At 45.0% G+C, this 121,896-nt stretch overlaps 2 protein-coding genes, 1 non-coding gene and 2 pseudogenes across 5 annotated transcripts; 1 reads left to right on the forward strand and 4 right to left on the reverse strand.

Annotated features, from left to right (window-relative positions):
- Positions 1 to 12,549: 12,549 nt before the first annotated feature.
- Positions 12,550 to 22,733, reverse strand: Nol6 (nucleolar protein 6). Its single transcript, XM_006985943.4, has 26 exons — positions 22,410 to 22,733; positions 21,743 to 21,943; positions 21,541 to 21,657; positions 20,481 to 20,660; positions 20,062 to 20,230; positions 19,688 to 19,822; positions 19,436 to 19,599; positions 19,233 to 19,353; positions 18,966 to 19,024; positions 18,784 to 18,885; positions 18,500 to 18,615; positions 18,221 to 18,398; positions 17,971 to 18,093; positions 17,589 to 17,737; positions 17,379 to 17,454; positions 17,024 to 17,164; positions 16,773 to 16,890; positions 16,544 to 16,698; positions 16,276 to 16,439; positions 15,850 to 16,002; positions 15,617 to 15,714; positions 14,758 to 14,882; positions 14,548 to 14,637; positions 14,040 to 14,234; positions 13,834 to 13,935; positions 12,550 to 13,677 (listed from the first exon to the last, which is right to left on the reverse strand). The coding sequence occupies exons 1-26, from the start codon at positions 22,461 to 22,463 to the stop codon at positions 13,528 to 13,530; spliced, it is 3,435 nt and encodes a 1,144-aa protein (XP_006986005.2). The 5' UTR covers positions 22,464 to 22,733; the 3' UTR covers positions 12,550 to 13,527.
- A 15,045-nt stretch (positions 22,734 to 37,778) lies between these two features.
- Positions 37,779 to 121,332, forward strand: Ube2r2 (ubiquitin conjugating enzyme E2 R2). 3 transcript variants are annotated; one of them, XM_076563482.1, is made up of 6 exons: positions 37,779 to 38,074; positions 88,338 to 88,424; positions 95,022 to 95,099; positions 105,085 to 105,182; positions 118,944 to 119,078; positions 120,303 to 121,332. In XM_076563482.1, the coding sequence occupies exons 1-6, from the start codon at positions 37,898 to 37,900 to the stop codon at positions 120,520 to 120,522; spliced, it is 795 nt and encodes a 264-aa protein (XP_076419597.1). In that variant the 5' UTR covers positions 37,779 to 37,897; the 3' UTR covers positions 120,523 to 121,332. The 3 variants fall into 3 exon arrangements, with proteins under 3 accessions (XP_076419597.1, XP_076419595.1, XP_076419596.1); XM_076563480.1 differs by lacking the exon at positions 95,022 to 95,099 and having other exon boundaries at positions 37,792 to 38,074; XM_076563481.1 differs by lacking the exons at positions 88,338 to 88,424; positions 95,022 to 95,099 and having other exon boundaries at positions 37,792 to 38,074.
- Positions 86,696 to 86,795, reverse strand: LOC121827723 (U6 spliceosomal RNA; annotated as a pseudogene).
- Positions 95,413 to 95,487, reverse strand: Trnaa-agc (transfer RNA alanine (anticodon AGC)). The gene has a single exon. It is a non-coding gene; the product is annotated as a tRNA-Ala (tRNA).
- On the reverse strand, positions 101,812 to 102,265 carry LOC107402355 (large ribosomal subunit protein uL23 pseudogene; annotated as a pseudogene).
- Positions 121,333 to 121,896: the final 564 nt, after the last annotated feature.

A 121,896-nucleotide genomic window follows, 5' to 3' on the forward strand; every position in this document is an offset into this window, starting at 1 on the left:
CTTACTGTGTAGCCCTGGCTGGCTGGGAACTCATGTAGACTGGTCTTTGAACTCACAGAGATCTACCTGCCTCTGCCTCCCAAGTGCTGGGATTAAAGGTGTGCGCCAGCACATCTGGCATAATTAATTCATTTTTTTAAAAGACAGATTAAACTGAGCCAGGTATCATGGCACACACCTGCAATCCTGGCACTCAGGAGACTGAGGTGGGGAAATTGTGGATTTAGAATCAGCCTAGGTTTCATAATGAGACCCTGTCTCAAAAAGGGAGAGTTCACTGTTACTTGGGAGGATGACAGGAAGTTTACAAGTTCAAGGTATGTCTGTCTTAAGGGGTGAGTTCAAGACCAGCCTGAGCAACTTATTGACAGCCTGTCTCAAAAACATTGGGGTGTGGGGGGCTGGAGAGGTGGCTCGGTGGTTAAGAGTGAACTACTCTTACAGATCGACATCCACATCAGGCAGCTCATCACCACCAATTCTATCTATATCTCTGGCCTCTGTGGGCTCCTGCACTCATGTGGGCAAACCTACATACAGACACATAGTTAAAAATAATAAAAATAGCTGGGCAGAGGCAGGAGGATCTTTGAGTTCAAGGCCAATTTGGTTTATAGCCAGTGCTACACACATACACACACCAAAACAAAAACAGCAACAACAAAAAACCCTGTCTCAATTAAAAAAATGATGGTGCTCGAATTTAATCCCAGCACTCAGGAAGTGAAAGTATGTGGATCTCTGTGAGTTTCAGGACAGCCTGGTCTGCATACTGAATTCCAGGACAGCCAGAGCTACATAGTGAGACCCTGTCTCAATCTCCCCCTAAAAAAAGAGACTACGTCTCAAAAATCTAAAATTTGGAAAGAGAGAGAGGGAGAGAGAGAGAGAGAGAATTCATCTGACAAACTATAAGAACGTCTGATCCGTCAGCCAGGGAGAGCATCACAGGCAACATTGTCCCTAGTGCTACCCGCCTGCCTGCCTGCCTGTCTCCTCCCTGCCTTTTTCTTTCTTCTATTTCATTTTTCTCAAGTGCTCAGGATTAAAACCCAGGGCCTGGAGCATGGCTCGCTAAGCATTTATTCTGCTATTGAGCTCCACCCCCCACCCAGTGCTGCATTTATTTATTTACATTGGGTTGTTTGTTTGTTTGTTTGTGAGACAAAGTCACACAAACTGTAGCCCAAACTGGCCTTGGACTCACTATGTAGCCCAGGCTGGCCTCTAGCTCTTGGCAAATCTCTCAAGTGTTGGGCTTTTAGGCATGAACCATTATACCCAGGTTGATTTAGTAACTGGGAAACTGGGCTGAGGGTGGAGTTCAATGGGAAAATACTTATCTAGCATGTCCAGGGTCTTGCGTTTGATTCCTGGCATCAAAAAAAAAAAAAAAGAAATTGAATGACTGATCAACTGGAAACAGAGTTAGTGGCCTGAGCCCTGCTCCCCTGACTTCGAGGAAAGTGTGTACTCTCACCCACAGTCTGTATAGAAGCGTTTATCGCCAGGGAAGACCAAAGAAACCACATTTCTCAGGAGGACTTATTCTAGGTGAGCAGAAGGCCCCGGGGACCTGTCCTCTGAGCAATGGCTATCCTTGAAACAAAGATTACCATATGAAAGGCAGAGTGGGACATGCCTATAATCTCAGCACTTGGGAGGCAGAGGCTAGAGGATCAGGAGTTCAAGGTCATTCTTGGCTTCAGATCAAGTTTGAGCACATGATGGGCTCCAGGAGACCTTTGCTCAAAAAACAAAAGAGAACAGTGAGATGACTCAGCCGGGAAAAGCACGTTCCTCAAGGCCTGGTGAGCTGTGTTCAATTCCAGTGACCCCTGTGGTGGAAGGAGAGAACTGGCCCCTATAAGCTGCCTCTGGCCTTCACACATGCACTATGGTATGAAAAGGCAAAAATACCAAAAGAAAGAAAAAAATCAGACACAGTGGTGTGGTGAACACCTTTAATCCCAGTGTGTGGGAGGTAGAGGCAGGCAAATTTCCGTGAATTTGAGGTCAGCCTATATAGCAAGTTCCAGGCCTGCCAAAATTACATGGTGAGAACCTACCTCAAAAGGGGGGAAAAAAAGATGTTCAGGAGAAAATCCTAGTGTTGAGGACTAGCAATATATAAGGTAGATTCACAACTGCTCGGTCACATGCATGCATATACATGTATACACATACATGTGGAGGGGGGCAAAACAGCTTGATCACGCAGCTGCCATGACAGGCTTAGAGGCCCCAACACAGCTCTGGCGGGCAACACCTGGACCCAGGGAAAGCCGTAAGCTGACCCCACCCAGTGGGGCCTGCATCTAAGGAGAAATACCTGACATTCCAAACACACACACAGCTTGTAGTTACATTCTTACCTATAGGCACTTAACTTTGCTTAAGGGATTTCATTGACACAGGAAAGCGCCATAGGCTCCCAGGTATATGGAACCAATACATGAAGCTTCTCACAGTCCTTGGTCCGAAGAGATGCCCCTTTCCCAGACACCCCTTCCCCCCTGGGCTGGGAGGCCCCATAGTGAATCAGGCAGCCATCATTGAGTGACTGCCTGCTGGGCTTATCGCCAGCCTGTGACTCAAATGGAATACAACACCTGCTGGTGCCAGAGCTCCAACTGTGGTTTATGGGAGTGGGGCACATCTCCTGCCAGGATGCCCTGTGCTCTCCACCCTTGCTGTGTGTCTAGGCCTCTCCTTACCTCAGGTGGGATTCCTCAACATGAATAGAAGACAAGAGATCCTGGCACAGTGGCACACGACTTTAATCCCAGCACTTGGGAGGATCTCTGAGTTTGAGGCCAGCCTAGTCTACATGGCATGCTCCAGGTCTGCCAGGACTACATAGAGAGACCATGTCGTTTTTTTTTTGTTTGTTTGTTTGTTTTTTGTCTTTTTTCTTTTTTTGTTTTTTTGAGACAGAGTTTCTCTGTGTAGCTTTGCACCTTTCCTGGAACTGTCTCTGTAGACTAGGCTGGCCTCGAACTTGAAGATCCGCCTGCCTCTGCCTCCCGAGTGCTGGGATTAAAGACGTGTGCCACCACTGCCCAGCCAGAGAAATCATGTCTTTTTTTTTTTTTTTTTTTTTTTTTTGGTTTTTCAAGACAGGGTTTCTCTGTGTAGCTTTGTGCCTATTCCTGGAACTCACTTGGTAGCCCAGGCTGGCCTTGAACTCATAGAGATCCGCCTGGCTCTGCCTCCTGAGTGCTGGGATTAAAGGCGTGTGCCACTACCGCCCGGCTTTTTTTTTTTTTTTTTTTTTTTTAAGATTTATTTATTTATTATGTATACAGCGTTCTGCCTGCATGTATACCTGCAGGCCAGAAGAGGGCACCAGATCTCATTACAGATGGTTGTGAGCCACCATGTGGTTGCTGGGAATTGAATTCAGGACATCTGGAAGAACAGCCAGTGCTCTTAACCTCTGAGCCATCTCTCCAGCCCGAGATCACGTTTGTTGTTTTTTGTTTTTTGTTTTTTGTTTTTTTTTTTTAAAAAGACAACCCAGTCCACAGCACCCCATCTTCCACCTTACCCATCCTAGGCCTGTTCCTAGCAGAGTCTGGCCTAGGAACCAGAGCAAAGGAGAAAAAAAGGTGCATGTGCCGGGCGGTGGTGGCGCACGCCTTTAATCCCAGCACTCGGGAGGCAGAGCCAGGCGGATCTCTGTGAGTTCGAGGCCAGCCTGGACTACCAAGTGAGTCCCAGGAAAGGCGCAAAGCTACACAGAGAAACCCTGTCTCGAAAAACCAAAAAAAAAAAAAAAAAAAAAAAAAAAGGTGCATGTATGTGAGTCCATGTGTATGCATGTATAATGTATATACCCAAGTGCTACAAGGACCCTGGACCATGAACGTGTACCAGCTCCCATAGGAGTGTGCATGAGGGAGGAGACACACCTGGCATATGTGTGTTTTATTCTCACAGTGCTCCGTTTACTTATATGTGGGCAGTTCAACCTGCTCACTGTGCGTCTGTGTTTGGATGTGCCTGTCTAGGATCCTGGGGCTGCAGGTCAACAGAGAGCATCTTTTCAATACCCACCCTCCGTCAGCCAGACATATGCCAAGGCACACTGAGGTCCTTATCCCTCTTTGTCTCAGGATCAGCAAACAGGACTCTGACACCATGTAATTCTACCAAACTCATCTGTATCCATGACCATGGTACACACACATATCCAAACATAGGCCCATTGGGATGGGTCGGGTCAGAATTAGGACATTATAGATGGGTAGGCCTTCCTACTCTTTAATGGATGAAAGAGGACCCTACTTGAAGGAGAGGAAGGATGCCTTCCACAGGCCCCCTTATTCCTGTCAGCTCTATGCACCTGGGATAGAGAGGATGAAGGATGCTTGTACAGAAATACCAGGCTGGCCTGAGTGTAGGCTAGAAGCAGGTCTCCCTCGTCCACTGCTGAGCAATTCTGGGGCATCATTTTCAGTGTAGTTAATGTGATTGGTACCCCCCCCCAAGAGAAAGTCACAGAGAAGAGGTGCCTTGGTAAAGTCCCAGCCCTCTGAGTCACACAGCTTACCTGGAGCCCTCAGGGCTCCCTCTTGCACTTTGGGAGGGCTAGCCAAGATTGAGAGCAAGTGGCCAGCCAGCTCCTCTGAGAGCTCTAGGGAGGCAAAGAGGAAGTGGGGCCTCCTCCTTGGGCATCTTGAGCAAGGCTTATGTGTCTCACCCAAGCAGTAGGCTGAGTTAGGGATAGGGCCTGGGAGCCCATGGAAGCCCATCCTACTGTGGGAGGCTATGACTCCTTCAAGGTCAGAGCTAGCGGACTGGGTTCCCACCCAGCCTAGGGATGGGCTAAAAGATGCAAGCTGAAGCCTGTTGGACCAGAGGGGCTGGCTGGGGCCCCTCAAGGGGTAAGGATGACACACCCTTCGTTTCCTTCCCACTCCCTCACCCCCAAGTATTTTGGTCTAAATGAGAGCAGCCCAGGGCATGGAGAGATAGGTCGATGGTTAAGAGTGATCGCCTTGCCGGGCAGTGGTGGCGCACGCCTTTAATCCCAGCACTTGGGAGGCAGAGCTGGGCGGATCTCTGTGAGTTCGAGGCCAGCCTGGGCTACCAAGTGAGTCCCAGGAAAGGCGCAAAGCTACACAGAGAAACCCTGTCTCGAAAAAACCAAAAAAAAAAAAAAAAAAAAAAAAGAGTGATCGCCTCTTTTCCAAAGGACTTGAGATCTGTTCCCAGCACCCACATTAGGTAGGTGTCTCACAAGAACTTGAACTCCAGCTCCAAAGGGCCCTACACCTTTTTTTGGACTCCCTGGGCACCTGCACTCACATACATATACATACATGCATGTACACACACATACATAAAAATAAAAATAAAACCTGTTTTGCTGGGCATGGTGACACATGCCTATAGACCCAGCTACTCTGGAGGATGAGGCAGGAGGATTGTTCTGGGAGTCCAGGAGTTCTGGGCTGTAGTGCACCATGTCCTCACTAAGTTCAGCATCTATATTGTGACCTCCTGGGAGAGGGGGACCACCAGGGTGCCTAAGGAGGGGCGAACTGGCCCAGGTCCAAAACAGAGCAGGTCAAAATACGTGTTTGGTTTTTATCTTTCTTTCTTTTTTTGGTTTTTCAAGACAGGGTTTCTCTGTGTAGCTTTGGAGTCTGTCCTAGATCTCACTCTGTAGCCCAGGCTGGCCTTGAACTCACAGAGATCTGCCTGCCCCTGCCTCCCCAGTGCTGGAGGTGTGGGCCACCACCACTACCACCGCCGCCACTGCCACCACCACTACCCAGCTTGGTTTTTATCTTTCTTTCTTTTTTGAATATATTTTAGTTGAGGGGAAAACATCACATATAATATACTATCAATAGCACATAAAAACTGGACAAATCTCCTTATATCATCTCCTCCCCCACCCCGTTTTTTCCAGACAGGGTTTCTCTGTGGTGTTTTGGTGCCTGTCCTGGATCTCGCTTTCTAGACCAGGCTGGCCTTGAACTCACAGAGATCCACCTGCCTCTGCCTCCGAGTGCTGGGATTAAAGGCGTGTGCCACCACCGCCCAGCCTTTCTTAAGACAGGGTCTCTCTATGTAACCCTGGCTGTCCTGGAGAAGCCTGGTCTTGAACTGACAGACTGGCCTTCAACTTACCTGCCTCTGCCTCCTGAGTGCATGCACCACCATGTCTGGCTTAAATTTATATTTATTGACTTTTTATGAGTATGGGTGTTTTCCAGCACGTGTGTCTATGTACCACTTATGTGCCTGGTTGCCCTGAGCCCCTAAAATAAATCTTAAAAAAAAAATATTTAGCCAGGTAGTGGTAGTTCCAGGACAGCCAGGATTACACAGTGAAACCCTTCTCAAAAAACCAAAAAGAAAAATTATTTTGGGCTGGAGAGATGGCTCAGTGGTTGAGAGCCCTGACTGCTTTTCCAGAGGATCCAGGTTCAATTCCCAGAACTCACATATCGTTCACAACTGTCTCTAACTACAGTTCCAGGGGGTCTAGCACCCTCAAACACACATACATGCAGGCAAAACACCAGTGCACACAAAACAAAAATAAATAAACCTTTTTGTTTTGTTTTTGTTGTTTTTCTAGACAGAGTTTCTTTGTGTAGCCTTGACTGTCCTAGATCTCACTCTGTAGACCAGGATGGTCTCAAACTCACAGAGATCCACTTGCCTCTGCCTCCGGAGTGCTAGGATTAAAGGTGTGCACCATCACCTCTTGGCAAATAAATCTTTTAAAAAATTATTTATTTTATTTTAAAAATGTGTGTGTGTCTGAGTGTATGTGTGTGCACATGAGTATAGACACCGACAGAGGCCAGAAGAAGGCAGCAGATCTCCGGAACTGGAGGCCATGTGAACTTAAGTCGGGCTTGGCCACTGATCCTTCGAGGCTCCTGAGAGTCAGTTTCTTCAGTCCCAGGGAGGTTTCGTTTGGAAGCAGGGGCCTCAGTAAGAGTCAAATAGTATTAATATTTCAGAGCCAGGTGTGGTGGCGCACACCTTTAATGTCAGCACTCAGGAGACAGAGACAGGTAGATCTCTGAGTTGGAGGCCAGGCTGGTCTATAGAACAAGTTCTAGGACAGCCAGGGCTACAGAGAAAAACCCTGTTTTGGAAAACTGGAAAAAAAAAAAAAAGAAAAGAAAAGAAAGAAAGAAAAGAATATTTCAAGCTTAGTGTACCACAGTGTCCATCAAGGGTCATGCCCAGAAGTGAATCTTCGGCCACATGTGCTCATGTGTGAATATCCATGTTCATCCAGATGCATGTTTAGACATGTGTTATGGCCTATCAGTATTTCTGGGGATCCATGTGTACATATGAGCACTCATGGGCATATTTGAGTGTGTCGCTGCCTGGACCTGGTCTGGGTCTAGTTTTTAGAAAAGCCCTAAAGATAGATGAGGGGGATTTGTTGGAAGTTCTGGAGACAAACTGCTGAACATTTTGGCCTGCCCCATGCCAGCCACTGGGGGAAGAAAAGTTAATACATGGAGTTGGCACAAACCTGGCCACTGCTGGGAGCAGGTCTGGGATGTCTGGAGGGCTCTAGCTTGCCTCTTAGGAACCAGATCCCTGAAGCCCTGCCTTCTGATTTCCCCTCTTCCTTCTCACTGACAGGAAAGCTCTTGGAGCCAAGAGGGCTCTTCCAGAAGATGAGAGGTCAAGACCAGCAGTGGGGACTGGAGAGATGGCTCAGAGGTTAAGAGCACTGGCTGCTCTTCCAGAGGTCCTGAGTTCAATTCCCAGAAACCATATGGTGGCTCACAACCACCTGTAATGAGACCTGCGCCCTCTTCTGGAGTGCAAGCATACATGCAGACAGAACACTGTATACACAATAAATAAATAAACCTAAAACAAAACAAAACAAAACAAACAAACAAACAAACAACAACAACAAAAAAAAACAGCGGTGAAGAAGACAGAAATGCTCCAACGCTCCTAGGCTTCCTGGGTCTTAACTAGAGCTGAGAATTAGCAGTGTCCATCCCTGCAGCTAGGAAAAGAAGGGCTAGACTAATTAGTGGGCTTTCTGCTGAGGAGTACTTGGGTTTCTAGATGAGAGATAACAGATGATCGCCTGTCTATCAGGGAGCTATCAGCCACAGAGAGGCTAGAGAGGGAGACAGGTGGCTTGAGAAGCACCTTGGGACTTACCCTAGAGCCCAGATCTCGTGCAGGGACGAGGAGGTATCTGAGCTGTGCTTTGAGCTCCCGGGCTCTGAAGGTGTGAGACTGATACAGCTGGAAGTCGGGGAGTAGGAAAGCCAGAATGCAGAGCCTGGGCCTCTGGAAGATGTTCTCCCACCACCAACTGTGGCTGATGGGAGCTATGAGGGTTTTAAATGTTTGCACAGGGAAAGATCTCACCAACCGTTCGGTGGAGGATGGGTTGGAAGGAGAGGAACTGAAGCCAGGAGGCCTAGGAGGAGCCATTAAAGAAGAGAAAGAGGTCAGATGTGTGGAAATTGCTTGAGTAGATGATGCAGGAGGCAGAGTGAGGAGTGGACAGGAGCTGGACCTGACGGCCGAACCAGGGACCTCACGACAGAAGGCACATTCATAGGAATTTCACAGAAGGAAATATATGACATGCCAAAAAAGGTCATCCATGTGCTGCATGAGTCCTGGTTTCTCTCTCCTCATCCCAGCCCAGGCGGGCTGCTAATTACAGGGTAGCAGCCTCCTGCCCAAAGGGAGGGGAGTCACAGGGGACTGCTCCAGGGGAGGGGCCGAGCACATCAGGAGATTCTGCATTAGAGTCCAGAAATTTCTTCCTGAGGGCCTCCAGCTCTGAGGTCAGTGCGCTGAGACGCTTGGAGATGGGAGGGGGCATGTTGTGGAGGGAAGATTAGAGAAAGGCCAGGATGCCTTTCTCTGTCTATCTTTTTCATCCACACTTTGACTGACAGGTGGGACAGGGGGCTGGATCTCAACGCTGCCCTTTAGTCAAGGCCCGATTGACCTCTTCAACTCTTGGGAACTTCAAGATCTGACTTGCGAAATAGATGAAAACTAGGTCTTGCACTTTTTTTTTTGGGGGGGGTGGGTTTCGAGACAGGGTTTCTCTGTGTAGTTTTGGTGCCTGTCCTGGATCTTGCTTTGTAGACCAGGCTGGCCTCGAACTCCCAGAGATCTGCCTGCCTCTGCCTCCCGAGCGCTGGGATTAAAGGCGTGCGCCACTGCCACCCGGCTAGGTCTTGCTTTTGAGGGGCAGAAGTTTGGGCCTGAGCTGGGGTGCACCAGAGCACTCAGGTCCCTGTCCCCTGTCCCTGCCCCTGACCCTATCGGTCTTGGCTGAGGCAATTGTATTCAAGGCCTGGAAGAGACGACGGGGAGAACCAGCAGGCCAGAAGAGAAGGGGACCAGGTGTCGCCCTCCTTGTCCGCCTCTGGACAGACCTACAGCTCAGGCCTTTCCCTCCTTCATTGCCCCTCAGCACATCTCACCTCACCTCACCTCTTGGCCCAAAGGGCAGGCTCAGCACAGCCAGAACAGCTTATAACTTTACCCCCAACTGTTTCCCTGGACAAGTTCCTACATGGCTGAACCTCACATAAACCAGAAAAGCCCTGTTCCCCACCCACCTCTCAGAAGTTGAGGGACAGGAGGAAGTCTCCATCTGGAACACCCCTTTCCTTGGTCCGACTTAGTTCCCTGGGGCACTCCGAGGTGCCTCCTCCTTCTCTGAGGCAGGGCAATGGGCAGAATGGCCTTTCTCGTGAAGAGTATGGATGACTCAGTGCCCCACGCTTCCCCTCTCCCTTATCACTCACCTGGATTAATACCTGACTCACAAGAACCGGATGTTAGGGGTGACATGTACACTGGGGAGAGGCTAGTTAGCCCAAATCTGACTCCAGGACTCCGTTGAGTATAACCTGATTCACAGACCCCTGGGTTTTGGGGACACTGTGCTTTTCCTTCCAAAGTAAGGAGCTGGGTGGAGGAAAACGGGTTCCAGCTCAGACGACTGAGTTGAGAGGAGATTGACCGCATTGCAGCCTGGGAGGAGGGCCCTTTCAGAATTCACCACATCGAACAAAAGAGGATTCAAAGATCCGAGCTTTGGAAGTCTGAACATCCTCCTCCCAAAGTGAACAGCTTTTCTCAGAGCCACAGGGAGAAGTCCAGGATTCCTACATTAATTCTTACTTGAGAGCTTTTTCCTCCTGACCTGAACTCCAAAACCAGATTTCCCTCTTTGCAATGATTCCTTGTGTGGAGACAAAACAAGCCTACGTAGACATAGAATAGGGCATATAGATGCATGAGTGCGCATGTGCATGCCTACTGCATACAGATAGGACAGACCATGCCAGAGATCAAACGACCCCATCTATTCCACCTGCAGTGAAGAGTGTGCAGAGGTAGGTGCCCCCATGGGGATGTACCCCCAACCCTAGCACACACAAAGGCTTTCTCTGAGTGGAGCCTCCCTCCCTTCTCCCCCCTTTCCCTTCCCCAGGTTCTAGCTCCTGTCTCCAATGCCAGTCAACACGTGAGTAGCTCCCTCTCCAGGTGCCTCCGTGGACTGAGACACAAATGGCCAAGCAAGTGTCATCCTGCCCTGCAGCAAAGAGCCAGGGCAGAGTCATCTCTTTTCTTGCCTCCTGGAGAAGATGTGAGGAAAACAGGTTGGAGCTGCCATGTGAGGGATTTAAACGAAAGCTTAGGCTTCCCGCCCTGGCTCAGGCAAGAGCAGTGTGGGAGAAGGAGTGGTATGGCCCCGTGGGTTTCTGAGATCTGCTCTTCTTTCGCCACTTGGGCATGCAGAGGGCACTCAACAAAGCTATTGTTGTATGCCTCCCATAGACGCACGAGTGAGCCAAGCCAAAGGGAGGCCCAACTCCTGATGGGTCCTGGAACTACTGTCCAACCCGCCATAGACCTGCCACCCGCCATAGACCTGCCACCCACCATAGACCTGCCACCTGCCATAGACCTGCCACCCGCCATAGACCTCCCACCCGCCATAGACCTCCCACCCGCCATAGACCTCCCACCCGCCATAGACCTCCCACCCTCCAGGGCACACTACCCACACTTTCTTCCAACTGAGCCATCCAGAGCTGGACTTGTACAAGGGATTGAAGCTACCCCGGGGGATGAAACGGAACAGTTTTGAAAAGGGCCAGGCAGTCGTGATTTTCCTCAGAGCCCACAGCGGAATTGTGCAGAAATAGGCCAAGGAACCAAGGGCAAAGGGGGCAGAGACAAGCCAAGGTCAACCCTCGACCACGGGCTACAGGGCTTTATAAGGGAAGAGGTTACAGCACACAGATGCTTCTTCACAAATGAACTATATAACACAGATGTAGACTCCAACCAATTCAACTTCCTGTGCTAATTTCAAGCCTGGGCCGAGCTCTCTAAGGACAGTAGGGACAGGAAAATGGAGACGGAGTTCCTTCCTTCACACAGCTTCTCATTGTGTGGAGCTCACTGGTTATCCATGCCCTACTGGTCCCACCCAGCACTGAGCCTGATTCCTCATTCAGAAAGGTGTTAAAAATACTTTTTCCTCCCCCAAGACAGGGTTTCTCTGTGTAGCTCTGGTTGTCCTGGAACTCCCTCTATAGATCACGTTGGCCTCCAGCTCACAGAGATGGGCCTGCCTTTGCTTCCTGAGTGCTGGGATTAAAGGCGTTCACCACTGCTGCCTGGCCAAGTACCTCCTTTATAGGGCTGGTATGATTATATAACCACACTTCTACACATAAAATATGAAGTCAAGCAAGGCATGATGACATACACCCATAATCCCAGCACTTGGGAGATAGAAGCAGGAGACTCAGGAATATCCAACACCAGACTCACCTTTACAGTGAGTTCAAGGCCAACATGGGCTAGAGGACCCTGTCTCAAAAGACTAAGGAAAGATATGGAAGCCAACACCTAACAGTGTAACAGTGTATGATGCATATATGTGTATATATACATATTTTTTTTGTTAAGACTTATGTATGTATTTTATGTACACGGATGCTTTGTCTCTATGTATGTCTGCACATCAGAAGAGGGCATTGTAGCCCATGGGACTAGTTTGAGCTGCCATATGGATGCTGGGGATTGAACTCAAGACCTCTGGAAAAGCAGCCTGTGCTCTTAACTACTGAGCTGTCTCTCCAGCCTGTTTTTTGTTTGTTTGTTGGAGACAGGATCTCTGTGCAGCCCTGGCTGTCCTGGATCTCACTCTGTAGCCCAGGCGGGCCTTGAACTCAGATTGGCCTGCCTCCGCCTCCCGAGTACCGGGATTAAAGGTGTGGCCGCCGCTGCCCAGTCTGCGGCTCTTTCACCACTCGCCTGCTGCAGGCACAGTCCGCAGGTTCTGACTCCTTGTGACCTTCTGGTGGTGGCCCTGGCCTCCCCCTGCCTGGGCTGGGTGCTCCTTTGACACATGTCTGTCTTCTCCCTGAGCCCCGTCCTTGGTGCCACGAGGAGCACCCAGTCATGTGTGTACAGCATGCTCTGTCCTCACAGAGCTAGCTCTCTCACAGAGCAGGCTAAAACCATGAGAAAAGACGAGTCAGGTGCCCGGAAAGCGTTAAGCAATTTCATTTTAAATCAGAGTTCAAGACAATAGACGGTGCGCACTGGTATGCACGCCTGCCAAGTGAACTCAGCCAGGAGCAGTGGCAGCCACAGCTCACAAGAGGGAAAGAACACCTCAGGCCGGGGTGAGGGCAGGGTCTAGGAGGGGTGCTATTTGAGCTGACTCTAAAAACCAGCCAGGATTAGGGGAGGGAAGCAGGGAGCGGCTGCAGAGGGTGTGGGGCAGGCCGAGAGGCAGCAGCCTGCCTCCCTCCGAGCTCCTGGAGAGCAGGTGTGCAGCACAGGAATGGGAGCCGGACCCACACGGAGAGGCCGGGCGGCAGCACCCAGCACTTTATGCGTTCCTTCCGGACCGGAGGACCCTCAACTCCACACACGGAGGCCCGGTGGCCTGTCTTTCCCCACTGTTACTGTGCTGGGAGGCAGTAGCGTTAACACAGGACGGCACTGTGCTGTCAATGGGTTCTACTCACACACACACAGGCCCCTTTCCACTGTTCAGTGCTGGTGCTGTGACCCTCGGGAAGGGACACAACTTCTTTGGGGTCCTATCTGAAGGCCTGAGAGGCACATTGCTATCTGGGCACGTGTGTCCCGCCAGTGGGAAGAGGACCTGGCCTTCATCACAGCTTCAGCTATTTCAGGAAGATGAAGATGGAGAGAAAAACAGTTCAGGCTGACTCAGGACCGACAGAACAGGCAGATGGAGCTTGTGGATTCAGTTCCCTCGGAGCTGGTTCCTCTTCTGAGAATCTGACTGGTTAGGTCTAGCGGACACAGGACACCATGGCGCCTGGCCCAGTGCTAAAGCACCAGACTGAACAATCGGGCAGGGCCTTCTCTGGGATGATCAGTGTTCGGGCCAGTAGGGGTCCCTGTGGCAGTGGCCGCCCACTGACATGTTGCTCCAGAGGTCCAAATCCCACAGTCCACCTACTGCTTGTCACAAAGCTGGAATCACACAGTCCACTTCTCGCTTCGGGCCTCTACAGCCTGTACCAGGCCTTCACCCAACACAGCAAAGTCCTCCAAGATTGCCTCTATGTTGGGCACCATCACAAGCTCCCCACCTCGAGACACTACCATGCGTCCCTTTATGTTGGAGGCCTGAAGAATCAGAGAAAAAAACTGAGTTGAAGCATCACAAAGGCCCACACTGAGACGCAAGGTTGGGGGCAGTGTAGACGGATATATGAGCCTACACATATCTGACCCAGGGCCACACAGAAATGCTACTCACGTGACAGTCACTGGTCAGCATACCTTAAAGGGCTGGGGCTGGAAGCTGGCGGGCTTCCAGAGGACACCGATCACCTCCCCACCATGCTGATCATAGAAGAAAAGTGCCAGATCTTCAAAGGCCTCCTAGAAAGGACAGAAGACAAACAAGATTACGTTAGGCACCTAGGACCTCCACGGCTCTGGCTCCACTGAACACTCCCTAGGCCGACCAGTCCTTTAGAACCTACCCGGAGCTGTGCCAGATAGAGCTGAGGGGGATCATAGCCCAGGACGGGCATCAGAGATGAAGGCCCTGGCTCACTGAGCAGACCACGGGAGAAGGAAGCCGCTGGAGGGTCCACAGCTTGACGGTGTCGCGGAATGTGGCGGGGACTCAGGTGGATCAGCACGTCGTACATGTCGAAGGGTGGCCGGAACGCTGTCTAAGGAACCTTTCAGTCACCCCTCCACGACCTCGTTCCCATGCCTCTGGCCATCACACATGGGCTTGTGTGCCCCCAGGGAGGGGAGAACAGCAAAGCCCCCAGAGGGGAGCAGCGAGGGCCAGCTGGAGTCCAGAAGCAGAAGGTGAAAGGATGGCCAGGATTCCCACCAGGCTCCACCTCTGCCAGGCACCACGGCAGCTTCAAAGCCTTCTCTGTATTAGGTCTCACCAAAGAGAGCAACTGGGGATCCCGAGAAGCCCTTGAACTATGGACTTGTGGCCCTAGGAGTTACCCTGAGTCTGATGCTTACCCTAATGTCCCCAGGACCCCGGGGATCCATCAGCTGCTTCTCTAGGACAGGGAGGGCCTCAGCGGCCAGGATCACCAGCTGCTGAAGGATCTGGGACACAGAAAAGTCACAAGATTGATCATGCTTCTCCTAGCTTGGCCTAGGTCTTTCTTCTTAGTATAAAAAAAATAAATAAATAAATAAAATTTAGGGACAGGTATGGGGTTGAACCTGGGCAGAAGGTCTATCCTGCGTCCACACAGAGCTTCTGCGGTCCTGGGGAGTAATGATGACCATGACTGGGAGTTGGGTCCGAGCTGCCAGGAAACTACTTCGAATCTCTACCTGCTCCTCAGCTAGAGATGACAGGGGATACGGCGTCAGCCTCCCCCAAAAGACCTTTACTGCCCCAGGACCTCCCACGGTGTAAGCAGCAACTGCCCATCACAGGGATTTTCCAATACCCCTCTCCTAAAGGACAAAGGTTACAAAAGGGACACCCCACGGGCCTTAAAGGGGTGGGGTGTTAATCTCCCGGCTTCAGCCCAGAGGCAGAGTTTTCCACTGCTTATCACCCCCAGACTAGTCTCTGACTTACACAAGCTGAGGCCTGCCCAAGGCCCCCCTCATCCTGGGCTCTCACACACCTGGAGAATTAGGAACCCGACACCCTGTTCTCTGAGACCCAGAGCTCCTAAGATTACAATGGGAAATCAACAATCCCACCCGCAAGGTGTGGGCACCTAGTCTCACTTCCTGCCACCCTCCTCCGCCCCTGCACACAAGACCTCTCACCTAGTATTCAAGAAGCCTTCCTCTGCTCTCCCTCTCTCCACAGCCCCCTGGGTGGCATGCTCACCACCCCAGTCCATTTTGTCATGGACCACCACATGGGCCAAGCTCTCTAAGCCAGACTTAATATGGGCCTCTTCCTCCTGACAGTTTTCTTCCCCAAGACAGACAGTAGCTTAGACGCTTGGGTGCGGGAGGCTTCCCTGACAGAATTCCAGGCAGACCCCTTCGGTCTTACTGTGTGCCACCCATAGAGGGGAAGTTCTTCCAGCGGTCTGATCTGAGTCCTACCACTTACCAGTCAGTTCACTGTTGAGGTTGACAATGAGAGGGTTGTTCTTCCAATCAAAGGTAGATACCAGATAAAGGAACCGAAGAAAACCAACCTGAGGGGAGCTGAGTAGACAGAGCAGGAAAGAATCAGAGGCCTGATGTCCCCACCAAGCTTCCCATAATCCCTTTGTAGACTGGGAGTAAGAACTGCATCAGGAAGGACAACTTCCTGGGTAAGGGACATGTTGAAGGAATTACCTGGGAGGGGTGAAGGGCTCAGGGTGCAGGAAGAGGGCAGCAGCCACCAGATCCAGGCTCTCATCCGTGAATCCCTCACCCAAAAGCTGGGCACGCACCCACCGCTTGGCCAGGCGAGCCACAGCTGAGAAGGCTGGGTGCTGCTGCTGGAGTCTGGGAGAGGCGGGAATGGCATTGAGAGCCAGGGACTCAGAGCCCCAAACAGCATGTCAGCCCCGCTGCCAGTCACTCAGCCTCTGCCCTAACGTGACATACGTTATCGGAGGTTCTCCTGGCAGATATCTGGGAGACTGCTGCTAACGCATTACCATTTGACAGCTGAGGTACTATGCTATCTGGCCTCTCTCTCCGAGTCTGGAGGCAGGAGGGCAGAATGGGGGCAGCAGAAGGCCTCCATCCAAGAAGAGCTTATGCACGTAGCCTTACCCATGCAGGGCACTGGTGAGCAGGGGCAACAGCTTGGTGTCTCTCTCAAGGCGGAGGGAGGCAGGTGTGTCTCTCATGGAGACCATCCCCTCGGGGCTCCGGACCTCCCTCAGGATCTGGGGCTCCCGTTGATAGGCCACCCGGATTCTGAACACAAACCCGTCCTGTGGGAAGACGTGGCGAAGGAAGTGATGTCAGAACTCGGGGGTGCTCCGTTGCCTGCGTCCCCGGAGCCCGGTCTTTGTGATGTCCACCCCGCCAGCCTGACCTTGAGGACGTCCGTGTGTGTGGCGGTGGCACGGCACTGCAGCCTATGCTGCTGCGTCAACACTTCCGCCAGGCGCAGCTGGAAGGCGGCTCGCACCCGCCGCACAGCCTCCGCATCCTGAGGCCACTGCCCACTGCCCTCCAGGTGACAAACCACTGAAGGAGAGAAGGGTGAGAGATCGAATCCTCCGCCTGCCGCCTCCCCCACCCCCTCCCCAACCCCCTCTTACCCGTCATAGGCTCCACATAGGCCGGGCAGGGCTTGTCCAGCCGGGGCAGCAACGAGGCCCGCTCCTGGAGATGCTTATAGAAGGAACAGGCCGGCTGAACTGGGGCTGGAGGGAAGACCTGTGGAAGAAACGAGGGCGGTAACTGTCACAGGGAGGGGAGCCCAGAGACAGGAGGTAAAAGGGAGGGGCGCTGAGTGACCGGAACAGAGGGGTGAGGGGAGGCACCAACCGGAAAGGACTCCCCACCTCACCTCTGTATAGCGCAGTACTGGGTGAGCCCCCTGGACAGCGGACACGGTGAGCGGGAGACCCTCCAGTCCCCACAGCAGGCGGCTGAGGTCGTCATAGCAACGGACAGCCAGCGCCAGGGCCTCTTCACCTGTGCTGGAGATCTGACGAAGAGAAGACGACACTCAGGAAGAAGTCTGGGTCTTACAAAACCCCAGCACCACCCAGGATCCTGCAAGGACTCAGGCTACTGCAGGGCCAGTGCACCCCCTGCTGGACACAAGAAGACACAGCCTAGCCATGGTAGAAAAGGGCTCTTTCCAGGCTCGCCAGGAGGCGTTACTCCACAACCACTCACTTCAGAGCCCAGGCTCTTACCTCTTTTGGGCGCTGGATCAATGCATCGAGGAATCCGCCCACATAGTGGACACAGGTATCTGGGATGTCAGCATGGCTGAAGGACAGATACAATGAGCATCAGGGGCTATGCCCCTCAAAAATCAAAATTGATTTTTCATCAAAAATGAGCATCATGGCTGCCCCACCTGACCACAACAGCCTCCTGGCATGAAAGATGCTAACACTCACAGGGCCAAGAGGTGGGTGACCACCTGGTGAGGAATAAGGCGCTTCTCAGACATCGAGGCTGCCTCCCAGACCACAGCTTCCCGGATGGCTCCATCCTGGAACCGTCTAAGTTCTGAGCGGGGTCCCCAGAACTGACGGAAGTCAGCAGCCTAGGGGAGAAGCAAAGGACAGGAGGAGGAAAGATCAGGAAAGAAAGACTGAGCTGGGCTGTAGCACAGTGGTAGAGTACTTGCCTTATAACATGCTCAAAGCCCTAAGCTCAGTTCTAGGCATTCAAGTAAGATACAGGTTGACTCAGAAACCTCCATGTGACAGGCCTCAACTTGGCTAGCATGAGGATGGCCCACCCACTCCTCCCCATGGACAGGCTGGGGTTCCACACCTCAGGCTGGTCAGCCTCAGGACCAAGATCAAGAACACTGGTCAGTCCCTCAGGCCGGAGGAGCAGTCCCAGGGTCAGGGTCCCAGAGTCCTTGTGCTTCGGTGGATCTTGGTTGATATCCCACTGTCGAGTATAAAAAGGTTGAGTTCAACCCCAAAGTCCCCTGCATGATCTAAAAACTAACCAGCCAGGCAGCCTGTCTTTTGTGTCCCTTGGGACCCCACAAACTCTCCATTCTACATGGTCTCACCTCTGGGACTGGGGGCCGAGAGTGAGCCAGAAGGTGCAGCCGGGACCCCAGACCCTGCTCCAGAATCGTGGTTAGTGGGCCCAAAGCTGCTGAAACGTAGTCCCCACCATTGTCCTGCAGCTCTGGCCAAAGCTTTAGCCGGTGACATGCGGCCTGCAGACGACTCAGTGGGCGGAGACTGGAGGGAAGAGGACAAAAGGGACCAATCAGGACCCACTAGGTCCTTGACTCCTCCTCCTCCTCCTCAATGACCCACACCCTGCATCACCCCAAACTCACTGGACAATGTGGTCGAAAGCCCGGATCATGGGTTTGGGAGTCATCAACAGCAGCTGAAATCCATCGTCAGCTCTGCTGTCCAGCAAGGCCATGGACAGCTGTGCCTCGTGCTGCACCTGGGCCACAGGGTAAAGGAGGGACCACGGCTGTAACCCTCATTGGCTGAAAGCGCCACATCTAACCTTGCTTCTTTGGAGAGGAGTGTCTGAGGCTTTGGTACTGACAAAGGAACAGTGTCTGAACTGGGTCCTCTGGAGAATAGAGGAACAGAAGCCCCTTGGTACCTGCTTGTAAGTGGGAGCTGTAACATCAGCACAGAGGTTGAGGCGGCCTGTAGAGTCCAGGAACACAACTGGGAAAACCTGGTGGAAGTCAGCCAGGACTGGCTGGGAGGCAGAGAAAAGCCAATCAGGGCTCAAGTTTACCTTCAGGCCTCCTGGCACAGACCTGCCCTTCCCCAACTCACCAAGGAGGGATCTGAACTGGGAGATAAACTGATCCCATTGACCGTCAGATCTGTACTGGCTAGAGTGAACCAGAGAAGGTAGGTGTGTTAGAAGGTTCTTCCTGGGACCCCGCCATAGTGAGCCCTCCCTCCCTCCCTCAGCCTGGGTGGCTACACCTGCATGTCTCAGACCGTTTTCTCATCTTTGGTGACAAGGAACAAGCTCTGGAGGAATGAGAGGATCCCTGGGATAAGGAACCCCTGGCCTCTCCAGTCCAGCCGCCTTACCCAGAAACTGCAAGACACTTCTCAGGACCTGGTAGCTGCTCATGGTAACATGGATCTTGTGTTTAGACACCAGGAAGGCAACCAGCATGGAAATAAGGAAGCCATTGAATCCACCCAGGCCCTGAAAGAGACGTGACAGAACTGAGCTCAGAAGCAGCCCATCACACAATGAGGTGAGGAGACCGGGCTACCCCCCAACTCACCTTGTCCAGCTCCCGCTGCCTCAGCCAAACCTTCAGAAGCGCTACACCATCCTTCAGCCCCTGGGCAGAGCCCAGCACGCTTGACAGCAGGTGCATTTGAGACTCAAGAGCTGTATCCTGCAGGATCCATGTGTTATAGTGGGGTGTAGGAGGTTCTGGGTTGGCTGTCAAGAAAAAAATAGAGGCTGTGAGGAACGAGGCCTCCACCAAACCCCTGTCCACCAACACATTCCAACACCAGTGGCCACTTACCGCTCTCTGGAGCACTGTGCCCTCGGTACCAGGCAGAACGCACGTTGTTCTTGGTTGGCAGCAGGCGGCAAGGTCGGAAGAAGTCCAGAGGAGGGCATGGGTGCAGGCGTACAGTAACCAGGCGCTCATCCTTCCCTGGGTAGAGACAAGGAATATTGACATTCTACAACTCCTGGGACCAGAGGGATCCCCTTACCACCCCTTCACACCTGGAGACCCATAACTTCCCGTCTTGGAATTGGAGACCAATGCCTCCCACCTTGGCCTTGAGACTTCCATTTCTACACCTCTAGACCGTCTGTCCTTGTGACCCCACCCTCCAGACCTGCCACCCCACCCCACACTGAGCACTAAACCCCGTGTGTGACCCCCACCACGTGGCCGCAGCAGCAGGGAGGGCTTCAGGTGGCAGCCCCTGGCGTAAGAGAAGCAAACACTGCCGAAGAGTGGGTCCTGGGCCAGGTGGTCAGCTAAGTGAGCCAGGTAAAGGGCTCGCTTGCGGAAATAGCGCTGGTTCAGCCCATCTTTGTCCTGTAAGATTTCCTGGAGGAGGCAGGGAAGAAGAGAGAAGCCAGACACCTAAGTGCTTACAGAGCTAGCGGCTAGGTTGAAGCGAGGCTTAGGTCCGGGACCTCTTCAGCGACTCAGGAATGCCTAAACCAACAGGAGCAACATATCCCATTTCCAGACAAAGAGCACAAAGTCCCAAAGGGGCAGGAACTGGACAACGGCTCCCTTAGCTACATCTTAGAGTGGTGGTGGACCTCTATGTCCCCCAAACCATGGGCCTTACCCTGGGCATGGTCAGTGCCACATCCACATTGATATCTGGTCGGATACAAGTACCCAGAAGGTAGCTGCCCACAACAGTGATCTGGGATGGAGGCAGGAAGCAGAAGGAACCCTTCACAGCATAGGGCACCTGGTGTAGAGGCACTCGAACCCCAGCTGGCAGCCATGACTGGTCAGTGAGCTGTAAGGACAGAGAGGAAACACATGGATTCTACTGCCTTCCTCACAAACCCCTGATGTCTAGTAGACAACATACCAGTATGTTAAAAACTAACTCTCAACCTTTCATAAACATCTTCTCCATGAAGGCAACTTGACTCACAAAAATATTTAAGCCACCATGATTTAATTCTATTATTACCCATTTTCAGCATCTGGGAAGGCAGGAAGATCAGAAGTTCAAGGTTTCCCTTGACTATATATTAATCAAGTTCAAGGCCAGCCTCGACTATACAAGACCCTGTCCCAATAAATAAATACATGAAATAAAAATATCCATGCTGGGCGGTGGTGGCACACGCCTTTAGTCCCAGCACTCGGAGGTAGAGGCAGGCAGATCTCTGAGTTCGAGGTCACCTGGTCTACAGAGTGAGTTCCAGGGCAGCCAGGACCACATAAACACTGTCTCAAAAAACAAAACAAAACAAAACAAACAACCAATCCATTTTTGGTTGGAAGCAAAGGTTCACAGCTACAGTCCCGGCACTCAGAGCCTAAAGTAGGTCTGCCACCAGTCTGAGGACAACATGGGTTACAGAGTCAAGACCCTGTGTTAAAAACCAAAATGTGGCTCAGGCCCTCAATCTCAGTGCTTGGGAGCTGTGGCAGGACTACTAGGAGTTCAAGGCCAGCCAGGGCTCCGTAAGACCCTGTTCAAACAAACAAAATCCTATAAAATTTGTACAAGACATACATATAGTGGTTGAGTGATGAATACATGGATGGCTGGTGACCTGGTTCAGTTTTGTTGCTGTGACAACGATTTCCCCGGCACCCCACTCCCTTGGGAGAACAGCAAACTGTGTCAGGTGCCTCGCTGTTCCCCAGGCCACCTGTCTCACCTCTGTCTCAGGGACTGAGGGGACTCTCTGGATCCGCTGCTTGACCTCCTTCAGGAAAGCATCAATCTTCTCTTTCTTCTTCTCTGAGAGTCTCACTTCCTTCAGTAACTCCTCCACCTGTCAGAGAGGGAAAGGGGAGAACCTGTCAGCCTCAGGACCCCCAAGTAAGCCCCTCTAACCTGTGCCCTGGTCACCCAAGTACCTGTAAACGAAGCAAGCTGGAGTGGAACAAGGTCTCAGTCTCCCGCAGGCGGTTCAGCTCCTCATTTGTAGGCTCCTTGTACAGGTCTGCCCGACTGAGCTTCACTGGCTGCAGCAGGCCTTCCGCAGGTGGCTCTGCTTTTGCACGCTTTCTTGAGGTCCCTTTCTCCTTGCTCACGCCTTCTAGGGCAAGTCCCAAAACCTATGGCCCCGAGAAGGAAAAGCCAACATGAAATCGTGGGTCTCTACCTCAGCCGTCTAAAGGTTTTGGGGAAAGTATTCACCTACCCCAGGTCCTCCCTTTCAGTGGGCATCATATTTTATAAAACCCGGGATGTCCATCATCGGGATGAGTCTGACAGCACAAGCCTGCTGTCCTGCGTGGACCTGGCTGAAGCAGTTTACTGCTCACCGCCTTAAGCAGTGCCCCAAAGCCCTGGTGTTTTCAGACCCCACAAAGCCTCTGCTGAGACAGGCTTGCGGCTTCTTAAGTATCACCTCCACCCCTGCTCTATTCAGATCTTGCCAGGCCTGGCTTCCAAACGGTTCCTCCAGAATGGGCCACCCTGAAGTCCCTCACAAGCTAGCTGTCAGGCCTGCCTATCTCAGGCTCCGTAGCCGAGAAAGCACATTTTGAGACTCTCTTCCGCCTACTGAGATCAACCGACCTCTGGCTCCCCTGCTGCTCCGCGTAGCTGCTCTCCGGCGGGGGCCGGCCCCATCTCCACGGCAGACCACTCTCCCGCACTCGGGATTCAAGCCGGATCTACCGCGCAGCTCCCACGTGGGCCGAAACGCCAACTCCGGGGCCCAAACTCCAGCCACAGGCTCCACCCACTGCAGGACCATTGGGCTAGTGCGCGCCGTCTCGCTCACTATTGGTCAGTTGTTCGCAGGGGTCCGCCCACTGTGGGAGGGACCACGGGAGGTCCTCGAATTTACAGCCTCTTCGCGACACTAGACCGGAAGCGCGTGTGAGTCCAGCTGGCCGCGTTCTTTCCTCACTTCCCTCTCCGAGAAGGGAAGGGTGGGGCTTGCTTTGGCTTCCGGTGGGTTGTTGTTTTTTTTCTTTTTTTGTCTGTTTATGGTAGTGGTTCTCAGCATCTAACTTATGTGCCTATGAGCAAGTCATGTGATTTCTACCTCTAAACTATATCTTGAATTTGTTTTTTCTGTTTTCACAGCCAGGGTTAATTCAAGTATCTAGAATTCTAACATAGCTTCTCTCCAGCTTTTCCTTCTTAAAATACAACAATTCAAACACTAAATGTTTAAACACAGAGTCATCGTAACAGTGAATTTCTAAATACTTTTCATCTTCATTCAGTGTTAATATTTCACCAGATTTACTTTACCTTTATTAACATATTATTTTACAAAACCAATTGGAATGGGGCATGAAGGCCCATCCCAGAAATCCCATTCACGAGGCTGAGCCTGAACTACTATGAGGGAAACTCTCAAAATTGCACTTTGGCATCTGCCTTTTAAGACCTCTGATCTAGGCTGCCTAGGCTACGTGTGATAGTCCATGCCTTTAATCCTAGCACTTAGGAGGCAGAGGCAGGCAGATCTCTTTGAGCTCAAGATTAGACTGGTCTACACAGGGATTCCAAACCAGCCAGGGCTATATAATGATACCCTGTTTCAATAAATAAAATAAATTGGACATGGTAACCCATATTTTTAATCCCAGAACTCCAGTGGAGGAATAGATGCACTCAGGGGACAGAAGCAGGCAGATCTCTGAGTTCAAGGCCAGCCTAGCCTATGTAGGGAGTTTCAGGCCAGCCAGGACTACATTGTAAGATAAATAAATACGGTAGAGCAGAGGGGAGTGACAGGTAGGCAAGGAGGTCAAGAGTTGGCACCTCAGGCATATGAGACCTCACAGTGGTAAAAGCACCTGCCTCTATGCCCTGGGACCCACGTGGTGGAAGGAGAGAACTGACTCCTGCAAGTTGTCCTCCAACCTCCACATTTGTTAGTGTGATACCTGTATTCCTCACACACACACACACACACACACACACACACACGCAGAGGGAGGGAGGGAGGGAGGGGGGAGAGAGAGAGAGAGAGAGAGAGAGAGAGAGAGAGAGAGAGAGAATTAAGGGAGAAAAAAATTTAGAAACAACAACAAAAAGAATTCTACCCCTGGAGACATGGCTGAGGGGTTAAAAGCACTTGCTGCTCATGCGGAAGACCTGGGTTTGGTTCACAGAACCACACAGCACTGAGGCTCACTACTGCTGTAACTCCAGTTCTAGGAAATCAGGTGCCCTCCTTTGGCACCAGACACTCCCATGGTACACATACCTACATGTAAATAAATATATATATATTTTTTGACAGTGTCTCACTATGTAACCCTGGATGCTCCGGAAATCACAGAGATCCACCTGCCTCCTGACTGGTGAGATTAGAGACATAGGCCATGCAAGTAATTTTATTTTATTTTATATGTATAGGCATATACATATTCTTCCAGTATATCTGTGCACCATGTATGTATGGTGCTAGTGGAGGCCAGGTGAACTCATTGGATCCCCTGGAACTGGGGAAACAGATGGTTGTGAGTCAAAATGTAGGTGCTGGGAATTGAACCAGTTTCTGTAGAAAAGCAGCCAGAGCTCTTAGCTGCTAAGCCTTCTCTCCAGTTTTGAAAGTAAATCTTTTAAGCTGGGCAGTGGTGGGGCACGCATTTAACCCTAGCATTTGGGAGGCAGAGACAGGTGGATCTCTGTGAGTTCAAGGCCATCCTGGTCTACAGAGTGTGTTCCAGGACAGGCTCCAAACCCTGTCTTTACAAAACAAACAAACAAAAAAGTAAATCTTTTAAATTTATTTTTGTGTATGCATGTGTTTGTTCCTGGGAGAGTTTCTATGTACCGTGTGTGCAGGAACCCTTGGAGGCCTAAAGAGGGTATTGGATTCCTAGAAGTGGAGTTACAGGCAGTTGTGAGCCCCTGTGTAGGTGCTGGGGAAAGAGCCCAGCTACTCTCAAAGGTAGTAAGTGCTTTTAACCACTAATCCATCTCTCCAGCCACCTGTAAGTAAATCTTGAAGAATAAAATAAAAGGAGTATGTGCCTGAGCTTTGTGATAGAGTTTGCACTTTTCAGTTAAGAGACCCTGAGTTAAAATTATTGTAAAAATAATGATAGATATAGAAGAAATGTCAAGCCCTGTACTTGGTGTCTAGGATAGAGAGTTTCTTACGTCTTGACCATAAGCCAGAAACCTGGACGAATGTTCTTCCCTTTCTATTTCACAAGTTAGTCCCTTCTATCTGGTTATATATAACTTCACAAACTCACACATTTTTGTCTCGTCTCTTCCAATCCTCCTACCTTTCCTGCTCTCATTTGTAACTGCATCTTTCCCTACCTTTTTTTTTTTCTTTCTTCACTGCCTAAGCTGGTCTTGGATGTTAGACTTATAGACCTAAGAGGGATTCCTGCCTCAGCCACTTCAAGTAGCTGGAACTACAGGCATTCCCCACCATATCTGGTGTTTTTATTGCCCTTTTCTGTCTCTCTGTCTCTGTCTCTGTCTCTGTGTCTCTGTCTCTGTCTCTGTCTCTGTCTCTGTCTCTGTCTCTCTCTCTCTCTCTCTCTCTCTCTCTCTCTCTCTCTCTCTCAGATAGGTGCTCATTATGAAGCCTTGGCTGGTCTAGAACTTGCTACATAGACCAGGCTGTCAAGTTTGTTTGTTTGTTTACAGTGCAGGGCCTCTAACATGGTAGACACATTTGGGTTGTGTGTGTGTGTGTGTGTGTGTGTGTGTGTGTGTGTGTGTGTGTGTGTGTGTGTGTGTGTTTGCTGTTCTTTTTGAGACAATGTTTCATGTAGCCCAAGTTGGCTGCACATTTGTTGTGGTGCTGAGGATGACCTGGAACTATCTCTCAGGTGTTGCCACATTGTAACTGCTTGTTTGTGTCTATTTCTGTTTCAACCATTAGAATACCATTAGCTAGCCACATAATGGCACAAATCAATCCTTTATGTCTTGTTTGTTTTTAATTTTTCCCATTTATTTTGTTCTATGACACACGTGTGGAGGAGGTCTTGCAGGAGTTGGTTCTCTCTTTCCCTTAGGCTTGGTGGAGAGCCAGTGCCTTAAGATGACTTGTTTGTTTGCTTACTTGACTGCTTGCAGCCTTCTTTTCTGCCTTCCTTCCTTTCTTTTTGAGTAACCCAGAATGGTCTTAAACTCAGTACATAGCTGCGACTGGCCATAAGTTTCTTATCTTTCCTGTCTCCACCTTCCGAGAGAGTTGAGATTATAGATACGTGCCACCCAGGAAATCTGTCTGATTCATCGCTGTATTCCTGGCAATTAGCACAGAGCCTGTCATGCAAGAGGCACTCCCCATCTATTTGTTGAATGAAAGAAAGGATGAATGGCTTTCTTGAGAGCATCTTGATGACTGGGAGGAAGAAGTAAACAACCTCAGTATGTGGGTGGTGCTGTGATGTACACAGATTGCTGTCAACATATTACACTAAGAACATTACAAGCAAGGCAGTTAATAGCAGTCTCACTGAAATGGGGTGGTTGAAGCTGGGTGTCATGGAGCATACCTGTAATCTTAGCACTGTGGAGGCTGACACAGGAAAATCTTGAGTTCAAGGCCAACCTGTGCTACACAGCAAGAAAGACCCCTTTCCTCCTCCAGGATAATTGATGAAGTGGGATGATTGAGGCTAATCTGAGGTTCTGCCATTTGCTAATTGAGTGACCTTGGGTAGCTTGTTATTTAACATCAGTAAAATGAATGGATGTAATGCATTTTGTGAAGTTTAACTGAGATGCTGTATGTGAAGAACCTATTGTAGGTGGACTTTCTTTGGACCATCAGCTTCCAAATAATGACACAGAGACTTCTTATAAATTGCAAAAGCTTGGCCTTAGCTTAGGCTTGTTCACACTAGCTCTTATAACTTAAATTAACCCATTTATATTAATCTGTATTTTGTCGTGTGGCTTGTTACTTTTCTTCTGTACAGTATGTCCCATTTCCTCAGTGTCTGGCTGGCGAATTCCACCTTCCTTTTTCAAAGAGTTTCTATCTCTGCCCAGAAGTCCTGCCTATCCTCTCCTGCCTAGCTATTGGTCATTCAGTTCTTTATTCAACCAATCAGAAGGTGCCTTGGAAGAAATATATCTTCACAGTCTACAAAAAGATTATCCCACAACAACCTATTACATATAGGTGCTTAACAATTGTTAGTTATTAGTGGATGATTGTGGTTCCTAGTAGCACTGTTCAAGTATGACATATATATCTCTTCATTTTTTAAACTTTTTTTTGGTAATTTTTATTTTATGTGCATTAGTGTTTTGCCATGGGTTTTGGGTCCTCTGGAACTGGCATTACAGACAGTTTTTAGCTGCCATGTGGGTGCTGGGAACTGAACTCAGATCCTCTGGAAGAGCAGTCAGTGCTCTTAACCAGTGAGTCATTTCTCCAGCCCATATCTTTTCATTTTTAAAGATTTACTTTTTTTAATGTATGAGTTTAGGTACTTGCCAAGGCCAGAGGCATCAGATTCCTTGGAGCTGGAGTAACAGGCAGTTGAGCAGCCTGATGTGAGTGCTGGGAGCTGAACTCAGATCCTCTGCAAAACCAGTACTAAAGAACTGAGTGAGCTTGGGTCTTAACCACTCACCTATCTCTCTAGTCTCTGTGTATGTATTTTTCAAGACAGGGTTTCTCTGTATAACAGCTCCAGCTGTCCTGGAACTCACGCTGTAGACCAGACTGACCTTGAACTCAGAGATCCACCTGCCTCTACCTCCCAAGTGCTGGGATTAAAGGTGTGCACTACTACCACCTGGCTGAGACAGGGTTTCTTGTATCTCAAGTCAGTCTTGGGATACACGAACTTGAACACAATTTGTAGTCTAAGATAGCCTTGAATTACTGATATCCTTCCCCCACTTAAGACAGGGTTTTTCGGGCTGGAGAGATGGCTCAGAGGTTAAGAGCACTGACTGCTCTTCCAAAGGTCCTGAGTTCAATTCCCAGCAACCACATGGTGGCTCACAACCACCTGTAATGAGATCTAGTGCCCTCTTCTGGCCTGCAGTCATACATGCTGTATACATAATAAAATAAATCTAAAGAAAAAAAAAAAAGACAGGGTTTTTTCTATATAGTCCTGGGACTCTCTCTGTAGACCAGGCTGGCCTTGAACTCAGAGATCCACAGGACTCTGTGCTGTGGGATGGTCTGTATGTCAAATTACTCTGATTGGTCAATAAATAAAACACTGACTGGCCAGTGGCTAGGCAGGAAGTATAGGCACAACTAACAGAGAGGAGAAAACAAAGAACAGGAAGGCGGAAGGAAGGAGTCACTGCCAGCCGCCGCCATGACAAGCAGCATGTGAAGATGCCAGTAAGCCATGAGCCATGTGGCAAGGTATAGATTTATAGAAATGGATTAATTTAAGATATAAGAACAGTTAGCAAGAAGCCTGCCACAGCCATACAGTTTGTAAGCAGTATAAGTCTCTGTGTTTACTTGGTTGGGTCTGAGTGTCTGTGGGATTGGCGGGTGACAAAGATTTGTCCTGACTGTGGGCCAGGTAGGAAAACTCTAGCTACAACTCTGCCTCCTGAGTGGTGGGATTAAAGATGTGCACCACCACCGCCCTGCTCAAATTCTTGATATCCTACCTTCACTCCCAGAATCCTGGGACCACACTTATGCCTCACTACACCTGGCTTTATGTTAACATATTAAGTGAAAAATAGGTGAATACACCTAAAAACTAAATAAGAAAATACAATTTTAAAATATTTTTTGTGGGGATTGAATGCAGGCCTTCATTCTTTGTTGTTGTTGTTTTTAGGAATGCATATTCCTAACCCAATCTTTTAATTCAGGATTGACAGCTGGGATGTGTGGCACACACCTGAAATCCCATAACTTGACAGGGAGAAGCAGGAAGATCAGTTCAAGGACAGCCTCAACTACATACTGTGGTGGTATTGTGTTCCCTGAAATATTGTGCACCCTGATAAGCTTATCTGGGGTCAGAGACAGAGTAGCCACAATATTAAACATAGAGAGGATAGGCAGTGGTAGCACACGCCTTTAATCCTAGCATTCCAGAGGCAGAAATCCATGTGTTCAAGGATACAGCCAAGCATGGTGACTCACACCTTTAATCCCAGAAAGCGAGCCTTTAATCCCAGGGAGTGATGGCAGAAAGAGAAAGATATATAAGGCATGAGGACCAGAAACTAGAAGCATTTGGCTGGTTAAGCTTTCAGGCTTTCAAGCAGCAGTTCAACTGAGAGCCATTGGGATGAGGACACAGAAGCTTCCAGTCTGAGGAAACAGGATCAGTTGAGGAATTGGTGAAGTGAGGTAGCTGTGGCTTGTTCTCTCTCTGATCTTCCAGCCTTCACCCCAATAAATGGCCTCAGGTTTGATTTTATTAATAAGACTCTTTAAGATTCATGCTACAACATACCAAGTTTAAAGCCAGCCTGGCATACTTAGACCTTATCTAAAAAAAAAAATTTTTAAAAACCACAATTTAAGCCGGGCGGTGGTGGCGCACGCCTTTAATCCCAGCACTCGGGAGGCAGAGCCAGGCGGATCTCTGTGAGTTCGAGGCCAGCCTGGGCTACCAAGTGAGTTCCAGGAAAGGCGCAAAGCTACACAAGAGAAACCCTGTCTCGAAAAACCAAAAAAAAAAAAAAAAAAAAAAAAATACCACAATTTAATTTCCTAAAATGGGCACATCAGCGCGAACCTTTAATTCCAACAAGTAAGCAGTGGTGGAGGCAGGGGAATAACAAGTTCAAGGTCATTTTCAGCTAGTTCAGGGCCAGCTGGGGATACTGGAAACTGTTTTAAAAATTTAAATATCAGGGAAGGGGTGCAAAAAATTTAAATATCCCAAATGAAACACTTCTCCCTCTGTTTAGAGTATGTCTGTACTCATTTGAAAAAAAAAAAATTAATGGACTCTACAGAAGTTCCTGCTTGGCATATACCAGGTGATGCCTTAGACTGTGGGTTGGTATTTTGTTTTCTTGACCACAAGAGGGCACCCATCAATCAGTTCAAGTCTGTTCCTGCCATTATGAAACAGAGAATGTTGTCATTTCTGGCATTTTTGTTGTGGTGGTTGTGTTTCTCAGTACCAGGCCATGAGCCCAGGGCCTTCCATGTTGCACAAGTGCTCTACCACTGAGCTATATATTCCCAGACTTTCTATTTTGACATCGGGCCAACTTGCCCAGACTGATCTTGAACTGACTCTAGCTGACTTTGAACTTGGGTTCCCCTGCCTCCATCTCTTCCATCTCTCTGCATTACTAGGTCTGTCAGCTTTTATTTCATAACCTAATAATGTGACAAACATTAGAAAAATATGATTATGGATTTTGTTGCCTGGAATACCGACTATGTGCCAGAGACGGCATAGCCATGGCGGTGGAAGGTGGGGCTCAATGTGTTATTTTGTGATACTGATTATCTTCTTGGCTCTGACTCTCTCTCTCTCCTCTCTTCTCCCTCCCCCCTCCCCTGTGTGTGAATGTGTGTGTTGAGACAGAATCTTGCTGTGTAGCCCTGGTTGACCTGGTACTCACTAGACAGCTCCAACTCTAGGTGATCCTCCTGCCTTAGCTACCCAAATGCTGGACCTCCTGCTTCAGCCTTGCCATTCAGTACTAAAATTACAGACTGGGCTGCCCAGTTTTGTGGTCTTTGAAAACAAATACTTAAGTGGCATGAGCTACATAGGAGACCCTGCCTCAGAATGCAAACAAACGGGATGGCGGGATGGATCAAAGGGTTGCCGAGGTGATGACTGGAGTTCCATCCCATGAGAGCCACACGGTGAAAGGAGAGAGCCTATTCTTTTTTTTTTTTTGGTTTTTCAAGACAGGGTTTCTCTGTGTAGCTTTGTGCCTTTCCTGTAACTCACTCTAGTCCAGGCTGGCCTTGAACTCACAGAGATCTGCCTGCCTCTGCCTCCCAAGTGCTGGGATTAAAGGCGTGAGCCACCACCGCCAGGCGAGAGCCTATTTTTGCAAGTTGTTCTCTGACCGCCACATCCCACTCTGGTGTTGCATGTGGTCCCTCATACAAAATAAATAAATGTAATAATAATAAAGTAACAAAAACCCCAAACACCAAGTATCTACTTTGTATCAGACATGGTGCTTTTGTTGAGATACAGAGATGAAGAAGAAACAGTTGCAGTTTACTAAAAGACAATGTCTTGACTGGCTAGAGGAAGACAGGAGCTAGTTTGGTGGGATTGGACTTCTATCCTGACAGTGGAGAGACTGGAGATAAAGCCCATTAAGACAAGAAGAGGATGCCAGCTTTCTAACTTAGGACTGTGCCCAGAGTAGATACACAGTGTATAAGTTCGTGAGTTGACTTGAGCCTAGGAATACAGGTGTAGGTTTCAATGGGTTCGGCCAAGGATCTATAAGCCTATAGGTCAGGGTGGGGCTCTGGTGACTGTGTGTGGGGGGGTGAAATGCTTTGAAGGTGATCTTTCTGCCTATTTGTCTACTCACAGCTGTGCTATTAAAGGTGTCAACATCATCTCCCAGGTTTCTAGGTCAACAATCTTCTTGTCCTGAAAATGATATGAAAGGGAAGGAAGCTAGAGCTAGGCATATGTCATCATTCGGAGAGGAGAGGATGCTTTAATTAGGATAGTTTTCCTTGAGGGGAGTTCTAATTCCAGTGGTAGAACTTGGTCACATGACCTAGACAGGATTGGGCCCATCAATTATCCTTTAAAAAATATTTTGAGACAGGGTCTTAGGTCACCGTGGCTGGGTTTAACTATATAGCTAAAGATGACCTTGGGATGAAAGAATGATGCTTTAAAGTACTGATGTCTTAGCTCTGTGTGGGGTGGAAGAGTTGTGCTTGGTGGTGGCACATGCCTGTAACCCCAGAATCAGGCAGGCAGAAACAGGAGGCTCACAAGTCTTAGGCCAGCTTGGGCTACATACTGCGTTATAAGTCAGCTTAGACAATGCAGCAATAACATACTCTGCCCATAAATAAATACATGAATGGCTCATTAAGTGGATTTTTGTACAGTGACTTCCTCCCAAACAACGCAGTAAAGAAGGGGTGGGGAAGCAGAGTAACTATACAGTGGAGAGACTTGATGTACTACCTCAGCCAGGTGACCAAGGTCAACATCAACAAGGCTAATCATGTTGTTCTATTACATGCCCTTCGTATGATGTGGTGCAAATGGTATTTTACCTCTGTGATCATTCTCTTCAGCAAAACAAAACAAAACAAAACAAAAACAAAAAAAGTAAACCCAACAGTCTTACTTACTAGAAGAACATCACAAATCCCAATTTTGAGGGGTTGTCTACTAAATACTTGATCTAGATAAGTGTGGTGGCCTACCCCTATTAAAAAAAAAAAAACCATTCTGGAGACTGAGGCAGAGACTGCTAGTTGAAGTCAGCCTGGTTTACAAAGTAAAATCCTGTCCTCCCAGAAGTAAAAGAAGGTCAGCAAGAGATGGCTCAGTAGGTAAAGGCACTTGGTGCCAAGCCTGGGGACTGAGTTTGATCCCCAAGACTCACATCGTGGAGGGAGAGAATCCACTCCACAAAGTTTGTCCTCTACCTCCATGTAGGACCCCCCACACACACTGTAAAATAATAATAAAGATGAAATCCTTAAAAAAAAAAAAAAGGGAAAGAAACAAATGCCTGAGGGCTATATCTCAGATGTAGAAAGCTTCCTTAGTTTGGAGGCTGCCTTAGTTAGCGTCACTATTGCTGTGATGAAACACCAGGACCACAAGCAACTTAGGGAGGAAAGGGTTTATTTCACTCACAGTTCATCCTCAAAAGCAGTGAGGGTAGGAACTCAAACAGGGCAGGAACCTGGAGGCAGGAGCTGAGGAGTGCTCTTTACTGACTGGCTTCCTCAGCTTACTTTCTTACAGAACTTAGGACCACCAGCCCAGGGATGGCATCACCCACCATGGGCTGGGCCCTTCCCCCTGAATCACAAATTAAGAAAATGCCCTGCAGCTGGATCTTATGGAGGCATTTTCTCAATTGAGGTTCCCTCCTTTCAGACGACTCTAGCTTGTGTCAAATGGACATAAAACTAGCCAGGACAGAAGCCCTGGTTTTGATCATCAGCACCACCATAGGAAATAAGAAATAAAAGCAGGGCTGGAGAGATGACTCAGCCGTCAAAAGTACTCGTTGCTCTTTGAGAGGACCTAGGTTCAAGTGCCTGCACCCTCATGGCAGCTCACAACTTCAGTCCTCCACAGGGCAGTCCCAGGAGAGCTGACCCTCTTATGACCTCTGAGAGCACCAGGAATGCACATGTTGCACAGACATACATGCAGACAAATCGCTCATGCTCATGTACATCAAATAAATAAAATTTAAAAAGCAAAAACCAATATTCTTAAAAAAAACTTTTTTGATGATTCTTTTTGATTTTTTTATGTGCGCTGGTGTTTTGCCTGCATGTGTGTCTGTGTGAGGGTGTCTGATCCCCTGGAACTGAAGTTATACACAGTTGTGAGCTGCCATGTGAGTGCTGGGAATTGAACCAGGGTCCTCTGGAACAGCAACCAGTGCTCTTTACCTCTGAGCCATCTCTTCAGCCTCCTCCCCATATTTCTTTTTTAATTTTTAAACATTTATTTATTTTATGTGCATTGGTGGTTTTGCCTGTATGTATGTATGAGGGTGCCAGGGTTTGGAGTTAGAGAGAGTTGTGAGCTGCCATGTGGGTGCTGGGAATTGAACCCAGGTCCACTGGATGAGGAGTCAGTGCTCTGAGCCATATCTCCAGTCCCAGGCCCCCAATATTCTTTAAAAGTGTCAAAGTCGCCAGGCGGTGGTGGCGCATGCCTTTAATCCCAGCACTCAGGAGGCAGAGCCAGACGGATCTCTGTGAGTTTGAGGCCAGCCTGGGCTACCAAGTGAGTCCCAGGAAAGGCACAAAGCTACGCAGAGAAACCCTGTCTCAAAAAACCAAAAAAAAAAAAAAAAAAAAAAAAAAAGAAAAGAAAAAGAAAAAAGTGTCAAAGTCATCAAAAGGAAGAAAAGTCTAAGACACTGTACTAGTTAAGAATGGATGGGATGTAGAAATAGAAAAATGACACTAATCTCTGAATTCAAGGTCAGCCTGGTCTACAGAGCAAGTCCTAGGACATACAGGGTGACACAAAGAAACCCTGTCTCAAACTCACCTCCTCCCCCAATAGGAAAATGACACTAGATAAAAACAAAGAAAATATGACTAAAACCTGAGCTTCAGTTAATAGTAAGTAACACATCAGTATTGGCAAGTATATACTTCCAGGTGATGTTGGGTCACTTTCCTGGGTATGAGATCATGGGCCAAGCAGGCCCTCAACTTGATTTGACCTTCTTAGGTACAAGTTGGTTGTTGTTCTGGGTGCATTTCTTGTGGCAGTTGACTACACTGCACCTGGGTTCAGGGGTTAGCAGCATTTCTGACAGATCATCTTGTCCCAGATGTACTTCTGGATGAGCTGGCAAAGGGACAGCTTTGTGATGCCACCACACAGGTGCAGGGGGGACTCTTTATGGATATTGTAGTCTGACAAGGTGTGGTCATTCTCCAGCTGCTTCCTGGTGAACATCAGCTCTGCCGGTTGTGCTGGATGCCTTCTTTATACCTTAGATTTTGGTCCTGAGAATGGTGTCACTGGGCTCAGCCCCTAGGGTGATGGTCTTATCCTCAGGTCTTCATGAAGGGCTGCATGCTGGCATCTGCCACTAGGCCATTGTTTAAAGAGAAAGAGGGCGGCAGAACTGGAAACATTGGGGTTAAAAAAAACTTTTTAAAAGTTGCCTGGTGTGGTGACACATGACTTTAATTCCAGCACTTGGGAGGCAGAAGTAGAGGCAGGTGGATCTCTGTGAGTTTGAGGCCAGCTTGATCTATATAGTGAGTAGTTTATCTCAAAAATACCAAATAAATAAATAAATAAATAAATACAATTTAAAAAAGGAATGTTTTTGACTTAATGTGTATATGGATTTTTTTTTCTTGTTTGTTTTTTGAGACAGTGTTCTTCTGTGTAGCCCTGGCTGTCCTAGAACTCACTCTGTAGACCATGCTAGCTTCAACTCACATTCATCAGCCTCTGCCTCCCAAGTGCTGGGATTAAAGGTGTGTATGTATGTCTGTACACCATGTGATTACAGTGCCCATGGAGGTAAGAAAAGGGTGTTGACCCCCTGCAAGTGGAGTTACAAGTGTTTTTGAGTCACCATGTGGGTGCTGGGAACTAAGTCCAGGTCCTTTTCAAGAACAGCAATGCTCTTAACCACTGAACCATTTCTTCAGTCCCCTCCTTTTTTATATTAAAAAAATTATGTTTACATGTGTATTTTTGTATAGATAAGTACATGTGAGTTTGGGTGACCACACTGGAGTTATATGTGATTGTGAGCTATCTGATGTGGGTGCTGAGAATTGAACTCAGGTCCTCCAGAAGTTCCTCAGGTACATGCTCTTAACCACTGATAATCTCTCCAGCCCCCAGGCTTGAATGTGTTACAGACATACACACAAGCAAGCCACACACACACACACACACACACACACACACACACACCATCTAAAATATTTAAACAATTTTAAATTACATCATTTATTTATTATTTAGTGTGTGCCATTGCAAGCACTGAGTGTAGGTCAGAGGACAATTTACAACTTGTGGGAATCAGTTCTTTACTTCCACCACGTGGATCCTGGGACTCCTTCTGTCTTCAGGCTTAGCAGCAGTTCCCCTTTATCAGCTGAGGCTTCTCACAGGCTCCTTGTTTTGAGACAGGGTCTTGTAGCCTAGAACTGATCCTCTTGTCTCTATTCCCAGAGGGCTGGGATTACAGGTGAGCAGCAGCAGCAGCAGCAGCAGCAGCAGCAGCAGCAGCAGCACTTGGTTTTAAGAAAGGTTCTTTTATGAGTCAGGCAGGACTAGAATTCGAAGTGATCCTTCTGCTTCAACCTCCAGAATCTTGGGATCACAAGCACGCAGCATCATGCTGAGCTGTCAGTATTGGTTTATAAATCACAGTAATTGCCCTATACTATGGAAGATGTTATAGGGAACTGGGTGCTAAGTGCTTTACTGTTTCTATAGATCTGAAACTTTTGTAAAAGTAAAGTCTTATTAGCTGTAGATTTAATTTAACCATTACAACTCCTTGTGTTAGGTGCACTTAATCTTCTTTTACAGAAGCTGATCAAACAAGTAGTTGGAATGGAGCTTTCTGAACCCAAAATGGTGTGTTTGGAACTTGCCTCAGTACTCTGGTTTCTGTTTTTTGTTTGTTTTTTTCCTGGATCTTGCTATGTAGATCAGGCTGGCCTTGAACTCAGTCAGCCTGCCTCTGCCTATCGAGTGCTGGAATCAAAGGCGTGAGCCACCATGCCTAGTAGTATCCTGGTTTCTGTATCAAACAATCCTTGAGTATCCTAACGCAGGGACTGAAGACTATGTTTCTGTCTTCAGTCATGCCAGGTCCAGGCAGACCAAGCAGAACGGATCCGTAGGAGATAAAAATTCAACCACAGCCTTTTGTTTTTAGAGGTGGGGGTCTCACTATGCAGCGCTGACTGGCAAAGAACTACGCAAGTAGACCAGGTTGGCCTCACACTGAGGGTCTCACTATGTAGCGCTGACTGGCAAGGAACTACGCAAGTAGACCAGGTTGGCCTCACACTGACCCTTCTGCTTTTGTCCTCTCTCTTCCTTTCCAACTCATACCAGACCAACCTCAGTATTTTGCAATCAAGTACTCTAAAAAGGTACAGGCAGCGCTCTTCCCCAAATCTCACGGAGTAGGACCTGGAATCGGGTTCAGCATTAGTTTCCTACTCTTGCCACACAACCTTCTCTCGGTAAAAGGAAGCAGGAGCTAGCTTGTCTGCTTTTTCTCTAGTTCTCTTTTGGGAGACTGGCTTCCCTAAGGTGGGCGTCTTGCCTAGGGGCTCGAGCAGCGGGAGGTGCAGCTTACTCTAGCATCTACTAAGTGTGGGGACCACAGACTGGGTGTCGCCGAGAGGAGCCCGCAGGGGACCGGGGATCCACACAAGACTGCGGAGGCCAGGAGGACACACAGGGCGAGAGCGCTGGAGAGCCTGAGGAGCTGAGGTTCCTTCCGGGGCACGCCTCTGGAACCGCGGCGTCAGGCCGCACAACCGTCACTGAGGGCCCACAGCGATCCTCCGCGACCCGCCCTTGATCCCCACCGCCGCTTGGCTCTTTAAGGGTGGGGGACACGCGCGCGCGGGCGTCACAAAGCGCCGCCACCGTGGGGCCCCGGCGGCGGGGGAGAAGCGGGCAGGCGGGTGCAGGAGCCGAGCCGAGCCGAGCCGAGCGAGGAGGGCGGGGGGAAAAAGGAGGGGCGCGCGCACGCGCACCGGGCCGCTGCCGCCGCGAGCCGCCCCCCTCCCGGCGCGCGCCCCTCCTCCTCCTCCTCCTCCTCCCCTCCCTCCCTCCCTCCCTCCCGTCCTCCCTCCCTCCCTCCCTCCTTCTCGGCTCTGTCGCTCCCGCGGCGCGAGGCGCTCTCGCTCTTCTCCTCCGCCCCTCCCCCCGCGCAGCCGCTGCCGCCGCCGCCGCCGCCGCCACCGTCCCGAGACCCCAGCGCACGGCGCACCCCTCCCTCGTGCGCCCCTCCGGCCCCCGCGGCGAACGAGAGGGCAAGCGAGCACGGCGCTCCCGGCCCAGCCCGGTCCCCCTGTCTTCACCACCGCCTGCCCTCCGCCGCCTTCCTTCGCTTCCACCTCCACTCCCCCCCCGCTCCAAGTAGAGGCCCCCTCCGGGGGGGGGAGGCCCGGGTCCCGGAGCGGATTCCCCCAACTCCCTCAGGCCCGCCCCCGGCCGGCCCGAGTGTGAGGAGGGCCCGGGCCGGCCCGCGTCGAGAGTGAGGAGGACCCCGGGCGGGCCCACGGGCCGTCTGGGGCCTGATCCATCAGGCCCCGCCAGGCGTGTGAAGACAGGGGCCCGGCCCGGCCCGAGGGCGAGCAGAGGGGAGGGGCCTGGTCCGGCCCGGCCGGTGCGCGAGGACTGGGGCCGCGGCCCCGCACGGCCGCCGCCGCCGCCGCCGCCGCCGCCGCCGCCGCGATGGCCCAGCAGCAGATGACCAGCTCGCAAAAAGCCTTGATGCTTGAGCTGAAATCCCTGCAGGAGGAACCGGTGGAGGGCTTCCGGATCACCCTGGTGGATGAGTCCGACCTCTACAACTGGGAGGTGGCCATCTTCGGACCCCCTAACACCCTCTACGAAGGCGGCTACTTCAAGGTACCCCCCTTACCCACCCCTTCCCGGCCCCGCTGCCCGGGCCTCCGCTCTCCGCCGCGGGCCGGGAGCGTGAGCGCGGGGGAGCCGAGGGGGCTCCTCACCTCGCAGCCCCCTCCCCCATCCGTGGAGGCAGGAAGGCCTTGCTCACCAAGTGCCTTTTCTTTGTCATGGGGCGGGGGCGGGAGGCCAGACTGCACCGGGAAATGGGAAAGCCTCTGTGGCTGGGGTAGTTGGCTACCGGGAAGGAGGGCTGCCTTTGTTTTGTTTCTCCAGCTGAGGGTGTGTGGAAATAGAGATGGTCTAGCTTCTCTCTCTCGACCCATCCGAGCCTTCCCTGCGCAGGCTGGAACTGCCCCAGAGGGCAGGGTGACCTGCACTTATTGGATTGGACTTTTCTCTTTTTTTTTTGGGGGGGGGAGGGAATGTGGGGGAGGAACATTAAGCCTGTCATTCCCGATGTTGCTAGTGCCCTGACATTTGGAGGATTTGTTGGTCTTGGGTAGGAGTAGTCCCAACTTTTGGTTCCAGTAGGTGGTAATAAGGAAGAGGACCCTGGGGGAGGGCGGCCAAAAAAGGGAGGGTGGTGTGCTGGCGTTGCCTTGCACATCTGCTCGAGGGGACTTTAATTTAGCCTTCTTTCTGCCCTCATTTACTCCGTAGTCTCCCCTGCTTTCAGAATGCCCTTTGTCCTTTCCTACCAAGTTTACAAGCACCCCCCCCCCCCCCGTACAAACATCCACAAAGGGTGGGACATGTCAGGCAGAGAGATTCATAGTTTCCCACTTTAGGGAGAGAAAATTGAAAGCTTTTGCTTAGGTGGTTAGCTCCTGCAAATGGGGTCGTCCCACAAATGAGAAGCATCTGAGGTGAGAGGGTTTCTCTCCTGGTGGAGTGGTTCCTTGGGCAGCCTCTGTATATACATTGTTTCTATTGTCTTCCACGAATGATTCCTGAGTTCAGTACTTCGAGACACTGAGGGGTTTTTGTTGTTTTGTTTTTGTTTTGTCTTGATTTGACTAAAGCGTTTTTTTGGAGGGTGGAATCCCTGAGTGAAGATGGAGTTGGGGGTAGAGTCAGAGGAAATGAGTGTTTAGGAATCCATTTTTTTTTTTTAAATTTCTAGAATTAAGTAAAATAGGCCAATGAGTCAATTTTAGTTTGTTTTGAAGGGAGGGGTTATCTTGGCACAAGTTTTAAACGAATATCTTAGTCATGTAGTTGTGATGTGTATTTTTAGGACTACCCAATTACTTAACTCTTATTTTGTACCGTTCAAAAGCCTCAATTTCAGGCTTTAAACTGGGTCAACTTTGTTGAAAATAGGATTGATAGAGAATGCTTAACATTCATGCATGTGATAGTTGCTGAATACTTAGTAAAAGGACATTTTTAGAATCTTATGTAAGAGTGGTAGGTATCCTTACCAACTGTTTGCTTCATCTTTTGTGGTCAGTATACACTATACTTTTTAGATGCAGGTGCTTAAAATTACTAAGTAAAGGTTCATGTTATTAGTGACAGATTGGAAAGGATATTTTTGTGTCCATGTTGAGGTATGTTGTATGTACTGTCAAATATAAACATTCATTTGTAGATATTGGAAGTATTGCACAAAGTGGAGTTCATATGATAACTTTCCTAGAAAACACTTGGAAAGCAAATGCCTGGTTAAATTTAAAGGATACAGTTTGTTAGTTTGCTTTTTGTTTTTTGTTCTTTTGGTTGAGACAGCGTTTCTCTTTGTAGCCTTGGCTGTCCTGGAACACTCTCAGTAGACCAGGCTGTCCTTGAACTCACAGAGATCCACCTGCCTCTGCCTCCTGAGTGCTGGGATTAGAGGCCTGTACCACCACACCTGACTTAAGGAAACAGTTTAATTTCCAAAAAGTATTATTACTGAAACAATAGTTAAGGTGAATGGGTAATCTCCCTCTATTGGAGTTTTGTTGTTTTGTTGTTTTTTTAAACTATGAAAGAAAATAATACTTCTGCTTACTAATGGGGAACAGAATGTGGCACTCTTGATTTGGAAATGATAATATAGAAATACTTCCTGTAGCATAATTTAAAATAAAGGCTTTGGGCTGAGACTGTAGCTCAGTGGTAGAGTACTTGCTTATCATGGATGAAGCCCTGATTTTAAACCCCAGCAACACACACAACAAAATAAATTATAGCTTTAGTCCTGATGCGAAGATTGGCTTTGGGGACTGGGTGTACCTCAGTGGTAGAGGGCTTGTCTGTCATTGTTAAAACCCTGGGTTCTGGACCCACACATGTCCTTGAAATCCCAGCAGTCAAGAAGCAAAAGCAGGAGTTTTGCAAACAAGTTAGAGGCCAGTCTAGTCTACATAGTAAGTTCTAGGCCGACCAGGTCTGCATAGCAGGAGGGGGGTGGAAAAGAGAAAAGAAAGAGCTTTAGTTCTTATTTAAGATGGTTTTCGCCAGGCGGTGGTGGCGCACGCCTTTAATCCCAGCACTCAGGAGGCAGAGGCAGGTGGATCTCTGTGAGTTCGAAACCAGCCTGGGCTACAGAGTGAGTTCCAGGAAAGGCGAAAAGCTACACAGAGAAACCCTGTCTTGAAGGAAAAAAAAAAAAAGGTTTTCGTTTTTCCAGACAGGGTTTCTCTATGGAGCCTTGGCTTTCCTGGACCTAGCTCTGTAGCCCAGGCTGGTTTCGAACTCAGATCCTGCCTGTCTCTGCCTCTGCTGGGCTGTTTTTGCTTTCATGTATGTATGTATACCATGTGTGTGCTTCCTTGGTGTTTTCAGAGTTCAGAAGAGGGCATTGGATCCTCCAAAAACTTGAGTTACAAATGGTTGTCAGCCACCTTCTGGGTGTTGGGAATTGAACCTGGGTCCTCTGCAAGAGCAGCAGATGCTCCTAGCCACTGAGCCAACTCTTCAGTTCCTGTTTAAATTTTTTTTATTTTTTTTTTTTCAAAACAGGGTTTCTCTGTGTATTCCTGGCTGTCCTGGAACTCTCTGTAGACCAGGCTGGCCTTGATCCACCTGCCTCTGCTTCCTGAGTGCTGGAATTAAAGGCCTGCACCACCACTGCCTGGCTAAATTTCTTAATATTAGGATTTGTGTGCCCTATTTTTTTTTCTGTCTTAATTTTTAAAAATTGTGGTTTTTTTTTTGTGTGCGTGCGTGTGCACAGCTTATTTGTAGGGGTCAGAGGGCAGCTTTTGGGGGGTAGTTTTTCCTTCTATCTTTGTGTGGGTTCTAGGGATTAAACCCAGATTTACAGGCTTGTATGGCAAGAGCTTTACTTGCTGATCCATCTTGTCTGCCCCGTACTAATTTTTTGATGCTGGGGATTGAACCCGGGGCTTCTCGAAGTCTATCATTGAAGCTGTGCCCTCAGCATTTTTATTGTTTAGGGTTTTTTTTGTTTGTTTTTTTAAGAAAAATGCCACCCATTCCCCACTCCCATCCAGAACTCCTTACTCCCATGGTTCATATTTGCAGTGTTGGTGCCAGCCTGTGCTCCAGGATGAGATCCTGGTTACAGTTCATGATGGCTAGGAACTTACTCTGTAACTTGTGTGGACTTCCAGCTCACCCACCATCCCTCTTCTCAGGCCTCTGAAAGGCCAGGATAATAGGTCTGTGCTACCCTGTTCTGGGAAAGTATGAAAATACTTTTTTTTTTAAAGACATGCCTCATATAACCTAGGTTGGCTTGTAGCCAACTATGTAGCCAAGGATGACCTTAAACTTCTGATCTTCTTGCCTCCCACCTCCCAAATGCTGGCATTACAGGCTTTTGTCATCATGCCAGGTTTATGCCATGCTGGAGATTGAACCCAGGGTATTGTGTGTGCCAGACAAGCACTCTGCCAACTGAGTTATATCCTCAACATCAAAAATGGAAACTCTTTTAAAAATGTGTGTGTGTGTGTGTGTGTGTGTGTGTGTGTGTGTGTGTGTGAGAGAGAGAGAGAGAGAGAGAGAGAGAGAGAGAGAGAGAGAGAGAGAGACTGTTTGCCATGGGGCTTGGGTGCTTTCAGAAGCCAGAAGAGGGCATCAGATCCCCTGGAACTGGAGTTGCAGAGGGTTATGGGCCCACTGATGTGGTTGCTGGAAACTGATCTTGGGTCCTCTTGAAAAAGAGCAAATGCTCTTAACTACAGAACCATCATTCTTACCCTCAGAAATTTTTATTTTGGGGGGTGGGGGAGTGGTCATTGAAACAGGGTTTCTACATAGTCATCAATGTCCTGGAACTCAATATGTAGACGGGCTGGCCTTGAACTCAGTGTGTGTGTGTGTGTGTGTGTGTGTGTGTGTGTGTGTGTGTGTGTGTCTGTCTGGGTGTTTGCCTGAATGTATGTCCGTGCACCATATGCATACCTGATGTTCATAGAAGACAGAAGAGGTCACCAGATCCCCTGAAACTGGTGTTATAGATGGTTATGAGCTGCTATGTGGGTACTAGTACTTGAACCCTGGTCCCCTGGAAGAGCAGCCAGTGCCCTTAATTGGCTGAGCCATCTCCAGCTCCTAGGATTTTTTTTTTTATTGCATTTTACATACACATTTGTTTTGTTTTGTTTGTTTTCAAGAAAGACTCTCTCTGTTAAGCCCTGGCTTCCTGGCACTCAATCTGTAAACCAGGCTGGCCTTGAACTCAGAGATCTCCTTGCCTCTGCCTCCCGAGTGTTTAAGATATATTTTTATATATTCATTTTAATCCCTGGAGGCAGAGACCAGTGGCTTTGAGACCAGTTTGGTCGCCATAGTGCCAGGACAGTAGGAGTTGTATAGAGGAACCTGGACTCAAAAAACCAAAATTATTATTATTATCAATTTTTATTTTATGTGCATATGTGAGTGCTTGTGTGTGTGTATGTGCATGATGTGGCCTGGTCCGAGGAGGCCAGAAGAGGGCATTGGATCTCCTGGAACTAGAGTCACAGGTGGTTGTGAGCCTGTTGTGAGTGCTAGGAACTGAATCTGGTTTCTCTTCGAGAGCAGCGAGTGGTCTTAAAGCCGAGCCATCCCTCAAGCCCATGCTGCACCTTTGTTTGGTTTATTGTCTTTGAGACAGGATTTCTCTGTGTAGCCCAGGCTGTCCTTGAACTCAAAAATCCGCCTGCCTCTGCCTCCCGAGTGCTGGGATTAAGGCAGTGTGCCACCACCGCCGCCAACACCACCTGACTGCCGCTGTTTTTTTTTTTTTTTTTTTTAATAGAAGTGCTTTGCTTGCATGTATGTCTATGTACCACACGTGTGCCTGGTGCCTGAAAAGATCTGAAGATGTCCACCTGTGAGCTACACGTAGGTGCTTGAACTCAAACCTGGGTCTTCTGCAAGAATAACAAGTGCCTTATCCTCCGAGCCACCTCTCCAGCCCAGAATCTTATATTTAAGTGTATGTGTATGCTCGCATGATCCTTCTGGGAGTGAGTCCTCTGCTTTTGCAGTGTGGCTACCAGAGATGGAACTCAGGTCAGCAGACTTGGCAGCAAATGCTTTTTTTTACCTGTTAAGCCAGCTCTTTGGCCAAGTATGAAAACTCTTTAAGTGTTTTTTTTTTTTTTTTTTGTTTCAGTCTTTGGGAGAAATTTGTTTAGTGGCATTTTCTGCTGTTTTTCTCCTTAAGTTATCTGATTAGTTCTTCCTTGGAAAAAGGTCAATTTGTGATCATTGTTTTTGTGTTTTTAAATTTCAGTTTTTAGTGTGTTCCTCTCCAGCTGCCGCTGAAAGTTGGCACAGGGACTGACTAGCTCACTCAGCTGGTTAAGAGTGCTTGCTGCCAAGGCTGATGACCACTAGTTACAGTTCCAGCTGAAGTTACTCTTGGTTAATTGTGGCATAAGTTAAAGAGGTCACTTAATAAGCATTGTAGTGGTCAACTGGAAAGGAAGTTACAGGAAGACTACAGTACTCTATTTTAAGGGAATCTGTTATTTCTAGCTTTGAAAAATGCCTTTTCGGACAGTCTCGGCTTTGAGTCTTCCCGCTTGCTGCTGCATGGAGCTCTTTTTCTACCTCAGTAAAGCTTTATTGTTCATTAAGAAACCCTTTCCAAGTTGGGTGAATGTGGCACACGCCTTTGATCCCAGTACTCGGGAGACAGAGGCAGGTGGATCTCTGAGTTAGAGGCCAGCCTGGGCTACACACAGAAACTGAGGGTGGGGGGTACTTTCCAGATGAGGATATACCTCAGTGATAGAGGTCTTACCTAGCATGCTACAGGCCATGGGTTCAGTCTTCACTACTGCAAAAAAAATTTCTTTAGCTGGTGGGCATGGTGGCACACACCTATAAACTCAGTGTATGGGAGGCTGCAGCAGGAGGATTGTCATAAGTTTTTGAATTACTGAGGCCAGCCTGTACTGATAACTGAGACCCTGTCTCTCTCTTAAAAAAAAAAAAAAAAGCTTTCTGTAGTGAGCAAAGCTTGCTAGTAGTGTTTGAGTGTAAGGTTATGGGCTCTTTTGCTCTGTTTACTTATTTCTTGTTTAATTTGTTCATTTATTTTTAAATATTTATATATATATTTTTATGTGTTATGGGTGTGTTGTCTGCATGTACAAGAGAAGAAGAGGACTTTGGAGCCTGTGGGTCAACAGGTGGGTGCAGGGACTTGAACTCAGAACTTGGAAAAGTAGCCATGCTCTAAACTGCTGAGCCATCTCTCCTGCCCCGGCTCTGTTTATCACCGCTTACTTCATCTGTGTGCACTCTGAGGTCAGAGGACAACTTTGGGATTCATTGGTCTCCTCCCACCTTGTGGCTCAGACTCCTGCCATTGCCTTAGGGGAGTGCCAGTGTCTCCATTGCTGTGCTGTCCCACCAGCCCCTTGTTTGAGCCTTACCTTTGCAGACAGGGTAGACCAGCTGGACCCACCTGCCTCTGCATCCCGAGTGCTGCCATCAAAGGTGTGCACCACCACCGCTGGCAAGCTCTTTGATTTTTAGAGACAGGCTTTCCTGTGCCCATGTTGGATTTGAAGGGAATTCCTGAATTCCTCCTCTTTTGCCTTTGCTTCACCCCCAAGTTCTAAGCATTGCTACTACATCTGGCTTTTGGTTGTTGTTGTTGTTTTTTTTTTTTTTTTTTTCAAGACAGGGTTTCTCTGAAGTAGTCCTGGCTGTCCTGGAACTCACTCTGTAGACCAGGCTGGCCTGGAACTCACAGACATCCGCCTGCCTCTGACTGTGCTAGGATTAAAGATGTGTGTACCACCACCTTAAGCATTTTTTTTTGGGGGGGGGCACACCTGGCTCTTTAGATTGTGAGCTATTTAGGAAATGCTACTAAATAGCAGTTTAATTCTCCTCCCTCTTTTCTTCCTTCCCTCCCTTCCTTCTTTTCTTTTTTTTATTTTGAGACAGGGTCTGTACATAGCCCTGGCTCACCTGGAATTTTGAGACAGGGTCTGTACATAGCCCTGGCTCACCTAGAATTCACTGTGTAGAAACAACTGGCTTAGAACTCACAGAGATCCGCCTGCCTCTGCCTCTCAAGTGCTGGGATTAAAGGCGTGCGCCACCGCTGCCTGGCTCTTTTTTGTTTTTCTGAGAGGGGCCTTACTATGTTGTCCAGGCTGGCTTCAAACTTCTAGGCTTAAGGGTTTCTCCTGTTTGAGCTGAGACCAACTTTGATACTACATACTATTATTTTTTGAGTTCTCTCTCTGAGATAGGGTCTCTATGTAGTACTCTCTTGGAACTTACTCTGTAGACCAGGCTGGCCTTAAATTCAGAGATCCTTTTTGTTTGTTTGTTGGTTTTTGGTTTTTCGAGACACGGTTTCTCTGTATAGTTTTGGAGCCTGTTCCTGGAACTTGCTCCGTAGCCCAGGCTGGTCTCAAACTCACAGAGATCTGCCTGGCTCTGCCTCCCAAGTGCTGGGATTAAAGGCGTGTGCCACCACCGCCTGGCCCGAGATCCTTTTTTGAGACAGGGTTTCTTGACAGGTGCAACAGCCCTAGCTGTCCTGGACCTCGTTCTGTAGACCAGGTTTGATTTAAACTTTCAATCTATTTGGACTGTGAAGTTCCTCTGGTTACATTTTTCCTCCTAGGAAGAAGTTGGATTTTACTTTAGAATTTGCTGTCAGTGACATTTTATCTAGTTGCTGGGTCACCTGATTTAGAGCTCAGGCTCTTAATGACTGAAGGGTTGACACACAACAAAAGATGATGATTGTCATCTTGGTAATATAGTTAGTATAGCACATTAGCATCTTTGTAAAGACATCCTTTAACTAAATGTATGTAGGGGGAAGCGAAGCATTCCACAGCAGTGATAATGAGCGCCATTAGTAAAACCTGCTGGCAGTAACAGCCTTGACTTCTGTGGTCCCATGAAGATAAAGATTGCTTAATCTCATTTGGAGAATCCAAGGAACAAAATAAACCTAGTTCTATCTTTAACTTTTACAATATAGAAGTTAAAAGCCAGGTGTGGTGGCCCACGCCTTTAATCCCAGCACTCAGGAGGCAGAGGCAGGCGGATCTCTGTGAGTTCAAGGCCAGCCTGGTCTACAAAGTGAGTTTCAGGACAGCAAGGGCAGTTACACAGAGAAACCCTGTCTCATCCAGTTCCAGGGTATCAGAGTCAGGTATTCTGACTCTGGCAGACACCAGGTGGGTATGTGGTACACACATTTACATGAAATAATCGAATAAATCTTAAAAGTGTGCAATTAAAAATAGTTAAAAAAAAAAAAACAAGAAAAAGAAGTTGTCTCCAACAGGGAGGCATACCCGATTGATTTTGTGCTGTAACTGTAACTCGGTGGAGTGGGAGTTTGAGCATGTTTGAGGCTTTGGGGCATTCTCCAACCTCACTAAAACAGAAAAATGCTTGCTCCAGGTACATACTTAGAATGAGCAAAATGGAGCTGATCTTCAAAAAAAGTTTTCCTTTTGGATTTTCTTTTCTTTTTTTCTGTTTTGGTTTTTGAGACAGGGTTTCTCTGTGTAGCTTTGGCTATCCTGAAACTCACTTGGTAGACTAGGCTGGCCTCCAGAACTCTGCCTGCCTCTTCTTGGTGAGTGCCAGGATTAAAGGTGTCCACCACTGCCTGGCTATGTTTTCATTTCTTTTGGGTGTTAACCTAGGAATAGAATTGCTAGTTCATAGGATAAATCTATGTATTTGAGGAACTATTAGACTGCTAGACATAGTAGATCTACCATGTTACATTCCTAGCTGTAGTCTTTGAGAGCTCTAATTTCTCCGTATTCTAACTGTATGTGTCTACTCTAAGAAAAATTAAGATCTGGTGTGATGGCATGTACCTTTAATACCAAACTTGGAGGCAGAGATAGGCTTTGTGAGCTCCAGACCTGCTTGGTCTACATTATAGTGAGTTCCAGGCCAGCCAGGGTTACACGGTGTTACTTTGTTTCCAGAAAAAGGGGTGGTGGTGCTGGCAAGATGATTCAGTGGATCAGGGTGCTTGTCACTGATCCTGAAGATTGTGAGTTTAATTAATATCCAGGACCCACATAGTAGGAGAGAACCAATGTGTGGGTATGTGTGTCTGTATGTACATGTGCATATGAGCACAGGTGCCCAGAGAGGCCAGAGACATTAGATACCCTGGAGCTGGAGTTACATCTGGGAGCTGTCCTCTGTGAGAACAGAGTAGCAGTGCCCTTAACTGCTGAGCCATCTTACCTCTCCAGATCTAAAACATTAATTTGTAACAGTTGAGTGTGTTTAACAGCTGAGATGCTACCTTCAATTTCGTGGAATTGACTGTTGGATTGTTAAATTTACTTATTGTTGTAAACCAAAGAATTTCATCAGAGTACTAATGCTGCTGTCCAAAGGTTGGCAGTTACAAAGTGATGGGAAGTTGGAGCTCCAAACCTGTTTAGCTAGCCTTGCCTCTTTCTCCTCCATTTCAGTCCTTAAACCCTTGTTTATCCACACTTCAGGATCCAGCTATCAGGCCTGAGGTTGTAGCTCAGTGGTTGGTGCTTGCTTAGGGTGCATAAGACCTTTCTTTCAGTTCAAGTCTTGATGCTACAAAAGTAAAATGAAAAAGAACAGTTTAATAAGTTAAATGTTTTTGTTTTCTTTATAAGAGCTGTTTAAATTTAGGTTTGTAAATTTGGTAAGGAAAAAAAAGTCCAAGATAGGATGAATTTTTTTCCCCTTAGAGATAAGGTTTTTCTGTGTAGCCTTAGGTGTCCTGGAACTCACTCTGTAGACCCGGCTGCCCTTTATCTTAGAGATCCTCCCCCAAGCCCAGTGGATGAAGATAATATAATTTTATCATCATAGATATTATACAGAAATTCAAGTTTTTTTTTTTTTTTTTAAAGGTTTTTTTTTTTTAGATTTATTTATTATGTCTGCGATGTTCTGTCTGCATGCTGCCTGCATGCCTGAAGAGGGCGCCAGATCTCACAGATGGTTGTGAGCCACCATGTGGTTGCTGGGAATTGAACTCAGGACCTCTGGAAGAGCAGCCAGTGCTCTTAACCTCTGAGCCATCTCTCCAGCCCCCCAGAAATTCAAGTTTTATAAGTGATATTTAGCATGTTTATTTTTTAAAAAGACTGGTATAGGAAAAAAAGCAATATGAATGTCTGTCTTAACTGTTCAAAATGTAATCCTCCAGAAAGTCTTTGCATATATAAACATACCTATATTCTCTAAAATTAGAAGCTTCAGCCTGGTGTGGTTGTACACACCTGTACTCTGCAGGCTGAAGCAGAATGATTGTCCCTAATAAGATGATATTAAAGTGTTAACCAGATAACATTGTTTTTAAATTTTAATTTTATCTTGGGGATCTCACTGTTGCCAATATGTGTGAACTACTTGTATTGTTTGTGAAGGGTGTTCTGATTGTGAAGGATGCAACCTAAGTGACCTAGAACTTAAGACGGCTATGTCTGCAGTCTCCTGAATGTTAGGACTACTATAATTTTTTTTCTTCTTAATTTGTTTTGAGATAACTTGGGTAACCATGAACTCCTAGTCTTCCTTCATCTCCTAAGTGCTGAGATCTCAGTACAGACAAATGCCATCATGTTTAGTTTATGCCACATTTTTAATTGCTATTTAGTATACATGCTATAATTTTGTACTGCCTATGTTGTTGGACTTTTTTTGTCTTTTACCCTAATATAAATTTTATTTTCTTTTTTTTTTTTTTTTTTTTTTTTTTTGGTTTTTCGAGGCAGGGTTTCTCTGTGTAGCTTTGTGCCTTTCCTGGAACTCACTTGGTAGCCCAGGCTGGCCTCGAACTCACAGAGATCCGCCTGCCTCTGCCTCCCGAGTGCTGGGATTAAAGGCGTGCGCCACCACCGCCCGGCCTAAATTTTATTTTCTAAGGAAATTTACTCTATACACCCTTAGAATGTACCCTTTGCAATGAAGTAGTGTAGATTTTAGAAATATAGCCCAAACAGAGGTGTGCATCCATTCAAGAAACTGGGAAGATTGAGGGAGTAAGAGACATAGGAGTTTAGGAGTTGAGGCCAGTCTAGGCAACACACACACACACACACACACACACACACACACACACACATATACATACACACACACATATACATACACACTCACACACACACACACACACACATATACATACACACACATACACACACACACACATACACACACACACACACACACACACACACACACCATCTCAAAAAGGAAAACAAGTGGAGTAGTGGGTACCCTTTAACCACCATCCAGCCTTGGGCCTAAAATATTACAGATATTATTTGGTTTTATCTCTTATAAATTAATAGAAATAGATTTCTATAGGTCAGTATGTTTACATTGGAAACTTAGTAGTAAATTTAATGATTTCACAAAAGTAAAATTGAAGCAAGTTCTGAAGGATGTTTAGATTTTCTTTATTTTTTCCTGAGTGATAGCTAGTATCTGAATTTGGAAGCATTGAATACCAGTATCTTTCAGTTTAATATTTTTCTTTTACTTAGTTTCTTTTTACATACGAACTAGATCAGGAGAATAAGGTAGATTTCATTAAGTTTGGCCAAGGATTTCCAATATTTGGTGCTTTACATAAATTCAATTATTGGGGGAGATGATTTCTACTTATTTATTTTTTTACTTATCTATTTATATTTATTTTTGGTTTTTTGAGACAGGTTTTCTCTTTGCAACAGCCCTGCCTGTCCTAGAACTCACTTTACTGTAGACCAGGCTGGCCTTGAAATCACAGAGATCAGCCTGCCTCTGCCTCCCCAGTGCTGGGATCAAAGGTGTGGTGACTCTCTGGCGGCGATTTTTTTTTTTTAAGGTTTGTTTATTTATTATGTATGCAGTGTTCTGTCTGCACCAGATCTCATTATAGATGGATGTGAGCCACCATGTGGTTACTGGGAATTGAACTCAGGACCTCTGGAAGAGCAGCCAGTGCTCTTAACCTCTGAGCCATCTCTCCAGCCCCCTTGAAGTTTTTGTCATGAAGATCTCTAAATGCATTTTAGATGGGGCTTAGGGCAGTGTTCTAAGAATGTTAAGCATATGATGAAGAGCTAAACTACTTAAATCAAATTGGAAACTTGAATAATAGTTGAAAAATATGTTAATACAGGACTGGGTAAGGTGGTATATGCCTGTAATCCCAGCTCAGGATCACATAGTAAAGTAATGAAGTCTGCATAGTTATGTAAAATACTGTCTATTTCTCTGTCCTTTATCTGTTTTTCTCTGTTTTAAATGAGGCTGAGTTCAAGGCTAGTTGGGACTACATAGCAAGACCCATTTTATCAGCTTGTACTTTTTCAGAATCAGAATCTTTAGGTTGGAACAAGAATCTGGTGGAAATCTCTACATGTAATTCTACTTTTTATTTAATGTGTTAGTGTGGGGGCCATAGTGTGCATGTGGAGATAAGACCGCTCCCAGGAGTCGGCTCTCTCCTCTCCTGGCACTGAGCTCAGGCCATCTGGCTAGTGTGGTAAGTGCTGTTTACCTGCTGAGCCATCTCGGCTGCCCACAAGTTGTGGGGAAACTGATAACTTTTTTATTTTTGTGTTTTGAGACAGGGTCTCATTGTATAGCCCTGGCTGGCCTGGAACTTGCTTTGTAGACCAGGCTGGAGTACTAGGCTGATCTTGAATTCACAGAGACCTGCCTATGCCTAGCAAATGCTGGGACTAACGGTGTATGGAGCTACACCCAGTTTTGTTGTTGTTTTGAGATGGGCTTTTATTGTAGGTGAGGATGACCTTGGATTCCTGATCCTGCCTCAATATCCAGAGTGCTAGGATTATATACTACCTCAGCCAGTCTCCATGTAATCCTTGGAAACCAACATATTCAATATTATTTTATGATCAGAATGTATTTGTTTCAAAGTTATATACTTGTAAGGGTTTTGTTAGTTTGTTTCAGGTTTTTTTTTTTTTTTAATTTTAATTTTTTTTTTTTAAAGTTTTTCAAGACGGTTTCTCTGTCAGCTCTGGCTGTCTTGAGACTGATTTGTAGACCAGGCTGGCCTCAAACTCACAGGCCTGCCTCTGCCTCCTGAATGATGGGATTAAAGGTGTGTGACACCACTGTTTTGTTTTGTTTGTTTGTTTTTATTAAAGATAAGGTCTCATTATGTGTTCCTTTTTTTAAGTTATCTTTTTTTTCATTGTGTGTTTTTGTGAGCTCATGTGCACCACATGTGGGCAGCAGCCTGCAGAGACCAGAGGAAGGCATTGGTTCCCCTGGAACTGGAGGTGGAGGTGGTGGTGGTGGTTGTCAACTGCCATGTGGGTGCTGGGGACTGAACTCTGGCTCCTCTGCAAGAGCAGAAAGTGCTGAGCTGTGTCTGTAGCCTCTACTCTGTGTTCCTGACTGGCCTGGGACTTGCTGTAGAGCAGAAAGGTTTTGAACATGTTTTGACCCTCCCCTTCTTGACCCTTGAGTGCTGCTGTTACTTATATGCCCAACTGATAAGTTCATTTTTTAAAATAATTTATTTAATTTAATTTTCTGTGCATTGGTGTCATCTGATTCCAGGGAGTCAGATCCTCTGGAATTGAAGTTACAGACAGTTGTGAGCTGCCGTGTGGTGCTGGGAATTAACCAAGGTCCTCTAGAAGACCTTAACCGACCATCTCTCCAGCCCCATAAGTTCATTTAAAAAATTAATTTGTGGGTATATATATACCAGATGCTAACTTTATTTAAATTTTGAAAGTTTTGTAAAACTAGTTTGCACTGCAAGGGAATAGCAGACTGGGTAGGGTAGTAAGTAGAAGACTATTTAGACTGAGTTCGGAACTTTTTTTTCTTTCCAGACAGGATTTCTCTGTATAGCCGTGTCTGCCTCTGTAGACTAGGCTGGCCAATCCCTTTGGCCTCTGTGAGCACAAATATGCACATACCCACACAAAGACACATATACACATAACTAAAAAAAAAAAAATTTTTTTTTTTTCAAGACAGGGTTTCTCTGTAGCTTTGGAGCCTGTCCTGGAACTCACTCTGTAGACCAGGCTGGCCTCGAACCCACAGAAATCCACCTATCTCTGCCTCCCAAGTGCTGGAATTAAAGGTTTGAGCCAGTATTGCCCAGCTTCAATTTGGAATTTTTATGCTAATAATCTTCATAATTTATTCCAAGAAAAGTTTTTTATTTTATTGCTTATTTATTTTGAGACAAGAGCCTAGATCTTACTGTGTAGACCAGGCTAGCCTTGAACTCACAGAGGTCTGCCTGCCTCTGTTCTAATCTCCATGACTATTGAGACAAGGTTTCACTCTCTCAGGCTGGTCTGGAACATACAATTCTCCTGTCTCAATCTTGGGGGTAGTAGGACTATAAGTGCACGGCCCTGCACCCAGCCAGCACGTTCTTCTTTATGGTTTCCCTTGCGGAGTTTTATCAGATGGAAGGCAGGCAGAGAGTGAAAGTTATTTTTCTGCTTTAGAGGCTTACAGTTAGATAATTTAAAAAGTAGTTATTCTTACGTGGATGGCGTCTTGCCTGCATGTATGTGTAGGTGTACTTGTGTGTACCTGGTGCTTTTGGAGCTCAGAAGAGGGTTGATCTCCTGGAACTAGAGTTACAAATGATTGTGAACCACCATGTGGCTCATGGGAACCAAACTTGGGTCCTTTGCAAGAACAACAAATTTCTTCACTGATGAGGCATCTCTGCAGCCCAGCATGTGTTTTTAAAATTGAGTAACTGAGGAGAATTTGTTCTTGACCAAGAATAGGAGAAATATGATAGGTTAAAAACTAGGCATGAACCGGGCGGTGGTGGCGCACGCCTTTAATCCCTGCACTCGGGAGGCAGAGGCAGGCGGATCTCTGTGAGTTCGAGGCCAGCCTGGTCTACCAAGTGAGTTCCAGGAAAGGCGCAAAGCTACACAAAGAAACCCTGTCTCGAAAAAAACAAAAACAAACAAACAAAAAAAAAACAAAAAAAAAAAAACACCTCTTAGCCGGGCAGTGGTGGCGCATGCCTTTAATCTCAGCACTCGGGAGGCAGAGCCAGGCGGATCTCTGTGAGTTCGAGGCCAGCCTGGGCTACCAAGTGAGCTCCAGGAAGGGTGCAAAGCTACGCAGAGAAACCCTGTCTCGAAAAAACCAAAAAAAAAAAACTAGGCATGGTGCTATATGCCTGTCAATCCCAACATCAAGAAGCTGAGACAGGAGGATTTCTGAGTTTGAGGCCTTCCTGGGCTACATAGTAAGTTCTAGGCCAGTCTGGGTTTTCAGAGTAATAGGGGTGAGGGGAGAAAAGAGAAATTGGATGAGACTCAAATTTCCTTTTTTAAAGAAAGATTTGGGACTGGAGATGGCTTAGCAGTTCAGAGCACTGGCTGCTCTTCAGAGGACCTGGGTTCAATTCCCAGGTTCAGTACCTTTTCTTCCCTCCCTCCCTCCCTCCCTCCCTCCCTCCCTTCCTTTCTTCCCTTCCTTCCCTGCTGCTTGGAACTAGCTGTGTAGACCAGGTTGGCCTCGAACTCACAGAGATCTGCCTGCCTCTGCCTCCCGAGTGCTGGGATTAAAGGTGTGTGCCACCACCACCCAGCCCCTATATTTTCTTGATACTTTGAATTTTATTGTGCTAAAACTTCATTCTTAAGGTTTATCAACAGGATAAGGGGGTTATAGCTTGATGGAATGCTTTATCATCATATTCAAGTATATAGCTATGAAAATAAATACCTGTTAAAATTTTTAATGTTGCCGGGTGATGGTGGCACACACCTTTAACTCTAGCACTCAGGAGGCAGAGGCGGGTGAATCTCTGTGAGTTTGAGCCCAGCCTAATCTATAGAGTGAGCTCCAGGACAGCCAAGGCTACATAGAGAAATCCTGTCTCAATTACTGTTGTGTGTGTGTGTGTGTGTGTGTGTGTGTGTGTGTGTGTGTGTGTGTGTGTGTGTGTATATGCTGGGACTACTGGCCAGGTGCAGAGGTATATCCTTATAATCCTGGTACTGAGGCAGGATGATTTCGAGTTCAAGATGAGCCGCAGTAACACGTTGTCCTCAAACTTCTCAGGAAAATTAACAGGGAAGCAGTATAATAGATGTATTTTAAAAGGTGGGCACTAATGCCAGGCAGTGCTGGTGCACACCTTTAACCCCAGCACTCAGGAGGCAGAGGCAGGTGGATCTCTGTGAGTTTAAGCCCAGCCTGGTCTACAGAGTGAATTCCAGGACAGCCAGGGCTACACAGGAAACCGTCTTGAAAACAACCAACTAACCTCTGTTGTTTTTGTGGAAGATGATCATGAGAAATGCCATTCATTTCAACTCTGCAGCATCTCCTTCCATAGTTTAGTTTGTTTAAAATATGTTCTTTTGTGTGTATGTGTAAGATGTAGGGATGTGCACACATGCTATGGTGCACACGTAGAGCACAGAGGACAGCTTTAGGGAGTCAGTTCTCTCCTCTCCTGTAAGCATGTTCCCTACTGAGCCTTTTCCCTGGCCGCTCTCCTTCTGCATTAAAACAACAACAACAAACTCTTTTTTCTTTTAAAACTGTGTGTGTGAAGGCTAGAGGACACCTGGGGGTGATCCTGAGCAACTGTCCACCTTCTTTGATACACATCTTGGCCCACAGCTTACCAGTTAGGGTAGACTGCTTGGCCTGGGGCCCCAGGGAATCTTCCTGTCTTTGTCTCCTTGGCGCTGGGAGTCCAAGCACGTGTCACAGCTCCTGGCTTTTTATGTGGGTGTTGGGGCTCAAACTCAGGTCCTCCTGCTGGCAAAGCAAGCCCTCCACTGACCCCTCACCCCTCACCCACTGCCTTCCAAATTTCTAACCGTTTTTTGTGGTGCTGGGCGTGGAACCCAGGGCCTCTCATTCAGCAAGAGTGCTACCACTGAGTTACGATAAGTCCAGCCCTTGAAGAGCTTTTTAAAAATTTTGGGTGTGTGTGTAGACTTGTGAAGGTCAGAGTCCAGTTTGCAGAGGTTGGTTTTCTCCCACCATGATGTGCATGCCAGGGATTGAACTCAGATGGTCAGGCTAGCACAGAGAATTGACTGTTTCATCTTAAAGATTTATTTGTGTATGAGCATTTTGCCGGCCTGTGTAACCCATGTGTGCTTGGTGCCCAAAGAGGTCAGAGTTACAAATGGCTGTGAGCCACCATGTAGGTTCTGGGAACCAAACTTGGGCCCTCTGTAAGAAGAAAGTTTCTTTTCTTTTCTTTTCTCTTTTTTGTTTTTCTCAACAGGGTTTCTCTGCGTAGTTTTGGAGCCTGCCTCTTGAGTGGCAGGATTAAAGGCGTGCGCCACCACCACTTGGCTCTTTTTTTTTTTTTTTTCTAAACATAATTTAACTTTTTTTTTTTAATGTGCATTGGTGTCAGATCCCTTGGAACTGGAGATAAAGACAGTTGTGAGCTGCCATGTGGGTGCTGGGAACTGAACCCGGATCATCTCTGGAAGAGCAGCCAGTGTTCTTAACTGCTGAGTCCCCCTCCCCCCCCCACTAAAATAAAGACTGAAGATAGAGGCTTTGAGAAAAGAAGCTTTGCCAGGCAGTGGCACATCCATAACATTCAGTGCTGTGCTACCTTTGCACCAATGGGTGTACCTTTTTTAAAGACAGGGTCTTACTGTGTGCCACAGGCTGGCCTGGAACTCCTGTGTAGACTAGGCTGACTGTGCTTTGCCTCTGCCTCTGGAGTTGTGTGATTAAAGGTCTGTGCCACCGCTCCTCCCCTATGGACATATCTTGCACATATTATAGTTCACAGGATTCACAGCTGGGTAAGACTGCTGATGACTTTCTTCATCCTCATCTCCAGCTGCCTACATAACACCTTGCAGTTTTGAGAGCTTGCCAGCAGAGATAGATAACGCTTCCTTCTTAGTTCCAGCTTGATTTCTCCATGTCTGTCATCTGACCAGTTTATGGGATGTCTTCAGCAGCAGGGTCTTGTCATTAAGCCTTTTTCAGCCTTCCCACAGTCTCACTGTGTAGACTTGCCTGGCCTCGGACACATAGGCAAACCTGTGTAGACATTCTCTTGAATCAGCCTCCCCAGTGCTGAGATTACAGACACATGCATGCCACTATCTGACTTTTTCATCCTTAGGAAGCTGCCATTCTACTTTCTGTCTCTGATTTACCGATCCTGAACATTTCATATGATGAATTACATAGTATGTAACATGTGGTCTTTTATGAGTGGTTTCTTTCACTTAGCCAAATGTTCTCAAAGTTTATGTGTAGCGGGATTGGGGATTTAGCTCAGTGGTAGAGCACTTTCCTAGCAAGCACAAGGCCCTGGGTTCAGTCCTCAGCTCCGGAAAAAAAAAAAAAAAAGTTTATGTGTAGCGTGACATGTACCTCTTTTTATTTATTTTTAAGGCAGCATCTTTATTATTCGATCTTTATCCCCTGAGTGCTGTTATGCACATGTACCACCATACCCCGTTTGCAAGCCTACAGATGAGCTATATGTCCATCCTACTTCATTTCTTTTATTGCTGAATAACATTCTGTTGCATAGGTACATTTATCTTCTGTTTTATTTTTGTTTTGTGATTCTGAGGATTGAATCTAGAGCCTTGCAGATGCTCAGCAAGTGCTTTAACTATGGAGTTAACAGTCTATATCCCCAGCCCTGAGCATGTTATATTTTTTCTCCTCTTTTCTCCCTTTCTCCTGTTTCCTGCTTTTTGAGACAGTCTTTCTTATAGACCAGCCCTGCCTTGAAATCCCTATGTAGCCAAAGATGACCTTGAATTTGTTTCATTCTCCCAGCTCCACCTCCCAAGTGCTGGAATTAACAGGCATGAGCCACCTTCCGCTTTATGCACTGCTCCTGAAATCAAGCAAACCCAGGGCTTTTGCATGATAGATGAGCACTCTGCCAGCTGAGCTGTGTCCCCCAACCCACATTTCCTTTAAAACATTTGCTGGGCTCCCATTTACACATTTGTTGGTAATATATTTGGGTTTCTACATTTTAACTGTTACCAGTTTTAATTCTGTGAACATTTCATGTGTGTGTGTGTGTGTGTGTGTGTGTGTGTGTGTGTGTGTGTGTTGATGGGGATGGTACCCAGAGCCTTGTATCGTAGTCAGGTGTTCTATTACTGAGTTAATTCTGATTTATATTGGCAAGTTTACACACCCATATAACCGCCACCACAAATTATAGGGCATCTCTGTCATTCTAAAAATTCCTTTATGCTGCTTTTCTGATCATTCCTACCCCACATTATCCCAGACAATCGCTTTAAGTTTTAATTAAAAATCATTTTATTTTGCCTGCATCAATGTATTCCACTTTTGTCCTGATCCTCCACGGTCACATGTGGAACCACCAGGTCGGTCTAGAAACTGAACCCAGGTCCTCTGGAAGGTAGCCAGTGCTCTTACCTGCTGAGCCAGCTCTCCAGCCCCACTTTACCACTTTACAGCCTTTGTTTTTTGGAGACAGGATTTCTCTGTGTAACAGTCCGGGAACTTGCTCTGTAGACCAGGCTGGCCTCGACTCACATAGATCCACCTGCCTCTGTTTCCCAAGTGCTAGAATTAAAAGCATGCACCATCATGCCTGGCAAAATTTAAAAATTACATTTATGTGTGTGGTGCTGTGTGCTTACCACAGCATGTGTGTCAGAGAACAACTTGTAGGATTTGGTGGGTCCTAAGGATTGAACTCAGGGTGTTGGGCCTGGCTGCAAGTGCCTTTACCCACTGAGCCATCGCAGCAGCCGGGCAGGTTTGTTGTTGTTTAGCCCCCAGTCACTTACTGTAATTTAGTTTTTCATGTTCCAGACATTTATATGAAATATTCAAATGAAATAATGCAGTGTATATTCTTGGGTATGGCTTATTTTGCTTGACAAGCGTCTTTAAGATTCACATTGTTTGAGTAGATAGAATGTTTTGATTGGTTACTTGTATCCTGAAATTTGTTGATCCTCTTGACAGACATTTGGATTGTTTTCACTACCTTTGATTTGTCATATGCTTAATTCTATTTTCTTTCTTTCCTTCCCCTCTACCCCCCACCTCTGACGAAGGGTTTCTCTGTGTAGCCCTTGCTGTCCTAGAACTTACTCTGTAGACCAGGTTGGCCTCCAGATATCTACCTACCTCTGCCTCTTGAGTCTTGGGATTAAAAGTGTGTTCCACCACTGCCTGGCCAGTGCTGAGGTTTCTTGGGTAGTGGTTCCAGTTTGTTCGTTCGTGCATTCGTTTGTTCATCCCTCCCTCCCTCTTCCCCTCCTTCTCCCCCTACCCTTTTTTTGGAGACATGGTCATTGGATGTAGCTGAGGCTAGCCTTAAACTCCTGATCTTGCCTCTGCCTTCCAAGTGCTGAGGTTACAGGAATACACTGCCACACCTAGATTATGCAGCATTTAGGCAGGTGCTCCACTAGCAGAACTACATCCCCTTCTTGATCAGAATAGCAGGGGAAAAAAACATTTATTCTTTAAAAGCCATCCAGTTTCTGGTATTTTTGTTGTAGCAGCTCAAAAAAACTTAAGGCAGTTTCCACAGGACTGGAGAGATGTCTCGGTGGTTAAGAGCACCAGCTGCTCTTCCAGAGGACCCAGGTTCAATTCCCAGCACCCACATGGCAGCTCATAACTGTCTAACTCCAGTTCCAGGGGACCTGACACCCATGGCAAAATACTAATGTACATAAAATAAAATTTTTTTTTAAAAAAGACAGTTTTCATTTATAATATATGTATTGTGAAATAAGCAGAAATGGAAACAGCATTCACACTGAAGCAAGAAGAGCAGTTTCAGACAGAATAGGTTGTAAAAATAAATGAACTTTATTAAAAATCTAAAGCATATACAGGTAAATGGAAGGGAGGGAGGGAGGGAGATGAGGATGTGAGTTGTTGGTGGAGCACTTGCCTGCATGTGTGAGGCTTTGAGTCAGATCCCCAGCACATTATACAAAATAAATACATTTTTCTAATATTAATTTTTAGTTTTTTATTTATGTCTATGTCATGTGTATGAGGGTGCTTGGGGAGGCCAGAAGAAGGTGTTGGGTCCCCTGGAGCTGGAGCAATTGTGAGTTGGTATGGGTACTAGGAACCATACGGGTCCTCTGGAAGAGCAGTAAAGTGCTCCAACAAGCATATTTTAAAAGAAAATATGGCAAGTTTTGCCAGCAGGCGTGTACTGTTGCAATAATTACTGCAACGATTTAGAATTAATTAAAAGAAAGTTATGGGGGCAGTGAGATGGTTTAGTATGGGAAGGTGGTTGCCTCCCAATCTGACAGCCTGGGTTTGTTTCCTAGAACCCATATGGCAGAAAGAGAGAATTGACTCCCCAAATTGCCCTCTGTTCTCCCAAATGTGCTGTGGCACTCACTCTCCCACATATATACACATACAGTAAATAAATAAATGTAAAAAAAATTTAAAAAGAAAAGTTCTTTAGACTAAAGAGAATGTCTCAAATTTCAAAAGTATTCCAGTTGGAAGGAATCATCAGCGGAGTAGAGAATGGGTGATTGAATATAAAAGAATAGTATTCTTGACACATGAACATTATATGAAATTTAAGTTTCAGTGCCCATAAAAGTTTTGCTACAGCCGGGCGGTGGTGGCGCACGCCTTTAATCCCAGCACTCGGGAGGCAGAGCCAGGTGGATCTCTGTGAGTTCGAGGCCAGCTTGGGCTACCAAGTGAGCTCCAGGAAAGGCGCAAAGCTACACAGAGAAACCCTGTCTCGAAAAACCCAAAAAAAAAAAAAAAAAAAAAAAAAAAAAAGTTTTGCTACAACTTTGCTTTTTTGTTTGTTTGTTTGTTTGTTTTTTTTAGTAATATTTAAAGATTTATTTATGTATATACTGCTCTATCTGCATGTACACCTGCATGCCAGAAGAGGGCATCAGGTCTCATTGTAGATGGCTGTGAGTCACCATGTGGTTGCTGGGAATTGAACTCAGAACCTCTGGAAGAGCTACCAAAGCTCTTAACCGCTGAGCCATCTCTCCAGCCCTGAACTTTGCATTTATTAATGCTCCAGTGGCAAAGTTGAGTAGTTTCCACAGGAGACAGGTGGTGGTCTCAGCGTTCATGCTGCCCCATGGTGTACTACAAATCCCAGTGATGGCATCAGCTGTGGCGGCTCACAACCATTGTCTGAGTTCTCAGAGGCCAAGGCAGGAGGATGGCCAAGAGTTTGATGCTGGATCTCTGTGAGTTCGAGGCCAGCCTGGGCTACCAAGTGAGTCCCAGGAAAGTTGCAAAGCTACACAGAGAAACCCTGTCTCGAAAAACCAAAAAAAAAAGAAAAAAAAGAAAAAGAAGAGTTTGATGCCAGCTTGATCTAGGAACTTTTTTTTTTTTTTTTTTTTTTTTTTTTGGTTTGTTTTGGTTTTGGTTTTTTGAGACAGGGTTTCTCTCTGTAGTTTTGGTGCCTGTTCTGGAACTCACTTTGTAGACTAGGCTGGCCTCTAACTCACAGAGATCGCCTGGCTCTGCCTCCCAAGTACTGGGATTAAAGGCGTGCGCCACCACCACTGCTTGATCTGTATAATGAATTCTAGGCCCACCAGGGGTATGCACAGAGAACCTTGTCTACAAACAAAACAAACAAACAAAACACATATTGGTGTAGCTGTGTTCATGGTGTTGACTGGCATGCTTATTTGCTGTACTAGGATATTTTAACCTTTTTTTTTTGGTATATTATTGTCATTTCATAACCCATTGGTAGCTCATGCTTATGATCTTAGTAATCAGGAAGTTGAAGCAGGAAGATTCCCACAAGTGTGAGGTCAGCCCCAGATAGGGTGAGATCTTCTCTCAAACCAAAAAAGAAAAAAAAGAAAAGAAAAGAAAAGACAAAAGTCTACTTTGAGTGACAGACTCCCAGGTACAATGGAGGATTCTGTCATCAAATCATGTTAAATGGCAAAGCATTGTTTTTATTGTGCTACCACAGTGTAACTATGTGAAAATAGTAGACGTTATCAGATTACACTCATAAAAGTCTCAGGGGAAAATAGTTTAAAAAAAAACAACTAGAAAATTGAAATAGAATATCTCATAAAAATTTCTTCATGAAATTAAAAATGAAAATGAAAGGGCTGGAGAGATGGCTCAGCGGTTAAGAGCATTGGCTGCTCTTCCAGAGGACCCAGGTTCAATTCCCAGCACCTATGTGCCAGCTCAAAACTGTAACTCCAGTTCCAGGGGATCTGGCACCCTCAACACACATGTACGTATAGACAAAACACCAATCTCATAAAAATATCTTTTTTTAAAAATGAAAATGAAACTGCAACCAACCACACAGCCATTTACCAGTGGTAAGTAATTAGTGTTTAATTCTAACACTAGGAAAATAAACTTTTAGGGTGATTAGCTTTTGGTGAGGACAGTTGCTAAGCGAGTTGAGGATGTGGACAACACCATCGGTGCTAATTAAGAAATTTAAGTGATGTCAGGTTGTTTCCTTGGCTCTAGATGAGTCTGCATATGTTATGAATACTGCTCAATTGATGTTCATTTGACTAGTGGATATAGTATGAAGCTCTGGAAGATTTAGTTTGTATAGGGACCAGGGATGTAGCTCATTTGGTTATAGTGTTTGTCTGAAACCAAAACGAAAAGGAATTTGTACTGATGCTTGTTGGAAAGAACCTGGGTCAAGAATTCAGTACAACACAAAAGTAGAATCTGCTAAAACATATTATAACTGATTGTGGTAAAAATGCTTGTAGAACAGAAAAAGGCAAATTAGCAAATTGGTGAACCTATGCAATGTAATACATGTTTCAAGCTTATGATTATTCATTGCATTATTTATTAGCAGATACTTTAAGAGCAGGAAATATTTGAATCAGTAATGGACCAGTAATGATGAGAGGGGAATTTCATTCACTTTTGTGTATTTCCCAAAGAATGTCCTGATGTCCCTGTATGTAGCAATTCAGTGGCATGACAGTGGCTGATACTTAAGCTCAGGCTAGTAACTCACTGCATAGCCCAGATAGACCTCAAATTCATGGTATCCTCTTGCCTTACCTGCTCAGTTGCTGGATTACAGGTGTGAGCCACTACACATAGTTTATTCTAGCTTTTGTTTTCAAAGCCCAGTGCTGAGACAGTTAGCTGAAGAAGAATCACTGAGACATTTTTTTCTTTGAAAATCTGTTTTGTGTGAGAGCCTGAGTATGTGCGTGCTTAGCAGGCGGTTGTGCTATGATGGGCGTGTGGAGGTCAGAGGACAACTTGCTGGCTTTGTGCCTTTTGCCTCGTCAGGGTCTCTCTCTCCTGTTTCTGCTGCTGCTCTGTGGATAGCCAGCTGTAGAGCCCGTGGTAGCCGGAGGACAGTCTTGAGTGTTGCTCCTCAATTGCTGTCCACCTGTTGTATCTTTTTTTTTTTTTTTAAATTAGTTAGAAGAAAAGAAGCCAACACATAATTATCTTTCCGGTGTGTTAGGAGGAAGGGCTTCAAGGCAGCTCTTGACATTTAAAAGTGGGAAAGCATTGGAAAGGAGATGCCAGGCCTGGTGGCGCATGCCTGTTATCCTAGCAGAGGCAGGCAGATCTCCTTTGTTTACAGAGAGACCAGCCTGGTCTACAGAGTGAGTTCCAGGACAGCCAGGGCTATACAGAGAAACTCTGTCTCCAACCCCCTCCCCACAAAAAACAAAAATAAAGAAAATTGTCTTGTTTAATAGAGAACTACAAAGATATAGCTCCTGTTTATTGCATTATTAGCATTTGCCCTTTCCTGTGCTAAAATTGGAAATGTCTGTATCTGTGTTGCATGTTACATATATAAATATATACACAGATAATTTTATATAAATTTTATATAACTAATATGCAGACTCACTTAAATGTGACCCTATATAAGTTTCTAAAACTTTGTATTCATTTTCCTTATAATAAGGTTCTGATGATCACTCAGTTATTTCAGCAATTAAATGAATTAGCAGGTAAAATATTTTAGAAGCATGTCCAGCACACAAGAAATACACAGTGAATGGTAACTTGCTTTTCTCCTCTGCATGTGTATTGTGTGTGAGTGTAGACCTCCATGTGTCACTGTGGGTGCGCTCGCTGTGCATGCTGTGTGGAGGCCAGAGGTAGAAGTTGATGTCCTCTTCTGTTACTCTCTACCTTATTTTTTTGAGATAGGGTCTTTTACTGAAACTTGAGTCTGCCATTTCAACTAGGCTGGTTAGCTAGAATGGACCCCCCCCCCCAATCGTCCTGGGTCTGGCTTATCCCCAAGCCCCTACAAGCATTACAGACGTGTACCTCCATGCTCAGCCTTTCTACGGTGCTGGGAATCCTAATGCAGCTTCTTGTGTCTGCACAGCAAGCGCTTTAGCCCACCGAGTCCTCTGCCTTCCCTACGGTCACATCATGTGGACAGCAGCTTGGTGAGATGGCACTACCATGGTCCCATAAATGGGACAGAGAGTGAAGTTAAGGCTTGTAGGGAGTTGAGACTTGCCCAGGGTTAGTTACATGGGCTGTTTTGCCTTCCAGGATCTGTAGCTTACCAAGCTTGTATGTCTTAACTATATTTTCCCCGCTTCTCAAAACCGTACTTGAATGTTCAACTGTGGAGGTCTGTTGTCTGGCAAGAGATCCGTAAAGATCCTTGCAGTTGGACTGTAGTTTGGAGACAGAATGTAGCCTTCAGGAAAAGTGTAATGGTCATGGCTAATAAGATGAATAAACATTAGAAATTTTGGGGGACCGGTAGACAGTGCTGGGTTTTAAGTTGAGGACTGTGTGTATGCTAAATAGGTGCTCTCCCATGAGCTGTACACTTTGCCCAGTATATTTTCCGGAGAAAAATCAGAGTTGGGGCATACTCTAGTACCTGTGCTTGAGGAATGGGATTGGAATCTAGTAGTTAGGCTGTTTTGCACCAAAGCTGAGAATCTGGACTATTAAAATGACATCAGAATTGTCTGTCAGAATTCGAGTACGCTGATGGAGGTGTGTTTAAGGTAGCAGCAGGACAAGGAGGATTGTGGAGTGGTAACAAAGTGTCATTGCTTGCGTCATTTATCAGTCATATGTAACCATTCATCAGAAGTGCTAAACCAGCCTATCCTTATAACCAGCTGAACTACTGGACTCATGGCTTAATGCCCTTTGCAGTACCAAGTGTCATTATGTCCTGGTGGCTGATGACTTAACTGACCTGCTTGTCTGGATTCCTTAATTCTGGCTTTAAACTTAAAATTTGACCTCCCCTCCAAATCCTGCCTATCCACATTGCTCACTGTCTTCACAGAGAAAACACATCCACTGACCAGTAGCAATGCCTTTCAGTTCCTACAGAATGCAGAGTCTTTACCTCCAAAGTAAAACTACCTGAAAGGTGTTCTAGCCTTAGATTCTGTCATGGTTCAGTACTTAAATAATTTTTAAGTTACTCTTTCTAGCATTGAGATCATAATCATACTTTTCAGTTCATGGTTCCCTCTGAGATTCTGAACTATTAGAGAAGGAACCAAGGGTCCAAAGCTTGCGATCTCTTGAGCTGTACCTCAAGCCCCATTTTATGGTTCATTATTACTTTGGCTGTTGTGGGCCGCCTTTTATTTGTTGGTCCCCAGGTGTTCATTTCCTTTTCTCCTGTTGCTCCTTGGACAACAATTCTGATAGATTCTATTCTTTATTAGGCACTCCAATTCTTAAAGAATTAAACACTTTGAGATAGTTCAAAAAATTTTGGGGAGAAGCCATTTGAAGGTATCTGATGTTTCATTATTACTCTGAGTATTTTAGTGTGTGCCCTACAAACAAGGGTATTCTGTACACTCAGAATTATTATTAACAATCAAGAAACTAAAATGAAGCTGGCTGTGATGATTAACGAACACATACTTGTAATCTTACCAATTGGGAAGCCTAGGCAGATGGGTTGTTGTGAGTTTGGGGTTAACTTGGGATACAGAGCAAGGACCTCTATTCCTCTGCCTCCCCAAAAGAGAAAGTAAGGTTGAGATGTAAGTACCATTTAATACTCAGATCCCAAGAAGACAAGAAAAATAAGGGGGGGAAAAAAAAAGAAAGAAAAAAAAAAACAACAACTCATCCCCTTAAATTTCCCCTGTCACCGTCAGGTTATGGTAACAGAGGATGCACTTGAGTCTTGTGCTGCCTCTGGCGGTCCTGTCTGCAGAACCTTTGAGCACAGTAGCATTCCTAATCTTGCTCTAGACTTCATGACCTCGATGTTTGGTCATTATAATCACTTATTTTGTAGACTGTCTTTCAGTTAGAGCCTGTGGAATCCCTCACATTCCTTATATCCTTTAAGGTGGCACATCATTTCACGTCTCATTAATGGCAATGTGTCTGCCAGGCTTCTCCACTGCAATCCCTTTGCTGTGTAATCATAACCTCTGAGTTTGAGGACAGCCTGGCCTGCAGAGTGACCCTATCTCCAAAAACCATCTATTCCTACTCAGCTCCCCTCTTTGCTCTCATCTCCTCCTCTCTTCTCTCTCCCCCACTTGCCTGTCCTCCTCCCTCTTTTGAGATTGGGCTTCATGTAGCCCAGGCTAACCTCAAACTCTTATTATTCTTTCTGCCTCTACCTAACAAATGCTGGGATTCTAAGCATGAACTACCACACACACATGTCCAACTTTCCATTTTTAGTTTTTAATTTTTGAGACAGGCCTCACTTTATGGCTCATTACGTGGAACTTGTTCTGTATCCCAGTCTGGCTTTGAACTTGGAACTGCTGCATCAGTCTTCTAAGTGCTGGGACTACAGCACTTCACTTTGTATTCACTTATTAAGGTCTCTAGAATTTCATTTCCTATTTTTATTTTTATTTATTTATTTTTTTTTGTTTTTTTTTTCAAAACAAGGTTTCTCTGTGTAGCAGCCCTGGCTATCTTGGAACTCACTTTGTAGAGCAGGCTGACCTGGAACTCTCAGAGATCCAAGCTCACAGAGATCCACCTGCCTCTGCCTCCTGAGTGCTGAGATTAAAGGTTTGCATCACAGTGTCCGGCTCTCATTTCCTATTTTTAAAAAAGATCTATTTTATTTATTTATGAGTGTCTTGCTGCATGCATGCACCATGTGTGTGTCTGGTGTCTGCAGAGTCAGAAAAGGGTGTTGTATCCCCTGGAACTGGAGACAAAGGCAGTTGTAAGCTACTGCATGGGGCTGTTAGGAGCCAAATCTCGGTCCTTTGGAAGAACAGTAAGCAGCTTAACCACAGAGCCTCTCTCTAGCCTCCACTGACTGGTTTTCAAGTAGTCAAGCAACTTTTGTTTTGAGTTTCATTGTGTTGCCCAGGCTGGCCCTTAACTCACAATCCTGCGTCAGCTTCTGAAGTTATTAGCTGGACTGTAGACTTATCCTTCAGTAGAGGAATAGTGGTGACGAACGTGTGGTTTTGTTTCACCGTGCTGGAGGTCGGGCCCAGGGTTTGCAGCAAGCGCTTAGTCCGTCCTTGCATTCCCTCTAGAACCCCCGCTGCCTGCCCCCAGATTAGGTGTCCCTGGTGGTGCAGGAGAGCTTTGAACTCAGGTCTTCCCACCTCTGTTTCTGATTGCTGTGATGATAAGAATGGACCTGTTCCCTTGTGTTGCATGCATATTACACTGGCATAAATGATCATGTTTAATTTTATTTTGTATATAACAGTATTAACATATGACTTAAATCCAGAAGGCCATATTCTAGAATGGCTACTAAATAGTTGCTGAATGTAAGTTCCACTATACTGTGACAAGTGGCGTTAAACAAGTTGCACAAAATGTGAGATGTTATTTCTGTCTTGGAGTTTCAGGAAATCCTCGTGATCTAAATTTGATCTGGTCTTGGAGGTAGTTTGCCGCCACCTAGTGGCAGTGGTCTGCCTCAGTGTAAAAATGTTAATGGGGACAACTCCAGCTGGCGAAGACTTCTAGGCACTGGCAGCGTTTTATGTGAGGTTTGTTGATGCCAGGTTCTTTGTCACAGTCCTGGAGGATTGGGCCAGGAAAAGACTGAGGACGAAAAAGGCCTTTTCTCTACCTCTTGCTTTCGAAGACAGATTTTTGTTTCCAGGACTTGACTTTGTGAGAATTGGAGTGAAGGTGGGTAGAAGTGCTATTCAGCCGGTGATTTTTACTTTATATTTAAAAATTGGGAGGCTGAGGACCTGGAGAATGGCTCAGGGTTATAAAAGTCTTTTAAAAATGGGATCTGAGAATATAGCTTAGTGGTAGAGCACTTGCCCAGAATGTAGGAGACCCTAGGGTCAATCTTTAATACCATACTCAAATTATTTTCTGTTTCTTCAGATTAGCATATGAATGGTGTGTGTGTGTGTGTGTGTGTGTGTGTGTGTGTGTGTGTGTGTGTGTGTTAGTTACTGGGACTCTACCCCAGTGTTTCACATGTACCAAATGCTCAAACTACAGACAAATTACAGGTGTGTACCACTACCACCAACTTGGAAGATAGCATTTTCAAATTTTTTTTATTCATGTATGTATTTTATGAGTGCTCTATCTGCATGTATGCCTACAGGCCAGAAGAGGGCATCAGACCCCACTATTGATGGTTGTGAACTGCCATGTGGGTGCTGCAGATTGAACTCAGGACCTCTGGAAGAGCAGCCAGTACTTTTAACCAATAAGCCATCTCTCCAGCCTGGAAGACAGCATTTTAAAAAACGGAAATATTTAGCTAGGCCCGAAAACACATGCCTGTAACTTACCCTAGCACTCAGAATGCATGTGTCTTCAGGCCAGCTAAATATTTTTTTTAAGATTTATCTATTTATTTATTATGTATACAGAAGAGGGTGCCAGATCTCATTACAGATGGTTGTGAGCCACCATGTGGTTGCTGGGAATTGAACTCAGGACCTCTGGAAGAGCAGTCGGTGCTCTTAACCACTGAGCTATCTCTCAAGCCCTATTCTGGTTTTTAAAATGCTGTTTTCCAAGTTGCTGGTAGTGGCACATACCTGTAGTGTGTGTGAGCATTTGGATGTGGGGAATGAGAAGATCAAGAGTTCAAGGCCATCCATGGCTACTTAGCAAGTTAGAGAATTAGAGGCTAAGACAAACAGTAAGTAAATTATTTAACTGGGACTGGAGAGATGGCTCAGAGGTTAATTAAGAACATTGGCTTCTCTTTCAGAGAACCTGGGTTTGATTCACAGCATCTGCATGGCAGCTCACAACCATCTGTAACTCTATTCCCAGGAGATTTGATTCTGTCTTCTGGCCTCTGGGTACTGCATGCATGTGGTGCATAGACATAAATGCAGACAAAATAGCCATATACATAAAGTAATTATGTCCTTGTTTGGTTTGTGCTGTTGTAATTAAATACTCTGGGAAAAAAAAAAGCAGCTTAGGGAAAAGAGTTTTTATTCCAGCTCACAATTCTAGCTTTACAGTCCTTGACTGGGAAAGTCAAGGCAAAGCCTGAAGCAGCTAGTCATATCACAGTTGAGAAGAGAGAAAAAAGAATGCATGTGATGTGAGCTTGTTCACCTTCTTGCTTGCTTAGGCTCAGCTTGAGTTCTCCATGGATACAGTTCAGGACTCTGCCTAGAGAATGGTGCCACCACCCACAGTAGGCTCTGTTTTCCCACATCAGTTAACTTAAGATGCTACATTGACAAGCCCATAGGCTAACTCGCTGTGAACTATTTCTCTTTGAGACTGTCTTCCTAGTTGATTCCAGGTTGTGTCAAGTTGATACTTAAAGCTAACCATCACAGCTTAGTTCTTTGAAAATTGATATATAGTGGTGTACATTGTGTGTGTGTGTGTGTGTGTGTGTGTGTGACTGGGATTGAACTCTTGTACATGCTAGGCAAATGTTTTAATGAGCTATGCTTCCAGCTCTTTAAAAAGCATTTTAATTTTTTAAGATTATTTACTTTACCTGTGTTTGTGTGTCTGAGTGTCTGTGTGTGCATCACATGTGTGCAGGTGCTCATGGAGGCCAGAGCAAGGCATGTCCTGGAACTTGAGTTATGGATGATTCTGAGCTACTCGGATGTGAGTGCTAGGAACCAAATTCTCTGCCAGAACAGCAAGTGCTCCTCAGTGCTGCGCCATCCTTCTAGCACTTGTGTGTTTTGAGACAAGGTCTCTCTAAGTTACCCGGGCTGGTCTTAAATGTATCAGGCTTTCCCTGACTGCCAGCCCCCAAATCGTGACACAGAGACTTATTATTAGTTATGAATGCTCGGCCTTAGCTTAGACTTGTTTCTCAATAGCTTTTTAACGTAAATTAACCTGTTTCTCCTCTGTTTTGCCTCAGGGCTTTTTACCTTTCTTTCATTCTGTATGTCCTACTTTCCTGCTTCCTCCATGACCGCCCGCCTGGCTGGCCCCTGGCATCTCCCCTTCTTTCTCCCTTGTTCTTTCCTGAGCCTAGATTCCTCCTCCTACTTATTCTCTCTGCTCACCAGGCCAGCATAGCCATCCCCTGCCTAGCTATTGGCCATTCAGCTTTTTAGGCCTTAGGTGCCTTAGGCAGGCAAGGCAAAACAAATGCAACACATCTTTACATAGTTAAACAAATACAGCATAAACAAATGTAACACATCTTTACATAGTTAAACAAATACAGCATAAACAAATGCAACACATCTTTACATAGTTAAACAAATGCAGCATAAACAAATGCAACACATCTTTACATAGTTAAACAAATACAGCATAAACAAATACAACACATCTTTGCCCAGTTAGACAAATATTCCACAACAGGCCTTGAATTTTTTTTTTTAATTTTTAGTTACATATAGGTCTGGTGGTGGTAGGTGGCACACATGTTTAATCCCAGCACTAGGGAGGCAGAGGCAGGCAAATCTCTGTGAGCTAAGGCCAGCCTAGGAGGTCTATGGAGCTAGTTCCAGGACAGCTAAGTCTACACAAAGAAACCCTCTTTCAAAATGCCAAAATAAAACAAAAATTATATATTTGTGGGTGAGTATATGCATGAGTGCAGGTGCCCATGGAGGCTAAAGGTGTTAGATGCCCTGGAGCTAGGGTTACAGGTAGTAACCTACAAGAGCAGCACTTCATTCATTCATTTATTATTTTTGGTTTTTCAAGACAGGGTTCTTCCATGGAGCCCTGGCTATGCTGGTTCTCTGTAGACCAGGCTGGCCTTGAACTCAGAAATCTGCCTGCCTCTACCACCCAAGTGCAAAGGCATGTGCCACCACTGCCCAGCTGTAGTACATGTTCTTAATCCCTGGACCATCTCAATAGCTCCAAAACCTTGATTTTTTTATTCTCTTGCCTCAGCCTCCCCAGTAGCTGGGACTGAAGGTATGTTAACCATGCTGGATTTGAGTATTGAGTTTCTAATTAGAATCTCCAAACGTTTCTGTTCCACTCTAGGACTATGCCAGATCAAATCTGCTTTTTTTAGTTTATGGAAATGTTTGTCTCCCCACCTTCCTTCTTCCCAAGGGCTCCACTTTGTAGCCCAGGCTAGCCTTGAACTCAAGGTTACTTTTCCTCAGCTTCCCTGAATACTGGGATTATAGGTGTGTTTTCCTAAGCCTGTCTGTCATTTACTTTGAAAATACAGATGCTCCCGCCATGGTGGCATAAGCCTTGAATTGTAGCATTCTGAGGTAGAAGCAGGTGGATCTCTGAGTTTCAGGCCAGCCTGGGCTATGTTGTTTGGTGGAATATTTGCTTGCACTGACACTCCAAACTGCCAATAAAGTTTACCTTGAACCAAAGAGGGACTAAGGAATGATCAGCTGACCCTGTCTCTCCATGTTTCCTAGATTGAAAAAGCCCAAGCATCTCTCTAAGCCCCTCCCTACTACTACCTTTGCGTCCCGCCCCCCATCTGAGTCCTCCAAAACCTCTATGGCTAATTCCAGTCAGCCAGTTGTTGACTCTGCTCCCTGATTCAAGGTAAACTTTATTGGTAGTCTCGGAATGTCAACATGAACAAAAATCCTGCAAAACAAAAAAATCCTGTAGAAACACCCTGTCTCAAAAAAATTAATTAAATAAATATAGATGCTTTTTAAAAAATTAATATGTTACTCATTTTTTTTAAAAAAAATTTGCTGGATGGTGGTTGTGCATGCTTTTAAACCCAGCATTCAGAAGGCAGAGTCAGGAGGATCTCTGTGAGTTTGAGGCCAGCCTAGTCTACAGAATGAGATCCAGGAAAGGCACCAAAACTACATGGAGAAACCCTGTCTTGAAAAACCCAAAAAAAAAAAAAAAAAAAATTGTCTTTCTATGTGTGTGGGTGTGCATGGGCTATGATATACAAGTGTGGGTCAGAGAACAATTAGGGGAATTAGTGATTCAGTCTCCCAGGAGTTGAATCAGGTCATCAGGCTTGGTGGCAGGGACCTTTTTCTACCAAGCATTCCATTGATGGAATGGGGTTGGGGCTTGAGGGTCTGGAGAGTTGGTTAAGAGCTCATGACATCTGTAACTCTAGTTCCAGGCTATCTGATGTCCTCCTCTTCTGCCTCTGTAGGCACTGGCCATGTGTGTGGTGCACCTGCAGACCAGGCAAGCGGATTTATCTCATCCTGGTCCACACAGTGAGTTCCAGGCCAGCCAAGGCTCTGTAATGAGACCCTGTCTTAAGAGAATGAAGATGCTTTCCCAGAGCTGACACTCAGATATTGGTGGACAGTTTATATTTAAAAATTTAAGGCTCACTGCTCAGATTTACTTTAGATATTTGCCCTGCCTCTTAGTTTTAGACCCCTAAGAGTATCCTGGCTTTTTGTTGTTGTTTGTTTGTTTGTTTGTTATTTTGAGATACAGTCTCACTCTGTAGCCCAGGCTGTTCTGGAATTTTCCGTGTAGTTCAGGCTGGCCCCAGACTAATGGCATCTTACTGCCTTGTTACCTCTCTGCCAAGTGCTGGGGTTATAGGTGTATGTTACCATATCCAATGAAGATACCCTGTTTGATAGACTAGGTTGTTTTCAAGGTATACATAAAATAATTTATGTGCAGTATTAAAATGGACTAAGAACATTCTAAGACTATGATGGACTCTTTGGTACTAGTTTCTTTCTTCCTTTCTTCCTGTCTTACATCCTTTTTTGGAAATTATACTGGAACTGTGATTTTGTTTCCCTTAAGTAGCTAAAGGTCAAAGTTTAGGTCTTGTGTGACACCATGATTTTTGAGATTGCTTTTTAGGCTATTCTTCTGAAAGATTTTGGGTTCAAATAAGATACCATTTGGTTGCCTAATCTTGCCTTCATATTGAACATAAAATCTTTGTGACTGTGTAAGTTACTTTTTTCTTTCTTTTTTTTCCTTCCTTCCTTTTGTTTTTGAGACTGGGTTTCTCTTGGCTGTCCTGGAATTCACTCTGTAGTCCAGGCTGGCTTTGAGCTTACAGAGATCCACCTGCCTCTGCTTCCTGAGTGGTGGGACTGAAGGGGTTTGCCATCACCACCTGGCAAGTTACTTCTTTCCCAAGTCATCCTGTTAAAATTCTTTTCATTGGAAGTCAAACTTTCCCTGGTAGGTCAATAATAAGTGAGCCTTTCTCCTCTGACATCTTAACCTTTGGTCTAACTGAATTGTATTACCTTCCTTTTTTGTCTGGTAACTAAAGGGTCTTTCCCCTGATTGTCCATTATGTAACCCTCTGTGGCCTTGAAGTTGGGAGCCCTCTGTCTCTGATTCTCAAGTGCTGGGATTGCAGGCATATACCATCATGCCTAGCTGTTTTTCTGTTTTTCTGTTTTGTAGTGCTAGGGCCTTGTGCGAGACACTCCCATCCCCTCTTCTGGCATCAGTTATTGGTTACAAATGGCATGTACCTTTTTGGGAAGGCATATATTTTGTACCTTTATTCTTTGCAACTCTAGTTAAAACATGAGCAGCAACAGCCTTTTCTTTTGTTCATTCCTGAATTTACATATATTTGAAATGAGAATAATCACAAATATGTGGTTATATAACATCAGGTTTCCAGTGTTTTCTTGTCTGACGTAGAGTTTTCTTTCTGGAGGTGGTGTGTTAAAAAAAGACCATGAGCTACCTTGTTACATTTAACAATCTATTCTTCAATAATTAGGTAATGTTAGGCAGCATGTTCTAACTTAATCCTCTGCCAGTTTAATTTGTTTTCTGTATCTTAAAAAATGCTACTTTTCTAAAGAGATGGTGTATTTGAACTTGGTTACTGTTTGAATGGATTGGTGAAGGGATGTGAAAACTTAGTTATATTTATAGTTTTTTATCTGAATGACTGTTAGCAGAGATAACCATTGTGTAGTTTCATTTTCTGTACTAAAATCTACTGGTTGTCATTTCGTCTGATAAATTGTCAAGAGTTAGAGATTGCTTGTTTTTTCTCTTTTGCCACTGCTTTTATTTTAGAGTTAGTCTAATTCTCCTCAGTTGTCCTTCATAGCCCCTGCCTGGGAGTCTGGGTCTAGTGTGTAGTGCCAGTCAGGCACACAGGAGGAGAGTGTGTGGGCACACCACTATTCGTTCCTTACTGTGGGAAACTTGACACTTGATGTGGATTTCCTTCTGCCTGCCTGGCTTTTTCCTGTGCTCATTATTCCCCACTGGCATATTACTCTACATTTTCAAACTGTTGGCTCGCTGTGTAAGAGGCTCTTTTCATATAGACGTTTCAAGTTCTTAGTTCATGAACAGGCTGGTGAATAGTATACTGTATTTCTTCTTTTTGGCTCATTCATTCAGGTCCTTTGGTGTAAGTGGCTTTTTGTATTTATGTCTCACATTATAAAATTATTTTCTTACATACAGTATGTTTGCTTTCTTTTGTCAGGGTTACTCTTTGTAGCTCAGGCTGGCCTTGACTTTGGCAATCCTCCTATCTCAGCCTTCCAGTTGTTGGGATTACAAGTATATACCAATGTGCCAAGTTTGTTTTTGAGATAGGATGTTGTTTCATATCTTTGACTTCTTCTAAACTCTATCTTTCTTTTCCATCTACAAATTCTGGTATAGGCATGTGCCAGTAAGCCATCTGGTTCATAGGCTTTAGTATTTAAATATTTTGCTTCTGCTGTTATTTTTACTTGGTTTTTTGTTTTGTTTTGTTTTGTTTTGTTTTTCGAGACAGGATTTCTTTGTGTAGCTTTGCGCCTGTCCTGGAACTCACACTGTAGCTCTGTAGCCCAGGCTGGCCTCTAACTCATAGAGATCTGCCTACCTCTGCCTCCCAAGTGCTGGGATTAAAGGCATGTGCTATTTATTAAAAATGATCCTTTCTTCTTTGGATCTCTGTGAGTTCAGCACCAGCCAGGGCTGCACAGTGAGACCCTGTTGCAAAAACAAAACGGAGAGGAACTATCATCCTTTTTCACTGAATTGAAGTGGTGTCTTTGTTATAAAGTAGGTGACTCTGTACAAGTGGGTGGTATGTGTCTGCACACACTTCTCTTACATTTGTCTGTTTGTCCTTGTACCTTCGGCAGTCTTAATTACTATAAAGTCTTGAAATCTAATATATATTCAGGTTTATTATTGTTTCTCTTTTGTTTTGATGTTTGGTTGGTTAGTTTTTTTTCTTTCTTTTTTTTTCTTTTCTTTTCTTTTATTTTACAATACCATTCAGTTCTACATATCAGCCACAGGTTCCCCTGTTCTCCCCCCTCCCCTTACCCCCAGCCCACCCCCCATTCCCACCTCCTCCAGGGGTTAGTTAGTTTTTTGAGACAAGGTTTCTCTGTGTAGCCCTGGCTGTCCTGCAGCTGGCTCTGTAGACCAGGCTGGCCTCTAACTCACAGAGATCCACCTCCCTGTGCCTCTCAAGTGCTGGGATTAAAGGTGTATTTTGTTTCTTATTTCAAGATTGTTTTGTCTACTCTTGTCCATGTGAAGTTTTTGTGGAACTGATGATCAGACCTAGAACTTTGAACATGCTAAGTAGCCACTGGACTACATCCTCACTCATTCTTTGAAGTTTTAATATCATTTTGTTAGTTTCCAAGTGACTCTGCAGGGTGTATATATAATTTAATATGTGTACAGTATATCTGTATACCATGTGCATTCAGTGCCAGTGTAGGCCTGAAGAGGGCATTGGATTCTCTGAGACTAGAGTTACAGATGGTTCTGAGTCACTTTGTGATGCTAGGAATAGAACCCGGGTCCTCTGGAAGATCAGCTAGGGCTCTTACCTGCTGAGCCATCTCTCCAACCTCCTTTGCTTAGATTTTTTTTTTCTTACATGTGTTGTTGGGATTAAGTACACCTCCATGCCCATTGTGTGTGCGCACACCTGTGTATGCTGGAGTACATATGTGTGGGGACTAGCTGGAGTGAATGGGATTTTTGCATTGGAAAATGGACATTTTAATGACAGTTGTTCAATCTGTGTGTTTTATTTATCTCTGCACTTATTTACTTAGGTCTTTATTTTAGAGACAGGTTTGATTATGTAGCTTAGATTTATTCTTCCTGCTTTAGTCTTTTGTGATAGGACTTCAGGCATTTGCTACCTCACTCATGTAGACAAATTTCTAAATGGTCTTATTAAATAAAAAACACGGACCCAAATATAGGGATGAAAGCCTTAGAGAGATCAGGGAAATAGGGAAAGCCACCAGCCTACCTTACCTCACCAACCCTGCAGCTTCCAAATGTGCCAACTTCCTGTCTACCCAGGCTTTTATTGCCTTGTTGTTCTGCCCTCTCATTGGCTATCTTAGCCCAGCTCCCTCACTTCCTCTTCCTACCCAACTCTGTCACTTTCTTTCTGTCTGTACAGACCTCCACGCCTTGATGGTTGGTACTGGGATTAAAGGCGTTTGTCACCACGCTTGGCTCTGTCCCCTAGTGTGGCCTTGAACACACAGATTCTGCCTGCTGAGGGATTAAGGACATGTGCTGCCTGACTTCCTGTTTGCCTAAAATGGGTGACCTTTTCCCCTGATCTCCAGGCAAACTTTATTAAAGTACAAATAAAATATCATCACATTTCCTCTTTTTTTGTCTAAAAATTTTTTTAAAAATAAGTTATAACTAATATAAGAAAAACTATATACAATAAGTACAATAACTATATACAATATATACAAGCAATCAATACATCAACAATGTCTAGTTCATTTGCATTGACAAATTCAGAGAAAATATTCCATTATCTATCCTATTTTGGTGAGTCAAGAATATACCTAATTCACTTTCTATCCTGCCTTGTATTACCAACAGAAAACTATCTTATAATGTCTTTCAAACTTATACACTTTACACCTCCTTAGTGAGTTTCTTTTCTGAATTTCTTAACAAGGGAAATTGTTAACTACAACTATCTAATCTTCAACTCCCTCAGAGACCTGAGAAGGAAATATTACCTAGTAAAACAGGAAGTGCAAACAAGTGACTTCCAAAAAATGAGTTATGACAGAAACAGCCAGCTGCCTGGACAGTCACCTGAGGTTTCTCTACAATGTTAGGGCATCATCTTCAGCCTACAGGCTTAGTGTATCTGACAGACTCATTTGTGAAGTAGGATGTACACAAGGCCTACAGCTTGATCTCACATTGGGTGAGAGTAGTCCATGTACCAGATAAACTCGAATTCCACCAAAGTCTTGCCATGACTCAGGATTTTAAATTCTGGAAATTGCTGGTGTTTTTGGAATGTGGCTGCCCATTCTTCTCAGCTTATGGGTGGCTTCATCTCCTTTATTAAATGCCAGTCTACCACTGAGAGGTTCGACTGGGTCAGCCTAGTTACTCCTTCAAGAATAACTGTTTCAGCTGCTGTTCCACTGCACACCGGAAGCCATCGGTCCACTGCCTGTTCAGCTGACTTCGAAGAAAGGGGCACTGCACCTTTTCCAGAATGCAAAGCCACGTCAGCAATGGTGCCATATTGTCCTGGCCTCAGAGGATGCCTGTTGCCAAAGCTGCAACCACACTTGTCTTGGCAAGGATTGGTAGTCCTTTGTTTTGTGTCCTGTTTGTCCATTTTGAATAGCATACTGCCAGCAGTCGATGTGAGGGCACTTTGTTGCCCAGTGGCTAACTTTTGCCACATTGAAAGTTAACTCCATATGCATTTTCTTAAATGCCCATATCTTCTCTGAAGTAGATTGGTGTTGTCAGGAGCAGACGTGTCTCATAGTCATAAAGAAAGAAAAAAATGTATGTTACTAAAACCTTTTAAATGCCATATTCTTTGGATCTCTGAAGGGTTTGAAGATGACCTGTCCATCTAAAATATATCTCTGCTTGACCTTGAATACCTAATATGACTACAAGTTTGATTGTAATGTCTAACTACTTACTTTCATTTCTTTATATCCTAATAGTTGGTAATAATAACATTCAAGGATTAGCAAATTGCATTACATTGTTAAATGAACTGTATAGGTACAATGTCTTGAACAAGATTAGAAATATATGTACAGCATTTTCTAACAATATCAATCTCAATATATATAATTTGTATACAACATATAAAAATCCAATCCAATGTAAAGTACTTAAAACTAGTAGTTGTCTTTTAAAAGTAGATTCAGTGTTCTACCTTTTTATCTGTATCATGTCTGTATCCTCTCTTTTTTCTTTTCACAGTAGATTCAATAATCTACCCTTTATTCTATCATTTCTATATCTTTTTTTGAGTAGATTCAACCGTCTTATTAAATAAGAAACACAGAAACAATGTAAAAGAGAAAGCCAAGAGGTCAGAGCTCAGAGCTAAAATCTCACCCTTCCGCCTGCGGTGTCCCAGCTTCCCGAAAGAGAGCTATTTCCTGTCTGTTCATAGTATTTTGTTCTGCCTTCTCATTGGTTGTAAACCCAAACACATGACTGCCTTGTCACTGTCTGAATGTACAGCCCCCTAGGTCTTAAAGGCATATGTCTCCAATGCTGGCTGTATCCCTGAACACACAGAGATCTATGGGATTAAAGGCGTGTGCCACCACCGCCACACTCTGTCTATGGCTCTAATAGCTCTGACCCCCGGGCGACTTTATTTATTAACATACAATCAAAATCACATTTCAGTACAATTAGAATACCACCACAATCTACCTCTTACCTATATCCTTTTTTCCCCCCAAACAAGAATCTTAAATCTAATTTCCTTTGTTTAGCAACTCTTTCCTGACCATTAACAATAACAACTTAAAACCAACCATCCTAAACAATGACAATTATCCCAAACCCAAAACCCATTGAAAGACCAGCAGGAAGTAGCATGAGAAGCTACATCCAAATTCCCAAAATATTGTTTATAAATGTTTATTTTTATTTAAAGAGGGTTGATTATAAAAAATGCAATCTCTTTGTAAAGAAGAAAAGGGGACATAGATATGATAGGATAAAGAGTAACTAACAACTTGTTTAAAATGTTTTACATTGCTATGGATTTTAGTTTATTGATACAAATTTAAAGTTAATTTTGTTATACTGTATGTATATTTCTACTCTTATTTAAGGTATTATGTTTGTATAGCTCATTTACAGTTGTAGTGTATAATTAAATACAGATTAATAATTAGTCTCCATGATAATCAAACTTATCATATTAAGTTTTTTAGATATATGTAGATATATTTCAGTTAGGTAGTTAATCTTCAAACACTTCAAAGACCTACAGAATATGGCATTTAAAATGTTTTAAAAACTTAGACTTTCTGAACAATGAGACACATCTGCTTCTGAAAGCACCAATTACTTCAAGGAAGATGATGGGCATCGAAGACACTCCATATGGAGTTTATCAATTCTTCTTGGCAAAAATAGCCATTTGGGCAAGAAACTGTTCTTGCCTGGATTGCTGATAAAATGTATAAATTGGACTTGCAGGACACATAGGAAAATGACCACTGAATTTGCCAAAACAAGGTGAAATGGTCCTTCAGGTTCCGCTTTGCAGAAGAAACTGCCAGATATTCTACAGGACACAGACAGAAGTGACTGAGAGACTCTAGGCCTGTAGGCTCAAGAATGGATACCCCAATGTTACAGAAGAACTTTGGGTAACTGTCCAGGTAGCCAGCAGTCTCTGTCATTCTAGATTTTTGGAAGTTGCTTACAATGCTCTTCCTGTTTACTTAGGTAATATTGTATCCTTCTGAGGTCTTTGATGTAGTTGGACTAGATAGTTATAATTATGGTTTTCCTTGGTTTTAATAGGAGATAAGGTAGATTTGAAACCTTGAACTCACAAATATAGGATAGATAGGATATCTTCTTTGATTTTTGCCAAATACAAATTGACTAAATATTATAACTATAATTCTTGCTTGATAGCTGTTTTGTTATATGTAATTTTACTATGTTAAAGTTAAAACCTTACTTTTTTTTTTTTTTTGTTTTTTCGAGACAGGGTTTCTCTGTGTAGCTTTGCGCCTTTTCTGGAACTCACTTGGTAGCCCAGGCTGGCCTCGAACTCACAGAGATCCGCCTGCCTCTGCCTCCCGAGTGCTGGGATTAAAGGTGTGCGCCACCACCGCCCGGCAAAACCTTACTTTTTAATTAAACATAAAAGGGGAAATGCTGTGGGATAATGCTTTTGTACACTGGTTTAGTAAAACACTGATTGGCTAGTAGTCAGGCAGGAAGTATAGGCAGGATAAGCAGACAAGGAGAATTCTGGGAAGAGGAAGGCTGAGTGGAGAGATGCCAGCAAACCGCCCAAGGAGCAACATGTAATTGGACACAGGTAAAGCCACGGAACATGTGGCGATACATAGATGAATAGTAATGGGTTAATTTAAGATATAAGAGCTAGCTAGCAAGAGGCCTGCCATAGACTATACAATTTGTAAATAATATAAGCCTCTGTGTGTTTACATGGGTCCCAGCGGCTGTGGGACTGGCGGGTGAGAGAGATTTGTCCTGACCGCGGGCCAGGGGACAGAGGAAAACTTCAGCTGCACACTCATTTAAAAAATTCATCAGCAAGCATGGTTGTGCATGCCCTTAATCCCAGCAGATGCAGACACAGGTGGATTTCTGTGAGTTCAAGGTCAGTTTGGTCTACATAGTGAGATTCTAGGGCTACATAATGTCTAAACAAACAAATTCCCCATGAATATTTTGTAGTCTTCAGCATAGAATCGCAGTTAGTTATCCTTGTAGATTTATTCTTAGGGTGCAGGATTCCCACTCTGCAGTGGAGGGTGACCTTGAATTCCCTGCTTTAATCTCCTGTATGTTGGGATTAAGTGCACCACCATGCCCATTGTCTGTATGCATACATGCACATTTTTTGCGAGTGCAAGTGCATGTGTGTGGGCACAAATTCTCGTGTGTAAATGTGTGTTTGGAGGTCAGAGGTCATGTCAGATGCCCTCTTTAATCCTGACCACAACCTAACCACCAGGAATATGCCCAGTCTTAATTACTCCCCATCCAAGTAATTGTTGCTCAAATAAGAGTTGTTTTTTTTTTAATTTGCCTTGCTTTTTAGTGGTTACACTAATTACTCACTTTGATAAGTTTATTCTTTTGAGTCTTGTACATTTTTAAACATTTGTGTGGTTTTGGTTCTTTTGAGGTAAGGGTCTTGTTTTGTAGCCCAGGCTGGCCTAGCCTGGTGCTCTAGATACCCTGTCTCTTGTTTCCTGAGTGAAGACAATGTTGACATTCTTACATCTGAAAATACACACCTTGTAATTGAAGTATAGTTTTGCTAGATTGAATAATTTTTCTGCAGACTGTTGAAAGCATGTGTTGTTTCTAGTATTGCTGTTGAGACATCTCTTTTCAAGTATTTTTTTCTTTGTCTCAAAAAACCAAAAAAAGAAAAACAAAAAACAAACAAAAGCAACCAAAAAAAAAAAAAACCTTTCAGTTCTCTTGCCTCAGCCTCCTTAGAGTCAGGAATACAGTTATGCCCACCTTCTTTATGGAATGGACATTTTTATTACATTTTAATTTATGTGTGCATATGATATGTGTGTGTGCTGTCACTCTGTGTGGAGGTCAGAGGACACATGCAGGAGTTGTTCTCTGCTGCACCACTTGTGTTTGTTGGACGGACCTCAGCTTGTCAGGCTTGGTGGCAAGTGTCGGTAGCCAGTAAGCCTTCCCGGGCTCTCTGGAATCTTACTGTTTTACAAAGATTTGCCCTTTGGGTTTTCCCCCTTCCTTCAGCTGTTGTGTTTTGCATTAATGGGAAACATGCTACTGTGATCTAATTCATTTTTATTTTTTCCCTTCCAAGACTGTCTCTCTCTAAGTAGTTCTAGAACTATGTAGACCAGGCCGGCCTGGAACTCACAGAAACTTGCCTACCTCTGCTCAAGTGCCGGATTAAAGGTGTGCACCACCATGTCTGGCTTTTATTTTGTTTTTAATCTTCAGTTATAATGAATTTTAAGCTTCCTAGATTGTTCTTTTAATGAAAACTTTCTCATTTTTAAAATTTCACTGTATCTTTTAAGTTATTTTTTTATTTAATAATTTTTTGTGTATAGATATTTTGTCTGCATGTATGTCTGTGCGTCACGTGTATGTAATGCAGTGCCCACAGAGGCCAGAAGAAGGCATTGGATCTCCTGGGACTGGAAGTACAGACAATTGTGAGCTGCTGTGTGGGTGCTGGGAATCAAACCCTGGTCCTCTGGAAGAGCAGCCAGCCCTGTCAACTGCTGAGCCATCTCTCCAGCCCCTAATTGCACTTGTTTGTTCACCCCATTCATTTCATTCATTCATTGTGGTTTTTCTAGACCGAGTTTCTCTGTGTCCCTGGCTATACTAGTACTAGCTCTGTAGACCAGTTGGCCTCTAACTCACAAAGATCCACCTCCCGGTGTCGAGTGCTGGGTTAAAGGCAAGAGCCACCTGACCTAAAGTTTTTTTTTAAAGTGTGTGTGTATATATGTGTGTATTTTATATTTTCATAATATATAAAAATATATTTATAAAACATTATCATCATATATATTTATTTTATATAAATAAATTGAAGCTTATCCAGGCATGGTGATGCACACCTCTGGCCCCAGCACTTGAAAGGCAGAAACAGACAGCTCTCTGTGAGTTACAGGCTAGCCAGGGCTACTATAATGAGGCCTTGTCTAAAAAAAAGAAAGAGGAAAAATAAAAGTGTAGAGATTTAAATAGGGTTAATAAATTGTCAGGGCCCAAACACAAAGCCTTTGTTCCATTGTCCTATCTTTTCATTGTTCCTCCTTGTCTTAGTGAGGGTTTCTGTTGCTGTGATGAGACATCATGACCATGGCAACTGTTGTGAAGGAAAACATTTAACTGAGGTGACAGCTTGTAATGTAGAGGTTCAGTCCGTCATCACGGCAGGGAGCAGAGCAGTGTACAAGCAGACTTGGTGCAGGCTACATCTTGATCAGAAGGCAACAGGAAGTGGACTCAGTGCCACATAGAGGGAAGCTTGAGCAAGATAGCCCTCAAATCCACCCCCACAGTGACTACACACTTCCTCCAGCAAGGCCACACCCACTCCACAAAGCCACACCTCCTAATCGTACCCTCCATTCTGGGGGCCGTTTTCTTTCAAACCACCACACTCTTACCTCCTTCTCCCCTTACCTTGATGGAAATGGTTTGAGACACTTAATACTTTTACTTTGTTAGGATTTTATGTGTATGAGCCAGGGTATAACTATGTGTTCCAGGCCGGCCAGAACTCAAAACCTGTGTCAGTTTCCAAGAACGATTTGTGGCTTGTGCTATCTTGCTGACTCCGTTAGTCCTTCAGCCATAGTTTTCTATAATCCTGTTGAAAAGAGCTAATTTAAAATCTTCAATAGGGGCTGGAGAGATGGCTCAGAGGTTAAGAGCACTGACTGCTCTTCCAGAGCTCCTGAGTTCAATTCCCAGCAACCACATGGTGGCTCACAACCATCTGTAACGAGATCTTGTGCCCCCTTCTGGCCTGCAGTCATACATGCTGTATACATAATAAATAAATAAATCTTTAAAAATAAATAAATAAAAATAAAAATAAAAATAAAATCTTCAATAGAAAGCCAGGCGGTAGTGGCACACGCCTTTAATCCCAGCACTAGGTGGGAGAGGCGGGTGGATCTCTGTGAGTTCAAGGCCAGCCTGGTCTACAGAGTGAGTTCCGGGAAAGGCTCCAGAGCAATATAGAGAAACCCTGTCTCGAAAAACAAAAACAAAAACAAAAAAATCTTCAGTAGGGGCTGGAGAGATGGCTCAGCAGTTAAGAGCACCTGCTGATCTTGTGGAGTTTTGCACCCAAATTGGGCGGTCACAACTACCTGTAATTCCAGTTTCAGGAGACCTCTGATACCCTCTCTGGCCTCCATGGACACTCCCTTCACATGCACAAATCCACACACAGACACACACGTGTTCGAGTGCATATAGGCACTCATGTGTACACCCCTCTTCCCCGTTAACTAAAAATCCCTTAAAATATTTAAAAATTTTATTCTGTATGAGTGTTTTTCTCACATGTATGTATGTCTGTGCATCACATATGGGTCTGTCAGAAAGTCAGAGCCCCTGAAACTGGAGTAATGGCCAGGTGTGGGCTGCCATGTGGGTGCTGGGAATTGAGCCCAGATCCTCTGCCGAGAAAGTGTTCGTGACCACTGAGCCATCTTTCCTTCTCCAATAATAAAATTTTTAAAAAATTAAAAATCTTCAGGAAATTTAGCCAGGATTTTAATTTCAAATAATCGCTTGCTCCTCTCCCTTGCTCTCTGTATTTTTATGTCTTACATAATTATATGGTTATTTTAAGTTATTTTTTGCATATGATATATGTAAATTATGTTTTTTTTTTTACAGTTATTTATGCATGTGTTTGTGTGCGTGCATGTCTCAATGTGACGATTGGAGCGCACCGTAATGGGGTTGGTCCTCTCTTACCACGTGTGCTCACACTTAGGTTGCCAGGTGTAATGGCCATTGCCTTTACCCATCCAACCCTCTCACTAATACGGGTTTTAAAATTTAACATTTAGTGTGCTTGTTATCATTGTTAGCTTGCCTAGTAATTTTAACCTAATTGTCTAAAGTCTATGTTCTTTTTCATGTGTTCCCAATGAATTCAGTTTAATGTATGCTGATGATTGTATAGAGGTAGCTTTGATTTACTTGGGATTTGTGGAGTGTGCCTGTGCGTGCGTGCGTTAGGGAACACTTCTAACATTGAGCCAAGTGGTTGACAGCTTGGCCTTAGGCTTCAGTTCTTGCTTGCACAGGGAGAAATGTGAGCTTTCTGATCCTTGTCGGGCATGCACATCACTCTGTACATACACACGACCCACACACTGGTATGGTATTCTAAATTCATAGGAAATTTTCAGAACTTTTCAAAGACATGGGCATCTCAGAGCCTAGTTTTGTCTTCCAGGTTTTTTTGTTTTTATTTTTTGTTGTTGTTGTTATGTGTGTATATTTTTCTCACTGCATAGGGTACTTCTAAACTTTAATAACTGTAGGCAGTTGTTTTCAACAAAAGCCGTAAGTGGAACTGTTTGCGTGACTGCCCTGCTTCAAATCAGATGAAATAGACATCTCTCTGCAAGTGGAGTTTGTTGTTTTTCTTTTTTCTTTTCTTCCTTCCTTTCTTTCTTTCTTCTTTTTTTTTTTTGGTTTTTTTTTTTTTTTTTTTTTTTTTTTTTTTTTTTTTTTTTTTTTTTGGTTTTTCGAGACAGGATTTCTCTGTGTAGTTTTGGTGCCTGTCCTAGATCTCGCTCTGTAGACCAGGCTGGCCTTGAACTCACAGAGATCCACCTGGCTCTGCCACCCAAGTGTTGGGATTAAAGGAGTGTGCCCCTGCCGCCCGGCCTGCAAGTGGAGTGTTTAGAACACAACTATAAATAATGACAGTTCCCGGGGTGGGAGGTGGTGTCGTCACGGGGCTAAGCAGGTTTCAGAAGGTCACTTCTCCCTACCAGCTCTGTTGCCGTCACCCCACATTCCACCCACCTTATTTTTTTAGGTTGAATTTGTAAAATATTTGTTTTAGGTTTTTTTTTTTTTTTTTTTTTTTGCAATAGCAGATTGGACTAGATTTAGTTAAACCATAAAACTTGTTCTTATGAAGCTCTGCCGTTTTTTGTGAATAGCCTCTGAAAAGTGACACACAGTTTTGGTCTTTTAATTTTTTTCTCCTTTTTTGGGAGAGTGTCTTGCTGTATAGCTGGCATTGGTCTAGAGTTTGTCAGTCCTTCCGTCTTAGCCTCCTGAGTGCTGGTATCACAGAGCTGTGTGCTACCATGCTTGGCTTGGACCATTTTTCTAGAAGTGTGAAATAGTTGATCTTTATAAAGTTTGGGAACTTTTTTTCATTGCTTTTATAACAGAACTCATATGGATCCTTAGTTTGGATTTAAAAAAAAAAGATCTATGTTTTATTTTATGTGTATGAATGTTTTGCCTGAATGTATGTATGTCTGTGTACAACATACATGCAGTGAGGAGGTCAGAAGAGGGTGTCAGATCTCCTGGTTTGGAGTTACAGACAGTTGTGAGCCATCATGTGGCTGCTGGAAACTGAACCCTGGGTTCTCTGTGAAAGCAGACAGTGCTCTTACCCCCTGAGCCGTCTCTCCAGTCCCCTCCCCCCTTTTTATATTTCTTAGTATTTTAAATACGAGATCTTTCCAAGAACATATATTGTAAAGTTTTATATCAAAAGAGCAAGGAATAGCCTAACTGTCCCAAGGTAAAAAAAACCCCTTTGTCCTGATGGCGCTAGATTTGAACTAGTCTTGACTGCTTAAGATTTTCATTCAGTTATTTAAGACGTTTGGGGCGTCAAGAATGATTTTTGTGTGCAATGTTTTTTTCAGTTTTGAATGATAATAGGATTGTAGTAGTCTTCCTTGTGTGAATACTTGAAACTCCATTCATTGTTCTTGAAGATTACAGACAGATCGGCCGTTTGGTCCCTTTCAACCATGGCTCTTTTAAGATTAGGGCCTGTTCTTTTGGATTACTATTTGAGAACGTTACGGGTTCATGCCTGAATACAGAGGCTAAGAAAACATGTCATATGTTTATATTAACCAGTAGAGTAATTAAATAAAGCTCACACACAAAAATTAAGTTTTTAAAGAAAAAGAAAAAACCCCTTTTGAAAGAAATGATTCGTGTGGGGTGGTGCGTACACATAATCCTAGTTACTACACAGGTGGGCAGGAGGACTCCAAGTTTAAGGCTAGCCTGGGCTAAGGGCTCATCTGTTTATGTATGTCATCAAATATTGTGTTAATACTAATAATCACACTTAGAGAATATTTTATTTTATTTATGTTTTAAAATATGGACTGCTTCATGAATTGGATGTCTTCCTTGGGGAGGGTCCATATTAGTCTTCTGTAGCATTCCAATTTTATTATATGTGCTGCCAAAACAGGTCCTTCTGATGCTGTCTACTGTAGCACAGGCTGCCTCTGAGCTTACTGTGTAGCTGGAAGTGACTTTGAACTTTTGGTACTCTATCTTTTTCTCCCAAATTGTAGATGTGTCCCACCATGGCTAACTTTTTGTGGTTTTGAGACAATTTTATGTGGCCCAGGCTGGCCCCACATAAGAATATTTTATAATAAAAAATGTTCATGATATGATACAGGCAAAAACAGAATATGAAAACAGGGGAAAAAACAATAAAAATTCAGTATATTCACATTTTGAGGTATTAAATTTTCCTTTTTGAATCACTTTTTTAAAAAACAAATGCATTTTATTGTGACATTTTCATATACATACTTTGTTAATATTTTGTTCATTTTTGCTTGCACACCCACACCCACTACCCTGTTATCCAAATTTTCCTTTTTGTCAGTGCTGGGAATTGGACTTAGGGCCTCATACATGCTAGGAAAGTGCTCTACCACTGAGCTAAATCTCAGCCTGCTATCAAATTAAAAAAAAAGTCTTAGGGTAGCCTCGGAGTTGACTCAGTGGTTAAGAGCACTTGTGGCCCCTGCAGAAGACCCAGGTTTGATTCACAACACCCACGAGGTGGCTCAACAATCCATAACCCCAACCCCAGTTCCAGGGGAATCACACACCCTCTTTTAACCTCCAAAGTCACTAGGCACACATATGGTACATATTACATACATGCACACAAAACATTCAGTACAAATATAAAATAAAATAAATTAAAAAAAATAAGCTTTAAGCTGGGCAGCGGTGGTGCATGCCTTTAATCCCAGCACTCGGGAGGCAGAGCCAGGTGGATCTCTGTGAGTTTGAGGCCAGCCTGGTCTACAGAGTGAGATCCAGGAAAGGCACAAAGCTACACAGAAAAACCCTGTCTCAAAACGGAGGGGGAGGAGGTTTTAAAAACGTTATTAATACTGAGGAAATGTGTGAGAAGTGGCACTGTAAGACCTGGGAATTGAACTCAAGTCATGAGGCTTGGTGGCAAGTGTCTTTTATTAGGGTTGAGGAGTAGAAAAAGAGCATTTGTATAATGAAAAGAATCACTGAAAGGAAAAGACACCAATGTCAGCGTTATTGTTGCTGAGTGAGGACATAATGTTTGCATGATGTCAATAAAAAGGAAAAATGTATTCTGTTATTTTACTAGAAAACCATAATGTTGTTTTGTTTGTCACAAAAATAATGCTAGCAGAGGATGAGGCCCAGCTTAGCAGTGAGGTGCACATCTGGATGCAGTGGGACCCAGGCCGCATGGGAGCAGCAGCCTCAGTATTTGGCCCATCTTACCTTTCATTCCTGCGAGTTGAGTTTGGGTGATTTAACAAAGACATAAATATTTGCTGAGATATTAACAGAATATTCTAATAACCCTGATACTGTAAATGACTTCTCAGCAACCTGCTTTTTAGAAAGGAACTTTGCTTCTTTGGGATTATAATAGTGTGAACTATTAGGCAAATGAATAACTTGTCTCATTTATTAGCATTATCTTTTTCTTTCTTTTCAGGCACATATTAAATTTCCTATTGACTACCCATATTCACCACCTACCTTCAGATTCTTGACCAAAATGTGGCACCCCAACATTTATGAGGTAAGAGACATCTGTCATAACTTTCTCTGGATTTTTCAGATTAGTTCTTTAAAAAGAGACTAGGGATTTACCAGTCAAGGCCCTGAGTTTGATTTCCACACCACATAAAAAAAGTAGTTTGGGCTGGAGGGTGTAGCTGAGTGGTAGGGCATTTGCTTAGCATGCACAAGGATCCGGTTCAGCCACAACACCACGCCCCCCACCTCTGAAAGAGATGCTGTATCTCAGGAAGTTGAGTTTTGCTGTAGCCACAGAAATATTCATGATTTTGTACTTATTCTGTAGCCTCTGGTTTAATTACTTAAAACCAAGGGTAGTTTTATAATTTATATATTGTAATATATAGTAATTATATCCCAGTTAAAGATCAAGGCTTTAAGCCTTTGCAGCTCATTGCTAAGATTATAATGCACACATGTTAACATTTGCATTTTAAAAATTTAGTAAAGTCCTATAAATTTATTTGTCTACCTATCCTCTGACTTTACAGCAAGGGTCACCTGTTGCTATGGGCAGAGCCTCAGCTTTTTGGGGGGATTTACCCTCCTACATTTGGACTGCCTCCTTTCAGAGTTACTGCTGAGCACTTGAGACCCTCTTTTGGGATAAATCCAAGGTGAGGTTCTTCTGTTGGACAAGTCAGTGTGCCTGCAGGGAGCATTTCTAGGGATCTGTTGGTTGAAACCTGAAGAAACATACTTAGCTTTGGACAAAATTATGACACTGTTGGAGTAATGTATTAGCCTAATAGAGCAGCCTTTTTATTTTCCATGGTTGCCTTTCCTTTTTTATTATGTTTGTTTGAGGCCAGCCCTCATAGTGTATCATTGTCTGTCTTCCAAGTTATAGTCCTTGGAGCCTCACAAGTGGGGTTCCAGACAGCCACAGTTTTTGTTTTTTGTTTTTTTCAGATAGGACAGACATGATGAAAAGGTGATATGTGCTGTCCTTTCCAGAAATAGCCTCCTGCAATACTTTCTGTTAGAATTAACATAATCATAATGTAACGGGACAGCAGGGCCGGCCAGATGGATGGTTCAGTGAGTAAAGCCACCAAGCCGGACAGCTGGAGTTTAATTTCTAGAACCCACAGGCTGGAGGGGAGAAGTGACTCTTTAGAGTTGTCCGCCGACCTCAGCACATACCATGGCACTTTCATCCCCCACCTCCAGTAAATGCTTACATGTTAAAAAAAAAAAACCCAAAAAACAAAAGATGGAGTTGGCATTGTAGCACATGCCTTTAACCCCAGGCAGAGGACAGCCAGGGCTACACAGAGAAACTTTGATTATATAGTTTGCTAAATACTGTTATCACCCAAAAGGATGTAAACTTTACTCTAGTATTTGTGAATTTAATTTTTTAAAAAATTACATGTCTGTGGAATTAATAGAGATGAAGTTGAGAAAGTGGCACACACCTTTAATCCCAGCAACAGGAGCCAGAGGCAGGCAGATCTCTGAGTTCAAGGCCAGCCTGGGCTACAGAGTAAGTGCCAGACAGCCCGGACTTTACACAGAGAAACCCTGTTGAAAAACCAAAAAACACTTTCACAGAGTGGTAATGCTTTTGCAGAGTTCCTGTCATTCCTGTGAGGCTCTCACAACCTATTGTAACCCCAGCTCCTGGGATCGGACACATCTCACCTCTGCAGGCATCTACCCACCCCACATACACACAGTGAAAAATAAACCTTCACATAAAAAGCCAATTGAATACGGATTTGCCATCAGCGATTGTAGATCTGCAGCAGGGTGTGGTGATGCGCACCGTCCTCCCAGCAGCTGGAAGGCAGAGGCAGGTAGATCTCTATGCATTTGAAGCTAGCCTGGTCTATATAGAGAGAGTTCTAGGCCAGATAGGGCTATGTGGTGAGCCCTTACCTTTTCATTAAGTAGTTTTCTGGTTACATGTTTTAGTGCCCTCCGAAGTGCACAGCCGGATCCTGTGGCTTCATAAACACTGTCGTTTTCATGCCAACGATTACAGACCTTACAGATCGGATGACCCAAGTGAAACATCACTGTTCGTTATCTCCCCCACCAAGTTTAACGTGTATGGGAGAGCCTGGTGTCATGGCACATACTGTAGTCTAGCCCAGAGAGGCTGAGCCCAGGAACAAACCAGGCATGTGCTATATTGATAGTGCTTATATATAATTTGCAGGAACTATATTTGAATCCTGGAACTGGCAGAATACTTTTGCTTACTTTTCCATTTCCTCTACGTTTTCACGGCTTCCTTCCCTCACGTCCATCCTACCTGCTGACAGGTCCAGTGTTGCCAGTGTTGGGTTTGACCGCTCTCTTGCTTGTAGAGCGTGGCACGGCACTGTGCCCAGCCTCTGCCGTGTTTGGTGATAAGCTGTGGTTAGGTAGTGGACTTGGCGGCGGCGGCGGCGGCAGCTTAGGGAGTGAAGCAGGTGGAGGCACGCGTCTGTCTGTTGTCTCTCTCCGTCTTTAACTGCACTGAGTTCTTCTTCTTCCTACTGAGTAGATAGAACTATCTCCTTTGTAGAGCTTCTACTTTCTCGGAATGTTAGCCTTAGTAATTTATCCTAATTAGGAATCAACTGGCAAAGCTAAGGATAATACATTAGGATTTATATTGCACAGATTATATATTGCAGTCTTAGGATCTTTCAAACTAGAGAATTAGTTTAATATCTCATTGTTATTAAATTCACATAAAATTTAAATCCAAAATTTTAAAATTCTAAGGTTTAGCTTAATATATGCTTTGCTTTAATTGTCCCAGTGTTTCAGGCACATTAAAAACCATTGAGATCAACTTTCTAAAATAATTTTTTGAAGCAACTTTAGATTTTTTAAAAACTTGCATGGGGCTGGAGAAGCAGTTCAGCGGTTAAAGAGCACTGGCTGCCCTTGCAGAAGGTCCAGGTTTAGTTGCCAGCACCACGTGGTGGCCACAGCCATCCATAACTCCAGTTGCAGAGGGTTCAGTGCCCTCTTCTGACATCTGGGGACACTAGGCACATACATGGTGCACAGACATACATGCAGTTAAACACTCTTCTTCACGGCTACAAAAGGTTACAAAAACAGTTCCTACTCTGGTCATTTTGAGGCAGGGTCTCACTCCTGCCCTGGGTAGCCAGACTCTTGATTCTCCTGCTCTACCCTTCTCAGTTGGGTTTAGAGGTGTGGACTACCACTTCTTGTTCCCATATGTTCTTTCTGTTCGGGTGTTTTGGTTTGGGGAGAGTGGGGTTGAGATAGGTCTCAGTAGCCCAGGTTATAATCCTGTAGCTTCTGCCTGTTTCTGCTTTCCAGATCCTGGGAATTTATAGGTGAGAACCACTGCACTCAGCTTTGGCTGTGTCTTTTTATTTTATTTTTTATGTTTTATTTTATGTTTATGGATTTCTGCCTGAAAGGATGTCTGTGCACCATATACGTGCAGTGCCTGTGGAGGCCAGAAGAACGGGGTTAGATCCCTTGGAACTGGAGTTACATATGGTTGTGAGCTCCTGTGTGTGCTGATAATTGAACCTGGGTCCTCTGAAAGAGCAACCAGGACTTAATCGATGAGCCGTCTCTGCAGTCCCTGGTTCTTTGTTTGTTGAGACTAGCTGTTCAAAGAACTCACTAGAGAACCTTAATGCTGTTTTCAAACAACTTCTTATCCTGCTTCAGCCTGTACATTCCCACATACATATATACGTGTATACATGCATACATATAACATATGGAAACAGGCTCTTATGTACTAGGTAGCTTCCATTTCAGGGCAGTCCTGCTTCCGCATCCCCAGTGATTGGATTATATTCCTGTGTCTTATTCCTGCCCCATTTGAAATCACACTGTGCTTCAACTTTATAACCTTAGTTCAGGGAAAAATGCTGAGTGTTGTGTTAAGATTTTGTTATCAGTGTTAATACGTCCCCCCCTCCCTCTGGTTTTCAAGACAGGGTTTCTCTGTGTGTCGATCCTTCTGCCTCTGCCTTCTTCCTAGTGCTGGATTAGGTGTGGGCCACCGCCACCCACTGTTCATTTTTCTTAAAAGCGTCTGGAACGCAAACCTATGTCTATGAGCAGACTAGACAAGTGCTCTCCCCCTTGAACTCTGGTCAGCCCTCTTTACTTTTTAACTGTGTATCCCATGGGCCTTCATGTTGCCAATCAGTTGCTTTTCTTCCTCCCTTCCTCCCTCCTTCCCTCCCTCCCTCCTTCCCTCCCTCCCTTCCCTCCCTCCCTCCCCCCCTCTCCTTTCTTTCTTTCTTTCTTTCTTTCTTTCTTTCTTTCTTTCTTTCTTTCTTTCTTTCTTTCTTTCTTTCTTTCTTTCTTTCTTTCTCTTTCTTTTCTTTTCTTTCTTTCTTTCTTTCTTTCTTTCTTTCTTTCTTTCTTTCTTTCTTTCTTTCTTTCTTTCTTTCTTTCTTTCTTTCTCTCTCTCTCTCTCTCTCTCTCTCTCTCTCTCTCTCTCTCTCTCTTTCTTTCTTTCTTTCTTTCTTTCGTTTTTTGAGACAGGGTTTCTCTGTGTAGCTTTGAGGCCTGTCCTGGAACTTGCTCTGTAGACCAGGCTGGCCTCAAACTCACAGAGATCGGCCTGCCTCTGCCTCCCAAGTGCTAGGATTAAAGGCGTGCACCACCACCGCCCGGCTCAGTTGCTTTTCTTATTGTTGTGAAGAAAATACCTCACAGAACAACTTTCTTAAGGAAGAGGAGGTTTATTTTGATTCATTTTGAGGGTAGAGCTCATTGTAGTGGGAGAGTCATAGCCTCAGGGAGCATAAAATAGTTGAAAACAAACCCAGAGAGAAATGTTTTTTTGGTCTCTCTGCCCCCCCCCCCCCCCCCCCCCCCCCCGCCAGACAGGGTTCAGGGTTTTTCTATGTCACCAGGCTGGCCTTGAACTCACAGAGGTCATCTGCCTGCCTCTGCCTCCTGAGTGCTGGGATTAAAGGTGTGTGCTATCAGGCCTGGCCACTCTCTGCTTTTCTTTTCTTTTCTTTTTTCTTTTCTTTTCTTTTTGTTTGTTTTTTCTAGAATGGTACTGCCTATGTTAAAGTAGATCTTCTCAAATTAGATAATCCCTCACAGACATGTCCAGAAAATTTATTCCTATTGAGATTCTAATCAGATTCCATCAAATTGACAATTAAGATTAATCATCACACCAATCATAGATTTATAATTTCCGTAACTTCTTTGAAACAGTTTTATTAAAGATATTTTTAACATAGGCTTAGGCATGAAAAAGAAGAGAGGCCAGGCGGTGGTGGCGCACCCCTTTAATCCCAGCACTCGGGAGGCAGAGCCAGGCGGATCTCTGTGACTTTGAGGCCAGCCTGGTCTCCAAAGCGAGTTCCAGGAAAGGCGCAAAGCTACACAGAGAAACCCCGTCTCGAAAAAAAAAAAGAAAGAAAGAAAAAGAAAGAGAGACACTCAGAAAAGACAGCCAGGAGCATGGGTGTGAGCTTCTCAAAGAAGAGATGCTCATTGGTATCCTTTTACTCAGCATCCTTTAAGAAGGACCATGAAGGCTGGAGAGGTGGCTAGCAGGAAAAAACACTGACTGGTCTTGAAGAGGACTCAGGTCCAATTCCCAGCACCCACTCGGTGCCTCACAACCTTCTGTAACTCAGGTTTCATGGGATCCAGCACCCTCTTACTGTCCAGGTACCAGCTGCACACATGGCACAGACAGAAAACACTCAGGCACATAAGTGAACCTGCCGTACCAAAGAAGAATTGCAGAAATAGGTTTTTTAAGGGGGCATAAATACAATACTCTAAAAGCATTTTTAAAATACACATAAATTCTGTTTAAAAAATTTAATTCATTTTAGCTTGGTGTGGAAGCTTACCCCTTTAATGCCAGCACTCTGGAGACAGAGGCAGATGGATCTGTGAGTTCGAGGCCAGCCTGGTCTATAAAGAGTTCCAGGACAGCCAGGGCTACACAGAGAAATCCTGTCTTGAGATGGATATATATAATTTTAAACTAAAAAAAATGTATGTGTGTGTTTTACCTGCATGTGTGTCAATGTACCATATTTCTTTCTGCCTGGTGCTCAGATGCCAGAAGAGGGCAGCAGATCCCTGAAACTGGAGTTACAGAATTGTGAGCCACTTTGTAGGCATTGGGAAATGAACCCAGGTTTTCTGCAAAATAGAAAAAAAAAAGTATATTCCCCCCCCCCCCCCTTTCTCTCTTTCTTTTGAGACAGAGTTTCTCTGTGTTGCCCTGGCTGTACTGGAACTTGCTCTGTAGACCAGGCTGGCCTTGATTTCATGAAGATCTGCCTCCCGAATTCTGGGATAAGGCCACTACCTCCTAGCTACAGCAAGTGTTCTTGACTGCCAAACAATCTCTGTAGATCCATACATACATGCTTAATCTGAATCTTTTATTTTTTTAAGACAGGGTTTTACTATATAGTCTTGGCTAGCCTAGGACTTATATATAGACTAGGTTGGCCTTGAACTCATAGAGACCCACCTGCCTCTGCCTCCCGAGTGCTGGGCTTCAAGGTGTGTACCACCATGATCTGTCCAGAAATCTATTTTGGGAGCAGTGTTTAGTTACTGTTTTTATGATTAAAACAAATCATTATTAATTTCCTCCACTCTATAGCTCCTGCTGATCTGGAACTTGCTATTTAGACAGGCTATCCTCCAAATCACAGACTCACTTGTCTCTCTGGGACTAAAGGTATGCAGCACCATGCCCAGCCAAAACAGGTTATCTTTAATTGGCTTGTATAATATTCCTCATACCTGATACTCTGGAGAAATTTTCTGTATATTCTTTTTTTTTTTTTTTTTTTTTTTTTTTTTTTTTTTTTTTTTTTTTTTTTGGTTTTTTCGAGACAGGGTTTCTCTGCGTAGTTTTGCGCCTTTCCTGGAGCTCACTTGGTAGCCCAGGCTGGCCTCGAACTCACAGCGATCCGCCTGGCTCTGCCTCCCGAGTGCTGGGATTAAAGGCGTGCGCCACCACCGCCCGGCTTTTTTTTTTTTTTTTTTTTTGTTAGAGCTGAGGACCGAACCCAGGGCCTTGTGCTTGCTAGGCAAACGCTCTACCACTGAGCTAAATCCCCAACCCATATTCTTATATTTAACTCCAAAGTCTTTATGTGGGTTTCATCTTAGGTTTTGTTTGTTTGTTTGTTTTTTCCGAGTCGGGGTTTTTCTGTGTAGCTTTGGAGCCTGTCCTGGAACTTGCTTTATAGACCAGGCTGGCCTTGAACTCAACAGAGATCCGCCTGCGCCTGCCTCTGCCTCCCGAGTGCTGCAATGAAAGGTGTGCACCCCCTCCTCAGAGAATTTCTTTTCTTCTTTTTTTTAAAATATTATTTTAGTGTTTTGAGGCAGGATCTCCCTTTGTATCCCAGGCTGGCTTCCAGCCTCAGCCTCTGCAGTGCGGGGATCACACACAGAAGGCCTGCTTATGCTCACAGTGCTGGTGCGGGGACCACACACAGAAGGCCTGCTTATGCTCACAGTGCTGAGTGTTGGACCCGGGCTGTGCCTGTTTTCCTTTCTTCTCCACATCTCTTTCTTTCTCTTCTCTATCTTTTAAAAACATTTTATTTTATTTTATGTGCATTGGTATTTTTGCCTGTATAAATGTCTGTGTGAGGGTGCTGGGTACCCTGGACCTGGAGTTAGACAGCTGTGAGCTGCCATGTGGGTGCTGGGAATTGAACCCGAGTCCTCTGGAAGAGCAGCCAGTGCTCTAACCACTGAGCAACCTCCCCGGCCCTCTCTCTTTTCTTTTACTGCTTGCAGTTAAACCCCCAACCTTGCACATATTAGCCACATACTCTGCCAAAGCTTGGACCACTGTCTGCCATCTGTGCTTTTTCCCTTCGTGTGTGTGTGTGTGTGTGTGTGTGTGTGTGTGTGTGTGTGTGTGAGAGAGAGAGAGAGAGAGAGAGAGAGAGAGAGAGAGAGAGAGAGAGAGGGGGGGGGGGGGAGGGAGGGGGGGAGACGGGGCCGTGTATCATGTTCTCATATATATAGAACAGGAAAGACTGAATTTCTTACCACTATCTCCCAAGTGCTCAGATTACAGATCTGCCATTTCTGTACGTGTGTGTGTGTGTGTGTGTGTGTGTGTGTGTGTGTGTGTGTGTGTACCTTCAGTTTTTCTCAAATGTGCATTAGCTGCTTTTAGAACATGTTAATATGGGGGCTATTGTTTTTGTGCTGAGATTAGAGGTGTATGTGCAGTCAGGAAAATGCTAATCAAAATGACATTGCAATTCTAGTTCACTTTAGTCAAAGCAATTAATCAAGAAAACAAAATACAGGACTGGATGGAGAGATGGTGAATGGTTAAGAACACAGCTGTTCTTCCAGAGAACCCAGATTTGATTCTCAGCACCCACAAGGTGGTTCACAACCATCTGTAACACCGTCTTTCGGTGTCCAGGGCCCCAGTTCTTTGGGTATCAAGCTCACACAGGGCACAGACATAGTGCAGCAAAACACCCGTACACATGAGTTTTTAAAAAGAAAGAAGGGGTGTGGAGGCAATGAATACTGCACGAGTTGTGAGAGAAAAAGGAACTGTATGGTGATTAGGCCTGTGAGTTAGTACAGAGACTATAAAAGTCAACATGGAGGTTCCTCAAAAAATCGGAACTACCACGTAATCAGGTTGTATTGTTCCTTGCTATATATATACTTAGGGGAATCAAAGTTAGATACAGTGGAGATTCCTGCGTGCCTTGACACTATTCACAACAATCAGGTTACATAATCAGTGTAGGGCTCAATAATTGTCAACATCACATAAACTAGAGCATTCCTGTTACTATAACACTTAGGAGATGGAGTCGGGAGGATTTCTACAAGTTTGAGGGTATCCTGGGCTAAGTAGCAAGTACCCAGGCCAGATAAGGCTTCCTGTCTTAAAAGTAAAATAAAGCGCAAGCTTTTAACCAGGTCAGTGCCAGTTCTGGCCTAGCAGGGCCTCAGAATAGTTACCAAAAAAAAAAAAAAAAAAAAAAAAAAAAAAGGCCAGGCATGGTGGTGCACACATTTAATCTCACTGCAGAGATTAAATGCAGAGGCAGAAGCAGGCATTTGGCTGAATCAGACAGGACTGTGTAGTAAGACCCTATTTCAAACAACAAAATCATACCGGGGGAAAATAAAATGTAGTATATACTCACAATGGAATATTACCCAGCCAAAAAGAATAGTCCTGTCATTTGTAGGAAAATGGTCAGAAATGGCAGTTAGGTCAAACAAAATAAGCCAGATTTAGAAAGACAAATGTTTTCTCTCTAATGAATCCAAATCTTAAAAATAGAAAGAGTAAACAAATGAGACACACAGACATAAAAGTAGAATGAGGACTATTGGAAATAGGAAGGGTATCAGCAGGAGGGAAAAAAAAGAAGAGAGGGTGGGGGGGTAGATATGCTCTAAATATGGTATCAATGTATGTGAGAATGTTAGGCCCAAACCCATTATTTTGTACATTTATACATGCAAATAAAAGCAACTGTTTTGTGTGTCCCTGTGTGTGTGCACACACACGGAAGCCAGGAGAGAACTCAGGTGTTGTTCATCAGATGCTGTCCACCTTCCTTTTTGAGGTCTCAGTGGGACCTAAGGACCACTAGCTAGTTTAGGGTGGCTGGCCAGCCAGCCCTGGGGATACACCTTTATCTGTACCCAGCACTGAGATTATAAGTGCCCCACAACACTCAGGGTGTTTTTTCTTGTTTATTTGTTTTGTTTTGTTTTCCATTTCTCTTTATTAAGAAATAACACTCAGGTTTTTATGTGTATGGGTATTTTTATGTGTGTGGCTGGAGCGATGGCTCAGCCGTTAAGAACACTGGCTTCTCTTGCAGATGACCAGGGTTTGATTCCCAGCACTCACATGGCAGCTCCGAGCTGTCTATAGCTTCAGTCCCGGGGGTCTGATGCTTTCTTCTGGCCTCCTCAGGCACCAGTGTACATGTGGTACCCATATAAACCTGTAGACAAAATACCCATCCACTCAGCTTTTTATCATTTTTTTTTTTTTTTTTAGCTTTCTATGTCATTTTTTTTTTTTTTATTCTTCTCTCATACGTGATACTCAGCTTTTTGTGTGCATACTGGGGATTGAATTTAGGTTCTTCATGCTTGTGTATCGAGTACTTTACCAGCTGAGCTCCCAAGAAAGACAACTTTAGGGGGGCAGATAGTATTTGGCAGTCTGACCCACAAACAATCTATATCAAAATCTCTCTCCGTGTTTTTTGCAAACATCAACAAGATGATATAAAATTTATAAAGAAATAATGAGACCTAGAAGACCAAAACAACATTGAAAAGGAATTAAAATATAGTATGAAACTGTTGTTACCAAGAGAGTTTAGTACTGCTATGATGAAGAATTGAGAACCTTAAATAATGGAGAACATGCCGGGCGGTGGTGGCGCACGCCTTTAGTCCCAGCACTTGGGAGGCAGATGCAGGTGGATCTCTGTGAGTTCGAGGCCAGCCTGGTCTCCAAAGCGAGTTCCAGGAAAGGTGCAAAACTACACAGAGAAACCCTGTTTCAAAAAACCAAAAAAAAGGAATAAATAAATAAATAATGGAGAACATCTGTAGCTATGAGATTTTTTTTTTTTTTTTTTTTTTTGAGGTAAGATCTTGCCATGTAGTCCAGAGTAGCCTTCAGCATGCTGCTGTCCTTCCTCAGCTCCCAAGTATTGGGATTGTAGGCAGGACTGTGATGCCTAGTGATAATCAATAGATTTGACAGAAATGACACCAAACTCACTGCGTGTCGTCCTTGCTAGGATTTCTGTTGTGATAAAGCACTACAACTTCCGGAGGAAAAGGTTTATTTGGTCTGCATATTCTGGGGCACTGCCCATCGAGGGTGGCCAAGGCAGGAACTGATGCAGAGGCCATGGTGCAAGTCTGCCCTCTGGCTTACTCTTCTCATGGTTTGCTCAGCCTGCTTTCTTACACAGCCCAGGACCACTGCTCAGGGTGGCCCCAACCTCTCATCCACATCAGTCAGTGCCCCAAATACTGTCCACAGATCAATTTGATAGAGACATTTTCCCTCTTCCCAGATGATCCTCCTAGCCTGTGTCAAGTTGACATAAAAATTAGCACAAGTGGGAAGTAGCAATCTCATTAATAGTTGGATTTTCACAAACAAAAAAATGATACGGAATCCCTTCTTCATAAAAAATTCTTCAGAAACTGCTCAGACATATACTCAAGAGGAAGAGGCAGGAAGAAGATTCCTGTGTTTGAGGCCAGCATGGTCTGTAAAGTTCTTTAAAGAATTAAAAAAAACAACAACAACAACAACAAAACAACAGTTAATAAAAGGATTAACCTAATTGAAAAGTAGCCAAAGTAAGCCACAAGTGTGTACTTAGGAGGCCGAGGCAGGAGGATTAACAAAAGCCCAGGCCAGACTGAGCAGACTCGGATTGGAGATATGAAGAGAACCAGATAATGAATAAGCTGAAATACACATCAGACACACAGTGAGACTTCACTGACTCACAAAATGGTGCATGTGCTGTTAGGAAAAAGTCCCATGGAAATTAAATTAAATTAAAACGATGCCATAGAACTGGACTTGGGTCCTATGAAAAAGCCATATCTCATATCTCTCTATTATTATTTTTTAAATATTTGATTGCTGGGTGTGGTGGTTCATGGCTCTAATTCCTACTTGGTAGGCAGAGGCAGGCAGGTGTGAGTCTGAGGATGGCCTGTTCTACATAGCTTTAGTCCACCCAGGGATGCATAGTGATACCCTGCCCCCCCCCAAATGAGTTGTATTATATATTTTTAAAAGTGTGTGTGTGAGATTATAACATAGTCCTAACATTTCCTCCTTGTCTTCCCTCCCTCCCATAAGCCTTCCTTGTTCTGTTTCAATTCCATGGCCTCTCATTCATTAATTGTTATATATACATGAATACAACCTGCTCAGTCTGTTTAATGTCACTTGTACTTATGTTTTCTGGGCTGACCATTTGTTATGGGGTAACCAGTTGGTGTGCTCTTCCCTGTGCAGTTTGAGCATTCCTGAGTTCTTTGTGGAGGACTTTAGTCTGTCTCAGTTGCCTCTTGCATAGCAGAAATTCTAAAATTTGCTCTGTTAGTGATTTCCCAATGTCTCTTGAATATTCTGATTTTTTTTTTGTTGATATCCGAATGTACCAATTCCTCATTCTTTAATCCCTGATATTAATAAAGCCGTCTGCCTAGGCCACTTCATTTATGATGTTTAGTGAATGATTTTTCTTAATTTTTTAATTTTATTTTATGTGCATTGGTGTTTTGCCTGAATGTATGTCTGTGTGAGGGTCAGATCTTGGAGTTACAGACAGTTGTGAGCTGCCATGTGGGTGCTGGGAATTGAACCTGGGTCCTCTGGAAGAGCAGTCAATGCTCTTAACCCCTGAGCCATCTCTCCAGCTCATAGTGAATAATTTTTAAACATTTTTCTTTTTCACGGTTTCCTCCCACTCCCTACTCTGTAATCTCTGCTTAAATTCTTTGAGAGTTTTGGATTTTGTGTGTGCTTGATCATCTTGATCGCCCCTCTCCCCATCCACTCAAGTGCCTTTTCTTTCCTCTGCTCTTACTCTCTCTGCCTCCCTCAGCTCTCCTCCTGTCTCTTAAAAACTCTTCATACTAATTTGTATTGCCCAAAGTGTTCTTGGATGTGTGGTCTCCCACTGGAGAATGCGCACCTTCCCAGGTCCTGGGGTCTTAGAGGATCTGACCCCTCCCTCCCAGCAGCTAACGGTAGCTTGTTGTTCACAGCTGGAGTGGGATTGTGTGCCCAGCTTCCTCTCCGTGTTGTTATCTGATGGGGCTTGGGCTGGCCCCGGTGTTGCGTGCTCTCACAGTGCTGAAGTTCCAATGGGCAGTGCTCTGCCGTGTCCACAGGAGCTTGCCTTGTGGTGCTTTCACCTCGGGCTCTGACGCTATTTCTGCCCTCTCTTTACAGTCATTCCCAAGGGTGGCGGTGGTGAGGTATATGTTTCCTTTAGGGATGAGCATTTTGTAGTCTCTTACTTTCTGCACCTTGGTGGCCAGCTGTGGGTCCTCTGTGTCAGTCACCGTCCACTGCAGATGAGAGTTGAGAGATGTAAGGAGCACAGAAGACAAGCAGGCAGGACATGAGGGTGTTAAGCAGGTCTCAGGGCTTATCCAAGTTTCCATTTGAGCAGTCATTAGGGTCATTGATCTTTTTAAAAACTAGATCTTTGAATTCTCTTCTATTTCAACCATTTTGGTATCTTTGTATGTCCTTGTTGAAGAGTTAGAAGTTCCCCTGAGCCATCTCCCTGGCCGAAGAATAGTTTTAGTATAGGGAAGGGGAATTCCAACACATTGATCTTTAACTCTGTCAGAATTAGCCAGCTGGACTCAGTTTAGATGTTGGCAACATCCAGAGCATCATAATCAGGAGCCACCCAAACATAACGCCTTCTTCTCTCTGTCAGGCCTCACCAGGGTATTGACTATGGCTGCATCAGTGTCATAGAGTTTGACAGCCTGTTTGATCTCATGCTTGTTGACCTTGACATCCGTAATGAGCACAAGTGTGGTGTTGTCTTCTATCTTCTTCATGGCAGATTCAGTGGTCAGGGGGAATTGGATGATGGTGTAGTGGTCAGGCTTGTTTCTCCTGGGCATGCTCTTTCAAGGGTGTTTGGGCTGCCTTCAGAGCTACCGGGTCTTGGGCTGCCAGAAGGTGAGTGACGTGTGGATCTTCTCTTTGTGGCTGTGGACACCTTTCAGCACTGCCTTCTTGGCTTTCAAGGCCTTCGCTTTGGCTGCGGCTTGGGGAGGGGCAGGAGCTTCCTTCTTCGCTTTTGGTACCATGTTGGCAAAAAGGCGGAATTTGCTGTTCACTCCATTGTGCTGTGGTAATTATTAGAGCAGTAATAGGAAACAAGTCCCCGGGAGTATTTTATTTTATCATGTGTTTATTTTTTTACTTATTTATGTATTTATTATGTATGGTGCACATAGTACGTGAGTGCATGTGTGATTGAACTGAGGCCAGAGGTCAGTCTTAGGAGTCATTCCTCAGGAGCCATCTACCCCGTTTCTTTTGGTACAAGATCTCCCTGGAACCTGGAGCCCATAGGCTCTGCTGGCTGGCTAGGAAGCCCACGGAAGCATTGCTGCTGAGATGATGAGCACGCTCCACCATGCCCAGCTCTTTCCATGGATCCAGGGGTCCAAGTCAGGTGCTTGTGCTCATGTAGCAAACACTGCCAGCGAGGCTGTCCTCAGCTCCTATTCTGATGTTTATGATGCTGGTTGATTTCTCTAGACAGACACACGTCTAAATTTCCTCTAGGTTTATGAAATTTTACTCATTATTGGGGACCTATGTAGAAGCTTCTATGACCACAAAGCCTCTTTCTTGTGTGTGTTTTTTTTTTTTTCATCTGTTCTCTCCACATACAGTTCTTTCTTTCGTACTGTGGTCTGTCTTTCACCTTTCTTTGATGTCCAATTATAATCTAGTTTTTAGAATACACTATCTTAATCTTATTTTCCTAAAATTTTATTCTCTTAATATTTTTTTTTCTGGGCATGGTGGCCCACACCTTTAACCCCAGCACTCAGGAGGCAGAGGCAGGGAGGTCTCTGAGTTTGAGGCCAGCCTCTGTAAGTGATGGCTGTGCTGGCATGAAGACCTCAGTTCATATCCCCAGCACCCCTGTGAAAAGCCAAGTGTGACCGTGCAGTGACATCTGTGATTCCAATGCTGTGTAGACAGGGACAGGAGGATGTAGTTGAATAGCTACGTGCTCAAAACTGAGGTAGAGAGCCATTGAGGAATCTCATATTGATGACCACTGGCTTCCGCAAATGCTCACAAATATACTCACATACACATACAAAGAAGGGTTTTATTTTGTTCTTTAAGACAGGGTTTCTCTGTGTAGCCCTGGCTATCAAGGAACTCACTGTGTAGACCAGATTGGCCTCAAACTCAGAGCTCAGCCTCCTTTGAGGATTAAAGGCATATGCTACCACTGCCCAGCTCACAGAAGTTGGTTTTTGGTTTTTTTTGTTTTTTTTTCTCTTTGAGACAGGGTTCTCTGTGTAGTTTTGGTGCCTGTCCTGGATCTCGCTCTGTAGACCAGGCTGGCCTTGAACTCACAGAGATCCACCTGGCTCTGCTTCCCAAGTGCTGGGATTAAAGGTGTGTGCCACCACCGCCTGGTGCACACAGAACTTTTTAGAAGCTCTATTTTATAATTACATAAACATCTGTATGTGTTTTAAATTTGAGTTATATATAACAATTTTGTACATTATATTATACATATAGGTTCAAAAATTGTTTAACTCTTAACTCCCAGTTTTGATTCTTAAAAAACAAATGACTTAGCTGGGTGTGGTGGCACACACCCTTGATCCCAACACTCAGGAGGCAGAGGTAGGCCGATCTGTGTGAGTTTGAAGCCAACATGGTCTACAGAGTGAGTTCCAGGACAGCCAGGGCTGTTGCACTGTGAAACCCTGTCTCAAACTACAACAAAAATAAAAACAACAACAACAACAACAAAAAAACAAAAAACAAAAAAAACAAGTGACTTGTTGGGCATTGCTGGCCCATACCTTTAATCCCAACACTCAGGAGGTGGGGGCAGGTGGATTTCTGAGTTTGAGGCCAGCCTGGTCTACAGAGCGAGTTCCAGCACAGTCAGGGCTACACAGAGAATCCCTGTCTCAAAACAACGGGAAAAGAAAGGCAGGGAGGATTTAAAGAAGCACATGACTATTTTACTTAAGCTATATTTTTCTGTTGAATGTGTGTCCATTTATCTACCTCTCTGTATGGCATATGTAGGCCATGTGATGTGTTTGAAGTAATCAGAATGTACTTGTTGGATTAGTTCTTATGTTTATGGAGCAAACTATAATAACTACACCAGTTAGTGTTTAACCATATAGTCAAGAATTATCTTGTTTGTTTGTTTAAGAAGGATGGTGGTGCTACAGACAGGACACACATCTTGGAGATTGGCCCAAGTGGTTTTGTTGTTTTATCTGAGAAAGGATACAACTTTTGTGTAACCCTGGATGACCTGGAACTTGATATATGTAGATCAGGCTGCCTCAAACTTGGAGTGGTCCTCCTGCTTCTTGTCTTACTAAGTGCTGTGATTATTACAGGCATGTGCCACCAAACCTGGTCCAAGTGAATTTTTATACTGTTTAATTTTTCTTCAACTTTGAATTTTAACATGGAGAATTGTTTTTCCCCACAATAAAAAGAAACAATTTTTAGCAAAAAAATTATATGCCTTATACATTGCATGTTTTGTTTTTTTGTTGTTGGTTTGTGTTGTTTGTTTTATTAAAGACAGGTTCTTACTGTGTAGCCCTAGTTGGTTTGGAATTTGCCATGTAGACTGTAGTCCAGGCTGGCCTTTATCACAGAAGTGTGTGTGTGTGTGTGTGTGTGTGTGTGTGTGTGTGTGTGTGTGTGTGTGTGTGTGTACGTGTACACGTACATGTACTCCTGTGTAGACCAGGTGTGACCATGTAGTCCAGGCTGGTCTCATCCTTGAGATCCTTTTGCCTCAGTCTGAGTACTGGGATTGCAGGTGTGTGTTGCCACGCCTTGCTCACATCAATTTTACATATTTACCGAATGTCGTATTGTTGTCTTGTAGAATGGAGATGTATGCATTTCAATTCTTCATCCGCCTGTAGATGACCCACAGAGTGGAGAACTGCCCTCTGAAAGGTGGAATCCTACTCAGAATGTGAGGTAAGGTGTTCTATAAGAAATGAAACTTACTGTGTTTTGTTCTGCTTCTCATTCATTTCTTTGTTTGTTTGTTTATTGGTTTTTTGAGACAGGTTTACTTTGTGTACCCCTGCCTCCTGGAACTCACTCTGTAGACCAGGCTGGCCTTGAGCTCACAGATGTGCCTGCCTCTGTCTCCTGAGTGCTGGGATTAAAGGTGTACGCTAGCACCGCCCAGCTATTTTGAAGACATTCTTACTAGGTTGCCAAGGTTGGCCTCAAACTCCTGGGCTGAAGTAAACCTTTTACCTCAACCCCCCAAACACACAGGACTACAGACACTTGCTGCTTGAGTCCTGTTTGAAGCTGTGGAAAGAATCCTTCCTGTGTTGGACTGTTTTCTCTCTGGGTTAGAGCATGAGGGTGTATTATGTAAGGGTTTTGCTTCACAGGGGTGTCTAGGCAATTGAAGGGTCCAGAAATGCTGCAAAACCCAGAAATCTATTGGGTGGGCGAGGGTGAGAGGCCACTTGTGAGCTGGGATGAGAGAGGGGAGCAAGCTGTGGTGGCATAGGGGGGGGGAAGGTGTGGAGCATTCTCACCGGGAACTTCGAAGGAGACAGTGGCGGGTCACAGTGGCCTTTAGTGATGAGGGCTGAAGGCGGCAGGTGCGAGTTGGGAGCACCTGGTTCTGGAGTGTGGCGATTCTTGGTTGACTGACAAGTGTGCCTGCATCACTTCGAAGTGTTGACTTCCGGAGCAGTGGTGGTTGGGATTCCCACTTCCCTCCATCGGGTTCTTCTTCTTATATATTAAATTTTATTCTTCCTTAGACCACCCCATAACTCCTGTGTTGAAACTTTATTTTTCTTAACACGTATGTATTGATTTGGCCTTTATCACAGAACTGTGTGTGTCTGTGTGTGATAGCTTGAGTGTTGATCGGAGGTCAGAACTTGTAGAAGTCAGTTTTCTCTTTCCATCATGTGGATTCCAAGAACTCAGCTCTCTTATCAGGCTTGACAGCACCCTTCTCACCTGCAGGTACCACCTTGCAGACCTCACCTGGCTGTTTTTGAGGTACCTAGGCATGCCCTACTAGTTATAGTTTTGATGAAGTAAGAAATATAGTTTTGGCCATTGTGATGGTGCACACCTTTAATCCCAACACTCAGGAGGCAGAGGCAGGTGGATCTTTGTGAGTTTGAGACCAACTTGGTTACATAGTAAGACCTCCTGGCAGAAAAAAAATAAGAAAGAAAAGGTAGAGACTTAGGTTGCTGCTGTGAGACAGTGTCTGTGTAACCAGGGCTGGCCTGGAACTTCTGTGATAGTCCTGCCTCAGGTATCTGTAATGATATGGCGCGTGGGAGGCCTTGGCGGGTTTAGATCAAGGTGCCCAGCGGCGGGTGGTGGGTGAGATACGCCATGCGGAGCTGCGGATGGTGGAAAGTTATCCACATGGCAGAGGTGGCGTCCAAGTTTATTTTGTGGGGAGGGAGGAGGGAATGGAGGGAATGAGAGGAGAGGGAGGGAGAGAGAGAGAGAAAGAGGTGCATAGTGCTACCTCTAGCAAGAGGAGGGGAGAGATGGCGGCAGGATGCTGGGTGGGTCCCCAGGGGGCGGGTACCCAAGGGGCAGTTCAAAATACTAACAGTATTAGCCATCATATGTGATAAGACATATACTTAACTATGGTACACCAAAACTTTGTGTTTTTAATACTCAAGGTATTGGGTTTTATTAGTCATTAATACTGTAACTATCAGAGGGACCTTTAATGTCTCTGGTTCTCTCATCTAAAGGCCTAGGGTAACACCTTGCTTAGTGGATAGAAGCCATGAGTAGATGGACTAGGAAAGCTGCTGGAATGGCCATTGTTGCCTAGCTGACTGTGGTCACTACTAATGAGCTTCTGGGGTGAGGGGTGGGGTCAAATGTGAAATGACCATTTGCTATATATTAGAAAAGAAATACTCTTCTTAATTCCTCAGATCCTTTTCATTTGCCTATGGGGAGAAATAGCTGCTAGCTGCCTGTATATATCACAGCCCACTTTACATAATGTCAAATTTAATTTGAATGCTAAACACATAAAAATAAGGATTATTTTAAACACTTTATTAAAATGCATCCTACTTGTTTTGAGAAGAACCTATAGCAAGTGTTGCATATAGGAGCTATCTTTAGTTTTTTTTTTTTTTTTTTTTTTTTTTTTGAGACAGGGTTTCTCTGTGTAGCTTTGCGCCTTTCCTGGAACTCACTTGGTAGACCAGGCTGGCCTCGAACTCACAGAGATCCGCCTGGCTCTGCCTCCCGAGTGCTGGGATTAAAGGCGTGCGCCACCACCGCCCGGCCTTAGTTTTTTAGTTTTTGTTTGTTTTGTTTTGTTTTTTTTGTTACTGGTTTTTCGAGACAGGGTTTCTCTGTGTAGCTTTGGTGCTGTCCTGGATCTCGCTCTGTAGATCAGGCTGGCCTTGAACCCAGTTTTTTTTTGTGCGTGTGTGACAGGGTTTCTCTTTATAACAGTCCTTGGCTGTCCTGTAACTCTGTCTGCAGACCAGGCTGACCTCAAACTCACAGAAATCCACCTGCCTCTGCCTCCTGAGTTCTGGGATTAAAGGTGTGCACCACCACCACACCCTGGCTTATAGGAGCTGTCTTAACAGACACTTAAAGTACTGAAAGTTAGGAGTTTTATTTTTTTTTCCACTTTAAGTTCATTGAAGTGTTTAGGAGGCTACTCGAGAGATATTGTCATGCTCTGCTTTCCAAAGTAATTTGATAATATAATTAAATAGACACTGTGTTTTGCTTTCTGTAATTTTGGTTACCCATAGCCAGCTGTGGTCTGAAAGCATTAAATGAGAAATTCTAGGAACCATCTCTAAGTTTGAGGTTGTACCTCTCTCCCTTGTGTCCCGACTGTATATTATACACCCGTTAGTGTGTGGCTGTTCCTAGTGGCTGTCTCTCTACCAGTGCAGGGTGTCACTTACTGTGTATGTGTAGGAATGCATTGTTGTGTTTCAAGGGAAGTTTCTTTTTCTTGGCCCCTAAGACAGGTGTAGTTGTAGGAGGTACAGCTTAAAGGAAGCACTGGAGCAACCAAGCTTGTCAAGCATGCAGACCTGCTTTCTCCAAAACAGGAAGATGATGTCCAGTTACCCGAATGCTGAGTGACGTGGTCACACAACCTGGTGATCCTTTGCTATTAGCAGCCAACTCAGCCGGAATTTCTCCCAACTCCTGAGAATTGTTTAGGCCTTAATCCTACTAGGCGTTGTCTCTCAGTGTCTAGAACTTACCCTTATGAAGAGGCCTCACCAACTTGGCATTTTCCATCAGTAGCACCCATCCACATGCTTACTACAAATCCTTCCTCTCTAGGTCCCAGCATTGCTTCGCAGACAGTAGAACTCAGTTTATGATGAAGCTCTCAGGTGCTCTGCTCTAGAGGGTATTCTGCAGAGGGCTTCCTTCCATGTCGCCATCCCTGAAGCTTTGGCATGAGAACTGTCAAGTAGAGACTTCCCTAAAGTTTGACTGTGTTTAAATGTGGAAGACAATTAAACCAGGGATCAAACTCTCCAGAAGTTTTGGTCCGGTCTGACTGACCAAGTTCAGTTATAACTGAGTTTTCCTGTCAGCTGTGATACCTGTAGGGACCCCGCAACTGTAGACCAGGCCTATACTGTAGGCCTTGAATCACGCATATCCACCTGCCTCTGCCCCGCAGTACTGGGATTAAAGTCCTGTGCCACAAGCCCAGGATTTTTGTTGTTGTTAAGAGAGTCTCAGAACTTACTATTAGCTGAGGATCCCTTTGAACTTTGAACCTTTTGCCTCAGGCTCCTGAGTACTGGGATTACAGGAATGAGTGTCGTGCCTGGTTCTGTTGTTGATTTCTAATACCTAGTTTATAGGATGCACAGCATACTCTCTGTAGTTCTAGTATCCCCAAAGGTCTTGCAAACTACTCCATGGGTAAGAGGGGCTACTTTATGTAAAAACTTTTTAGAAAATTTATTGAGATTTGGACACACACACGCGCGCGCGCGCGCACACACACACACACACACACACACACACATCCTGGTTTTCCTTTGAAGTATGCGTCTGGTATTTATTTCTTAGGGCCATAGGACACCTGGGCCCGAGGACACAGTCTCTAAGGGACTGCTAAGTGTTGGACTGCTGCTACTTCTCTTTAGAGGCTGAGTGTTGAATCAATGTTTCTGTTTCTCTATTCAGAAAACAAGCCTCTTCCCTGATAGACAGCCTGGAACAAGATTGTTGGACATTATATTCTTTCCTTGGGGTGCTTGTGGTGGCACACACCACAGCTCTCAGGAAATAGAGACTGGTAGATGTAGATGTAACCAACCGTCTTATTAAATAAGAAACACAGAACCAATGTAAAAGAGAAAGCCAAGAGGTCAGAGCTCAGAGCTAAAATCTCATCCTTCCTCCTGCGGTGGTCCTAGCTTCCGGAAAGAGAGCTATTTCCTGTGTGTCTGTCCTTTCATAGTATTTTGTTCTGCCTTCTCATTGGTTGTAAACCCAAACACGTGACTGCCTCGTCACTGTCTGATTTGTACAGCCCTCCAGGTCTTAAAGGCGTATGTCTCCAATGCTGGCTGTATCCCTGAACACACAGAGATCTATGGGATTAAAGACGTGCGCCACCACCGCCATGCTCTTTCTATGGCTCTAATAGCTCTGACCCCCGGGCAACTTTATTTATTAACATACAATCAAAATCACATTTCTGTACAATTAGAATACCACCACAGGTAGATCTCTGTGAGTTCAAGGCCAGCCCAGTCTACATAATGAGTTATAGGACTACGTTGTAAGATACTTTCTCGGGAGAGAGTGGAGAGAAAGAAGAGCTCTTTCTCCTCACCCAGAAATGCCTTTTCCTGCTTGATGCAGGTCTGTCTTGTTGGTGGTCTGTGAGTTGTACCTTAAGGTACTTGTATGCGAGCTCAGTGTATGGCGTTTGCTTTGGAACTGGCTCCCTTGTATCTCTGTGCTCCTGTAGTGGCTGTTGGTGACACTTCAGCATGAGCTCTTCTCGGTTTGTGAGATCTCTAGGGTCGCTCAGGAAGACTTTTTTTTTTGTACCATATTGCTTGGCGTCCCCTGGTTGTCTTTGAGATTAAAGTTAGGAACGTGCCGCCTCAGGATTTACAATAGGGAATAGTTTTACTTGTTCTTTTTGTTTCTGTTACTTGAAGAGGCCAAGTTTTTTTGTCTTTTTAAACAAGGTTTTAACTGTGTAGCCAAGCTGACCTCAAACTTGGAGTCTTCCTGCCTGTCTCCCGAGTGCTGGGGTTACAGCGTGCACCACCATGTCTAGCTTGCTAAGGGGTTCTAAAGGTCTGTAGTCAATTGCTAGTCTGTCTGAGGCTTGCTTAGACCCTGCATGGCTCACTGTGCTCTGACTGGCCTGGGACTTGCTCTAGAGACCAGGTTTGCCTTGCATTTGCTCCCCAAGTGCTCAATAAACTCATGACACCGAAACACTGACTCACCTTTAATCCCAGCACTCGGGAGGCAGAGGCAGGGGGATCTCTGTGAGTTCCAGGCCAGCCTGGTCTCCAGAGTGAGTTCCAGGATAGCCAGGGCTGTTACACAGAAACCCTGTCTCAGAAAACAAAAACAAAACAAAACAGAAAAAGACGCACAAGGCAGATAGGGTGATCTTGTCTTCACATGATTTTGCTACTAATTTGTCAGGGTTCGTGGCTTGTCTGACTCGGGATTGGATCTGAATCCAGCTTTGTGGTTGCTGTAGCAGGACTGTAGTGGAGTTCTCATGGGGGGGGGCGGGGTCCAGCTGTTCTGTCATGAGTGACAGCTTCGGCATGGCACTGGCATTATAATCTCTTGTGTTTGGGCTTCTTGTGGGCGGGCACATTAGTGGGCATAGTGATAAGGTAGAGTTGTGTGTAAGGGTCTCTGTGACCTAAAGACTGGAAAGCCCTTCTAAGCGCTGAGCCTGCACAGTGGTATGAGTGGACCAGACAGTAAGCAGGACAAGTCCAGCTGTTCTGCACTCAAGTCTGGTGAGTTTCCATCCCAGAGGGTGGGGAGCCAGCCTCCTTCTGAACGAAATCCAGACACCCAGTGAGGACATGGTGATGAGTGGTCCTTACATCCCTTGTTAGTGGGAGAAACAGCCTACCCTAGTTCTTGTTTTGGCCGCAGCCATGCTGAGACCAGGGCGTTTGCCACAGCCTGCTTACAGCCCACAGCTACTTTCTCTGAAATACAGCTCCAGAACTACTGGTTATGTCTCCTGTTTCCTGTAGGGTAGGAGAGTGGTCTTGGTGGAGCCAAATGGATGGACCTAATCCAGCAGCCAAAGCTGGGTATAGAGCTGCTTCTGTCTGGTCTTCTCTACAGCCCACTGGAAGGGCGAAGAGCCAGGGTCTGCCCCAGCATTTGCTGGCAGAACAGCCGCAGCTAAGGGGGGATTGTAGTCTCACTTGTCCCAGGACTCTTTCAAACTTCACTTGGGGCAGGGAGATTTTATTTGTTCCTTTGATTTTTTTTGTGTGTGTGTGTGTGTGTGTGTGTCTCCAGTGATCATTACCATTACTTTTTTTTCTTTCAAGTAAAGGTATTTTATATATTTAAATTTGCTTCTATTTGAAAGGCAGGGTCTCATGTAGTTAGTTCAGCCTGGCTAGGAACTTGCTGTGTAGCTCTGGCTAACTTTGAACTTAGAACTCCTGATCCCACCGCCTCTTTGTCCAGCCACTCGGTGTGTGCCACAGGCCTTACTCAGTGAACAAAGGCTCTTCCTTCCTCGCAAGCCTGGCCATCCAGGTTTCATCCCCAGAGCCTACGGAAAGGTGGACGGAGAGGGCTGACCCCACAAAACTGTGCTCTCACCCTCATACATGTGCCATGCCATGCACACACACACACATGTACACACACGCGTGCACACACATGCACACAGCCACACTTCATGCAATCATAAAATTTTTAAATTACTTTTTTGCATTTCTTGGCAAGGCCCTGGGTTTGATCTGCAGAGGCATGTCCACCCCCTCAACCTCCATTCCAGTCTTAGTTATGTAGTTGTTGTTGTTTTGAGTCAGGGTCTTTCTACATAGCCCTGACTATCCTGGAACTCACTACACAGACCAAGCTGGCCTTTCAGTCTTAGTTTTTAAACTTTGTACTTTTGTGTATTTAACTTGGAAACCCTTGGTTTTGCATCATATCCTAGGAGTACATACATTATCAACAACAGTTCCAGCACTTCTCAGCGGGGACTGTTCAATATCTTAGTTGCTTTAGCAGCATGAAGAGATTGTGATATGTGAACCAGTTAAGTTACTATATGTTTGCCATGTGTTGTCTGTCCTGTTTTCCCAGTTAGAAGTGGATTCTTCGACCTGATGTTCTCTTTGAAGATCTCTTCCACAGGGATTGGGGATTTAGCTCAGTGGTAGAGCGCTTACCTAGCAAGCGCGAGGCCCTGGGTTCAGTCCTCACCTGGGGGCACGGGGATCTCCTCCACAGAGTTTTAACTGGGTTATCTTCTGGTGTTACTGGCTGTCCTTTCAAAGAATCCCTTCTAATTAGCAGAGTCAGGTAGATGAAGCTAATACAAGCAGTAGCAGCAGTGTGTGGAGTTTGCTTCTGACAGAAGAATCAAGTTACACTGGGCCTATAAATCTCACCTACAAATCTCTGTGTTAAGCTAGTTTTTTTGTTTGTGTGTGTGTGTGTATTTGTTTGTTTTCTTTTGTCTTTTTAAGATTTATTTATGATGTATATGGTGTTCTGCCTGCACACCAGAGGAGGACACAGGTCTCATTACAGATAGTTGTGAGCCACCATGTGGTTGCTGGGAATTGAACTCAGGACCTCTGGAAGAGCACTCAGCTCTCAACTTCTGAGCCATTTCTCCAGCCCTGGACTTAGGTTTTTAGGAATGACCTTTTTGCTACTCAAATGTCAGGGGGAATATTTGTAGACTGAGGAGGGGGGGAAAGCCAGACTAATTTGTTGGTTTTGGAGGCATGGTCTCACTGTGTAGTCTTGGCTGGCTTAGAGCTTGCCTCTGCTTAAAAGCCTGCAATTAAAAAGCTGAACACCGCCGGGCGGTGGTGGCGCACGCCTTTAATCCCAGCACTCGGGAGGCAGAGGCAGGCGGATCTCTGTGAGTTCGAGGCCAGTCTGGGCTACCAAGTGAAAGGCACAAAGCTACACAGAGAAACCCTGTCTCGAAAAACAAAAAAACAAAAACAAACAAACAAACAAACAAACAAAAAAAAAAAAGCTGAACACCATGTCCAGGTGTTCTGAGATCTACAGACTGCCACAACTTGCTAGTTCACATGCATTGTGTGCGCGTGCGCATTTCCTGCCATTTTGTTACCTAATAGAAATGGAGTGCTTGCGTGCCTGCAAGGGTGTGATATTTTAACTAGGGGAGGTTGTCATTGAAAACTGCTTCATGTGATTCAGAACAGTCATGACAGCAGCTCTGTCCTTAGTCCTGTTAGGACAAAAGACTTGATCGAATCCAACATCTCGTTGCTGCTTCCTTCCTGCCCTTGTAATTTGTTCTTTAGCTTGGTTGTTTGGGGGCAGGGTCTCACTCTGTAGCTCAGGCCGACCTCAGGAGTGCGGAAATGACAGACTTGTACCACCCTGCCCAGCTTAGTGGCCTGGCAGGTGACTGCTAAAAAGCAGTTTGTTAAAAAGATTCATTTTATTTTTAATTGTGAATTTGTGCATCGTCTATGTGTGTGTTTGTGCATCTGTCTGTCTGTGTGTGTTTGTGCATCTGTCTGTGTGTATGTTTGTGTATCTGTCTGTATGTTCCTGCATGTCTGTGTGTATGTTTATTTGTCTGTGTGTGTTTGTGTATCTGTCTGTGTGCATGTTTGTGCATCTGTCTCTGTGTGTGTTTGTGCATCTCTATGTGTGTGTTTGTGCATCTGTCTGTGGCCAGAGGCTTCAAATCCCCAGGAGCTGGAGTTAACTAAGGGCAGTTTCAAGCATCCTGATGTGGGTGGAGGGTGCAATAAAACCAGACAAAATCCCCCACATCAAGGCTGGACAAGACAACCCAGTAGGAGGAAAAGGGTCCCAAGAACAGGCAAAGAAGTCAGAACACCTGCTCCCACTATTGGGAGTCTGTCCCGCAAACCCACCACGCTAACAGCCATACGTCCGCAGAGGACCTGGTGCAGACGCAGCAGACCCTACGCTTGCCACTCGAGTCTCTGTGAGCCCCCAGGAGCCCTGCTTAGTTGATTGCACAAAGCTGTGATCTCCCAGTGTCCTCCACCCCTCTGGCTCTCACAGTTCTTCTCTCCCTCTTCCGTGGAGTTCCTTAAGCTCCAATGGGAAGGACCTGATAGAGACCTCCACCCTGGGCTCTCGCCCATCTAATTTTTGGCTATGGGACTCTGTATCGATTCTATCAGCTGCAGAAGAACCTCTCTGATGACAACTAGGTTAGGTATCGATCTATCAATATAGCAGAATAGCATTAGGATTTTATTTTATTTTTTATTTTTTATTTATTGATTTATTTTTGTCAGTTGTGTTTAGTTTTACCCTCAGTCTCTGGAGTATCCAGCCTCTGATTTCTGCTCATCCAGGCAGTGTCGGGCGTGGGCTTCCTCTCGTGGGGTGGGTCTCAATTTAGACCAGTCACTGGTCGGCCACTCCCACAAGCTCTGCACCTCCATTACCCCAGCACATCCTGTAGGCAGGACAGATTGTAGGTCGAAGGTTCTGTGGTGACAGGGTTGGTGTTCCAGTCCCACCACTGGAAGCCTTGCCTGGTTACAGAAGATAGATGGCCTGTCCAGGCTCCATATCCTCTACGGAGGAGTCTTTGACAAGGTCACCCTCGTAGATTCCAGGGAGTTTCCACATGGCCCCCAAATGCCCTCCAATTACACTCGCCTCTCCTTATACTCTGTCCCTCCATTCCCCGTCCCCCTCACCTGATCTCTCTACTCCCCTCCCTGCCCACACCCAGTCCACCTGCAAAATGGATTTCCCTTCTCCAGGACGATGTATGCACCCCTGTGGTCCCCCTTGTTCCTCGACTTCTCTGGATCATAGATTGTAACATAATTATCATTTACAGCTGCTACTCACTTACCAGCCAGTACTTACCCTGCTTGCCTTTCTGAGTCTAGTTCTATCTGTTGTCCTGCAAATTTCATGATGTCATTTTGTTTTTAACTGTTTCTCTATCCATTCTTCAGTTGAGGGACATCTAGGTTTTTCCCAGGTTCTCGCTGTTATGAATAAAGCAGCAGTGAACATGGTTGAGCAAGTGTCCTTGTGATAAGATGGAGTGTCTTTGGATATATATGCCCAGGAGTGGTAGAGCTGGGTCTTAAGGTAGATCGATACCAAATTTTCTGAGGAACCACCATATGGATTGCCATAGTCGCTGTGCAAGTTTGCGCTGCCACCAGCAGTGAGTGTTTCCTTTGTACCACATCTTCGCCAGCGTGAGCTGTCACTTAGGTTGTTGATCTTAGCCGTTCTGACAGGTGGAAGATGGAGCCTCAAAGTAGTTTTGATTTGCATTTCCACGATGGCTAAGGATGCTGAACATTTCTGTAAGTGTTTCTCAGCCATTTGAGATTCCAATGTTGAGACTTCTGTTTATTTTTTAGTTGGATTATGTGGTTTGTTGATGTTATATGTTTTGGAAACCAGCCCTCTGTCAGATGCGGGGTTGGTGAAGAATTTTTCCCATTCCCTAGGCTGCCGTTTTGTCCCTATTGACAGAGTCTCCTCTGCCCTACAAAAGCTTATCGCTTTCATGAGGTCCCGGTTGTTAATTGTCGATCTCAGGGCCTGTGCTGTCCTTGTTCTGTTAGGGAGTGGTCTCCTGTGTCATGAGTTCAAGATTATTTCCCACTTTCTCTTCTATCGGGTTCAGTGTGTCTGGAGTTATGTTGAGGTCTTTGATTCATTTGGGGTTGAGTTTTGTGCATGGCAATAGATATGGATGTGCATTCTTTACATGCTGACATCCAGTTAGACCAGCACCATTTGTTGAAGATGCTTTCTTTTTCCATTGTGTATTTCTGGCTTCTTTATAAAAAATCAGGTGTTAATAGGTGTGTGGATTAATGTCTGGGTCTTCTATTTGACTCCATTGATGAATGTGTCTGGGTTTTTTTTGTTTGTTTGTTTGTTTTTTGTTTTTGTTTTTGTTTTTGTTTTTTGATTTTTCAAGACAGGGTTTCTCTGTGTAGCTTTGCGCCTTTCCTGGGACTCACTTGGTAGCCCAGGCTGGCCTCAAACTCAGATATCCGCCTGCCTCTGCCTCCCGAGTGCTGGGATTAAAGGCGTGCGCCACCAACGCCCGGCGAATGTGTCTGTTTTTAATGCCAATATCATGCAGCTTTTATTACTTATAGCTCTGTGGTACAACATGAAATCAGGAATGGGGAATGATATCTTCAGGTATCTTTTTCTTTTTTCTTTTCTTTTCTTGGTCAGGATTGTTTTAGCTATCCTGGGTCTTTTGTTTTCCATGCAAAGTTGAATATTGTCCGTTCAAGATCTGTAAAGTATTGTGCTGGAATTTTGATGGGGATTGCTTTGAGTCTGAGTCTGTAGATTGCTTTTGGTAGGATGGCCATTTTTACTAAACTAATCCTACTGTTCCAGGAGCATGGGAGATCTTTCCTTCTCCTGATATCTTCAATTTCTTTCTTCAATGACTTGAAGTTTTTTTTTATCGTACAAGTCTTGCACTTGCTTGGTTAGAGTTACCTCAAGATATTTTATATTATTTGTGGCTATTGTGAAGGGTGTTGTTTCCCTGATTTCTTTCTCAGCCTGTTTGTCATTTGTGTGTAGGAGGGCTACTGAGTTTTGTGAGTTAATCTGTATCCAGCTACTTCACTGAAGGTGTTTATCATCTGTAGGAGTTCCCTGGTCGAATTTTTGGGGTCACTTATGTATACTGTCATATCATCTGCAGATAATGATACATTGACCTCTTCCTTTCCAATTTGTATTCCCATTGATCTCCTTCAGTTGTTTTATTGTTCTCGTTAGACAGTCCAGCACTATATTGAATAAATAGGGAGATAGCAGACACCCTTGTCTTGTTCCTGATTTTACTGGAATTTCTTTGAGTTTGTCTTCGTTTAATTGATGCTGGCAATCAGCTTGCTTTATATTGCGTTTATTATGTTTAGGTATGTCCTTGTATCCCTGGTGTCTCCAAAACCTTTATCATGAAGGGGAGTTGGATTTTGTTGAAGACTTCTTCAGCATCTAAACTTGATCATGTGGCTTTTTTCATTCAGTTTCTTTATATGGTTGATTACATTGACAGATTTTCCAATGCTGAACCTTCCCTGCATCTCTGGGATGAAGCCTATTTAGTCATGGTGGATCATCTTTCTAATGTGTTCTTGGATTTGGTTTCTGGGTTTTGGGTTGTTTTTTGTTTTTTTTTTTTTAAATTTATTTATTTATTTATGTATACAGTGTTCCACTTGCATGTGTCCCTTCAGGCCAGAAGAGGGCACCAGACCTCATTACAGATGGTTGTGAGCCACCATGTGGTTGCTGGGAATTGAACTCAGGACCTCTGGAAGAACAGCCAGTGCTCTTAACCTCTGAGCTATCTCTCTAGCCCTGGGTTTTGTTTTTTTGTTTTGTTTTGTTTTGTTTCGTTTTTTTTTTTTTTTTTTTTTGAGACAGGATTTCCCTGTGTAGCCCTAGCTGTCCTGAAATTGACTCTGTAGACCAAATTGGTCTACAGAGATCTGCCTACTTTACCTCGAGAATGCTAGGATTAAAGGTGTATGCCACCAATGTCCAGCTTTGGGGGTGGGAAGTTGTGATTATTTTATTGAGTATTTTTACATCTATGTTCATGAAGGAAATTGGTTTGTAGTTCTTGTTCTTTGTTAAATCTTTGTGTAGTTTGGGAATCAGGGTGACTGTGGCCTCATAAAATGAATTGGGCAGTGTTCCTTCTGTTTCTATTTTGTGGAAAAATTTGAGTATTGGTATTAGCTCCTCTTTGAAAGTCTAGTAGAGCCGGGTTGTGGCCTATGCCTTTAATCTCAGCACCCGGGAGGCAGAGGCAGGTGGAGGATCTCTGTGAGTTTGAGGCCAGCCTGGACTACAGAGGGAGTTCCAGGACAAGCTCCAAAGCTACACAGAGAAACCCTGTCTGGAAAATTCTGGTCTTTTATGGAGCAGGGGGCCTCCACCTGAGTTGGGGGCTGGAGTTCTGGTGGTCTGCATGGCCTTTGATCCAGGAGGGGGTCACTCTTTCCTTGTGTTAGGGGCTGGGACAAGGCAATGGGGAGAAGGAGGGGTGTGTTGGGGATAGTGTCAGGGTTTGGGGGCACTGAGAGTTGGGGAGGTCCACTGGCAGGCTGCCTTCCTGGGGTTCTGACAGCTGGAGTCAATGGCTTCCGGTCCTTAGAGTTTTTTCAAATCCTATTTACTGTGTCTGTACGGCATCTAAGCAGAAGCGTGAGGACAGCGTGTGGTAGTTGGTTCTCTTCTTGTCATGTTCATCCTGGCTATCAAAGTTGGGCCATCGGGCTTGGTGGCCGCACCTTTACCTGCCAGGCCATCATCTCACCCCACCGCCATTGTATCATCGTTTTGTCAGAGGTCATCAACCATAACAGCAAATTTGTATCAAATATTTTAAGAGAAAAACTTAAAAACTATCTGTGAAAAACTGTACTTTCTGACCATGGGATTCACAATGGATTCTTCTCTCCTTTTCAGGACTATCCTGTTAAGTGTAATCTCACTGCTTAATGAGCCCAACACCTTTTCTCCAGCCAACGTGGACGCCTCAGTTATGTTCAGGAAATGGAGAGACAGTAAAGGAAAAGACAAGGAGTACGCTGAGATCATTAGGTGAGTCAGACCACGTGACTTTAGAACAGGCTCTCCGATCTATGGAGTAGGAGCCTACTGAACTGAGCTATCGAAAGAGAACCCAGAACAGAAACCACAAAAAAATAAACTCACTAGAGAGCAGTGTAAACTGTGGTGGTTTTGTTTGTCCTTGGGGGGAAGGCATTTAAACCAGGCTAGCCTTGAACACAGAGATCAGCCTCTGCCTCCCCAGTCCATCACTGTGCCCTGCTTGTTTTTAGTGGTCAGCCACTGTGGGAGATTATTTGTAACTGAATTGTAAATGGTAAAGACCGAGAGAAGCTACAGGAACATCCATGTGCAAAGGCTGGCACTAGAGCTTCAGGAAGTGGTTGTGGTGTTTTCCGTGTCTCCAGTCCCTACCCCCATTTGATGACTTTGGTTTGTACTTTGGGAAGGAGACTATTCTACACTTGAGCATTCGCTGCACGCCTGTTTTCTGCCAAGCCATCACTGGGTAATGGGAAGCCTGAGGGAGACAGGGCACCTGCTCTTATGAAGGTCACTTCTGATAGGAACTAGGCAGTCAAGGGAGTCAGGGAAGGTGGAAATGCCCAGTAGGTATACGTAGGATTATGTGAAGGTGTGACTCCCTGCATTCGATCCCCAGCACTCCAACATAATGAGACTTAGTGGTATGGGAACCTTAGAAGCCAAGGGGGCAAAGTCCAGAGTGACCGGCCTAGTGCATTCGAGGCGTTAATAATGGGCTGGGCCTCCAGCTCGGTGGTAGAATGTTTGCTGCGTGCCCTGGGTGCGCCCCCTGTACGCCTGACCCTAATTCAGAAGCCACATAAAAGGCCAGTAGTGACGTGTAATCAATCCCTGAGCCCTGAGCAGGAGATGGAAGGCAAAGACAGAATTTCCAGATGCCGTGGGTAGTTGACCTGAGCCAGGCAGCAGTCAACAAGAGGTTTTTGTCTCAAGCAAGGCTGAAGTGTTAAACGAGGACCCTCAGGACGGCACCCGATAGCTGAGAGCCTTTATGTGGGGCAGGCATCTGTTCTCTCTGTCTGGAGTTTGAGAGTGAGTCTGTCTTCAAGACTGAGGCCCAAGCCAAGCACGATGGCTTTTGTTTATAATCCCAGCCTAAGGAGGTTTAAGGACAAGAGGCCAGTTGAAGGCTAGTGTGGGTTAGTGAGGTCCTCTCAAAACAAAACCAAATAGACTTCCACAAACCATTTTGTGTTGTCCTCTGTTCAGGAAACAGGTCTCGGCCACTAAGGCTGAAGCAGAAAAGGATGGAGTGAAGGTCCCCACAACCCTGGCAGAGTACTGCATCAAAACTAAAGTGCCTTCCAATGACAACAGCTCAGATTTGCTCTATGACGACTTGTATGACGACGACATTGATGATGAAGACGAGGAGGAAGAAGATGCCGACTGTTATGATGATGATGATTCTGGGAATGAGGAGTCGTGACATGTTCCTTCAGTGCCCCTGTACTGCCCTGACGTCTCAGGCCAAAGGGAGGGGAGCAAGTGGGGATCTATGGTGGCCCCTCAGCAAAAACTTACTCATGGGGTGGGGAAACACACAGCTCCTGCTGACTCCCCTGCGGATCTCAGTTTGCTCCTTTTTATGGACCTTACTGGAGAGAAAGTGCCCTCCACGGAATGTCTGAATTCTTGCGTTCTTGACCCTCTCATCACTGTATTGATTCTTTTTAAAAAACAAAAACAGCCACCACCCTTCAAACTCCCACCTCACTTCATCTCTGCAGAATGTTCACAGCAAAACACGTTTGTCTGTTTTTAGATTCTCGAAGATTAGTCTGTTTAAGACATTAATGTGTTTAAAGCTGGGGACCACTGGGAGTCCACAAGTGCTGCATATATTGGGTAGCAAAAGAAAATGGGGGAAAAAAAACACAAAACCAAAAAAAACAAAAAACAAACAAACAAACAAAAAAAAAACCAAAAAAACCCACAAAACAAACTTTAAAAAAAAAAAAAGCCAATTTGCCAAGGTTTAGCTGCTCCTTTCCATTAGTGCGTGTGCATTTGTTCAGCCCCGTGGTGGTGAATTTTGTTTCTTTCCCTTCCTAAGGCTGGGATGCGGTGGGCATCAGGGACTTACTCTTGCTAAGCCTGATGAAATGTGCTGCTTCTGCCTCTGTGACATCGTCCCAACATGGAGGCTACAGCTACTCTGAGGAGAGAAATCAGATTTTGTTTTTTGGAATCGATTGGGATCTAAAGCCTGAAATAAATATTCATACTTTACATAGAACTGAGCACTTGGTTGCTATTTATTTTAAAGGTAGGGTAACTTTTTTTCTACCAACGAGGGGGGCAGGTGGGGGCGGGGGAAGTGGAGGTTAGTGTGTGGATTTTTAGTTGTGATAACAAAGAATTAAAAATTATAAAATTATACCAGTTTGGTTGATGCTGCTGAGGGGGAGTGAAAAGTACTAGTGGCCACTGTTGGGAGCGGAAACATCTCAGATACTCTCACATGAAGTTTTGTTTTTTTATTTAAGTAGCCACTTTGAATTATTCAGTATTAATCCTAGGTGCATGTGTTAAGATTTTGGTTTTCATTGAGCTGCTTATACTGGTAGTGATCGTTGTGGCTGTGTGTGACTTGGATATGATCTGGAGGTTTTTCTCTTCTCAGTGTGCTTTGGCCATGGCGCTTCCCGGGGCCCCTGTTTGGGCGGGGCCCCAGTTGACTGCAGGCATTTCTAGTAGGCAGCTGTTGGCAACTGTTTCCCAGATTTGAGCCAAGATTGAGCTCCAGCCTTCGCCAGCCAGGGACTTCACGTTTGAAATGCGATTTCTGTTCCTGGTGTAG

The sequence above is a fragment of the Peromyscus maniculatus genome, chromosome 2, assembly GCF_049852395.1.
Source record: "Peromyscus maniculatus bairdii isolate BWxNUB_F1_BW_parent chromosome 2, HU_Pman_BW_mat_3.1, whole genome shotgun sequence".
NCBI lineage: Eukaryota > Metazoa > Chordata > Mammalia > Rodentia > Cricetidae > Peromyscus > Peromyscus maniculatus.

What these genes read in the sequence shown, in the direction of transcription:
- Nol6 (XM_006985943.4), bottom strand. Translation starts at nt 22,463, where the DNA reads ATGGGGCCGGCCCCCGCCGGAGAGCAGCTACGCGGAGCAGCAGGGGAG. An exon ending in GCTTTCGACCACATTGTCCA is followed by an intron (nt 18,399 to 18,499) that starts GTGAGTTTGGGG and finishes TCTTCCCTCCAG; the next exon opens with TCTCCGCCCACTGAGTCGTC. An exon ending in CCTCAACAGTGAACTGACTG is followed by an intron (nt 14,883 to 15,616) that starts GTAAGTGGTAGG and finishes TGTCATCTCTAG; the next exon opens with CTGAGGAGCAGGTAGAGATT.
- Ube2r2 (XM_076563482.1), top strand. Translation starts at nt 37,898, where the DNA reads ATGGCCCAGCAGCAGATGACCAGCTCGCAAAAAGCCTTGATGCTTGAG. An exon ending in ACGAAGGCGGCTACTTCAAG is followed by an intron (nt 38,075 to 88,337) that starts GTACCCCCCTTA and finishes CTTTCTTTTCAG; the next exon opens with GCACATATTAAATTTCCTAT. An exon ending in AATCCTACTCAGAATGTGAG is followed by an intron (nt 105,183 to 118,943) that starts GTAAGGTGTTCT and finishes TCTCCTTTTCAG; the next exon opens with GACTATCCTGTTAAGTGTAA.